At 42.9% G+C, this 131,804-nt stretch overlaps 5 protein-coding genes across 7 annotated transcripts in view; all 5 read right to left on the bottom strand.

The window, feature by feature from the left end:
* Positions 1-17,216: 17,216 nt before the first annotated feature.
* On the bottom strand, positions 17,217-28,129 carry LOC106572446 (protein FAM110A). 2 transcript variants are annotated; one of them, XM_082962156.1, is made up of 3 exons: positions 24,758-28,129; positions 24,371-24,427; positions 17,217-23,224 (listed from the first exon to the last, which is right to left on the bottom strand). In XM_082962156.1, exon 3 carries the CDS (start codon positions 23,000-23,002, stop codon positions 21,773-21,775), a length of 1,230 nt encoding a protein of 409 aa, XP_082818282.1. In that variant the 5' UTR covers positions 23,003-23,224; positions 24,371-24,427; positions 24,758-28,129; the 3' UTR covers positions 17,217-21,772. The 2 variants fall into 2 exon arrangements, with proteins under 2 accessions (XP_082818282.1, XP_014002111.3); XM_014146636.3 differs by lacking the exon at positions 24,371-24,427.
* Positions 28,130-28,367: 238 nt separating this feature from the next.
* Positions 28,368-72,656, bottom strand: LOC106572445 (prickle-like protein 2). Of its 2 annotated transcripts, XM_045696225.2 has the most exons (12): positions 72,576-72,656; positions 72,384-72,468; positions 56,036-56,118; positions 36,650-36,833; positions 35,918-36,031; positions 35,525-35,662; positions 35,113-35,316; positions 32,150-32,336; positions 31,265-31,603; positions 30,700-31,008; positions 30,047-30,418; positions 28,368-29,956 (listed from the first exon to the last, which is right to left on the bottom strand). In XM_045696225.2, the coding sequence occupies exons 2-12, from the start codon at positions 72,423-72,425 to the stop codon at positions 29,487-29,489; spliced, it is 2,442 nt and encodes an 813-aa protein (XP_045552181.1). In that variant the 5' UTR covers positions 72,426-72,468; positions 72,576-72,656; the 3' UTR covers positions 28,368-29,486. The 2 variants fall into 2 exon arrangements, with proteins under 2 accessions (XP_045552181.1, XP_045552180.1); XM_045696224.2 differs by having other exon boundaries at positions 72,384-72,654.
* A 7,590-nt stretch (positions 72,657-80,246) lies between these two features.
* On the bottom strand, positions 80,247-90,013 carry plp2b (proteolipid protein 2b). Its single transcript, XM_014146629.3, has 5 exons — positions 89,737-90,013; positions 82,244-82,399; positions 81,931-82,029; positions 81,668-81,764; positions 80,247-80,745 (listed from the first exon to the last, which is right to left on the bottom strand). The coding sequence occupies exons 1-5, from the start codon at positions 89,830-89,832 to the stop codon at positions 80,732-80,734; spliced, it is 462 nt and encodes a 153-aa protein (XP_014002104.1). The 5' UTR covers positions 89,833-90,013; the 3' UTR covers positions 80,247-80,731.
* Positions 90,014-95,301: 5,288 nt separating this feature from the next.
* Positions 95,302-108,390, bottom strand: LOC106572443 (synaptophysin). The gene is made up of 7 exons (XM_014146627.3): positions 108,339-108,390; positions 106,737-106,802; positions 100,787-100,911; positions 100,375-100,573; positions 98,356-98,547; positions 97,891-98,223; positions 95,302-97,719 (listed from the first exon to the last, which is right to left on the bottom strand). Exons 1-6 carry the CDS (start codon positions 108,354-108,356, stop codon positions 97,921-97,923), a joined length of 903 nt encoding a protein of 300 aa, XP_014002102.1. The 5' UTR covers positions 108,357-108,390; the 3' UTR covers positions 95,302-97,719; positions 97,891-97,920.
* A 6,494-nt stretch (positions 108,391-114,884) lies between these two features.
* Positions 114,885-131,804, bottom strand: part of LOC106572493 (voltage-dependent L-type calcium channel subunit alpha-1D) — a 33,029-nt gene continuing 16,109 nt past the window's right edge. Inside the window, 27 exon segments of the mRNA XM_082961503.1 lie at positions 114,885-115,484; positions 115,614-115,726; positions 115,834-116,108; positions 116,217-116,953; positions 117,675-117,785; positions 117,872-117,996; positions 118,251-118,352; positions 118,459-118,561; positions 118,951-119,047; positions 119,309-119,436; positions 119,650-119,809; positions 120,014-120,105; positions 120,194-120,259; positions 120,375-120,497; positions 121,361-121,459; positions 121,630-121,740; positions 122,985-123,143; positions 123,296-123,497; positions 123,593-123,739; positions 123,955-124,007; positions 124,103-124,210; positions 125,848-125,935; positions 127,430-127,536; positions 130,625-130,684; positions 131,237-131,366; positions 131,483-131,579; positions 131,675-131,732. Of these exon segments, the coding sequence (XP_082817629.1) occupies positions 115,092-115,484; positions 115,614-115,726; positions 115,834-116,108; positions 116,217-116,953; positions 117,675-117,785; positions 117,872-117,996; positions 118,251-118,352; positions 118,459-118,561; positions 118,951-119,047; positions 119,309-119,436; positions 119,650-119,809; positions 120,014-120,105; positions 120,194-120,259; positions 120,375-120,497; positions 121,361-121,459; positions 121,630-121,740; positions 122,985-123,143; positions 123,296-123,497; positions 123,593-123,739; positions 123,955-124,007; positions 124,103-124,210; positions 125,848-125,935; positions 127,430-127,536; positions 130,625-130,684; positions 131,237-131,366; positions 131,483-131,579; positions 131,675-131,732 (4,044 nt within the window). The 3' untranslated portion in view covers positions 114,885-115,091.

Below are 131,804 nucleotides of genomic sequence, written 5' to 3'. Positions count from 1 at the left end.
CTCTTAAATGTTGAGATGTCACGTGCTAATGGAAAAGCCCTGTATATGGTCATCTCGTCACGCAGACCGCTTTGGCTCTCACAGACAGATGTCAGCCTCCGTGAAGAAGGGTACCAAGTGTTACTTTTCAACCTTTCCCTGGTACCAAGAACATTCACAAAATGCATGTATGTCACTATAGCACCCCTAACATCAAAGGGGATGATGGTACTAAATTACCTAGACCAGTGGTTCCCAAACTGTTTATAGTCCTGTACCCCTTCAAACATTCAATCTCCAGCTGCGGGGTCAGGGTCAGCACCAGGGTCAGCGCACTTCAAATGTTGTTTTTTGCCATCATTGTAAGCCAGCCACACACACCCTATACGATACATTTATTAAACATAAGAATGAGTGTGAGTTTTTGTCACAACCCGGCTTGTGGGAAGTATAGGACCAGGGCACAAATAATAATATAATAATCAATAATTTTGCTCTTTATTTAACCATCTTACATATAAAACTTTATTTGTTCATCGAAAATTGTGAATAACTCACCACAGGTTAATGAGAAGGGTATGCTTGAAAGGATGCACTTAACTCTGCAATGTCGGGTTGTTTTGGAGAAAGTCTCAGTCTTAAATAATTTTCCACACACAGTCTGTGCCTGTATTTAGTTTTCATGCTAGTGAGGGCCGAGAATCCACTCTCACATAGGTACATGGTTGCAAAGGGCATCAGTGTCTTAACAGCATGACTTGCCAAGGCAGGATACTCAATCCAGAAATCTGGCAGTGGCTTCTGATTCAATTACATTTTCACAGAACCGCTTGTTGCAATTTCGATGAGGCTCTCTGTTCAGATATCGGTAAGTGGACTGGAGGCAGGTGTAAGGGGTGCGTAACTGGTGGCAGGGAAGTCAGACGCAGGAGAGCATAACTGGGTAATAACCGGAGCAGTTAAATTATCCAAATCAACGGCATCCAGAAATACAAAAATATGGGTACAAAACCCATCGCGCACCAGTCAAAATGTGCACAAGCACTTACAACAAACAATTTCACACACAGACATGGGGGGAACAGAGGGTTAAATACATGACAAGTAATGAGGGAAATGTAAACCAGGTGTGTGGGAAAACAAGACAAAACAAATGGAAAATGAAAGGTGGATCGGCGATGGCTAGAAGACCGGTGACGTCGACCGCCGAACGTCACTCGAACAAGGAGAGGATCCGACTTCGGCGGAAGTCATGACAGCAGGGCATGAAAGGGATAACGAATCCAGTTGTTTGTGTCATCCATTTCGGGAAAGTACCTGCGTAATTGCGCACCCAACTCACTCAGGTGCTTCGCGATATCACATTTGACATTGTCCGTAAGCTTGAGTTAATTTGCAGACATAAAACATACAATGATGGAAAGAGTGTTTCCCTTGTTAATGCAGACAGAGAAGAGCTCCAACTTCTTAATCATAGCCTCAATTTTGTCCCGCACATTGAATATATTTGTGAAGAGTCCCTGTAATCCTAGATTCAGATCATTCAGGCGAGAAAAAACATCACCCAGATAGGCCAGTCGTGTGAGAAACTCGTCATCATCCAAGCGGTCAGACAAGTGAAAATTATGGAAGGTAAAGAAAACTTTAAGCTCGTCTCTCAATTTAAAAAAAAACGTGTCAATACTTTGCCCCTTGATAACCAGCGCACTTCTGTATGTTGTAAAAGCATTACATGGTTGCTGCCCATATCATTGCATAGTGCAGAAAATACACAAGAGTTCAGTGGCCTTGCTTTAACAAAGTTAACCATTTTCACTGTAGTGTCCAAAATGTCTTTCAAGCTGTCAGGCATTCCTTTGGCAACAATAGGCTCTCGGTGGATGCTGCAGTGTACTCAAGTGGCGTTGGGAGCAACTACTTGCACGCTTGTTACCACTCCACTATGTCTCCCTGTCATGGTTTTTGTGCCATCAGCGCAGATACCAACACATCTTGACCACCAAAGTCCATTTGATGTAACAAAGCTGTCCTGTACTTTAAAAATATCCTCTCCTGTTATCCTGGTTTCCAGTGGTTTGCAGAAGAGGATGTCTTCCTTAACTGACCACCTATAAACATAACGGACATACAGTTAAAGTCGAAAGTTTACATACACTTAGGTTGGAGTCATTAAAATTAGTTTTTCAACCACTCCACAAATTTCTTGTTAACAAACTATAGTTTTGGCAAGTCGGTTAAGACATCTACTTTGTGCATGACACAAGTCATTTTTCCAACAATTGTTTACAGACAGATTATTTCACTGTATCACAATTCCAGTGGGTCAGAAGTTTACAAACACTAAGTTGACTGGGCCTTTAAACAGTTTGGCAAATTCAAAAAAATTATGTAATGGCTTTAGAAGCTTCTGGCTAATTGACATCATTTGAGTCAATTGGAGGTGTACCTGTGGATGTATTTCAAGGCCTACCTTCAAACTCAGTGCCTCTTTGCTTCACATCATGGGAAAATCAAAAGAAATCAGCCAAGACCTCAGAAAAACAATTGTAGACCTCCACAAGTCTGGTTCATCCTTGGGAGCAATTTCCGAATGCCTGAAGGTAACATGTTCATCTGTACAAACAATAGTACGCAAGTATAAACACCATAGGACCACGCAGCCGTCATGCTGCTCAGGAAGGAACAGGTACAAAAGTATCTGTATCCACAGTAAAACGAGTCCTATATCAACATAACCTGATAGGCCGCTCAGCAAGGAAGAAGCCACTGCTCCAAAACCGCCATAAAAAAGACAGATAACAGTTTGCAACTGCACATGGGGACAAAGATCAGACTTTTTGGAGAAATGTCCTCTGGTCTGATGAAACAAAAATAGAACTGTTTGGCCATAATGACCATTGTTATGTTTGGAGGAAAAAGGGGGAGGCTTGCAAGCTGAAGAATACCATCCCAACCGTGAAGCACGGCGGTGGCAGCATCATGTTGTGGGGGTGCTTTGCTGCAGGAGGGACTGGTGCACTTCACAAAATAGATGGCATCATGAGGTATGAAAAGTATGTGGATATATTGAAGTAACATCTCAAGACATCAGTCAGGAAGTTAAAACTTGGTCGCAAATGGGTCTTCCAAATGGACAATGACCCCAAGCATACTTAAGGACAACAAAGTCAAGGTATTGGAGTGGCCATCACAAAGCCCTGACTTCCAGCCTATAGAAAATGTGTGGCCAGAACTGAAAAAGTGTGTGCGAGCAAGGAGGCCTGCAAACCTGACTCAGTTACACCAGCTCTGTCAGGAGGAATGGGCCAAAATTCACCCAACTTATTGTGGGAAGCTTGTGGAATGCTACCCAAAACGTTTGAACCAAGTTAAACAATTTAAAGGCAATGCTACCAAATACTAATTGAGTGTATGTAAACTTGTGACCCACTGGGTATGTGATGAAAGAAATAAAAGCTGAAATAAAGCGTTCTCTCTACTATTATTCTGACATTTCACATTCTTAAATTAAAGTGGTGATCCTAACTGACCTAAGACAGGGAATTTTTACTAGGATCAAATGTCAGGAATTGTGGAAAAACTGAGTTTAAATGTATTTGGTTAAGGTGTATGTACACTTCCGACTTCAACTGTATACCTGGAGCTGTGCCAGGCCCGCCACGTCTGTTGACTCATCCAGCTGTAGCACATAGAATTCAATGGCTTGTATGTGAAGCAGTAATTGTTTCAAAACATCTCCTGCCATGTCACTGATGCGTTGTGAAACAGTGTTGTTTGATGAAGTCATTGTCTGTATAGTTTTTTTGGCCTTTTCCCCCAGCATTGTCCCAGCTATATCCGCTGCAGCAGGAAGAATTAAGTCCTCCACAATAGTATGGGGCTTGCCTGTCCTAGCCACTCGGTAGCTCACCATATAAGACGCTTCTAGCCCCTTCTTATTAATGATATCTGTTGCTTTTATACTTTTATTACTACTCGAATATTGTCTTAATTCTTGCTCAAAAAACTCCTGTGGCTTATTTTTAAAATGTGCATGTTTTGTTTCTAAATGTCTGCGCAACAGTGAAGGTTTCATTTAGTTGTGAGATAGTACTTTGTACATATAACACACTGTGGCTGAGGAAAGGCACTACTCCCAATATAAGTGAACCCTAAATCAATGTAGTTCTCCTCATATTTGTGTCTCTTCGATGGTTCAACGTTCCTGTCTGTTGGGAATACCTGACCTGGACATTTGGCTAATCTGTTCTCAGTCACGAGAACAGGCAGCAGCAGACATGACATATATCCTGAAGCATATCTCAGCGCTAGCCTCAGGTTGAGCATGCAAAAAATACACCTGGTCCCCACACAAACTGTGACGTTCGTGGGCATATGGATCGACTTGTCTCTTATGAGGGCTCACCTCACCAAAAAGCGAGTTCAGAAAATTGTAGCTCACCTCAGTCCTTTTGTCCAGAAGGTGACTGTTCTTCAGTGTCAGAGACTGATGGGTCTCCTCTTCGCAGCCTCCCTTTTGACCCCATTTGGCCTTCTACACTTGAGACCCATGCAGAGGTGGTTCAATGCTCAAGGTTTAAATCCCAAGGAAAACAGGTATGACTGTGTCTAAGGAATGCACGCGAACCCTGGCAAGATGGCGATCCCTGAAATTCCTTTTCAGGTGGGATATGCCTAATTCCATCGGAGGGAACAGGTTCAAACAGACGCCTCCTTGACAGGCTGGGGAGTAGTATTGAAGGGGAGGGCGGCCAGCGGGTCATGGAGCTCCAGCTGGTCCAAACAACATGCTGGAGTTGAGAGCAGTCCAACGAGCTCTGCTCAACTTTTTCTCATAACTGCGAGACGAGATAGATAAATTACATATTTACCATATTTGTTTGATATTAATAGTTAGCAATTAATACTTAACAAATAGGAGGATATTTCTGTCCTGTTAGTGTCTGTGTTTTTATGGTCTCCACTCTAGTTCCCTGCAACTACTCTGGGCGTATGGTCACTGGAGATGGCTTGAGCTGACAAATGAGTTAAAGACTGCATTACATAGACAAGATGTGGTGGGTGTAATCGAGATAGCCAGGAGGAGTTTAGAACAATTCTTCATTGTCTCAAAATCATCCTTGCATCTGGGAAACTAAGCCAGGGTGGGGTTAAGACAACAACCTACATGCAGATAACGACTGGATGAGCCCAGAGTGGATTATTATGCTCCTTGGTTTGAATGAGGGGGGGGGTTGAACCAACAATGACTGAGCATTGCTAGTGTCAGCTATATATAGGACTCTGCATTTGTTTAAAGGTTAGGTTACTCGGTCCAAAACTCAAGGGCGGGGGGGGGGTCAACCAGCCTCATTATTGCAATAATAAATCGATATTAAATAAAGATGCCACTGGTTCAGCACAATACTGTCACTCCTAGTGGGTACAGCATGGGAACTACCTCGGAGGCTGGACCTATTGTCACAGGCGGAGGGCAGCTGTGGGCCTGGTCGCTGAACAGCGAAAAGCTGTTCAGTCTGGTTGTTGGTCTGGTTGTTAACATCTTACAGAGTGCCAGGGCCCCCTCCACCAAGTCAACCTATGACTATCAGGAATCAAGGTAAGACCTAAGTGCAGACTGTGTGAAGTAACAATGTTTATTGTAACCACAGGGGCAGGCAAACGACAGGTCAGGGCAGGCAGGGGTCGATAGTCCAGAGCAGAGGCCAAGGTACAGGACGGCAGGCAGGTTCAGGTCAGGCAGAGGTCGGTAATCCAGAGGTGGAGCAAAGGTACAGGATGGCAGGCAGGCTCACAGTCAGAGACAGGCAGTGGTCAGGCAAGCGGGTACAGGGTCAGGACAGGCAAAGGTCAAAAACCAGGAGGACAAGTGCGACTAGGGAAAACCAGACGCTGAGAAAACCGCTAGTAGGCTTGAACAAACAAGACAAACCCACAACAGACAGACAGAAAACACAGATATAAATACACAGAGGATAATGGGGAAGATGGGCGACACCTGGAGGGGGTGGAGACAAGCACAAGGACAGGTGAAACAGATCAGGGCGTGACAATGACATAAGGTAGCGTGTGTTCTGCCAGTGGTGTGGGGAGCAGGGGGTTGCTCCAGAATTCTGCAGCATAAGAACTGGGCTCCAGTTCTTGAGGTCTTCGTTCGATGCTGGCAGGGCTGCATCCACACTTAAGGTATACGCAGCAGCCATTCCAGCATGTCATGATGAACAGCAGGATAGTCCGCTAGGCAGCCACTCGGCCATGGCAAGGTTTCTTAAGGGAGTACAATGATTACGACCCTCAAGAGCTCCCTCAGTTCCCAAATGGGATTTGGATCTGGTTCTTGGAGTGCTATCCAGACCTCCCTTCGAACCGTTAGACGCTATAGACATGAAACATTTCTCTCTTAAGACAGCGTGTCTGGTGGCCATCGCCTCTACCAAAAGGGTTGTCGAGCTCCATGCTTTTTCTGTTAGTGATGAGTGTTATTGTTGTCATGTTGTGTTGCTACCATGCTGTGTTTTCATGTGTTGCTGCCATGCTATGTTGTTGTCTTAGGTCTGTCTTTACGTAGTGTTGTGGTGTCTCCCTTGTCATGATGTGTGTTTTTATCCTATATTTTTATTTTTAATCCCCTGTCCTGGCAGGAGGCCTTTTGCCTTTTGGTAGGCTGTCATTGGAAATAAGAATGTGATCTTAACTGATTTGCCTAGTTAAATAAAGGTTAAATAAAATATTGTCTTGGCCCGGGTAAAGCGAGCGTTACTCTGTGGCCTAATTCAGCCTTCCTACCAAAGGTCCTGCCCTCAGGTCACATGAACAGGGAAATGGTGCTAACAGCCTTATCCACCTCCATGCCCACTGGGGCTCATGATTTTGATGTATGCGCTCTGTGTCCTGTGAGATCCCTAAATGAGTACTTGGAGAGGCGATCTGTCGCTCTGATAAGCTGTTTGTGTGCTTTGGAGAAAACAACGGTTGTCACGTTGGATTGTAGACACCAGTCTGCAAGCATATAGCCTAGCTGCCCACCCAGCCCCATCCTTTGTGGTAGCGCACTCCACCGGGGGAATTGCCACTTCCTGGGCACTGCTTAAGGGAGTCCCCCTCTCTGACAGATCTATGGCTGCCAGCTGGGCAACCCCCAGTCCTTTGCAAGGTTTTACTGGGTGAATGTTGCTAACCCTCACAGTGTGAGCTCAGCTGTGCTTGGTGCTACCCTTACCTCCCAACAGTAACCTGTGGTTGGTCCGGGTACTGCCTCAAGCACCTATGGTGATGTGTTGCTCTAGGCTGTGCCCTACGGGAACCGACTTACTCTGGTATTGTCATCCTATTGAGTGACTAGCATAGTCCCTCAAGCAAAATAGAATGAAGGTTACTCACTCACGTAACCACAGTTCTATGAGCTATGGACTACGCTAGTCTAGCTGTTGGATCCGTTGTAGCCTCGGGAAGAGTCTTGAGGAAGTGAAGCTACGCGCCCAGGTATTTATAGGGGGTGGGGGCACGCGCATCACACCCGTGGCATGGAATTACTCTGATATTAATATCTTGACTCATCCAGCCGCAAGGATAACTAGCATAGTTCCTAGCTCATAGAACTGTGGTTACGTGAGTAACCTTTGTTCTTCATCGACACAATTAACCAAAACAAGGCCGCTTCTAGTCACCTTGATTAAATCCACCTTTCCCACTGCTCTCTTCACAGTCCTCAATATTACCAAAATCTCCAAAATGAAGCTCATTGTCCAAGAAACGCAGTTCAACAAGAAATGCATTATTGGACCGATCCTTGTCTTCTACTACTTTTGCTTGCTTCGTTCCATTTCTTGATTTCACAATTTCCATTAATTGTCCCTGTTTATTACCCTGTTTAGATTTAAGCAAAAAAGAATAATTGCCAACGGAGACCAACCATGCAGTTTATTAGGCTACAGTTTAAATAAGTTATGATGAACTTCACAGAGTGGTGAAAGTGCACTGTGATCTTGATGTGCCTTTCCAATAAATATTGAGGGTCTCATACTGGTGACATGATGATTGATGCTGGACTGCCGTTAGACAAATACAAATATTCTCAGTCTTATCCATAATAATCTCATCCTATAGACCAGCCTACATGCAGATCCTACCCCCACTGTATCTATAGTCTTTTGGCTAGAGTGCAAGTGCCAAGTCCAGAGTAAGCACATTTTCTATTTAACACTACAGTTTTTGTGACAAAACTATCAGTAGAGTTAAATGCGATGGAAACATACTAAACTTTTGATTTTTATTGGGTACATGGAACATTTTTTGTGTATTGTGTCATCACGCACTGATTTTTATCCGCAAAAAAAGGCAATTTAAATTAAATTCATGTAACTTTTATTTAGTGGGAGGGAACTTCATATGTGGTGACAAATGGTACATACAAGACACATACTGTATCAACATAGAACACATGTACTGTCGGGTACAGTATAAAGGATTAGAAGCATTCTATGCAATCCCAGGGTATATGCAAACAAAAACTTAGAGCTAAGGAGTTTGATGGATGTTTGCACAAATTCTTAGATTTGAATGGGAGAGCTAAAAACCTGCGCCCGGAGGCTAAGGGGCTATACTGGTCATTCAGTGTGTGTGTTATGTCAAATGCTGTTTGTTCCCCCTTCTTCCTCACTCATTTTTTGTAAATGTCATTGAGGGGTTCCTGACTTGTTCCGATTACCTTCCTACTGATTCTTATTACCCTGTTCAATGGGTTCTGACTTGTGTTCTCTAGAGCAAACCACCTCACAATATTAAAGCCTAAGATGGATTCTATAAAGCATATATAAAATGCTTGTAGGATTGATTGGTGTACATTCAAACTTCCTCAATTTCTGTAGAAAGAACAAGCGTTGTTGACATTTTGAATGAATGTGTTCAATGTTTCTTTTGAAGGAGAACTTGTTGTCAATGCTGGTTCCTAGGTATATGTAGTCCTCCACTCGCTCAATGATCTGTCCGTTAATGTCCAGCGCTTGGATGCTAGGTTGGTCTCTTCTGAAGTCAATGACCAGGTCTTTGGTTTTGGTTGCATTAATCATTGTTAGACATAAAAGACTGTACAATCATCAGGAAATCAGTTCAAAGTGATTTTAATTTAGGAAATCTGTTCCCAAGTATTCCCACACAAGTATAGGCATATGTGATTATATCCCAATGTAATCAAGGTTTGAAATGATTTAGTTTTTGTCTAATAATAATATATCTGTTTAGGATTCTTATGGTCAATTTGCAGTGTACAAATGATTTATAACCATGTTCCGACCGCCCGACCATCCGCTCAAGTAAAAATGTCTGAATGTAATTGGGGACTGCTGATGTAGAAGATCCCGCCCGTGACATCGGCACAATTGTTTATATATATGATTTTTTAGACATATGTAATTTTACATTTTCCTTCAGACTTGTTAGACATCCTATGATCAGATTTACAGTATGTGAGCAGTGATTAGAATTTGGCCAAGAATTCCATAGAAGGTGATCTGAGTTGGGCTTAGATACTTGTGAATGGGAATTAAAATCAGGCCTGAACCCCAGTGGATTTTGATGAGCAGATGTGTGTGATTGGTTATTTAACTTTTTGGAGCCTCTGAGGTTGTGACTTTAAGGTAGACCTGTTTAAAATGCAACTGGACTTAGTTGGCTGTGACTCGCCACATGACTTCAGACTGGACTCATGTGTTTGGTGTCTTGACTGATGAATGTGTGATCCTATCTTTTCTTCTATATCAGTTGAATGTATGGCTTCAACACTGAATAGAGGGAAAACAAGAAAACAGTTAGTGGCCTAGGGCTACACATATTCATATTCATCATCATGCACATACAAACATCAATAAAAGAGGAAGTGTGGGGCAGGATGTTTGAGAATCATAAACTCAGGAATGTGTAAGGGAAGTTGTAATGCAGTATGTTGGAGAGGAAGCTATTGTCATAGTAGGAGCACTAAGGCAGCCTATTAGAAGGAGTGTGAATGACTCACTCTCTTCCTAGCTCTCTGGAGCTGGAAGCGTCGATCCTCGTTGATGGGGTACAGGTGGAAGAATACCAGAGGTAGGGTGATGGGCACAGGGGAAAACAGCACAATAAGAGCAGTCACCACATCCTCACTATGGCTACAAGCACCTGCACAATACCCCACAAAACTGCAGTACAAACAAGCATACATACAAACACACATTATACACACGCATAACATAAATACATACATTGAAATAATAGGGTGAAATAAACATATACAGTGTATTCGGAAAGTATTCAGACCCCTTGACTTTTTCCACATTTTGCTACGTTACGGCCTTATTCTAAAATGGATGAAATTGTTTACTCCCCTCATAAATCTACACACAATACCCCATAATGACAAAGCAAAAACTGTTTTCTAAAAAACAACGGAATATCACAAAAAATGAAATATCTAATTTACATAAGTATACAGACTCTTTACTCAGTACTTTGTTGAAGCACCTTTGGGAGCAATTCAAGCCTTGAGTCTTCTTGGGTATGACGCTACAAGCTTGGCACACCTGTATTTGGGGAGTTTCTCCCATTCTCCTCTGCAGATCCTCTCAAGCTCTGTCAGGTTGGATGGAGAGTGTCACTGCACAGCTATTTTCAGATGTTAGATTGGGTTCAAGTCCGGGCTCTGGCTGGGCTACTCAAGGACATTCAGCGACTTGTCCAGAAGCCACTCCTGCGTTGTCTTGGCTGTGTGCTTTGGGTCGTTGTTCTGTTGGAAGGTGAACCTTCGCCCCAGTCTGAGGTCCTGAGCGCTCTGGAGCAGGTTTTCGTCAAGGATCTCTCTGTACTTTGCTCCGTTCATCTTTCTCTCGATCTTGACTAGTCTCCCAGTCCCTGTCACTGAAAAACATCCCCACAGCATGATGCTGCCACCACCATGCTTCACCGTAGGGATGGTTCCAGGTTTCCTCCAGACGTGACACTTGGCATTCAGGCCAAAGAGTTCAATCTTGGTTTCATCAGACCAGATAATCTTGTTTCTCATGGTTAGAGAGTCCTTTAGGTGCCTTTTGGCAAACTCCAAGCGGACTGTCATGTGCCTTTTATTGAGGAGTGGCTTCCGTCTGGCCACTCTACCATAAAGGTCTGATTGGTGGAGTGCTACAGAGAGGGTTGTCCTTCTGGAACATTCTCCCATCTCCACAGAGGAACTCTGGAGCTCTGTCAAAGTGACCATCGGGTTCTTGGTCACCTCCCCGACCAAGGCCCTTCTTCCCCAATTGCTCAGTTTGGCCGGGCGGCCAGATCTAGGAAGAGGCATGGTGGTTACAAACTTCTTCCATTTAAGAATGATGGAGGCCACTGTGATCTTGGGGACCTTCAATGCTGCAGAAATGTTTTGGTACCCTTCCTCAGATCTGTGCCTCAACACAATCCTGTTTCGGAGCTCTACAGACAATTCCTTCGACCTCATGGTGTGGTTTTTGCTTTGACATGCACTGTCAACAGTGGGACCTTATATAGACAGGTGTCTGCCTTTCCAAATCATGTCCAATCAATTGAATTGACCAAATGGACTCCAAATCTAGTTGTAGAAACATCTCAAAGATGATCAGTGGAAACAGGATGCACCTGAGCTCAATTTCGAGTCTTATAGCGAAGGGTCTGAATACTTATGTAAATAAGGTATTTCTGTTTTTTATTTTTAATAAATGTGCTACAATTTCTAAAAACCTGTTTTCACTTTGTCATTATGTGGTATGGTGTGTAGATGGATTAAATTTAAAAAAATAAATTTTAGAATTAGGCTGTAACGTAACAAAATGTGGAGAAAGGGAAGGAGTCTGAATACTTTCCGAATGCACTGTAATAATGAAATTATATTTTACATAATGAGGGGGAGAAAAAGGGAGAGGGAGAGCAGGAGTAGGTGGATGAATGACTCACTGTAATGTCATGGTTGAGTTTCCAACATACAGACCTCCCCCCAGCTTACTGCAGAAGGCATAGCAGGAGAAAAACAGGGGCTCCAGGTCCTTGCAGCAGGGGTTTCTCAAGGCAAAGTCATCTACCATGGAACTACATGAATAGTAAGAGACTGGCTCGCAAATCAGACCACATGCAGATTATGCACCAAACACTGTCTGGGTGAATCGATTGTAGTGTATAACAGTTTATATTAGTCAACTGGCCAAGTGTCAAATCAGCATATTCAACTCTTGACAGGCTGTCATGGGGAGTTATGAATTAAGTATGCCCCTCATCGCACAAGTCAGCATTGTGTGTGTGTTTAGAGTCATTCAAAGTGACAGAGGCAGAGAGAACTGGAGCAGAGCGCAGTACAGAGCAGAGACATGGCCCTGAGCCAGAGTCTTGGCCTTCTAACTGCAGTGTGCTGACTCACCAAGGCAGCAGGAACATGGTTGCCAAGCTGAATCCTAACATCACACACATGGTCACAAAGACAGGCAGGTTACTGGGTACACAAGCTATGATTGTTACAGCTGGGATGAAGAGCTATAAAAAAAGACAAAAACATAGGTCTCACATAGTAAGTATTTCAGCATAAACATTGTCATAAAGGGAGAAACAATGTTATGCTCACAGATAGGCCGATGAAGAGTGTGGTATTTTTTCCCAACTCGTACCAGGATTGCCTGCCACAGTGGAACAGCTATAGTGGCTGTTATCTGTTAGGACGAAGAAACAAACATTATCAAACAACAAGAGGATGTCTTGTGGCTGTAGTTTTCCCTTTAATAAGGAAATGACAAGTGGTTAGCTTCCAGAGACGAATACCAGCTACACATAAATATATCACATCATAAAGAGTATGAGATGCCGGATTAGATAACAATTGTGTTCTGTCACCTGTGTATTGGGCCAATCAGACAGTCCTTTTTGCAGTCAAGAGGGTGTGGGGTGTGTGATATGAGTATGTGTGAGGTCGACGGAACTGAACAGAACTGTCTTACCAGCAGAGCCAGGAGATGGTGTTGGAACTGGGCCCCAAGCCCAGCTACATGGGTACAGAACTGTGCAAAATTCCCCAAAGACATCTAAAAGGGACAAATGTGCATTAGCTGATTCAAGATGTATTCGTTGATTTATTTAGATGCAGTCCAGGCCAGGATTTACCTGAAAGGCAAGTGCAGCAAAGAGGAGGCCAAGGACCAGTTGTTGGTAAGGAATGTGGCACACTAGCATCTTTAGAGTGGTGAGATAGGACAGACGCACTCTAGCCAGACTATAGAGGGGAGCTGGAGACAAAATCAGAGAAGTCAAAAGACTTACCAAAACTTTCGTTCCAAACCCATCATTTAGCCCACTTCCAGAACTAGACTCTTGAACACATTCTACTGAACCTTGACCTCAACCTATGCTTTACTCTGGCAGTTCGAAACAGACCCTTCTCTAACCCTAATTCTAGTGTTCTGACCCTTGACTCACCCTGCTGCTCCTTCACCCCCAGGAAGAGGACCAGGCAGCAGAGGAAGAACAGCCCGCCTATGACCAGCGCTGAGGACAGGAAAGCCTTACGCTAGGGAAAGAAACCTCACAGGTAAGCAAAGCTACACAAGCACAAATGATTCACATGTATGCATTATGCACAAAAAAACACCTAGGCCTATGGGTAAACAAACAAGACAAACGCACATACTTGAAATGCAAAAACACACATGGATGCAAGTACATGCACGCACATACACATGCACACACACTTGCACACAAATGTGCACACACACACACACACACACGCTAAGAACAGTTAGTTACTGTGTAATGTGATATCCCTGGGACTAGGTAAGTTCACTTCCACTGACAAGAAATGCTGCTAAACCAACATAGTAGAGGAGTGTTATGTCCTTCAGTGTGTGTGTGTCCGTGCTGGGTTAGGTTAGTGTTTGTAACTGGAGAGCAGTTACTCGTACCATGCCCTGCTGTGTAACTCATAATGGTAGTACTGTGGCCTGTGGTGTGACTCATAGTGGTAGTACCGTGGCCCATAGTGTAACTGCCTGTGGTGCAGGGGTGTCAAGATGTTGACAGGCTGCAGCCATCTCTGTGTTGTATACAGCCACAACCTGACCCTGAATTGCTGAGGCCACCAGCATCGCCAGCATTTCCACACTCATCCCTATCACATAGAGAGGGATAGAAATAGACAGACCAAGGGACTGGTGAAGCTGAAAAAAAACAACTAAGAAATGTATGATTTTATACATTTTTACTGTATGCCATTTATCATTACAAGATGGAAAACGAGAGAGAGTGGATGTCAAGCTCTTACTGTAGGCTGTGGTAGAGTCTCTGTCTCTCTGGTCTCCACCCTAAAACATGCTCAGCGAAAGATAAGGCACATTAAAACACTGTCAGGAGAAAGACATGGAAACCATGGTGATGGTGCAAAAAAAGTGATATGTGATACTGTACTGTGAGTAAATAATTGCACCTTGTAACCATGGACACGCTGACACAGGAAGAGTATAGCACACAGTAATCCTAAAGGAAAGTGGTCATTATCAAGAGGCAGCGATGATAACCCCGCAGAGATCAGGCTACAGAAAGCAGCTAAGTGATTTGTTTGGGATACATACAGTAGTAATGACAGGATAAGTGGTCCTCTGTAGCTCAGTTGGTAGAGCATGGCTTTTGCAACGTCAGAATAATCGGCTCGATTCCCAGGCCCATGCGTGAAAAATGTATGCACACATGACTAAGTCGCTTTGGATAAAAGTGTCTGTGGGTTTGACCTGGGTAGGCCGTCATTGTAAATAAGAATTTGTTCTTAACTGACTTGCCTAGTTAAATAAAGGTTAAATAAAAAATATATACACTGCTCAAAAAAATAAAGGGAACACTAAAATAACACATCCTAGATCTGAATGAATGAAATAATCTTAATAAATACTTTTTTCTTTACATAGTTGAATGTGCTGACAACCAAATCACACAAAAAATAATCAATGGAAATCCAATTTATCAACCCATGGAGGTCTGGATTTGGAGTCACACTCAAAATTAAAGTGAAAAACCACACTACAGGCTGATCCAACTTTGATGTAATGTCCTTAAAACAAGTCAAAATGAGGCTCAGTAGTGTGTGTGGCCTCCACGTGCCTGTATGACCTCCCTACAACGCCTGGGCATGCTCCTGATGAGGTGGCGGATGGTCTCCTGAGGGATCTCCTCCCAGACCTGGACAAAAGCATCCGCCAACTCCTGGACAGTCTGTGGTGCAACGTGGCGTTGGTGGATGGAGCGAGACATGATGTCCCAGATGTGCTCAATTGGATTCAGGTCTGGGGAACGGGCGGGCCAGTCCATAGCATCAATGTCTTCCTCTTGCAGGAACTGCTGACACACTCCAGCCACATGAGGTCTAGCATTGTCTTGCATTAGGAGGAACCCAGGGCCAACCACACCAGCATATGGTCTCACAAGGGGTCTGAGGATCTCATCTCGGTACCTAATGGCAGTCAGGCTACCTCTGGCGAGCACATGGAGGGCTGTGCGGCCCCCCCAAAGAAATGCCACCCCACACCATGAATGACCCACCGCTAAACCGGTCATGCTGGAGGATGTTGTAGGCAGCAGAACGTTCTCCACGGCGTCTCCAGACTCTGTCACGTCTGTCACGTGCTCAGTGTGAACCTGCTTTCATCTGTGAAGAGCACTTGGCGCCAGGGACGAGTTTGCCAATCTTGGTGTTCTCTGGCCAATGCCAAACGTCCTGCACAGTGTTGGGATGTAAGCACAACCCCCACCTGTGCGACCCCCACCCTCATAGAGTCTGTTTCTGACCGTTTGAGCAGACACATGCACATTTGTGGCCTGCTGGAGGTCATTTTGCAGGGCTCTGGCAGTGCTCCTCCTGCTCCTCCTTGCACAAAGGCGGAGGTAGCGGTCCTGCTGCTGGGTTGTTGCCCTCCTACGGCCTCCTCCACGTCTCCTGATGTACTGGCCTGTCTCCTGGTAGCGCCTCCATGCTCTGGACACTACGCTGACAGACACAGCAAACCTTACATTTACATTTTAGTCATTTAGCAGACGCTCTTATCCAGAGCGACTTACAGTAGTGAATGCAAACATTTCATACATTTCTTTATTTCCGTACTGGTCCCCCATGGGAATCGAACCCACAACCCTGGCGTTGCAAACACCATGCTCTACCAACTGAGCCACATGGGGTATTGTGTGTAGATTATTTAATCAATTTTAGAATAAGGTTGTAACAAAGTGTGGAAAAGGGAAGGGGTCTGAATACCTTCTTGCCACAGCTCGCATTGATGTGCCATCCTGGATGAGCTGCACTACCTGAGCCACTTGTGTGGGTTGTAGACTCCGTCTCATGCTACCACTAGAGTGAAAGCACCGCCAGCATTCAAAAGTGACCAAAACATCGGCCAGGAAGCATAGGAACTGAGAAGTGGTCTGTGGTCCCCACCTGCAGAACCACTCCTTTATTGGGGGTGTCTTGCTAATTTCCTATAATTTCCACCTGTTGTCTATTCCATTTGCACAACAGCATGTGAAATTTATTGTCAATCAGTGTTGCTTCCTAAGTGGACAGTTTGATTTCACAGAAGTGTGATTGACTTGAAGTTACATTGTGTTGTTTAAGTGTTCCCTTTATTTTTTTTCAGCAGTGTACATCCACAGGTACACCTCCATTTTACTCAAATGATGTCAATTAGCCTATCTAAAGCCATGACATCATTTTCTGGAATTTTCCAAACTGTTTAAAGGCACAGTCAACTAAGTGTATGTAAACTTCTGACCCGCTGGAATTGTGATACAGTGAATTATAAGTGAAATAATCTGTCTGTAAACAATTGTTGGAAAAATTACTTGTGTCAGGCACAAAGTAGATGTCCTAACCGACTTGCCAAAACTATAGTTTGTTACCAAGAAATTTGTGGAGTGGTTGAAAAACTAGTTTTAATGACTCCAACCTAAGTGTATGTAAACTTCCCACTTCAACTGTAGATGTGTGAAGGTTAGTGTTTTTCCTGTAGTGAAGGTAATTATCCATCATGTTTGACATTCCTGGATGTGTGTAAACTTAAAATTTGTATTATCATAGTATTTATGTATGTTCTCTTTTTTTTATACACAAACAGTCATGGTAAGCACATAAAACATCACAAATCACTCAACAAAAGTTACATTGCTCCACAAATAATCCCCAATCAATACTTTAAATTGACTGAACGGCACCAGAACATCAAGATTAAATGTATTCAGAATTTTGTTCCAGCAGTACGGTTTATTAAAACAAAGCAGATTTACCTAGCTCGGTGGAAACCCTAGGAACCTTCAGTGTAAACCAATCCTGTGAACTATTTGGCAACTCCGGTGGCTATACTAAAACAGAAAAATTAGATAAGATGGAAGTTTATAAAGTAGGACCTTTCAAACAAAAAGGGAGTAATGTAGAGATCTACGGGTCTTTTGTGAAGTCCAGCCAACCTTTTGATACAGGATACAGTGACGAGTATCAACTGTCGCCTGTAACAAAACAAAGGGCACTATGATAGATGGCATCCAAAGGTTTAAGAGTAGTAGCAGCTGCACTTTGATAAATATCACCATAATCAAGAACAGATAAAAAGGTTGACTGACTAATCTGCGTCCTACTGTTAAAAGAAAAGCATGATCTGTTTCTGTAGAGAAAAAACACTTTAAAATGTTTGCTTCACCAGCTCATCAAAACTCTGCAAAAAAAGAAATGTCCTCTCACTGTCAACTGCGTTGATTTTCAGCAAACTTAACATGTGTAAATATTTGTATGAACATAAGATTCAACAACTGAGACATAAACTGAACAAGTTCCACAGACATGTGACAAACAGAAATAGAATGTGTCCCTGATAAAGGGGGGGTCAAAAATCAAAAATAACAGTCAGTATCTGGTGTGGCCACCAGCTGCATTAAGTACTGCAGTGCATCTCCTCCTCATGGACTGCACCAGATTTGCCAGTTCTTGCTGTGAGATGTTACCCCACTCTTCCACCAAAGCACCTGCAAGTTCCCAGACATTTCTGGGGGGAATGGCCCTAGCCCTCACCCTCCGATCCAACAGGTCCCAGACGTGCTCAATGGGATTGAGATCCGGGTTCTTCGCTGGCTATGGCAGAACACTGACATTCCTGTCTTGCAGGAACTCACGCACAGAACGAGCAGTATGGCTGGTGGCATTGTCATGCTGGAGGGTCATGTCAGGATGAGCCTGCAGGAAGGGTACCAAATGAGGGAGGAGGATGTCTTCCCTGTAACGCACAGCGTTGAGATTGCCTGCAATGACAACAAGCTCAGTCTGATGATGCTGTGACACACCGCCCCAGACCATGACGGACCCTCCACCTCCAAATCGATCCCGCTCCAGAGTACAGGCCTTGGTGTAACGCTCATTCCTTCGTCGATAAACGCGAATCCAACCATCACCCCTGGTGAGACAAAACCGCGACTCGTCAGTGAAGAGCACTTTTTGCCAGTCCTGTCTGGTCCAGCGACGGTGGGTTTGTGCCCATAGGCGGCGTTTTTGCCAGTGATGTCTGGTAAGGACCTGTGTTTTTCAGAGTCAGTAGAAAGGCCTCTTTAGTGTCCTAAGTTTTCATAACTGTGACCTTAATTGCCTATGTTAGTGTCTGAATGACCGTTTCACAGGTGCATGTTCATTAATTGCTTATGGTTCATTGAACAAGCATTGGAAACAGTGTTTAAACCCTTTACAATGAAGATCTGTGAAGTTATTTGGATTTTTACGAATTATCTTTGAAAGACAGGGTCCTGAAAAGGGGAATTTTCTTTTTTTGCCGAGTTTAGTATCATCCGCATATAGATGAAGTTTACCATTTTTAAACAGATTGACCAATGGTGTTTATATAAATAGTGAAGAGAACAGGTCCCAAAATCGAACCGTGGCACACATTTATGCACGTCAAGAAATTTCCGACTTAGCCTGAGTTCTGAGTTCTTTCACTAAAATAATCATGAAAACATAAACAGGCGTCAGAGCTCAGGCCTATCGAGGACAACTTATTCAATAAAATAACATGATCAACAGTATCAAAAGCGTTGGACAGGTCCACAAACAAAGCAGCACATTTCATTTTAGTGTCTAAAGTATTGACAAGATCATTAACAACTAAAGTGGTTGGAGTAATAGTGTCATGACCAGGTCTAAACCCTGACTGGTGTACATTCAAAATACATTTCTCAGATAAAAGAGCAAAGTTGTACATTTACCAAGGATTCAACAATCTTAAAGAGACAAGGAAGCCTTGAAATGGGATGATAATGATTAAGATCACTAATGTTACTATCCCCACCATTATGGAGTGGCAGCACAAGAGCTGATTTCTATAATTTTTTAATATTTCCCAATAACAATGTTAAAATAAAAATGTGGGTTATTGAGCCAGCTATGATGGGCGCTGCAGTTTTCCAGAATTTGGCAGGGTTCTTACAATCAGAGAGTGGTTACATAATAATCCATTTGTTTTTACACAATGGTTCCTCAGTTACTTAAAAGCTTGCCAGGCCGGGTCTACACCTGTGTTCCTGGCCTTGACCCAAGCATCATCTCTTTTATGAATGACTTAAAGATAGTATCTAAAACATTTTGGCAAGGGAAATGGATTTCACCTCTACCCTGTCTGTCAGCTCTGAACTCATGATAACCCTCAATATTAATATCAGAGTCGAGAATGTCCAGAAAGTTTCAGTCAATACCAGGATGTCCGAATTCATTTGCATAGCCCAGATCTTAATGTAATCCAGTTCAGGAAGTAAGCTCCTAATGTTCAGATGCATCAACCCAAGTCCTTTACGATTTCTGAAGTCACATGGAAATTCCAACTCAAACAAGCTACTGTATGTTCAATAGGCAGTTGCGGACCCTGTCTGATGGTTGATATTGATTTAGTTGGTTTGGCTATAAGATTGCATAGAACTAGACCATTAGTCTATCCCTATTAGTAAAGAGGAAGGAGAAGAAATTGGAATTACTTTTCCAAGGTTAGCATCATAGGGCCTGAGGCCACAGCCAATGTCAATATGAGGAGCTCTTAGAGTAACCAATGATAGAATGTTATAAACTGACTTACATGGGCTTTGGTTGCTATCGTGCAACAGCCCAAGCCCTCTACGTGATGTGAAAACCCAGGGGGTATTCAAGTTTATGGAATTCACATTTGAACTTTAAGCACTGGGTGAGCAGACCACAGTGGGCTCCCTTTTGAGCTAACAATAGCAGATCTAAGAGTGGAATTCAATCGAATGGGTACAAAATTACAACTGACAACATCCCTGGCAGTATAGACAACAGTATGAAGATAATGCTTAGAGAGGATGGCCAGTATTACCTGATTGGGACTTGGTCTGTCTCTGAGTCAATATCTTAACACAGCTTTAAAATGTGACAAGAGAGTCCGGGCTCCTACCGTAGATGGTATGGGTGGAGTCCATCATCCCTGTATAGCATCTTTTGTTTCCAAAAAGTTTCAAAAATTGTCTATAAAAGTTATGCCAACAGAATGGCAGTAGACTTTAAGCCAGATATGAAGTGCTAAAAGCCTGCTGAACCTTTCGCAGTCGCAACTCAGCGATGGCACGGGGCCAGATATAATCGGCTGCTTTTCAGAGCCTTTTAGGGTGTTGATCAGCTCAATAAAATCCTGTTTCATTATCTCCGATTTACCATTTTTGATCCCACATACACTACAACAGCAGCAGCTCTTGGCTGATAGGATTTATTTTGTCTGTGATATCCTTCACCGTAGCCCCCAGGTAGCACAGGGTTTTAGCTCCAGGAACTAAGATCTGCTTCACCATGGAACTACCAATGATAATGGCTGGAGGAAGGTGAGTAGCCTTGGACGTCAGGCCTTTTCTGAGCCTCCTTGAGGACCGATGGGAGATGAGGTACAGAGGATCCACATCATCAATAGAAGCGTCATTCACCAAACACTGCTACAGTGGCTAAAGTTTGAAGTGGCTGTTTAAAGAAATCTGAGCCATGAATTACAGTTTCTCCTGGCTCATAGGCTACTTTCAGAAATCTGAGCCATGAATTACAGTTTCTCCTGGCTCATAGGCTACTTTCAGAAATCTGAGCCATGAATTACAGTTTCTCCTGGCTCATTGACTACTTTCAGAAATATGAGCCATGAATTACAGTTTCTCCTGGCTCATTGACTACTTTCAGAAATCTGAGCCATGAATTACAGTTTCTCCTGGCTCATTGACTACTTTCAGAAATCTGAGCCATGAATTACAGTTTCTCCTGGCTCATTGACTACTTTCAGAAATCTGAGCCATGAATTACAGTTTCTCCTGGCTCATTGACTACTTTCAGAAATCTGAGCCATGAATTACAGTTTCTCCTGGCTCATTGACTACTTTCAGAAATCTGAGCCATGAATTACAGTTTCTCCTGGCTCATTGACTACTTTCAGAAATCTGAGCCATGAATTACAGTTTCTCCTGGCTCATTGACTACTTTCAGAAATCTGAGCCATGAATTACAGTTTCTCCTGGCTCATTGACTACTTTCAGATAAAACAGGTGTTAGTACAAAGTACCATGCAATAAATCATTTGCACAAATGATGTCTAACACTGTATCAAACTGCACTGACAGTTTCCTTCACTATTAGTCCAGATCAGTCCTTTCATTTTCATTAGTTGGTTTATACCGGCGGTCACACTTCTCCTGCCTTTTTCTCTGTACAGGAATTGTGTTTAAAGTGCACCTCCATGTATTTCTCCCCTGCCTCTATTTAGATCAGTCTCTCATGGCCCTACATGTTGGTGCTCCTGGCACTATCCTTGGATGTGCGGATACCATAAAGCCACTTGATAACTCTGGCGTTCCTCTCAATTACTGAGACGCCATAGGGTGCCGGCTCTGCAGCCCCACCTTCCTCTTCACCCTCCTGGCCTGCACACTCTGACCCAGGAGCGCTGGCACTGCGGAATTGTGCAAGGGAGGCGATGTCTGAGCCCGGCCCCTTCAGCACCTGCATCTCCGAAGTGTCCAAACCACACAGGTTGAAGAAGCGCTCCAGCTCAGTACTGGCCCGGGAGTAACGGTCACTCATGTCGGATTTGGAGCGGTTCAGAGAGGGACGTTTCCTGGAGCTACCGGACGATAGGCAGGTGACCGACGGGGAGGGCGGGAGTACGGGGGGGTTGGCTGGGAGCTGGACGGGGCTAGACGGGGAGGTGGGGGTTGGGGTGTGGTTTTGTGGTGGAGGGGCTGGGACAGGTTTAGGAGACGCAGGGCCTGGTGCATAGGTAGTTCGGGGGTGGAAGAGACGAAGAGGTGACATAGCGTTGTGGATCTGGGTGTGTGGATGCAGAGCCATGGGCTGCAATGGGACGCGCATCTGCTGCTGTGCTCTAATGGGCGTCCTCACTGGTGTGGTGTGGTGGGGTATGATGTCCACTCTACGTATGGTCACTGCAGACCCTGTAGGACTTAGTGGGCCAGAGGCATTTACCCTTACTTTGACTGGGGTGGACCACTCAGGACAGAGGGTCTGGATACTCTCAGCAGCCCCTGACCCAGCAGAGATTGGAGAGGGACAGGGAGAGTTGGTAGTGGGGCAGTCAGGGGCCTGACTACTCTCCACTGGGTCCATGGTTGGGGAGGTAGGGGGAGTTTCAGCCTCACCCACCCCGTTGATCAGGTTACTCAGGTGCTCCAGGTCCAGTGGGGAACTCCCTTGCTGGGTGTAGTCAGGGCGAGGCAGTTGGGCCTTACGGGTGGGCCGCAGGGCGGGGGCAGGGGACATCAGAGGCTTGCGCATGATAGGTGGAAGCACTTTGATTGGCTGTTGCTTAAAGAGGGCCACCTGGTTCTTGACATATTTAGCCTTGTCTGCTGCCAGCCTCTCCACTGCACTCTGCCTGGGCTCAGCTGCTTCCAATGTTCTTGGTTGGAGGAGGCGGCGGTTGGGCGTTCCAGCAGCAGCAGCCCTCACTGCCACCGGCTGTCTCAGGCCAGGCTGGAGGGTCTCCACAGGCATGCTGGAGGTGGGGTTGGGAGGTAGCACTGGTGGGCTTGTTTATCCTTGACTCCTGTCTTTATCCTGCTTTTTTTAGCCACCCAAAGTCAAAATTATTCAGATGTCTTCACTCCAGGATCATACTGTCCCCAAAAGCTGACAGGATTTTGCTTGTGGCTGATATGATTCCGTCTTCTTCCAGTTCCCATAAGGGTGTCACTTGAACCCTGGTGCCGTAAAGTCCTGGATGTCCAGCAGAAAAAGGAGAAACAGCATCACATCAGATAGCAACTTACACAGATAACTGTGTCATCAGAGGAGAGAGACAGCATACAGGCAAGCAATCAATATAAATACCCAGTTACCTCAAAGACAGAGGGAACCGCTCTCTGCCATATTATTTACCTTCTACAGAGATACTACCCCATATGGCATTGATACTTCAACTCACACAAATCACTTTAAAGTGCTGTGGTTGACTCAGGGATATTGTAAGTCAACAGTAATGGCCCCAATCGCTGCACTCACAAAACCCCAGGATGCAGTCAATGACAACACAGAATGTTATACATCGCCACAGCTGTCAACAAACTATTGTTTGGAGGAATACTCACAACAGCTGGTAGAGGGGAACAATGCATGTCATCTTTAAATAAAGATTCCCAGTTGCTAGGGCGTTGTGCTGGGCTTCCTCTAGACCAGTGTTCCCCCAACTCCAGTCCTTGAGTGTACCCTACAACACACATTTTTGTTGTAGCCTCACACAAACACCTGATTCAACTCACTGAGGACTTGATGATTAGTTGACAAGTTGAATCAGGTGTTTGTGTGGGGCTACAACAAAAATGTGTGCTGTTGGGGGTACTGGAGGACTGGAGTTGGGAAACACCGCTCTAGACCACAGACCCCGCAATAGAAGTCTTCAGTATCTCTGAAACCATACCACTTGATCCACCCCTCTAGAAGTTGGCTGTAGTTATCATCAATTCATTTCTGAACATTTGTTTTGATTAGAAGAACACAAATCATGTATTATTTTTGTCTGCACCAGTAAATGTATTGAAGATCGGTGACCACAACAACATAAACATTAACTTGGGTCAGACAAAGGATTCCATTAATGTGGCACTTCTGGGGAACAAGAAGTTAAGATTGTAGGCCTACTATTAACTTCTAAAGATGTTCCTATTGTGTGGTGTCATGCGCTGTTGATAGATAAAGTGCAAAGATATGAATGTCAAACCAGTAATCTGTGTTTTATGAAAGTGTTTAAGACACTGGTCTAATAGTCTGTATCTGACAGACATTCTGAACAACAGGTTTCTCATTCCACCTAGAGCCATGCCAATCCCCTACTGAGGTTAGAGCGGTCTCACTACACTTTCTTACCTGCATGTCCTTTATCTCTTCATCTATGTCGCTCCTCCTCTCCCTCACACACGCCTACTGTACACACAGCACAATTTATCAGTCAATGAGGGCAGAGGACATTCTGTTTTATTAGGCTAAGTTCTCAGAACACAGTAATACTGAACACACAGAGGTATGTAAAGTGGTATGTAAAACAAAACAAAAACTGATCCTTCTCCTTCAACCCAGTGTCAAGTGTCAGCTTCTTCTATTTAGGAAGAAATAAAAATACACCTAACACTGAAAGGATCTCTCACATACACACACCCAAGGCTTATAGATTGATCGTCCTTAATTCCAAGTAAGGCGTTGGTTACTTTGACACACACATACTTACTCAGGCTTTACTCTCCAATGAAATCTCACCTTTAGAATGGAAGTAAAATCTTACAGGTCCCCAACAGAACTCAAGGCCTCTCCACAGCTCAGCACGCCACAGAGGATACAAACTGCAGAATTCTACTGCAGAGACAGAATGGAAGGGAGCAACAGACCAGCCAAACCTGTCAGACTGCTCACATGCTCCTCCTTCTCCTACCTGAATACTACTTCTTCTATGGTATTATGGCGGTCTGAAAACATACATTAGAGTTGCATGCCGCCACCTTCTGTATGGGCTGTGTGTCTGCCTACTGTTCTGGAAGAAAACAATGTGCCCTGCTAACTTACTAACCCTACACCCATTAAAACCTCACCACTATTCCACTACTTTGGCGCTATCTGATCCTTCACCAGGCTGGCAGGATGGGACACTATCGCTCAACACACCTGGTAACTCTTCTGCTGTAAAATCTTGTACACCCAAGTACTTCTCTACAGCTGCCACCACAACATATATTTTCTGTGATTTACATTCCATTTCTGCGGTACAGTTGATAACCATGGCTAATAATGCTAATTCCCATCACTCTCTATTGGCCTCGGGCTACTCACAGGGATAGTCTTAGGATCCCTCGCCCTGGACCCATCTTCCTCTACTACTCTCTTCACTGCCTCAGCATATGACACTTTCTGTACTACTCTCACCCTGACAACCTCAACCTGCCTTTCTCTCACCGGACACTTCTGATCTCCAGGACCATGGGTACCCCTACAGTTAACACACAACATTTCCCACCGATACCACACATTCCTTTGTCTCATGCCCTCCTGCACACTTTTCACATCTAGGAATCTCCACACTGCTGCAACATTACCATAAGCTTGGCCCCTAAAACACAGTAATGGGGTTGGAACAAAAGCTCACACGAGAACTGACAAATCCTAACTTGACATAGTCGGGAAAAGACTGCATCAAAACTCAGCAGGACAGACAGTGGGTGTGTTCGAGCGGTAAGCCTAACAAAGCCTACTGTAGATGAAAGTCGGCGAGTGAAGTCGGGGGAGGTTAATCTGCGACAGCCGAAAGTTGGACACTGTAGTGGTTTTCCAACAGCAAGGCTCAGATCAACATGGCAGTGTTAACATAGCTGCTATTGTTTCTAAAAGTTTGTCTGTATAAATGTCGAAATAAACCTTTCTGTACCCCCATATCACACACTCACAAACTGGACACATAACGTGTACAATTCATTGGTTAGAGAGATCTCAAATATCATTTTTCATTTGTATCCCCTGAATCAAAGCAAAGTTGGTTCCTGTTTCAGTCATGTATTTGAAAAAAAGTTGACAAATAGTGCCTCCCACAATGCAAGTGATGGCTGCATGGTGCAGTTGGTGAGAAGCAACTGCAGTGACTTGGTGACTTCTTAAAAAAACTGCATGACCTTTTGATCACATGATTTTTGTAAAGTTCATGCAGTCGTCATGTAGTTACAAGTCAGACAATTTTTATAACCATAATGCAACACACTTTGAAAGGCGATGACCAACGATAGTCAACGACTTGACAAAAGTAATTTGCTTGAACGCGCTCAGTGGCCGTGTTTCGAAAGCATCAAGACGACTGCAGGCGACTGCCAACTGACTGATCTACAAATCACCTTGCATCATAAATAACTTATCATTTGTAGGTCAGTCAGTCACAATTTACCCATGATACATTGGGGTTTTGATCCTCTCTAACACAGCCAGTGTCTTTTGTTTCACCACGCTCTCCACCGGGTCTGCATCGTCCCACCTGGCTACTCTGACCAAATCACTCATCAGTAGACTTGCTTCTTCTGTCATGTGATAATAGCAGTTTCCTATTCTCTAATGATTTCAGTAATCAGAATTTTTTTTTTTTTTAAATAGATGTATTTCCCCTATACAGAATTTACAGAAACTGTAATTTCCTCATAATTTCTGAAAAGTGACAGTTTGATTTAAGTATTTTATATATATATTTTTTAAACATAGAAAAACAGGAACCAGCACCAAAGAGTATAAAAATAATAACTGGACCAAAAAAATATCTAGTAATGTTCATAAAGTACCAGTCAAAAGTTTGGACATGCCTACTCATTCCAGGGTTTTTCTTCATTTGTAAAATGTTCTACATTGAAGAATAATAGTGAAGACATCAAAACTATGAAATAACACACATGAAATCAAGTAGTAACCAAAAAAAGGGTTAAATAAATCTAAATATATTTTATAATTGAGATTCTTCAAAGTAGCCACCCTTAATGACAGCTTTGCACAATCTTGGAATTCTCTCAACCAGCTTCACCTGGAATGCTTTTACAACAGTCTTGAAAGTTCCAACATATGCTGAGCACCTGTTGGCTGCTTTTCCTTCACTCTGCGGTCCAACTCATCCCAAACCATCTCAATTGGGTTGAGGTCGGGTGATTGTGGAGGCCAGGTCATCTGATGCAGCACTCTCCTTGGTCAAATAGCCCTTACACAGCCTGGTGGTGTGTTTTGGGTCATTGTCCTGTTGAAAAACAAATGATAGTCCCTCTAAGCACAAAACAGATGGGATGGCGTATTGCTGCAGAATGATGTGGTAGCCATGCTGGTTAAGTGTGCCTTGAATTCTAAATAAATCACTGACAGTGTCACCAGCAAAGCACCCCCACACCATCACACCTCCTCCTCCATGCTTCAAGGTTGGAACCACACACGCGGAGATCATCCGTTCACCTACTCTGCTTCTCACAAAGACATGACGGTTGGAACCAAAAACTCAAATTTGGACTCACCAGACCAAAGGACAGATTTCCACTGGTCTAATGTCCATTTCTCGTGTTTCTTGGCTCAAGCAAGTCTCTTTTTCTTATTGGTGTCCTTTAGTAGTGGTTTCTTTGCAGCAATTCGACCATGAAGGTCTGATTCACGCAGTCTCCTCTGAACAGTTGGTGTTGAGATGTGTCTGTTACTTGAACTCTGTGAAGCATTTATTTGGGCTGCAATCTGAGGTGCCGTTAACTCTAATGAACTTATCCTCTGAGGCAGAGGTACATCTGGGTCTTCCTTTCCTGTGGTGGTCCTCATGAGAGACAGTTTCATCATAGCGCTTGATGGTTTTTGCAACTGCACATGAATAAACTTTCAAAGTTCTTGAAGTTTTTCGGATTGACTGACCTTCATTTCTTAAAGTAACGAGACTGTTGTTTCTCTTTTCTTATTTGAGCTGTTCTTGCCATAATATGGACTTGGTATTTTACCAAATAGGGCTATCTTCTGTATACCACCCCTACCTTGTCACAACACAACTGATTGACTCAAATGCATTAAGGAAAGAAATTCCACAAATGTACTTTTAACAAGGCACACCTGTTAATTGAAATGCATTCCAGGTGACTGCCTCATGAAGCTGGTTGCGATAATGCTTTTCCAAAACCCTTTTTTGGTTACTACATGATTCCAAATGTGTTATTTCATAGTTTTGATGTATTCACTATTATTCTACAATGTAGGAAATAGTACAAATAAAGAAAAACCCTGGAATGAGTAGGTGTGTCCAAACTTTTGACTGGTACTGTGCATGTTGCACTATTTCCTCTTTTGAACATATCATACACTTACATAGGGAGGCTTTACGTCAAAATGGAAACAACAAAGTTTACTTTACGCAGACACACATGAACATACACACCATTCACAGCCCAGGTTATTGTGTACAGATAGCCTTTGAATCTCACTGTGTGGGCCTAACATTCTTAATTTTGGTACTCACTGCTCTCCCAGAGTATTTAACCAACTATTTGGTGATTCATAACTGTGTAACATTGCATATAACACCAAAGACAAAACCAGTAGGCTACAAAAACATTTGAAAAAAGTCAATCTTAGTTTATATCGGATTGGCTTGGTGGAAGAATGTGGTTGAGAACAACTGTCCCCACATTCTTTGCTGAAGAACTCTCTGTGTGGAAGCTGTGAGAGAGGGCCAAATGCCCATGAAGACTCAGTTACTGGGCTCCCGAGTGGCGCAGTGGTCTAAGGCACTGCATCTCAGTGCAAGAGGCGCCACTACAGTCCCTGGTTCAAATCCAGGCTGTACAACATCCGGCCGTGATTGGGAGTCCCATAGGGAGGCGAACAATTGGCCCAGTGTCGCCAGGGTAGGCCGTCATTGTAAATAAGAATTTGTTCTTAACTGACTTTCCTAGTTAAATAAAGGTTATGTTTAAACTACAAAGAAAGGTAGACTGAGAAGGAATCCTCAAATCCTTACTGTAAGGTCAGTAAGAAGAACTTCCCACAATAAATGCTTACATGTTTATACAGGAATGACAGTTCTCTCTCCACAAATTCACTTGAGTAATATCATGCAAAGTGAATTTCCTGCCTTTTCGGAGTAAATACTTTGCTTGTTCTAATGCTGTAACATGCACTACAGGCCCACAGTGATGTTTCCTTACAGAAGCATACAGAACTTCCCAGATGGATGCAAGTTCCATTTTACTGTGCAAAAACGTGCCCGAAACAATATACAAATATAAAACGCATAAAAAAATATTTTAAATCATATTCTGAACACTAATATGTGATACGTCATAGTACAGTAGTTTACTCCATCTTTGAATAAGTCTGCTGCGTAGGAGTATTGTGTTCAAAGTATCCCAAAGGAATACCAACATATTGCAGATTTATTTTTGTGATATTGAACATTGGCTTGCTTGTTGAATAAGAATAACTTTCACTGGGTCTGTGAGGGTCAAAGTTAGGAGATTGCACAGTTCTTGTCTTTGTCCTTTGCGCCAAGGCTATTTGCCCTCCTCTTCCTCCTTCTCAGGCTGTTCCTCAAACCCCTGTCCTTCACTCCTTTCCTCTCTCCCTCCCTCTCTCCGTCCACGGACGGGGGCCTTCGGGTTAACTGGGGAGGCAAGGGGATGGGCTGCCCCAAGAAGTAACCCTCTTCCTCTGATTCTGAGGAGGAGGAGCAGGTTGAGCAGGAGTCCTCGTGTTTGTTGTACTGGGCTGGCTGGAGGGTGAGTGACAGGGGCTCTGTGGTGCCAGGGGAAGAGAGGGAAGCACTCTCCCGCTGTCCTCTCCATTCTAGAGCGTCCAGACGGGGCCGATCAGGCAGAGAGTGACGGAAGCGTGTCTCTGTGCCTAGGTGGAGAATGGAGTCGGAGGCCACACGGCCACGGTTCCACCCCCGCCGTAAACTACGATGTTGGTATGAACCATCTGTGAGGGGACACAAAAAAAAGAGAGACAGTTGGCAGTTGTGATGAAAAGAAAAAAGAACAGGGGAAGGGGGAAAAAAAGTGGTCTTACCCAGTAGGTCCATTTGAGGTGGAATGCCCTTCTCCATATGTAACCTGCGCCCAAAACCTCCATCCTCTTCCTCCCCCTCCACCTGTTCTTCTTCCTTTTCTCCTTTCTCCTCATCTTCTTCTTCTTCTTCTTCCTCCTCCTCATTCACAGAGTAGCTGCAGCTGATTGGCTCTCGGAAGCTGACCCTGGCTGTCCCACTGCGAAATGATTGGGGACTATGGTCAGGGGGGCTTGGTTCTGGTTGGTGCAGATTTGGCTTGGTCATCAAATCACGAGACTTGGTGGGTAGAGGGGCTGGGAGGGGCGGTGGGTCAGCAGAACTGGGGTGGTTTAGTGATGCAGGTAAGGAGGAATTCCTCGGGGGAGGAAACACTGGGAAGAAGGAGAGATAACAAATAAAAGACCTCAATCTATAAAAAGGCAAAGGATTCAATTACTGTTCAATCAACTCACAATAACAGGAGATGAGAATGATTTGGAAACGGATTTATGAATACTACCCCAACTCTTGCTTATGGCCAATTGTATCTAACAGAGCTCTACAGTTACCTGTTTCATTCTGAACACAATGCTTTAGCTTAAGACCCACATTTAATATGCATGTAATTGCCTTGAAGTAGCACTTTCTAGAACAATTCACCAATGTGTAATACCTTTCGTAACTTGAGTACTCTTCTCCACCCAGTTCCCACTGTCCTTTGCAGTAGAAGTTCCTCTACTGAAACTGGTGAGGGGGTGTCCAGCGTAGCCGTTGGGCTCTCCTAAAAACTCCAGACTACTGACTGGATGCTTGCCACAGTCTCCAGTGTGCAAACTGTTGAGAGATTGGTCGACAGGCCAAGATGGTGCCCAGCCATTGGCTAAGCGACAGTGGGGAAGTGGAGAGTAGGACCTTCTAAGGTTACGATGACCGTTGGGTGGTGGGGAGACTCCATTTGGAACATTAGTAGAGATGTGAACACCTGGGAAACAGAGATGAGATGAAGATGAAACACACCTTGCTTGAATAGAAAAGGCTATGTAATCTTTGACAATGTCTAAATGGTATTGTTTTGATAATTTCATCAAAGTTGCTTTGGATAAAATAACCTGCTAAATTACTCAAATGATTACTTCATTTCAATTTCATTCCCTGCAGGCTGTTATGTTTGTATGTGTATTACAAGGCTCAGGCATGACCTACATAACATGTAAATACCATCTGCAGTAGGCCGCTACCTTTATTTTCCTGTGCAGCATGAACACAGTCTTTTCCTGGGACAACAGGGATGTTGGCTCTCTCTGGTGGTTGCTGTGGGGAGCAGCGCTGCGACTGTTGGATCTTCTCTGCAGTCTCACAGTGTCTGTGCTGCGGAGGCCGGCTCTGGAGGGCTGAGTCACACGAGTCTGAGTTATCTGGGTCCTCTCCCAGGGAGCAGGGCCTGGAGCAGAAGATAAGGCCCCCACGCGGGAGGAAGGGCCGCCCCAGCAGGGGGAGCCGACAGCGGGCACAGCAGAAACACGACTCGGCTGCATGCCAGTGCTGGCCCTCATAGGTCATCTGACCCTGGTCTATACCTGGAAGACAAAGAGACAGGCTCTAAGAAAGTTGTCTCTATGCGAGTGTATATATTTCTCTGTGTGAGTGAGCATAGATTTCTGTCTGTCCACACGTGTATATTGTTTTTTATGTGTACAGATGGCATATCTTAAATTTGATCATCCTGTTGTTGCATGACGTTTCCTGCACAGGAAATGCTAACTTGTAGTGTATTCAAAGTTTAAAAAGGCTTCTAAAGGTTGTCATTTCCTTTTTAAAATGTCAGACAAAAGAAAATGTGTCAACCTCTACAAAATGTATAATCCACAAAACAATTAACATTTTCTGCAGGATTATTTTCCTGCTGTAGTAAACTGACTCATATTAAGATCCTACATCTGTATGTGTGTAAACACTGAGTATACCAAACATTCTTAATATTGAGTTTCCGAACAGCCTCAATTTTGTCTCGCCATTCACCCTCTGGTCAGTCTACGTCATGAAAAGAGCAAGTGTTCTTAATGTTTTGTATACTCAGTGTACGCTTCCCTGTGTGGAAACATGGACCTGTGTAATTGCAGTACCTATGTGTTCCCCACAGGTGTCACAGTACTCTGCATAGAAGGACTCATAGCAGGAGCAGCAGTACGGCCGGCTCTCTCTCATGATGTACCGCTGTCCCCCCAACGCTGCCTCACACTCAAAACAACAGAAGTGCTTCATGTGCCAGTGTCGGCCCTCTGCCTCCGTACACTCATCTGCTAGAATGATCTGTACTTCAGGGAGAGACGGAGTAAAGAAGAAAGAATGTGGGTCAACAAATCATATCTCAAGAAAATACTTAACTATTGAATATTTCTGGTTGTTGAAAGACTGTCATTCCTCTGACAAACAGGTTTTCCCAGGGTGTCCGTGTGACAGAGCCAATGTTGTGTCCTCTAAGGACTTCCTACTGGGCACACACTGGTTGAATCTTCATTGTTTCTACGTCATTTCAATGAAATGACGTTGAAACCAACATGGAATAGATGTTGAATTGACGTCTGTGCCCAGTGGGTTGTGAAGATCAGTCATGACTAGGGCTGTTGCGGTGACCGTATTACCGCCACACCGGTGGTCACGAGTCATGAAGGTAGTCAAATTCCACGTGACCGTTTAGTCACGGTAATTATGCTTTTCCAAGCTCTGATGCTACTGATGGTCATTAGTAGCCTACCAAACTTGCTAACTGCCTGCTACTCAGCACTCTATAGTCCCTCTAATTATTCTGACATCAATGCAAATGTATTCGAAAATCAAATCAAACACTTCATGACAGCCCGTGAGCTCATGTTGTGCAACATTTCAATAGGCCATGCAATTGCGTGACAAAACAGAGTGATGGCCTCTATTAAAAAGAGGAGGCTCAGCTTTCTATAGGCTAGGCCTACTATATTTATTTCTCAACTTTTCTCAAATTAAGCACATTGTTTATATTTACAACAGAAGTATAGTCTACCTGGCTGGCATGAAATTAAACCACGGGGAAAAGTGTCCTCCATTCGGCATTTAAGTGCATAGATTACATGTATTTTTTTCCGCTGCCCTTGTTTCGATACAGGTGCATGATAATGGTCCATTCTAAATCAAAACAAATTTCACACATATATTATTTAGTATATGTAAAGACAAGATTAAATGAAGAATAGTCTGATGGGTGACAATATTAGCCTATCACTTGTGAATTATATATTATCACAAGTGGATGCTGCCCAGCATAAGAAACAATGCCTTTTTTTGCAACTTTTCAAATCATAGTCGCCCACCTCATGTAGCCTAGCTCATAGGCCTATATGTTTTGATAAGGTTTGTATCAGAACTAAAGTGGCCGAATAACTTAAGCACATTAATCAGCTTTACAAGAGGTGTATTGCCTAACTGGTTACATAAGCAGCACGTGAGTTTCAAGTTTGGGGAAGTACATTTTCACCATAAAAATGCACCTTTATAATAAAAGCATTACATTCATAATTGCATTTGCAGTCACTTTTGATAATGGTGTTTTCTGCTGATGGAACATTTGCGCTTATAGCCTACTACCTTGTGCGCATTGCTGTGCCTATAATGTGAAGAAATAGAATAATAGTTTATCAACATTTTAAGCTAAACGTTCTAATCTGTTGCTTCAGCCACAGAATCTAGTGGTTGTATTAACTTGGGATCTACCGCATCCCACAACTGTCCCAGACTATGTTTGGAATATTTATTTCTCGCACAGAATAGGTTGACCTTTGTACTATGATGATGTAGGCTAGTGCTTTTGCTGTTCGTTAGGCCTACGCATCTTGTTGGCTGACAAAAAGTAAATATGGACAGTTCTTCCAACCTCTTCCATATGCACCTCGGAAGGACGCGCACAGTTGCATCCCCGATGCATCTGTCTTCACTTGTAGCCTGTGAGAAAAACCCGATCACGTGATGGAGCGCTCGCCACTCAGAGAGGGCACGACACAAAAGGCATGGATTTTTTTTGGGTGCCTTACGGCCAGACAAACGGGATGCCGCTGTGAAATTCTAGGCATTATCAAGTGCTTTTATCAAGTGCTTATCAAATTGCGAATGTTTGATTGATGTTGTGTACAGCCTGCGCAAAAAACTATGCCTTTCAAGGTACTTTTTTCAAATCATCATTCGAGTCGCATCATGCAGCCTTACAATATATTGAAAATCAAAACATATAGCCCAACGTTTGTAGAACAACTAAAGTTACATAACTCTAAATTAAGCATATAGTAATAACAATTTCTTTGTTAACCGCTCAACACAGAATAGCCGCACTCCCTCAAATCGTTTGGAGAAAATATTTATATTTTATTCAGATTTGTTCAATTGTATTCTTCATACTATAAAATAATGTTTGACAATCCTGATCTACGGGCACATAAATCAAAGAAAGAAGACATACTCTCCCAGCCCAGAGTAAGAGTACACATCTCCTCAGAAGAGTCAGTGTTAGAACTGGACAGGCCAGATAGAATGTATAAACAGACAGTGGATCCACAGTTTAGAGAGTTATGTGGACTGGACAGACAGTGGTTAAACAGTAACAGTATGGAGAGCTTTGTGGACTGGACAGACAGCGGATAAACAGTAACAGTATGGAGAGCTTTGTGGACAGGACAGACAGCGGTTAAACAGTAACAGTATGGAGAGCTTTGTGGACTGGACAGATAGTGGTTAAACAGTAACAGTATGGAGAGTTTTGTGGACAGGACAGACAGCGGTTAAACAGTAACAGTATGGAGAGTTTTGTGGACTGGACAGACAGCGGTTAAACAGTAACATTATGGAGAGTTTTGTGGACTGGACAGACAGTGGTTAAACAGTAACAGTATGGAGAGTTTTGTGGACTGGACAGACAGTTGTTAAACAGTAACAGTATGGAGAGTTTTGTGGACTGGACAGACAGTGGTTAAACAGTAACAGTATGGAGAGATTTGTGGACTGGACAGGGCAGGTCAGAGTGTATGAGCCAGTGCGGAGAGATTTGCATTGTAGACACAGTCACCTCATCACAGGCCTGGCAGCGTGGTTTCATTCTCTCAGCATGGTGCCGGCCGCAGTAGATCTGTCCGTCCTGGTAGAAGTAGATGAGGTCTACCAGCAGCTCAGTGCACGAGGCACACTGGAAACACTGAGGGTGCCAGCAGCTACCATGCCCCGCTCGGCTGGCAAACACTGCTATGTCCCCACCATAGATCTGTCTGCCACACTGAAACACAGAGAGAAAGAAAGAGAGAGAGACAAAACAACAGGTAAACAAAATGCAAATGAACTTGAGGGAGTACAGAGAATACATACACTAAAACCGAAATTCCCTAATTCCTTGTCTCCATCTCCCTAATCCCTCACTCTCAATGTTTCCGTCCCACCCTAGTCTCCCCCCTGATCCCCCACCCCCCTCCCTCAGCAGTGTCCACCTGTTGGCAGATGGCTCCAGTCATGGTGACAGGGAACAGTCTGACCATGCCTCTGCCCAGGTTCTCCCTCTTCCTCTGCTGACTGAACAGACAAAGCTCCTTCTTCTCCTCCTCATCCAGATGGTTACAGTACTGATGCTGGAAACACAAAACACATAGTTATAATGCTGACTCAGACAAGCAGAACAGTCTAGTGAGGAACAACACAAACCAACTAAATTACAGCCCAGAGGCTAGGAAAACCAACATTTCACACAGAGTTCCAGTCTAGTATTAGATAACAGTTACAATGCTGAGTCAGACAAGCATCCCAGCAGAAAACAATTATATAACAGCCCAGCGGCGTTAGGACACCAAAACCTCACACAGAGTTACAGTATTAGTGACCGTTACCTCACTGTCGTGGGCTGGTAGCTGGTGGAGGAGCTGTTTAATGCGGTACCGCTCTCCTGAGCTGTTAGCATAGGGCACTCTGTCCTCCGGGATACAGCTGAAATACTGATACACCTGGATTAAAAAACAAGAATGTTCAGACACACACACTCACACTTCAAGGATGTTTTTGACCCTGTGTGTATGTAAATAAGAATGTGTGTACAAAACATTAATGACTCCTGCTTTTCCATGACATAGACTGACCAGGTGAATCCGGGTGATAACTATGATCCCTTAATGATGTCACTTGTTAAAACCACTTCAAATCAGTGTAGATGAAGGGGAGGAGACAGGTTAAAGAACGCTTGAGACAAAAAAATTATATTTAATTGCCTTTGAACGGGGTATGGAAGTAGGTGCCAGGTGCACCAGTTTGTGTCAAGAACTACAACGCTGCCGGGTTTGTCAAGCTCAACAGTTTCCCATGTGTATCAAGAATGGTCCTCCACTCAAAGGACATCCAGCCAACTTGACACAACTGTGGGAAGCATTGGAGTCAACATGGGCCAGCATCCCTGTGGAACGCTTTCGACACCTTGGAGAGTCCATGCCCTGACGAATTGAGGCTGTTCTGAAGGCAAAAGGGGGGGTGCAACTCAATATTAGGTGAGTGTTAATGTATGCGTGCATGTGTTTGTGTGTGCATGCATTAATGTATGTATATGAAGCAGTCTCTGTACTGGTTCTGACCTGTTCAGGCTTGAGTCCAGGTGGGACCCAGGCGTACTCCTCAGAGGCACAGCCCGAGTCGTCGTCAGAGATGGAGTGTCTTTGGAAGTCTGAAACCAGCTTCATCATCATCCTCTCCAGCTGGCCCGGCACCGCCCGCACTGCATGCTCCTCACGCACACACTTACAGTGCACACAGATCTTTCTGTGGAGAGAAAAAGAGGCCAATGGGTTCAATACATGGCAACTCAGAGTATTGCACAGATGCAACACCCACCAAACAGAAGGCTAGGACCGAACCGTTGGCAACAGTGTGACAAAGCTTTTTTTTTTACCCAACTAATAATCGAATCATAAAAACACGCCATTGATTGCCAACTCAAAACCCATACTGTCTGTAGTCAAGTATTGCATGGCAGGAACATAATTTGCGTTGGAGACATGAAGTAATTAGCCAGCCCACAAACATTCTTGAGCGTGACTCAATATGACTACCTACATTACAGTTACTAACACAACAAACAGGTGTTCATCCAAGGAGAGGCATGTCACCAACTCCGATACAGTCAAATATACACTGAACAATCAGAGGCTAAAACAAGCATGGAGTAAAACTGGAAACTGACACACGCATTCAGTCTAACAGTGACATGGTTGGATACACACACAACTGGATGAGGAAGCTGACCATTCTCTGAATACCTGCTGAAGGAGACCCCAGCCCATTGAACGGACATGTTTAACACCTTGTCACCTATGGTAAACATACCGGTAAGCCTCCTCTTTGCCCTGCACATTAAGATTCCCACGGTTGCTGAGAAGGCGGTATCTTCATCCCAATATGGCGATAGGACTATGGGCAAGTGTGTGTGTTGAAAGGAAAGTAGTGGGTGTGTGGAAAAGAGTGGGTGTGAGTGTAAAAAACATTAAGAAAACCTGCTCTTTCCATGACATAGACTGACCAGGTGAATCCAGGTGGAAGCTATGATCCCTTATTGATGTCACTTGTTAAATCCACTTCAATCAGTGTAGATGAAGGGGAGGAGATGAGTTAAAGAAGGAGTTTTAAGCCTTGAGACAATTGAGACATGGATTGTGTATGTATGTCATTCAGAGGGTGAATGGGGCAAGACAAAATACTTAAATGCCTTTGAACAGGGTATGGTAGTAGGTGCCAGGTGCACCGATCTGTGTCAACAACTGCAACACTGCTAGGTTTTTCAAGTTCAACAGTTTCCTGTGTGTATCAAGAATGGCCTACCACTTAAGGAACATCCAGCCAATTTAACACAACTGTGGGAAGTATTGGAGTATGGGGGGGTGCAACTCAATATTGGACGGTGTTCTTAATGTTTTGTACACTCATAGTAGGTTAGACAGTTTTGATTGGAGAGTGTTTTTTTCTTCTGTTTTTTACCATGCAGCTACCGTACATTGAGCTACCGTACATTGAATGTTTGGACTTCTGTTTTGAAGCCAGAGCATGAGTGAGTCATATTTCATTGTTAGTTTTATAAAAATAACTCTACATTTTCAGTTATAAAACTGATGATTGTTTATTTTTGATTAAAGTTATTGATGATGGGTGTACCTTTTGCTTCATGCGTTGTAAACTCGGTGAAAAAAGAAACGTCCTTTCACTGTCAACTGCGTTGATTTTCAGCAAACTTAACGTGTAAAAATTTGTATGAACAAAAGATTCAACAACTGACACATAAACTGAACAAGTTCCACAGACATGTGACTAACAGAAATGGAATAACGTGTCCCTGAACAAAGGGTGGGTCAAAATCAAAAGTCACAGTCAGTATCTGATGTGGCCACCAGCTGCATTAAGTACTGCAGTGCATCTCCTCCTCATGGACTGCACCAGATTTGCCAGTTCTTGCTGTGAGATGTTAACCCACTCTTCCACCAAGGCACTTGCAAGTTCCCAGACATTTCTGGGGTGAATGGCCCTAGCCCTCACCCTCCGATCCAACAGGTCCCAGACGTGCTAAATGTGATTGAGATCTGGGCTCTTCGCTGGCCATGGCAGAACACGGACATTCCTGTCTTGCAGGAAATCACGCACAGAACGAGCAGTATGGCTGGTGGCATTGTCATGCTGGAGGGTCATGTCAGGATGAGCCTGCAGGAAGGGTACCAAATGAGGGAGGAAGATGTCGTCCCTGTAACGCACAGCGTTAAGATTGCCTGCAATGACAACAAGCTCAGTCCGATGATGCTGTGACACACCGCCCCAGACCATGACGGACCCTCCACCTCCAAATCGATCCCACTCCAGTACAGGCCTCTGTGTAACACTCATTCCTTCGACGATAAACGCGAATCCAACCATCACCCCTGGTGAGACAAAACCGCGACTCGTCAGTGAAGAGCACTTTTTGCCAGTCCTGTCTGGTCCAGTGACGGTGGGTTTGTGCACATAGGCGACATTGTTGCCGGTGATGTCTGGTGAGGACCTGCCTTACAACAGGCCTACAAGCCCTCAGTCCAGCCTCTCTCAGCCTATTGCGGACAGTCTGAGCACTGATGGAGGGATTGTGCGTTCCTGGTGTAACTCGGCATTTGTTTGTTGCCATCCTGTACCTGTCCCGCAGGTGTGATGTTCGGATGTACCGATCCCGTGCAGGTGTTGTTACACGTGGTCTGCCACTGCGAGAACGATCAGCTGTCCGTTCTGTCTCCCTGTAGCGCCGTCTTAGGCATCTCACAGTACGGACATTGCAATTTATTGCCCTGGCCACATCTGCAATCCTCATGCCTCCTTGCAGCATGCCTAAGGCACGTTCATGTAGATGAGCAGGGAACCTGGGTATCTTTCTTTTGGTGTTTTTCAGAGTCAGTAGAAATGCCTCTTTAGTGTCCTAAGTTTTCATAACTGTGACCTTAATTGCCTACAGTCTGTAAGCTGTTAGTGTCTTAAAACCTGTTATGGCTAGGGGGCAGTATTTTCACGGCTGGATAAAAAACATACCCGATTTAATCTGGTTACCACTCCTACCCAGTAACTAGAATATGCATATACTTATTACATATGGATAGAAAACACTCCAAAGTTTCTAAAACTGTTTGAATGGTGTCTGTGAGTATAACAGAACTCATTTGGCAGGCAAAAACCTGACAAGGTTTCAGGCAGGAAGTGGCCTGTCTGACAAGGTGTCGTTCTTCTTGTCTCTGTTTATTGAAGAGTGAGGATCTTAGCTGTCCCGTGACACTTCCTACGGCTGCCATAGGGTCTCAGAAGGCGGTAAAAAGCTGAATCGTGGCTTTGCAGGCTCTGGCTGAAACAAAGTAGCGCGTTTGGGTAGTGGCTGGTTACAGTACTGTGAGACTCAGGCTCGTGCCCGCATCGACCGAAAGCTTTGTTTACTTTCCTCAGTTTAGCTAAAAGGAGATTCCTGGTCGGAATATTATCGCTTTTTTACGAGAAAAATGGCATAAAAATGGATTTTAAACAGCGGTTGACATGCTTCGAAGTACGGTAATGGAATATTTAGATTTTTTTTGTCACGAATTGCGCCATGCGCACGACCCTGATTTACCATTTCAGATAGTGTCTGGGACGCACGAACAAAACGCCGCTATTCGGATATAACGATGGATTATTTTGGACCAAACCAACATTTGTTATTGAAGTAGCAGTCCTGGGAGTGCATTCTGACGAAGACAACAAAAGGTAATGAAACTTTTATAATAGTAAAGCTGATATTGGTGAGTGCTAAACTTGCCGGGTGTCTAAATAGCTAGCCCATGATGCCTGGGCTATGTACTTAGAATATTGCAAAATGTGCTTTCACCAAAAAGCTATTTTAAAATCGGACATATCGAGTGCATAGAGGAGGTCTGTATCTATAATTCTTAAAATAATTGTTATGCTTTTTGTGAACGTTTATCGTGAGTAATTTAGTAAAATGTTAGCGAATTCCCCGGAAGTTTGCGGGGGGTATGCTAGTTCTGAACGTCACATGCTAATGTAAAAAGCTGGTTTTTGATATAAATATGAACTTGATTGAACAAAACATGCATGTATTGTATAACATAATGTCCTAGGGTTGTCATCTGATGAAGATCATCAAAGGTTAGTGTTGCATTTAGCTGTCTTCTAGGTTTTTGTGACATTATATGCTAGCTTGAAAAATGGGTGTCTGATTATTTCTGGCTTGGTACTCTGCTGACATAATCTAATGTTTTGCTTTCGTTGTAAAGCCTTTTTGAAATCGGACAGTGTGGTTAGATAAAGGAGAGTCTTTTTTTTAAAATGCTGTGAAATAGTCATATGTTTGAAAAATGGAAGTTTTTGTATTTTAGAGGAGTTTGTATTTCGCGCCACGCCCATCATTGGATAATGGAGCAGGTGTTCCGCTAGCGGAACGTCTAGATGTAAGAGGTTAATGACCGTTCCACAGGTGCATGTTCATTAATTGTTTATGGTTCATTGAACAAGCATGGGAAACAGACGGTAGCGTCCCATCTGGCCAACATCCGGTGAAATTACAGAGCGCGAAATTCAAACGACAGTATTATAAATATTTAACTTTCATAAAATCACAAGTGTAATACATCAAAATAAAGCTTAACTTCTTGTTAATCCAGCCGCTGTGTCAGATTTCAAAAAGGCTTTACGGCGAAAGCAAACCATGCAATTATCTGAGGAGAGCGCCCCGCATACAAACACATGAAAAACATATTTCAACCAGGCAGGTGCGACACGTAAGTCTGAAATAGCGATATAAAAAAAACGCCTTACCTTTGATGATCTTCTTCTGTTGGCACTCCAAAAGGTCCCAGTTACATCACAAATTTTCGTTTTGTTCGATAATGTCTTTCTTTATTATTATTATTGACTGGCGCTCTTCAGTCAATAATCCACCCAGTTTCCCTCCATCAAAATGCATGGAAAGTGAATCCCAAACGTTACTAATAAACTTTTCCAAACAAGTCAAACAACGTTTATAATCAAACCTTAGGTACCCTAATACGTAAATAAACGATAAAATTGAAGACGGAGAATCGTTATTGTCTTTACCGGAGAAAAATACCAAAGAACGCGCTCTCTTCCACGTGCTTGGAAACACTACAGCCAAAATGGGAGCCACTTAGAAAAACTACAATTTCTGGCTAATTTTTTCCAAAAACCAGCCTGAAACTCTTTCTAAAGACTGTTGACATCTAGTGGAAGCCCTAGGAACTGCAATCTGGGAGGACTTGGCCTTATAACAAAAGTGATAGCCATTGAAAATAGGGGTAGGCTGATTTTATTTTTGGGGGGGATGGTTTGTCCTCGGGGTTTCGCCTGCCATATCAGTTCTGCTATACTCACAGAGTGTTTTCTATCCAAATCTAACAATTATATGCATATCCTAGCTTCTGGGCCTGAGTAACAGGCAGTTTACTTTGGGCACGCTTTTCATCCGGACGTCAAAATACTACCCAAGAGAGGTTAAACCCTTTACAATGAAGATCTGTGAAGTTATTTGGATTTTTACGAATTATCTTTGAAAGACAGGGTCCTGAAAAAGGGACGTTTCTTTTTTTGCCGAGTTTATGTGTGTTCTTACTGACTGTCACCTTGAAATTGGCTACTAGGTAGCTACTTCTCACGCAGTTGCTGGACAGTAGTCCTTGGCAAGCGGGAGCAAAGGGCACTGTGTCCCAGTGTTGTTAGCGTTCATGCCCACCCCATTGAGTAGTAGACTATGTATATATCAAGGTGACATCTAGATGGTTATTAATATTAATTATTTCTTGTGTAGGCTGCTATCCTGATCTGGCTATGTCATATGGCTGTCGGCTACACTAGTTCATTTAGCAGACAAGAACGTTTTATTGTATAAAGAATACAATTGAACATAGCTGAATAAAACAGAAAATATATTTTCTCCAAACAATTTGAGGGAGTGCGCACGTGGCTATTCTTTTGATAATGCCTCGAATTTCCCGGTATCGTCCCCACTGTGTGGATGTAATGCCCCCTAAAAAAATCCATGCTTTTTACGGCCGTTGGCCGTTGTGCCCTTGGGCTGAATATAATAATTATAATTCCCTTCTCCTGGCTGCGTGCTCCGAAGCACCTCTCACTCACACGGCTCTCTCAGATAGCTACATTTTTAATAGCCAATGCAGTCACATGATCAGGTCTTCCTCACAGGCTGAAGACAGACACATCGGGGACGCAACTGCGCACGTCCATATCCAATTCCGGGGTGCATATTTAAGATATTGGAAGAACTGCCCACATTTATATTTCGTCAGCCAACACCATTCTCAAAAGTGACCGAAAATGTAATTATGCATGTATTGCTTTTATTATAAAGGTGAATTTGTATGGTGAAAATGATCTTCCCCAAACTTGAAACTCACACACTGCTTATGTAACCAGTTAGGCAATACACCCCTTGTAAAGCGGTTTAATGTGCTTAATTTATGAAATTATTTGGCCACTTTAGTTGTGATACAAACCTTATTAAAACCTATAGGCCTATGGGCTAGGCTTATTTTGCGACTATGATTTGAAAAAGTTCAGAGAAAAACAGGCATCCGCTGTTTCTTGCCTCACTGGACACAAGCTGGGCATCATTCACAAGTGATAATATATCATTCACAAGTGAAAGGCTAATATTGTCACCCATCAGACTATTCTTTATTTAATCTTGTCTTTACATATACGAAATAATATACAGTGATTCGGAAAGTATTCAGACCCCTTGCCTTTTTCCACATTTTGCTACGTTACAGCCTTATTCTAAAATAGATTAAATTGTTTTTTCCCCTCTCATCAATCTACATTGTGTGTATTGTGTGTAGATAGATGAGGAAAACAATTCATTTAATTAATTTAAGAATAAGGCTGTAAGGCTGTAATGTAACAAAATGTGGAAAAGGGGTCTGAATACTTTCTGAATGCACTGTATGTGTGAAATTTGTCTCGAAAAAGGGGCAGGGGGAAAAAATACGTCATCTATGCACTTAAATAGCGAATGGAGTACCCTTTTCCCGTGGTTAATTCTCGTGCCAGCCTGGTAGGCTATACTCCTCGTGTAAAAAGAAGCAATGTGCTTAATATTAGGAAAGTTGGAATATAAATATAGTAGGCCTAGCCTATAGAAAGCTGATGGGATACTCCTCTTTTTAATAGAAGCCATCAATCTGTTTTCTCACGCAATAGCATAGCCTATAGAAATGTTGCGAAACAAGAGCTCATGGGCTCTCATTAAGTGTTTGACTAGATTTTCGATTAGATTTGCATTGATGTTAGAATGATTAGAGGGACAATAGAGTGCTGAGTACCAGGCAGTCTAAGGGTTGCCCCCTCTCATTGAATAACTCAAGTTGAAGGTTGATCCGTTGTCCTGCTGGTTGCCATTAGTAACTTAATTATTCTTATAACTTCTGTGTGCAATTTTTAAATAATGGGTTCAAGGACATACATCTGGTGTATTAGAAGCAATTATTGGTACCATGATTGTCTTTGAATTTGTAAAATGTATTTACACGAAGACTGACCATGAATATTGCAATTTTTCCATAGAAAATAATGGTGGATCCTGTTTTCTGCTAACAATGCCTGCAGTACTGCGGCCGTCCTTAAACTTCCGTGGCTACAATGAGAGGGGGCAGTCGTTCTCCCCTGTCCCACAGTGGTTAATAACTGTTGGAGGAAGAGAAGATGGAGGGAGTAATCCTTCCCCTTGTCACCCCCTCTGGGCTGTCATATCTTTCCTCTGAGTAATTGGGCCTGTCTGTATGTGGGACTGACTGTGGCAGTGTGAGAAAGGGTTTGTACAGTATGCGTTCATGTCTGTGAAGGCATTACGTGTGTGGATGCATCCATCAGTGTGTGGATGCATCCATCAGTGTGTGGATGCATCAGTGTGTGGATGCATCAGTGTGTGGGCTCCTGTATAAACAGTATCTCTCTGGTTCTTGTGTGATTGCATAACAGGCCCTCAGCTGGTATTTGCAGCTCAAGGCCAGCTCTTCAGGCACAGATGGAGGACAAAGCCGCTTTGCGTAGACATCCCCCTTAAAACACACACAAACACCAATCCTTTCATGTGGATAAACAGCATTCACTTTCAATCCCCTGTTCCAAAGTCTCCCATCCCATCCTTACTGCTATTCCCTTCCCAATAAAATATTCAACTGAACAGCTCCCCTGCGGATCGTTTCCAACCCTGGCTGCCGTAGCTCCTTATAAGGCCAGGTTGTAGTGCAGGGGGTTCAGTATAAATCATGGTAAACATAGCAGGTCACCTCAGGGTAAGCCATGCTGGCAAAACTCACAAGCCACAATCGAGCCCCAGCTGTTTGTCCTCAGAGCGCGTGTACACTGTACGTGTGTGGATGTAAGAGCCACCGTACAACACAGTCACGTGTGTGTGTGTGTGTGTGTGTGTGTGTGTGTGTGTGTGTGTGTGTGCTGTGTGTGTGTGGTACAGATGCCCCGCAGCCTGCAGGCAGCTGGAAAACCACTACATGTACCAGGGAATGTTATCCAGCCACTCACCAGCTCCTCAAAATAACAGGGAGATTTATCAGGAAGGTAATCAGCAAAGAGTTGTCCAGAGTATAGTTTCCAAGCCCAACATGAAACGCTATTGCACCAGAGCAATTCATTTTAAATGATGTGTAGGACTGTGCTTGCAAATGGGCTTGATTGTTATTAACCCACTTGTATCTCTTTGCCAGCCTGGAAAGACATCTAGCTTGCCATTTAGAGTATATTTAGCTTGAATGCCAGGATGGCACACTCAGCCGCCACAGCCACACCCAGCTACTGCCACGAGACCCTCAGAAATGACCAGCGGTGCTACTGTGGTCACAGAGCAGATGCTGATGTCATATGTTTGGCCTGTAATCCATGTTACGCCTCCAATTCTCAGGTTACATCACAACCTGCTGGGCGTCAGCGCACTGTGGCTGTAACGGTTGTTGTTGTTGAGGCATCTTTCTTTGTGTTGATATGTAAACAGTGACTCTGGTTGTGGATAATCCAGTACATGACTGACTGCTGGGCAGACGGATACAGTAAAGTAGTGTAGGCTGCTTCTCTGTGATGCTACTGAGGTCAGAAATCATTGCTCTGCCACATGGCCTAAATGTTTACTATGACCTCTCTGGTCTTTTCACACTGCACTGATGGCTTTAGCGTAGTTCACTAGTACTATATATTAGAAACATATACAGTATATCCTTCTTTTATCCTCTACATTTTTTTTTATGAAGCACATGTCTAAAAAATTATTATAATAGAATACCTATTAGCTTGTGGTACTCTAATCTGGTCTTAACCACTAAACAGAGTAAAACAGTGTGAACTGGGCCAGCATGGAGACTCTAACTTCCATTAGTGCACAGTACATACCACACAGCAGGACCACATAATCCTGACACATAATCCTCAATAACTTCCATATTCCCTACTAGCCCTCTTGGAGGGGAGCAGAAATAACTCTCTCTCTGCTTATTTTCACTTTTGGAATGCCACAACACAAATTACAATCATTACAATCACTGTTTTCAAATCTGCTAGCAGTGTTAACAGGCTCAATCTAAATTCTAAACCCTCTCCCTCTGGTGAGTAGGGACCCCACTATCCACTTCCTACTATCCGCTGTGAGCTAACACATTCAAGTACACACAAGGACTTTTACTTTCTGTTCGATGAGTGTTAAACGTTCCAATTAGTGGCTACATACAACAAAACAAAAAAGTAAAGCAGGAATTAGCCAAGACCTTTACCTTTCGTCATCAACGTCACAATGAAATCCATGCTGACTCTGCAACATCCTCCTATCCAGACCGGTGCTATATTGAAGCTTCTCAGAATCTGATCTCAGATTTAGTCACATCGTGCTACTGCCTGTCTGTCCGTCTGCCTGTCTGTCTGTCTGTCTGCCTGTCTGTCCGTCTGTCCGTCTGCCTGTCTGTCTGTCTGTCTGTCTGTCCGTCTGCCTGTCTGTCCGTCTGCCCGTCTGTCCGTCTGCCCGTCTGTCTGCCTGCCTGTCCGTCTGCCTGGTCAGAGCTGAGTTCAAGATGAGGCAGCTCCATACCAGTGGAAATGTGTTCTCTCTCTACATGTCTCTTTTCAATGTATCCCTCCCCCACACCATCCCTCTACCCCCATCTGATAGAGTTGACCAAACAATAAGTCTCTGGACACACACTACATTCTTTCCATTCACTGCATGGTTTCTCCACACTTCTAAAAAGCGTGCAATAGTTCAATTTGACCGCTCACATTTTTAGAACACACACACACACACACACACACACACACACACACACACACACACACACACACACACCAATGCCGTTAGCTTTAATGTTTGAAATAATTGGAGCAGATTCTATAACTCAACTTCATTTGGCAATGAATCATTCCCATGTTCTGACAAGTCTAATCAAGATGAGCAATGCAGCACAGATAAAAATGGAATATGTTTGGACATCAAGCCCTTTTGACCAATTAAAGGATGGCATTTCAGAGAACATCTTGGCCTGGCTACAGGCCTCTAAGAAGTCCAAAATCATAACAGCTCATCTGACCTCGCTGTCAATCACTCCAGGATGACCTGTCAATCAACAGATCCAACCAAAAAGGCCCTTTGTCCTTAGATCTATGTTAAATTGCCTCGCTTGTCAATCTCTCTTTTATCTTTCTCTGTTCATGCCCCTTTTCCTGTATCTCTCACTCTCGCCTGGAATAATTATTTAACTGTTCAAACATCAACAAGTGTGCCATCAACCCTGACAAGATAACTAATAAGATACTCACTCTTCCATACAATCACAACTTCTAACAAATTCAAAAGTCACTTTTTAGATGTATCATTAGCCATTCAATCCATCCCCATTTGTTTTGGCCATACATGTGTCAAATGGGTAATGTACCAACCAGTTTGTACAGTACAGTGATCAATAACCCTCTTGGGATGAATGTGTCTGCTCTGCTCTTGGTGTGATTAGCTGTGATTTAAACTGAGTAGCTACAGTATCTCTCTCTGTGGCCTGATAGTGCTCGGAGTCCAGATTAGATATATCCATCCATCCCTCTGAGAAACAGATGGACACTGTCCCAGAATGCTTGCTCTGTGGTCACTAATTAGTGCCTGAGTAATCGCCACGCCACCTGCCTGCTCTTACCAACTAATAGAGGAGGCTGGCTTTGAGCACTCTGTGTCTCAGTGTCACTGACTGGGACCTATGGGGTCACAAGTAACTTAATTCCTCCTCTGGTGGATGGGGTAGTGGAGCCATCTGCACCCTGCCTATGAGGCCTCTGCCCCGGCCCTGCCTGGGAGAGAGCAAGTTGATGATGGATCACTGCCCTGACAGTGTGGTTAAACAGCTGATCTCTTTGGTCACTTGCCTGTTTGTCTTCCATGGGGGTAATGGGGGTAGGTGTTACTGTGAATGGGTTAATAAAGGAGATGCCATTTGTCCTGGACTCTGGAGTCTTTAAGATGTTAAACAGTGACCCCCATACATCTCAATCACTTAATCATTCTGCTCTGTGGTAACTGGGAAGTAACTGTGGTTCTGACACCTCCTGCTTAAAAGGATTAAACATCTCTGATTATTCTTGCCCTGATATCAGACTGGAACATTAAACAAAAACTCCCTGTCACCAGACCTCAAACCAAGTACCCTCTCTATTCTGCCCAAATGTCTTTCAATAACTAAATTTACCATACCAAAGATGAATATAACCATACCAAATATGTATGGTAAACACATCAATGATATGATGACAGTCGCAATTTTTTATCTGGTTCTTTTATCTGGTTTGTCTGTGTTTTTAGCACGACAGTATAAAGTACAGTAGAGTCACCATGTGCTTTAGATTAAGGACTGTTTGTCTTCAAAGCCTGTTGACTTGACCTTAACACAGGGACATAATAACCAAGGACGCAAGCACTCAATTAGAATAATTTGATAGAAATGAATACCCTCCTTGCAGCCTTTATTCCATTTTATAAACTGGGTGGTTTGAGCCCCAAATGCTGATTGGCAGACAGCTGTGGTATCTCAGACCGTATACCATGGGTATGACAAAAAATGTATTTTTACTGCTCTAATTACGTTGGTAACCAGTTTATAATAGCAATAAGGCACCTAGGGGGTTTGTGCTATATGGGTAATATACCACGGTTAAGGACTGTATCCGCGTTGCGTCGTGCTTAAGAACATATCTTAGCCATGGTATATTGGCCATATACCACGCCCCCTCGTGCCTTATTGCTTAAGTAGAACCTAGTCTGTGTTTCTTCTATCTGACTCTTTATTAGTTCAATCTGCCAACCAGGGTTGGCTTGTCTTCTGAAGACCCAATGTGTGTTTGCATATGCTGCATTGTTTAACCCAGAACTCTCTTTCTCCCTGTCAAAACTACCATGAAATGTGGCTATTTTCTCCATTCACTAAAACAACTAATAAAGGGAGCACTTCAGAAAATAGTCAGAAGTGCAAGCTGTGTTAACTTCAAGCCTTGTGCGAATGTACAGTGTGTCTACAAAAATATTTGTAAAATGTACCGGTCCAAACTAGAGGTCGACCGATTATGATTTTTCAACGCCGATACCGATTATTGGAGGACCAAAAAGGCCGATACCGAGTAATCGGACGATTTGTTTTAAATTTTTTATTTGTAATAATGACAATTACAACAATACTGAATGAACACTTATTTTAACTTATTATAATACATCAATAAAATCAATTTAGCCTCAAATAAATAATGAAACATGTTCAATTTGGTTTAAATAATGCAAAAACAAAGTGTTGGATAACAAAGTAAAAGTGCAATATGTGCCATGTAAAAAAGCTAACATTTAAGTTCCTTGCTCAGAACATGAGAACATATGAAAGCTGGTGGTTCCTTTTAACATGAGTCTTCAATATTCCCAGGTAAGAAGTTTTAGGTTGTAGTTATTTTAGGACTATTTCTCTCTATACGATTTGTATTTCATATACCTTTGACTATTGGATGTTCTTATTGGAATTTTAGTATTGCCAGTGTAACAGTATAGCTTCCGTCCCTCTCCTCGCTCCTACCTGGGCTCGAACCAGGAACACATCGACAACAGCCACCCTCGAAGCAGCGTTACCCATGCAGAGCAAGGGGAACAACTACTCCAAGTCTCAGAGCGAGTAACGTTTGAAACGCTATCAGCACGCACCCCGCTAACTAGCTAGCCATTTCATATCGGTTACACCAGCCTAATCTCGGGAGTTGATAGGCTTGAAGTCATAAACAGCACAATGCTTGAAACATTGCGAAGAGCTGCTGGCAAACATACGAAAGTGCTGTTTGAATGAATGCTTACGAGCCTGCTGGTGCCTACCATCGCTCAGTCAGACTGCTCTATCAAATCATAGACTTAATTATAACATAACACAGAGAAATACGAGCCTTTGGTCATTAAAAATGGTCGAATCCGGAAACTATCATTTCGAAAACAAAACGTTTATTCTTTCAGTGAAATACGGAACCGTTCCGTATTTTATCTAACGGATGGCATCCCTAAGTCTAAATATTGCTGTTACATAGTACAACCTTCAATGTTATGTCATAATTAATTACGGCCTTTGTTAGGAATAAATGGACTTCACACAGTTTGCAATGAGCCAGGCGGCCCAAACTGCTGCATATACCCTGACCGCTTGCACGGAACGCCAGAGAAGTGACACAATTTCCCTAGTTATAAGAAATTCATGTTAGCAGGCAATATTAACTAAATATGCAGGTTTAAAAATATATACTTGTGTATTGATTTTAAAGAAAGGCATTGATGTTTATGGTTAGGTACATTGGTGCAACGACAGTGCTTTTTCGCAAATGCAATTGTTAAATCATCACCTGTTTGTCGAAGTAGGCTGTGATTCAATGAGAAATTAACAGGCACCGCATCGATTATATGCAACGCAGGACACGCTAGATAAACTAGTAATATCATCAACCATGTGTAGTTAACTAGTGATTATGTTAAGATTGATTGTTTTTTTATAAGATAAGTTTAATGCTAGCTAGCAACTTACCTTGGCTTCTTGCTGCCCTTGCGTAACAGGTAGTCAGCCTGCCACGCAGGCTCCTCGTGGAGTGCAATGTAAGGCAGGTGGTTAGAGCGTTGGACTAGTAACCGGAAGGTTGCAAAAACGAATCCCCGAGCTAACAAGGTAAAAATCTGTCGTTCTGCCCAACAAGGCAGTTAACCTGTTTGGGCTAGGGGGCAGTATTGAGAATTTTGGAAGAAATATGTGCCCATTTTTAACTGCCTCCTACACCAACTCAGAAGCTAGAATATGCATATTATTGTTCGGGTTTGGATAGAAAACACCCTAAAGTTTCTAAAACTGTTTGAATGGTGTCTGTGAGTATAACAGAACTCCTATGGCAGGCAAAAACCTGACAAGGTTTCATGCAGGAAGTGGCCTGTCTGACAAGGAGTCGTGCGTCTTGCATCTGTTTATTGAAAAGTAAGGATCTTAGCTGTAACGTGACAATTCCCAGGGCTCCAATAGGCTCTCAGGACGCGGGAAAATCATGAAGGTTGACGAGGCAGCCTCAGGCTGAAACAGATTATCATCTTATTCAAGTGTCCCATTAGGTGACAATGGAGTGAGGCGCGTGCGCGATTAGCCCCCGTGGAGTATTTTAATTCGGCTGTTTAGTTTATTGCAGATTCCCGGTCGGAATATTATCGCTTTTCTACGAGATAAATGGCATAAAAATTGGTTTTAAACAGCGGTTGACATGCTTCGAAGTACGGTAATGGAATATTTAGACATTTTTTGTCACGCCATGCGCTATGCTCGTGACCGTGGATTACCATTCTGATAGTGTCTAGAACTCACGAACAAAACGTCGCTGTTTGGATATAATGATGGATTATTTGGGACCAAACCTACATTTGTTATTGAAGAAGAAGTCCTGGGACTGCATTCTGACGAAGAACAAGAAAGGTAAGAACATTTTTCTTATAGGAAATGTGATTTTGGTGAAGGCTGAACTGCGTGGGTGTCTAAATAACTAGCCCTGTGATGCCGGGCTATGTACTTAGAATATTGCAAAATGTGCTTCATCCGAAAAGCTATTTTAAAATCGGACATATCGAGTGCATAGAGGAGTAATGTATCTATAATTCTTAAAAGAATTGTTATGCTTTTTGTGAACGTTTATCGTGAGTAATTTAGCAAACTGTTAGTAAATTCCCCGGAAGTTTGCGGGGGGTATGCTAGTTCTGAACGTCACATGCTAATGTAAAAAGCTGGTTTTTGATATAAATATGAACTTGATTGAACAAAACATGCATGTATTGTATAACATAATGTCCTAGGGTTGTCATCTGATGAAGATCATCAAAGGTGAGTGCTGCATTTAGCTGTCTTCTGGGTTTTGGTGACATTATATGCTGGCTTGAAAAATGGGTGTCTGATTATTTATGGCTTGGTACTCTGCTGACATAATCTAATGTTTTGTTTTCGTTGTAAAGCCTTTTTGAAATCGGACAGTGTGGTTAGATTAACGAGAGTCTTGTCTTTAAATAGCTGTAAAATAGTCATATGTTTGAGAAATTGAAGTAATAGGATTTTTAAGGTTTTGAAAATCGCGCCACAGGCTGCAAGTGGCTGTTACGTAGGTGGGACGAATTCATCCCGCCTAGCCCAGAGAGGTTAACCCACCATTCCTAGGTCGTCATTGAAAATAAGAATGTGTTCTTAACTGACTTGCCTAGTTAAATAAAGGTGTATAAAAAAAAATAAAAATAAATATACAAAAATAATTACAAAAAAAAGAAAAAATAAAAATAATAAAAAATAAAAAAAAAAAAATCGGCAAATCGGTGTCCAAAAATACCGATTATCGATTGTTATGAAAACTTGAAATCAGCCCTAATTAAATCGGCCATTCCGATTAATCGGTCGACCTCTAGTCCAAACTCAAAACCTTCTAAACTGCCCTTCCTCAGAGTGCTTATTAACTGTATAAAGACAGTGAAAAGTCAGAGAGGGATGGGATGAAGGAGGGGTGGCTATATCACAGCAGTGGTGCTCTATCACAGCAGTGGTGGCAGTAGCAGGATCTGAAAGAAAGAGATGGGGAGAAGGAGGGAGAGAGAGATTCAGGAGGGGGGAGAGAAGTTTAGGGCTTCATCACAGCGGTGGTTGCAGTAGCCGGAGCTGAAAGAAAGGGATGGGGAGAAGGAGGGAGGGAGAGATTCAGGGAGGGGGGAGAGAAGTTTAGGGCTTCATCACAGCGGTGGTTGCAGTAGCCGGAGAAGGAGGGAGGGAGAGATTCAGGGAGGGGGAGAGAAGTTTAGGGCTTCATCACAGCGGTGGTGGCAGTAGCCGGATCTGAAAGGGCTAATCTTATTAGGGTGACGGACAGGATTAGGACGAACTAAGAGACCCAATGGGCTGGACACACTGAGGAGGGGAGGCAGGACAGGATTAGGACTAACTAAGAGACCCAATGGGCTGGACACACTGAGGAGGAGAGGGGGATGGGAGGAGTGAAGAGGATTCATACAGGGAGAATGCAAACACAGAAGGGGAGAGGAAAACTAGTTGTTCTTCAGAAAGACACGAGGACACTGACTGGACACCTAAATGACCATAGGTGGTTGAAAAACACTTCAACAGACAGACACTCATTTTCAGGGGCACAGTGAGCTGTTTACACTCTCTCCATATTTATTTGGTCAGTGAAGCTACAACTTTCATTTTGGCTCTTTGAGATCAAATGTTTTATTTGAGGCAATAGTACAGAATGTCACTTTTTATTTGAGTGTTTTTATATATGCACTACATGGCCAAAATGTGTGGATTTCAGCTATTTCAGCCAAACCCGTTGCTGACAGGTGTATAAAATCGAGCATAGAGCCATGCAATCTCCATAGACAAAGATTTGCAGTAGAATGTCCCGTACTTAAGAGCTCAGTGACTTTCAACGTGGCACCGTCATAGGATGCCACCTTTCCAACAAGTCACTTCGTCAAATTTCCGCCCCACCAGACCTGCCCCGGGTCAATTGTATGTGCTGTTATTGTGAAGTGGAACCGCCCAGGAGCAACAACAGCTCAACCTCAAAGTGGTAGGCCACACAAGCGCACAGAACGGGACCGCCGAATGCTGAAACACGTAGAAATAGTCTTTCCTCGGTCGCAAGACTCACGACTGATGTACGGGAGTGTATATTCTTTTAAAATGTGTGACACACCGACAGAGGCTCACACCTATATGTACACTACCGTTCAAAACTTTGGGGTCACTTAGAAATTGTCTTGTTTTTGAAAGAAAAGCAATTTTTTGTCCATTAAAATAAGACCAAATCAATCAGAAATACAGTGTAGACATTGTTAATGTTGTAAATGACTATTGTAGCTGGAAATGGCAGATTTTTATGCAATATCTACAATGGCTTGCGAAAGTATTCACCCTCCTTGGCATTTTTCCTATTTTGTTGCCTTACAACCTGGAATTAAAATTGATTTTTGGTGGGTTTGTATAATTTGATTTACACAACATGCCTACCACCTTGAAGATGCAAAATATTTTTTTATTGTGAAACAAACAAGAAATAAGGCAAAAAAAAGAACATTTGAGCGTGCATAACTATTCACCCCCCCAAAGTCAATACTTTGTCGAGCCACCTTTTGCAACAATTACAGCTCCAAGTCTCTTGGGGTATGTCTTTATAAGCTTGGCACATCTAGCCACTGGGATTTTTGCCCATTCTTCAAGGCAAAACTGTTCCAGCTCTTTCAAGTTGGATGGGTTCCACTGGTGTACAGCAATCTTTAAGTCATACCACAGATTCTCAATTGGATTGAAGTCTGGGCTTTGACTAGGCCATTCCAAGACATTTAAATGTTTCCACTTAAACCACTCAAGTGTTGCTTTAGCAGTATGCTTATGGTCATTGTCCTGCTGGAAGGTGAACCTCCGTCCCAGTCTCAAATCTTTGGAAGACTGAAACAGGTTTCCCTCAAGAATTTCCCTGTATTTAGCGCAATCCATCATTCCTTCAAGTCTGACCAGTTTCTCAGTCCCTGCCGATGAAAAACCTCCCCACAGCATGATGCTGCCACCACCACGCTTCACTGTGGGGATGTGTTCTTGGGGGGGATGAGAGGTGTTGGGTTGAGAGGTGCTAGGTCAGACAAAGCTTTTCCTTGATGGCCTAAAAGCTCAATTTAGTCTCATCTGACTAGAGTACCTTCTCCTATATGTTTGGGGAGTCTCCCACATGCCTTTTGGCCCACAAATGCTGTTGCTCCAGATACTCAACTAGTCTAAAGAAGGCCAGTTTTATTTCTTCTTTAAAATCAGATCAACAGTTTTCAGCTGTGCTAACAATTGCAAAAGGGTTTTGTAATGATCAATTAGCCTTTTAAAATGATAAACTTGGATTAGCTAACACAACGTGCCATTGGAACACAGGAGTGATGGTTGCTGATAATGGGCCTCTGTACACCCATGTAGATATTCCATTAAAAATCAGCCGTTTCCAGCTACAATAGTCATTTACAACATTAACAATGTCTACGCTGCATTTCTGATCAATTTGATGTTATTTTGATGGACAACACTTTTTTCCTTTTCTTTCAAAAATAAGGACATTTCTTAGTGACTCCAAACTTTTGAACGGTAGTATATATATATTATTATTCCATTCCTTTACTTAGATTTGTGTGTATTAGGTAGTTGTTGTGGAATTGTTAGATTACAGTGTATAGGCTACATGTATAATCAGAGAGCTCCCTCCATCCACAGCATGTCATAGGTCTCTGCTATGAACCCTTTCAAAAGTACTAAACCACATGCAGCCAGCATTTCTAACGGTAAACCCTTGCACTCAGAAGTTGTTTGTGTTGTGTGTGGATAACGTCCACTCACACAAAGTGCAGCTGCTCTCAGGTTTTTTTGCCTAGATTCTCTATGACCTTTTCTTTCACATTACTGGATGCTTTATCTGTTCTGGATGTGGTAAATGTGTTGTGTGTGGATAATGTTTGTTTGAGTCAATATCTAGACCTACTCTCAACATGGACACAGTTTGGTTAATCAGCTCTCCAATCCCCAGTCCACTCTAACATACAAACACACAGAGAAACCATATTGTTGTCAGAAATCACCTCAAATCACCCAATAAAGAATGGAAGTTAGCCATATGACTCTTCCTCAATAAGTAAGTTACAACCAAATAGCGACAGCCATGCGACACACAAGAGAGCACTGCCTGCACTAGACTGTGATCACACCTATCCTACTTATGAGTTATGACTCCAAAATGAAAAGGAAGGAAACCTATGGCATGAAATATAATCACATGAAACATCTTGAAAACAGTGTCTATGTTCCTGTGAGGAGCATGTGACGGGAGTATGCGAGGCCTACCTCCAGCCATGCATGCGAAAGCCAGGACACTGGTCTCCACATCTTATACATGGTTGTCCCCGGTCTGGGTCTTCCTCCTCCTGCTGAAATCACCACGACATTAGACACCCAGTATGATACCATTCATGCATCACAAACAATTACAATAAAATGATCAACAAATACAGCATTTATTTATTTCACATGACAGTAAGTGAGTGGGAGGAGAAATGGTCATGTGTCAATTCCACTTTAATCAAAAGCAGTATGGATGGTGAGAGGGTCATCCCTGAGGAGGTCATGTATTGCATAGGATTTAAGTCGAGTGATCTTTCCCAAAAGATTATTCTCTGGGAAGCAAAATAAATTCACCGAGATCCAGTGAAAAACATGGAAATATCCCCTCCCTTCCCCCTCAATTTGCACATCTGCAGTTTGATTCCATGATTGACAGAGAAGTAGGATTGTATTGGTTCAAATACACATCAGGGTACTGTATGTAATATTGGTCTTGCTCATAATCCATGGGTGTGATGTCATCTGTGAGTACATGCGTGTAAACAATGTGCATGACTGTGTAACAGGGTGTGTTAATAGGGTTGTCTATGTTTATGTGTACACACAAACTCAGCAAAAAAAGAAAACGGCCTCTCACTGTCAACTGCGTTTATTTTCAGCAAACATAACATGTGCAAATATTTGTATGAACAAAAGATTCAGCAACTGAGATGTAAACTGAACAAGTCCCACAGACATGGGACTAACAGAAATTGATTAATGTGTCCATGAACAAAAAGGGGGGGGGGGGGGGGGCGTTCCTTTTTCTGGACCCTGTCCTTCAAAGATAATTTGTAAAAATCCAAATAACTTCACAGATCTTCATTGTAAAGGGTTTAAACACTGTTTCTCATGCTTAATTGAACAATAAACAATGAATCAATTAATGAGCATGCACCTGTGGAACGGTCGATAAGACACTAACAGCTTACAGGTGGTAGGCAATTAAGTTCACAGTTATGAAAACTTAGGACACTAAAGAGGCCTTTCTACTGACTCTGAAAAACACCAAAAGAAAGATGCCCAGGGTCCCTGCTCATCTGTGTGAACGTGCCTTAGGCATGCTGCAAGGAGGCATGAGGACTGCAGACGTGGCCAGGGCAATAAATTGCAATGTCCATACTGTGAGATGCCTAAGACAGCGCTACAGGGAGACAGGACGGACAGCTGATCGTCCTCACAGTGGCAGACCACGTGTAACAACACTTGCACAGGATCGGTACATCCTGTGCAGGATGGCAACAACAACTGCCCGCGTTACACCAGGAACCCACAATCCCTTCATCAGTGCTCAGACTGTCCGCAATAGGCTGAGAGAGGCTGGACTGAGGGCTTGTAGGCCTGTTGTAAGGCAGGTCCTCACCAGACATCACCGGCAACAATGTCGCCTATATGCACAAACCCACCGTCACTGGACCAGACAGGACTGGCAAAAAGTGCTCTTCACTGACGACTCGCGGTTTTGTCTCACCAGGGGTGATGGTTGGATTCGCGTTTATCGTCGAAGGAATGACCGTTACACCGAGGCCTGTACTGGAGCGGGATCGATTTGGAGGTGGAGGGTCCGTCATGGTCTGGGCCGGTGTGTCACAGCATCATCGGACTGAGCTTGTTGTCATTGCAGGCAATCTCAGCGCTGTGCGTTACAGGGAAGACATCCTCCTCCCTCGTGTGGTAGCCTTCCTGCAGGCTCATCCTGACATGACCCTCCAGCATGACAATGCCACCAGCCATACTGCTCGTTCTGTACGTGATTTCCTGCAAGACAGGAATGTCAATGTTCTGCCATGGCCAGCAAAGAGCCCGGATCTCATTCCCATTGAGCACGTCTGGGACCTGTTGGATCGGAGGGTGAGGGCTAGGGCCATTGCCCCCAGAAATGTTCAGGAACTTGCAAGTGCCTTGGTGGAAGAGTGGGGGAACATCTCACAGCAAGAACTGGCAAATCTGGTGCAGTCCATGAGGAGATGCACTACAGCAGTTAATGCAGCTGGTGGCCACACCAGATACTGACTGTGACTTTTGATTTTCACCCCCCCCCCCCCCTTTGATCAGGGACACATTAATCCATTTCTGTTAGCCACATGTCTGTGGAACTTGTTCAGTTTATGTCTCAATTGTTGAATCTTGTTATGTTCATACAAATATCTACACATGTTAAGTTTGCTGAAAATAAATGCAGTTGACAGTGAGAGAATGCTTCTTTTTTTGCTGAGTTTATTAACACTTGTGAAGGATGCCCAGCGTGTGCGTTAAGGCAATAAACAGAGCATACCTTTTTTTTTTTTTACTTTTTCAAATCATAGTCGCACACCTCATGTAGCCTAGCCCATAGGCCTATATGTTTTGATAAGGTTTGTATCACAACTAAAGTGTCCAAATAACTTCTTCAAATTAAGCACATTAATCCGCTTTGCAACCGGTGTAGAGCATAACATGGTCCCAGACCATGACGGACCCTCCACCTCCAAATCGATCCCGCTCCAATACAGGCCTCGGTGTAACGCTCATTCCTTCGATGATAAGGATTTAAGTTTGGGGAAGATAATTTTCACCATAAAAATGCACCTTTCTAATAACGCACTACATGCATAACCGCATTTGCGGTCACCTTTGAGAACTTTGTTTTCCCGCTAAGTGATTGCACTTTGAAACATTTGCCCTTATAGCCTACTGCCGTGTGTGCAATTAAAGCCTAATAGTTTACCAACATTTGAAGCTAAACATTCTGATCTGTTGCGTCAGCCTCATTGCTTTTAAAAAGGTTTTTTTGATGTGAGCGGTTGTATTCATTTGAGCTCTATCGCATCCCACAACTGTCCCAGACTATGTAAACTCTGGGACAGTTGTGGGGTGCCATTGATCTCACTTTTTTTAATGTAGATGTTCCAAAGGTCTGCATCAGTGGCTTGTAGGCTATGTGTGGAAGCCAGGAGATGCTAAACGTGTTTATGTAAACCAACAGTCAAATACCGTGTGACTGGCAGTTATTTGCTTGACAATCACTGGCTGACAAAATGTCCTGACCGCCACAGCCCTAGTTAGAGGAAGGGGAACAGGTTCTCCTCCAGTCCAGAAGTAACAGCCCAGGCCCTGAGTCCAATCCCCATACAGCAGAACTACAGCTCCTGCTGGGAGTGGGACTACAGCCACACACGACCCAAACTATATACAAGTCATTTTGTGAATTCAGAATATCTCACAGTACATTCAACAAATCATTAAAAAAATAAACATTTCTTTGCACATTAGTACTGGTGTCTATTCATGTAAGTAGTCTTTGAGAGTGTGCATGTCACACTACAGCTCTATTGTGGTGTCTCTTTTTAGAGATGAGAGGAAGGAAACAGATACAGGAAGTGTGCTGCACCCTTTCCTTTCCCTCTCTATGTAGTCACTGTCTCCACTTTCCTTTCCTCTAACGCTGGCATCCTGCGTCTCCTCTCCCACATTCTGATGAATAATTTTCTCACAATAATGTGCTCTTTTCTTACATTCGTCTAAAGGTGTTGAGAGACACCTTTAGATGATAAACAGATGATAAACAGTTGGTTCACACCATACACTAGGTTTCCCCAATAGACACCCCATGGGCCAAATTTGTCCCGTGGGTGATTTTATTTGCCCCCCATGTTTTCCAGCTCATAAAGTTATACAAGTATAGCGAGTAGCCATTTTCAGTGAGTGTGGACATTTACAAGCGAAAGGGAACGAGAGAAATTGTGCAAATGAACAAAGTTGTGATGTATGCTTGTCTGATGGAAGAGCAGCATGTGTACACGGAGCGGGGGGGGGGGGGGGGGGGGGATGCTAGTTGGAAGCACAGGGGGAAAAAATGGCAGCTGTACAGATAACTCAGAGGTCCAGAGGTCTTTTACTTCTCAAACACGGCAGAAAGCAAACACCCCGTCTCCTTATTAATTCAGCCACACTCAGCTAACTAACAAGTAACTAAATACACAGCTGGAGAGTATAGCACATCTTAGACAGTTATAAGATTGCTGATCGCAAACATTTAGTAGTGAATTGCATAGAAGTGTCACTTCATTACCTCATATGTGCCGCACAACAGAGAAGGACTCACCAATAGATATAGAACGCTATGGACTCACTAGCGTCCGCGTTCTCCAGTTGGACACTTTACAACGAACACGTGACTGCCCGCTGTTCTGGGGAACTACGGTAAGCTTCATAATGAAAAATAATGTGGCAGGCGAAATGAAGAACGCAATCTGCTTTATCTCCCAACTTATTCCACGAGTTAACTGCAAGTATTTACTTAAAAAGTAGCTACAAATATTGAAATGTATTCAAAAACCTCAAATAAATAGTTTCAACGGTATTGACGGTATATGAAAACCCTCCTGTGGGTATTTCCAAATAACCCGGAATATGGTATATACTAGGGATGCACAATATAGTCGGTGAACATATCGGAATCGACTGATATTAGCTAAAAATGCCAACATCGGTATCGGCCTGATGTCTAGTTTAAAGCCGATGTGCAAAACCAATGTCAAAGCTGACGTGCATACCTATATAATGAAGGTACATGACGTCATGACGACACGTAAAATGTTGCGCTACACGTGCAACACAGCATTCCTAACCTAGCCCACAAGGTCTGCTATGTGGATCGAGCAGTCATTTGAAAGAGTAAAGAAATTTTAGAGAGAGAACTCATAGGTGAAATCCATTAAAGCCATGATAATGGAATTCATTGCCCTTGACAATAAACCGTTTGTACTATTTTTCAGATGTTGCCATACCGGAGTTACACAGCAATAGCGTCATTGCTATTAGCTTCATGACTGACATTTGGACCAGCGATATCAGCCCCATAAGCATGCTGAGTCTGACAGCACAGTGGGTCGTCGAGAATTTCGTACTGAGGAAAGTCGTATTGCATGCTCATGAATATGCTGGTTGTCATACCGCTGCTGCCATTTCAATGGCATTTGAGAACATGTTTAAAACATGAACACACTAGTCGGCGCCATTCAAAGAATTGACTCGAGGAATAAGCTCCATCAACTGCGCCTGCAGCAGACGTGATATCCTCTGTCAGCCCCCTGTGTGGCTCAGTTGGTAGAGCATGGTGTTTGCAACGCCAGGGTTGTGGGTTTGATTCCCACGGGGGGGCCAGTACGGGAAAAAAAATGTATGAAATGTATGCATTCACTACTGTAAGTCGCTCTGGATAAGAGCGTCTGCTAAATGACGTAAATGTCATGGCATTGAAACACCTGTTCAACAAAACTGACAGGAATATGAACAAATGTGCACAAAATTTGAGATAAGCTTCATGTGCGTATGGAAAATTTCAGGGATATTATTATTTTTTTAGCTCATGAAACATGGGACAAACACTTTACATGTTGCGCTCATATTTTTGTTCAGTGTAGTATTCATATTCTAATTCCTAATTCTAACGCCACCGATTCTGTCACATAACAGTGGAGTGCCCATGCCCATTCTGACTTCGTCAATGCTAAGCTAACCAGTCAGCTAGCAGCTAGCGTGTGGCGTTAGTGCTGACTAGTTTCTATGGAGTGAAGATGGCCCCTTTTCCCGACAAGGTGGATGTTTTTACTGGCCAACATTGGTGAATGAAACAGTTGCTCTTGACAACAGTTTGCCCCGGCAACAAAACTGCCCACACTGGCTGTGAACAAGCGATTCGGTGGCAGTCTCTCTTTACTGTGTCGCCACCATGCTCGATGCTATGTACAAGGACCGCTACTTCGATGCAGACAAGAAACAGGGTTTACGTGAAATGTTAGAATCACAAAAGGGCAAGATGGATACAGACACAGTGACAGTGCGCCCAGAGGAAGAGAGGCCATGGACAGACAGAGCTGAAACTTCACTGCATGACATGTATGATGCAATCCTGGTTGAGAATGAAACGACTGAACAATGAAACAGCACAGCAAGTAAGTGAAAGACATAGGTTTTGATTATGTTTTACTGGTAATGTGGACATACGTAAATGCCAACAAAATAACTTTTTGGTCAGTGTGTGTGTGTGTGTGTGTGTGTGTGTGTGTGTGTGTGTGTGTGTGTGTGTGTGTGTGTGTGTGTGTGTGTGTGTGTAACCTTTATTTAACTAGGCAAGTCAGTTAAGAACAAATTCTTATTTACAATGACGACTTACCCCAACCAAACCTGGACGATGCTGGACCAATTGCGCGCTGCCCTATGGGACTCCCAATCACAACCGGATGTGATACAGCCTGGATTCGAACCAGGGACTGTAGTGATGCCTCTTGTGCCGAGATGCAGTGCTTTAGATCGCTGTGTCCGTGTGTGTGTTAACTATTTAACTGTACTAGAATGTTTAAAAAGTCAGGTATTGGTGTCATTTTTTTTAGCAAGGAAAATAAATATTGGCCAAAAATGTAATATTGGTGCATCACTAATAAATCGCTAATCGCTACATACAGCCTAAGTTGTTGTCACCATATTAGCTCTCTCTCTGTCTTGATCTCCTTCATTTTAGAAGAAATGTATTTGTTAAAAACTGTTCAACTATTGTCTTTCTCTCTCTTTGAGACAACTACTCACCACATTTTATGTACTGCAGTTCTAGCTTGTGCTTTTAGCACTAGATTCTCTGATCCTTTGATTGGGTGGACATGTCAGTTCATGCTGCAAGAGCTCTGATAGGTTGGAGGACGTCCTCTGGAAGTTGTTATAATTACTGTGTAAGTCTATGGAAGGTGTTGAGAACCATAAGCCTCCTAGGTTTTGTATTGAAGTCAATGTACCCAGAGGAGCTAGCTGTCCTCCGACTACACCATGGTATTACCCTACTGAGTGCTGTTGAGGCTACTGTAGACCTTCATTGCAAAACAGTGTGTTTAAATCAATTATTTGGTGACATTAATATATTTAGTATAGTTTTATCTAAAAAGGAAAACTTTAATGTTTCACTATTTTTATGAAATTCACTGAGGATGGTCCTCCCCTTCCTCCTCTGAGGAGCCTCCACTGGATACGGCCCAACCCTATTCCCAAGTATTCCCACGCACCCCAATTTAATCAAGGTTTGAAATGATTCCGTTTTTGTCAAATTCTATATCTGTTTGGGCTTCTTGCAGTGTACAATTATGTATTACTATGTTCCGGCCTCGACCATCTGCTCCAGAAAAAAATGTAAAACAAAAAGAATAATATCGACCCAGGGCTGAATGTAATTGGGAACCCCTGCCATACACCATAACCTGATACCCCCTGTCTTGGTTTGTGTGGTGTACATGACAATTTGTCAGTCTACTCTTGTTTCATTGTGCAAAACATTAGCCAGCCCTTCAAACAATAGAAAGGGAAGGATGGGGTGGTTAACAAAACAATATTTCTTAGATAAGTGAGAGAGACGGGGAGAGATAATCACTGCCACGAAACAAGAACACAGAAAGAACGTTGCCAAAAAAATACTGGAGACTCCCTCGAGCAATCTCACAAACTAGACAGACACGCAGACACACCACTTCTCCTTCTCTCTCACATACACACACCCAAATCAACCAAACCCATGTGATACGGGAATTGGGAAGGCACCTGTGAATACCTGCTCAACTATGTTCTCAAACCACATATGAGTACATAGGGTAAACATAATGTTAGTATTCACGTCAAGCCAGTCATACCATTTGGTTTTTATTGCTTGTGAATCTGGGTTATTATGATGGGGCTGGAGTGCTAACAATGCTACAATAGACCAATCTGTTGGATGTTGTTGTCTGTATTTCACTCTTTTTATCAATGAGCCTATTCCTTCACTGAGTCCAGATGTTGTGATGTTTGTGTGTCATTGAGAAAATACACAACTGATACACTTCAACACCAACCTACCAATGGCGCCATCCCCCTGCACTGAGCTCAGATGCCCAATCTATGAACAGCATCAACAGGTTAGCCCAAAAGAAACGGTCACAAGCTACAGAAAGACCATTGAATGGTTCACATAGCGTTTTATTGCATCTGGTGTGTGATTTAATATCTACACATAGACATGTACATGCATGCTCACACACAGACATAAGTACTCAAAGTTATCTAAATCAATCATTACAAGGTAGAAACAAATTAAAAAGTTAAACATAGCCTGTTTGAACGTCTTGTGTATACACCCAAATGTAAAATGGCAAGAAGGTGGGGATAAAGGGACTGTACTGTACAAACGACTTCTGGGTGACTGGACCTTTCTGTTCTCATTTCCTAATAAAACTTTCAGACATGGTGACTGATCTCAGGGGGACAGAGAGGGGGAAACCCCCAACTCTAATCACACAAGCCCAACGGTACGAAGTACTGAGAAAGTAAGTCCTCGTCAAACGTTCCCCTCCAAGTTGCTATTAATAAAATACGAATACAAACATGAAAATATATATTTTGTACTTCATACCTTGTACTGAACACACACGCTCACACATAACTACACAGTCTCTCAGCCAGAGAGTAGACTCTTTTGTCTGGGGAATGCGGCGACCCATGTTAACACGTGTGCTAAAACAAACAGTTAGTGAAGCCACATTGCCCTCTGCCATACCCACTGATCCTTGACATGTGCAACTCTCCACCAGAGCATGGGACTTCCTGGGAAAGTCCAGCAAAGTGTGTAATAAATACAGAGAGAAAAACGGGAGGAAAAGACCAATCATGTTTCATTGACAAATGGAGGATTAGAATACTGGGGAGATGTAACGAGTGTCGTGTGTGGAGGACCAAGACGCAACAGGGAAGTGTATACTCATCTTCTCTTTAATATATAAGAAGGAGAAACAAAATAAACACGTATACAATTAACAGAAACGACACTAACAGTTCTGTCAGGTGACAAGCACAAAACAGAATACAACTACCCACAATCCACAATACACCCCTAATTATAGGACCCTCAATCAGAGGCAACGATAGACAGCTGCCTCCAACTGAAGGCCCCAACACCAATAAACTAAACATAGAAATACAAATGACTAGACAGAACATAGAAATAAACCAACATAGAACAATAACCAAAACCCTGGACTAATAAATCAAATACCCCTCTCTACATGGACACATACACACAACCACCCTGAACCACATAAAACAAATACCCCCTGCCACGTCCTGACCAAACTAAACACTAACAAATAACACCTTTACAGGTCAGAACGTGACAGGAGAGAAGAGAGGAATGGAGAGAGGGCATGCAAATCATGCATTATGGGTAGAGCAAATAACAGAAGTACTACATACTGTACAAAGCCTGCAGAGAAGGAGCATAAGTAAATGCAATAAAGATGCAAAAAATGTTAGCTAACAACTGTTAGGCCAGTACAGTACTGTTCGGTTCAGTACAAGTGTGGTTAAATCAGTATACAGTGCATTCGGAAAGTATTCAGACCCCTTCCCTTTTTGCAAATGTTGTTACATTACAGCCTTATTCTAAAATGGATTAAAAAAAATAAAAGGCACACACCTGTCTATATAAGGTCCCACAGTTGACAGTGCATGTAAGAGCAAAAACCAAGCCATGAGGTCGAAGGAATTGTCCGTAGAGCTCCGACACAGGATTGTGCCGTGGCACACATCTGGGGAAGGGTACCAAAAATGTGTACAGGATTTTAGGTCCCCAAGAACACAGTGGCCTCCATCATTCTTAAATGGAAGAAGTATGGAACCACCAAGACTCTTCCTAGAGCTGTCCGTCTGGCCAAACTGAGCAATCAGGGGAGAAGGGCCTTTGTCAGGGAGGTGACCAAGAACACGATGGTCACTTTGACAAAGCTTCAGAGTTCCTCTGTGGGGATGGGGAAAAAATTCCAGTAGGACAACCATCTCTGCAGCACTCCACCAATCAGGCCTTTATGGTAGAGTGGCCAGACGGAAGCCACTCCTCAGTAAAAGGCACATGAAGAATCTGCAGAGAAGAATGGGAGAAACTCCCCAAATACAGGTGTGCTAAGCTTTTAGTGTCATACCGAAGAAGACTCAAGGCTGTAATCACTACCAAAGGTGCTTCAACAAAGTACTGAGTGAAGGAACTGAATACTTACGTAAATGTGATATTTCCGGTTTTTGCGTTTTCATTATGGGCTATTGTGTGTAGATTGATGAGGGGAAAAAAACAATATAATCATTTTTAGAATGAGGCTGTAACGTAACAAAATGTGGAAAAGTTCTAAGGGTCTGGATACTTTCCGAATACACTGTACTCAGCAGTGAAATCCCAAACATATTGACGATAAAAGCACACTGCTCTCTGACCTTAAAATCAATGTAAACATTTATGTGAGTTGATCAATGCCAGGAGTCATATGTTCAGATAATGGTTGTAGGCCTTGAGTTATTGTACTGCATATGAATGCCTTTATAATAGTGCATAAACAAGAAACACAAGGTCAAACTCCATCCTCATAAAGCTGATGCATTCTGCTCATGGACTAAAAGCTCATGGACTAAAAGCTCATGGACTAAACGCCGGTATTAGAACAGTCCCATCTGTAAACTGATCCAGACAGAAATGCATCCAAACCTGCCAAGCTGGTTCTAATTAACTCCATGGCGCAAACAGAGAGAGAGAGGGGATGTTATCTGCATATCATTACCATGACGAATAAAGTTTGTAATGGAAACTTCAGATCCATCATACAACTTTGACTCCTTTAGCTTTGTTTTCCTTGAATGAAGACAAGAGCAGCGAGGAGAAATGCATCATGTGCTAGAGAACATGCGAAGGAGATGATGTCAAGAAAACTCTCACATACTAAGTCAAAGTAATGTGGGTTATTGTGGGTTTCCTGTGTTTCCTTCAAATCTCTTAGAAAGAGATAATATACATCAGGTTTATGGCCCTGCAGTGGGTTAGCCTATTTTGCTTTCTGACGTAGGGGATGTGATGGGTGGGGACTGCTGACGAAGGAAGTGAGGTAATAAACTGCATGTGTGACGTACAGTTGAAGTGGGAAGTTTACATACACTTAGGTTGGAGTCATTAAAACTTGTTTTTCAACCACTCCACAAATGTCTTGTTAACAAACTATAGTTTTGGCAAGTTGGTTAGGACATCTACTTTGTGCATGACACAAGTCATTTTTCCAACAATTGTTTACAGACAGATTATTTCACTTATAATTCACTGTATCACAATTCCAGTGGGTCAGAAGTTTACATACACTAAGTTGGCTGTGCCTTTAAACAGTTTGGAAAATTCCAGAAAATGATGTCATGGCTTTAGAAGCTTCTGATAGGCTAATTGACATCATTTGAGTCAATTGGAAGTGTACCTGTGGATGTATTTCAAGGCCTACCTTCAAACTCAGTGCCTCTTTGCTTGACATCATGGGAAAATCAAAAGAAATCAGCTAAGACTTCAGAAAAAACAATAGTACGCAAGTATAAACACCATGGGACCACGCAGCCACCATACCGCTCAGGAAGGAGAAGCATTCTGTCTCCTAGAGATGAATGTATTTTGGTGACAAAAGTGCAAATCAATCCCAGAACAACAGCAAAGGACCTTGTGAAGATGCTGGAGGAAACAGGTATAAAAGTATCTATATACACAGTAAAACGAGTCCTATATCAACATAACCTGAAAGGCCGCTCAGCAAGGAAGAAGCCACTGCTCCAAAACCACCATTAAAAAGCCAGACTGCGGTTTACAACTGCACATGGGGACAAAGATCGTACCTTTTGGAGAAATGTCCTCTGGTCTGATGAAACAAAAATATAACTATTTGGCCATATTGACCATCGTTATGTTTGGAGGAAAAAGGGGGAGGCTTGCAAGCCGAAGAACACTATCCCAACCGTGAAGGACAGGGGTGGCAGCATCATGTTGTGGGGGTGCTTTGCTGCAGGAGGGACTGGTGCACTTCACAAAATAGATGGCATCATGAGGGAGGAAAATGATGGGGATATATTGAAGCAACATCTCAATACATCAGTCAGGAAGTTCAAGCTTGGTCGCAAATGGGTATTCCAAATGGACAATGACCCCAAGCATACTTCCAAAGTTGTGGCAAAATGGCTGAAAAACTGAACTGAAAAAGCGTGTGCGAGCAAGGAGGCCTACAAACCTGACTCAGTTACAGCAGCCCTGTCAGGAGGAATGGGTCAAAATTCACCCAACTTATTGTGGGAAGCTTGTGGAAGCCTACCCGAAACGTTTGACCCAAGTTAAACAATTTAAAGGCAATGCTACCAAATACTAATTGAGTGTATGTAAACTTCTGACCCACTGGGAATGTGATGAAAGAAATAAAAGACGAAATAAATCACTCAACTATTATTCTGACATTTCACATTCTTAAAATAAAGTGGTGATCCTAACTGACCTAAGACAGCGAATTTTTACTAGGATTAAATGTCAGGAATTGTGAAAAACTAAGTTTAAATGTATTTGACTAAGGCGTATGTAAACTTCTGACTTCAACTGTATACACACATCCTACTTTAGTTACTGCCTATGACCTTGATATCAGCTTTATCTAAAAAGATTTTTCTTGTTATTACAAGGTGGGGATCAGATATTGTGTGTTTGTTCTCAGGCTCATGCATGTTATGGCTATGTGGACACAGCAGTCAGATGGACTGTGAGGGCCACAGATAGTTAGGTAAAGGGTTGAACCTAAAAGCTGACCAGTGCCATCATAGTCATATAATGGCAATTTTAGGTAACACTTTGGGGTACTATGTCCTGGCAAAATAAATATTGGGGGTCCGCCGTACGGGTAAAAACATTAGCCTATCACAATAATTAAAAACAAAATGTCAAGAAAGCCTACAGTTATTATACAACTATTTATCAAATCCTCGTTAAAATTTGCGAATGGTCTTGAAAACGGGTGGTATAGCCTACACTCCAAAATGTGACGTGGTTCAACGAGAACACTGACATTTTGACAAGGCAGAGACGAGTGGCCGAGACACGCGGACAGCAGTGGATGCATAAATTCTAGCCTACACTCTTAGATAAAAAGGGTTCCAAAATGGTTATTTTGCTGTCCCCATAACAGAAACGTTTTTGGTTTCAGTCAGAACCCTTTTGGGTTCCATGTAGAACCCTCTGTGGAAAGGGTTTGTCATGGAACCCAAAATGGTTCTACCTGGATCCAAAAATGGTTCTTCAAAAGGTTTTTCTATTGGGACAGCTGAAGAACCATTATAGGTTCTGGATAACACCTTTTTTTCTAAGAGCGTAATGACAATTGCCAAAATGTTGTGTACCAGATGTTTCTTTCCATTCACCATGTTTGGAGGCTGAAAATACAATGAGTGTACAAAACATTAGAAACACCTTTGTAATATTGAGTTGCACCCCCCCCCCCCCCTTTGCCCTCAGAACAGCCTCAATTCGTCAGGGCATGGACTCTCCAAGGTGTCGAAAGCGTTCCACAGGGATGCTGACCCATGTTCCACAGTTGTGTCTAGTTGGCTGGATTTCCTTTGGATGGTGGACCATTCTTGATACACACGGGAAACTGTTGAGCATGAAAAACCCAGCAGCGTTACAGTTCTTGACACAAACCGGTGGACCTGGCACCTACTACTATACTCCGTTCAAAGGCACTTAAATATTTTGTCTTGCCCATTCATCCTCTGAATGGCACACATACAGAAGCAATGTCTCAATTGTCTCAAGGCTTAAAAATCCTTATTTAACCCGTCTCCTCCCCTTCATCTACACCGATTGAAGTGGATTTACAAGTGACATCATTAAGGGATCATATCTTTCACCTGGATTCACCTGGTCAGTCTATGTCATGGAAAGAGGTGTTCTTAATGTTTTGTCCACTCAGTGGATGTATGTTAGTGATGTGCAGTTTGCAAACTATTGTTTTGTTTTTTTAACAACTCTTTTTACTGATTCGAGAGTCATGAATGGTTTTTCTGAGTGACTTTTAGTTGTTTGTTAGACCTGCTAGTGCTGGCCGCTATGAGCCCTACAGCAGGATTAATACACCCTCCTCTAGCTCAATGGCTCCAGACACGCGCTCCGACCACCAACTGTCTGTCATTATGCACGCAGGGAATAAATAGATAATGAGTGTAGAGAAGAAAAATACATGTTTAGAACTCATAATTGATCGCATGCTGCAAGAATGAACCAAAACATACACAGCCTCTGCTCAACAAACTCGAACTCGAGAGGATTCATTTGGAGGGCTGCAGTTCATGAACAACATTGTGCTTATCACCCTCACGGCAGTCAAGCAATGCATTCCGCCAAGAGTCGTTCACAATCTAGTCCGGTTGCGGCCACTACTACATGCTCTGGGCATTAGACCTTACTGACTCAAATGAACTAAATGGGTTTAAAGATTTGTTATTTTGACTGAACGAGTCGAAAAGATCAGAGTCCGTAAAAAGAGCCGAACTTCCTATCACTAATAAACATGCGCGGGTAGCTTAGTAAAGGAGCCCTGAAGTGATTATTTGACAAGCGCGTGCACGCATAGGAGGTCCCTTACCGGGAAGTAATGTATTCTACTTTTACCCCTCCTTATACTCATGTTATAACAATGTAACTATGTAGTAACAACAATGTTACAATGCATATAAGAACAGATGCTGAAATGGAGCCAGCAGGGTGTTTAGCTTAGTCATAAAACAGAATGTTTTACGTATAGTTTTCCCCCTGTGTTTGAGGAGTTCAATGTTAACAGTGGAGAGGTCAGGGGTCACAGGCCTGTGCAGCCTAAATCACTAAAGGCATGCTGGGTTGAGTTGTTACACTCCGCACTGGGCTGGATACATCAAACACACAGCCTGCAGGGAACGCTTCCCCTTACCATCAACACCACACACATCTTTCTCTTCTCTCGGGAATGGTCAGGAACACATCCCCATTCCTTTTGAGCGGTGACAATGCCATACTGCATGTTAACGTCATACAGCCTTTTGTTTATCTTTGCATTTCACAGGTTCTGTACCTTTTGTGATGCACGTTGATTAGGTGATCAGGTTTTTACCTCAATTGCATCTACTGTACACCTGGGATAACATTTGTTGTCGTCAATAGGGATTTAATACAAGCACTTCAGTCAGGGATATATTTTCTGTAAAGAATGCTTTTATTGCTTCCTGAAAATGTATCCTCTCTTTGACTAAGACAGGCTGACACCAACTAAACTCACCAGCTGGCTTACTGTGTTGTGTCTTGACCTCAAAACCACCCTTTCAAGTGATTCATAACAAAACTGAGTAGGCATAATTCTGCAGCTTTTGCATGTCTTAACTACCTGTGTTTTTAGTTTCCAATGGGAGGATTGCTTCAGGCTACTAAAATGACGCTGACTAAAAGCTTTATTCACATTTTGGAAGCTCCTGCAGAGGAAAGGAGACACGTACTCCCTGGATATGCCTTATGTGCCTTCTTGAAATTGCAATAATAACTCTTTAAAATGTGTATGTATGAATGTCTTATATAATGCCCACATAACATTTCAACTTCTACTGAAGTTCTTATAGAATCGATACTGTAGATACAGAGCAGTCATGAATACAGCAGACCCTAAATGGGACCATGGTGTGGATCTGGTGTGTGTGGCGAGTTCCACATGCCAACAGCCCAGTATAATTATAGTGGGATTCACTTTTAAGGGCATTGGAAATGTTCCAAGTCTGCTAGAAGCCAGATGTTTAGTATAACAACAGCTTACTAGTCCTCCATGACTGAATGGTTCAACTCCCTTACTGACAAAAAACAATGTCCTTCCTGGCACTAGTCGTAGGTGTAAACTCAAATGCATTGGTGAGTCAATGTTCTTAAATAAAAACATTTTTTAAAGACTACCTTGCCTTTGAGCAACAAGTGTGCGTACATTTTTAAAACGATATGAGTGTGTGTCACACAGAGCTCCCTAAGAGTGTGCGGGCTGGGGTCGGTGAGTGGTAGGCTATACTTTGGGCTATAAGTTGCCAACCTAACCTGTGCAGGTAAATGCCAATGACGTAGGTGACCGTACGCCCCTCCCACGCAACCATGATTCATCTCAACTCAGAAAACAAAGAACGGAATATCTGTAAACTAAATCAAGAGAACTAAAGCAACTTGTCCAATTATATCATAACGCATAGGCAGGTCTATAACCAATCCGAATAACACAACGTTAGCAAAAAACAACCACATAGCCTATTTTGTTCTGCCAACTTTGATAATCTTTATTTGTAAGTTAACTAGATACACTTCGAAAAGCTATTATATGTCAATAATGTCTTAAGTACGTTCCAGATAACAGTAGGCCAATACCACGGACTGAAAAACAAAAAAACTAAGTACAATGTTTAAACCTGTAGTTCTGGCCATTCTACTTACCGAGCGATTCGACCGTCGTTTTTTAGATCCGCGCTTGAACATGTCGATGGTTAAAGAACAAGTGGCTTCGTTGTTTCCAAATAGTCTGGGAGAGTATTTAAATAGGTAGATACATGAAGCATCTAAATTCACAGAACGTAAAATATGTTCCGATAAACTGTGTCCCAAATACAGCACAAAAATTGTACAAACCCCCTCTTCTTGGAGTTTTACGCAGTCAATTTGCTGGAGTCGTCTGAAAATTACTGACGCATACGTAAGCACGCAACACCGAGATGACTGCACTTATTGAGCACGGAAGAACACTGTACTGGCGTTGAGGGTCTTCAATATTGCCCATCTGTTGCATTAAGAAAACACTCGGGCCATGAGGAGTCAACTTTTTAAAGGTGGAGTGAACCAGGGGCATCATGCACCCCAAAACATCTGAAGGGGAACAAAGTACATGGGGATGGGTGCGGGGTGGTCCTGAGGGGGGCTAGGCCCTCACCCGTAATTTGAAGAATTTCGCTTTTTTTTCCAAATAGACTTAAGCATAATGATTATGGGTATGTAAAATATGTATATTTTCCTGCATATCTAAGCATACCTCTTGAGCTGTCTGTAGCCTCCTGACTGGTGGCAATTTTTTGTAAAGAAACTAAATATGTGTTATGAATACTCCATAAGCTCCTCTTGCTGGGTTAGGCGCCACTGTAGCTCCGCTGAGTCTATTGCGTTTTTAGGTGAGGTATTCTGTAATGTATACTCAGGGAGAAAAAGGTGTAGATTCACGCACAGAGCGCGGCAGATGTTTATTAAGCCTTCGCAGAAGGCAGGAATCATGGTCGCAGGCAATGGTCAAACACAGGTAGGTAGTCAAAAACAAACAATACCTCACAACCATACAAACAGAAAGAACTGAACTAAATAGGGAGCTGTTGAGACCCGGTGAGAAATGAACACAGATGAAATCAATGAACAAAAATGAAAGACAGGGCTACGTTCCAGAACACAAAGAAACAGGGCTACGTTCAAGAACACAATGAAAAATAACACAAGGTTGACTAAGAAAAGAAAAGCAGAACCTTACAATATGCTTCTCTGCTAAAATCTGGGTAAAAGATTGAAAGGAATGTGAGTCTTATTCAGTACATTTAGTTATTGCTTGCTTTTCTAAAGCAGGGGTCTTCAACCTTTTCTTGTCCAGGGAACCCCACCCAGGCATACCAGTGACCCCCATAATATGTTTGCAAAACATGTTTCTTTCCACATGTCTTGGCTTACCATCCGATGAATGATAATGGCAAGGACAAGTAATCAACATTTTAAAATGAATAGGTCTGGTAGGTAAACAGTTTTTTTTCATTTAATAAGCAAACAATACCTCACAACCATACAAACAGAAATAACTAAATAGGGAGACACAGGGAGAGTGTCTCAGGGAGAGCTGGATGAGACCAGGTGAGAAACAGACACAGGTGAAATCAATGAACAAAAATGAGAGACAGGGCTACGTTCAAGGACACAAAGAAAAATAACACAAGGTTGACTAAGAAACAAAAGCAGAACCTTACAGTACCCCCCCGGCACCGGAGGGTGCTGCGGGCGAGGGAGCAGGGACGGACGCCTACCTCAGGGGCGAGGTCCGGCAGGTTGGTTTGACGAGGTCGGGGACTGACCCAACGTTCTGCATCGAGGTTGATGTCCAGACGGTTATGGTGAAATGCCTGAATCATCTCTGGGTCGAGGATGTCTTGGTCGGGGACCCAGGACCGGTCTTCAGGCCCATAACCTTCCCAGTCCACTACGTAGTGGATGCGACCTCTCAGGCGTTTGGAATCAAGGATGGCCCGTATGGCGTAGTCAGGTTCCCTCCGACGTCCAACGGTGGGGGCGCACTGCGGGTAGAGACTGGAGGATGAAGAGGACTGTAGGTGACCGGTTTTAACAGAGACCCATGGAAGGATGAGATTTTATACTGACAGGGTAACTGGAGGCGGTACGTCACAGGGTTGATGCGATGTGTTATCTTGAAGGGACCAATGAAGCGAGGACAGGGGAGGTGGATGTCTCTGGTAGAGAGCCACACACGCTGTCCGGGATGAAAGAGTGGAGTAGGTCTGCGGCGTCTGTCGGCAAAGCGTTTCTGGGTATTAGAGGTTTCCTGCAGATGCCGGTGAAAAGTCTCCCATACCCGCTCACTGCGCCGAAACCAATCGTCAACAGATGGGACAGTACCAGGCTACACCTCCCAGGGAAACATGGGGGGGTTGGTAACCAAGGACACACTGAAATGGAGTAAGGAGGAGGGATGAGTGCATGAGTGAGTTCTGAGTGTATTTGGCCCAGGCCGTATACCGACTCCAGTCGTGTGGAGAGGCAGAACATTGTTGGTGGAGATACTTCCCTATTTCTTGGTTCAGGCGTTCCGTCTGCCCATTGGTCTGGGGGTGGTACCCGGAGGAGAGGCTAAGGGTGACCCCCAGTCAGTCACAGAAGGCTCGCCACATTCGGGAGACAAACTGGGGCCTGCGGTCAGAGACAATGTCCTCTGGGAATCCCATACAGATGTAACACCTGCTGAAATATACACTCAGACAATTCCATGGTGTTAGGTAAATGAGGAAGGGGAACCAGACGACACATTTTTGAAAAACGGTCTATGACAAGGATGGTGGTGTTACCAGAGGATTCAGGAAGGCCTGTGATGAAGTCAACAGCTATGTGGGACCAGGGTCTGTTAGGGATTGGCAAAGGTTGAAGCTTCCTGGAAGGGAGATGAGGGCTTTTGGTTTGGGCACAGATTGGACAGGAGAGTACGTAATCCCTTACGTCAGATGGCAGTGAGGACCACCAGAACTTCCGGGCTAGAAGGTCGGTGGTTCGTGTAATGCCCGGATGTCCTGACCCCAAGGACGTGTGGCACCATTGCATCAGTTGGGGTCTAACAGCTGCTGGTACGTAACTCCTCCCAACTGGTGTCTCAGGAGGAGCCAGGTCTGAGGTTAGGGCTTCTTGTATGGTAGAGTGAACCTCCCACTGTACCGGTCCCATAATGCAAGAGGAAGGAAGAATGGGTGTAGGGTCTGAGTTACTGGTCAAAAGGTCAAACTGGCAGGAGAGAGCATCAGCTTTTACGTTTCTTTCCAAGGATGTAAGTAACATGAAAATGGAAGCGTGTGAAGAGAGCCCAGCGGGCTTGTCTGGAGTTTAACCTCTTGGCTCCTCTGATATATTCCAGATCAGGTTGCGATGATCTGTTAGGACGAAAAAGGGATGTTGTGTGCCCTCCAACCAGTGGCGCCACTCCTCGAGGGCCATCTTGATGGCGAGGAGTTCTGTACCCCACATCGTAATTCCTCTCAGCGGGGGATAACTTCCTGGAGAAGAAGGCACAAGGATGTGATTTGGGAGGTGTTCCCACCTGTTGAGAGAGTATGGCTCCTACTTCGGAGGCATCCACCTCCAGGGTGAAAGGAAGGGTCGGATCAGGTTGGCAAAGGACAGGAGCTGAGGTGAAGAGGTGTTTCAAGTTGTTGAATGCAGTCAGGGTGGTATCAGTCCATTGAAGGGTCTTTTGACTGGTAAGGGCAGTGAGGGGAGCAGCGATAGAACTGAAGTTCCGAATGAACCGACGATAGAAGTTGGAGAACCCAATGAAACGTTGGAGTTCCTTAATGGTGGTGGATTTGGGCCATTTACTGACGGCGGTGACTTTGTTCTCATCCATGCTGACCCCTCCAGGTGTCAGTACAAAGCCACAGATATTTACCAAGGTTACATGGAAGGCACTCTTTTCAGTCTTCACATAAAGGTTATGGTCAAGGGGTCGTTGAAGAACCTTTTGCACATGCTGTGTGTGTTTCTTCAGGGAGGAGGAGTAAATCAGGATGTCATCAATGTAGATGATGAGAAAGCGGTTGATCATATCCTGGAAAACCTCGTTCATAAAGGATTGGAAGATGGCGGGGGCGTTCGTAAGGCCAAATGGCATGACCAGGTATTTGTAGTGCCACCAAGTGGTGATATAGGCCATCTTCCATTCGTTGTCTTCACGTATACGGACAAGGTTATATGCACTTCGCAGGTCGAGTTTAGTTTAGATGTTGGCACGGCCCACTTGTTCAAGGGTTGTTGGGATCAGAGGGAATGGTTCTTGACCGTGACGTCATTCAGGAAATGATAATCAACACATGGACGGAGACCACCGTCCTTTTTTCCAACGAAGAAGAAGCTGGACACAGCCGGGGAAGAAGAAGGATGAATGAAACCGTTTGAGTGATTCATCAAATGTAGTTCTCCACAGTCCTTCAGTGGGGACACTCCAGGGAGTAAGTCAATAGCACAGTCTCCTGGGCGATGTCGTGGCAGAGTGGAGGCCTTGACTTTGCTATGGGTTACGGTACCGGGCATTGGAGGAGTAGGGATAGGCTGGCGGAGAAGATGTTAAATTTCCTCCATAAGCTCCCCTTGCTGGATTAGGCGCTGTTGTAACTCCGCTGAATCCATTCTGTTTTTAGGTGAGGTATTCTGTAATGAATACTCAGGGAGAAAAAGGTGTAGATTCACGTGTAGTGCGCGGCAGATGTTTATTATGCCTTCGCAGAAGGCAGGAATCATGGTCGCAGGCAATGGTCAAACACAGGTAGGTGGTCAAAAACAAACAATACCTCACAACCATACAAACAGAAAGAACTGAACTACAGTTGAAGTCCCTAGTTTACATACACTTAGGTTGGAGTCATTAAAACTCGTTTTTCAACCACTCCACAAATTTCTTGTTAAAAAACTATAGTTTTGGCAAGTCGGTTAAGACATCTACTTTGTGCATGACACAAGTCATTTTTCCAACAATTGTTTACAGACAGATTATTTCACTTATAATTCACTGTATCATAATTCCAGTGGGTCAGAAGTTTACATACACTAAGTTGACTGTGCCTTTAAACAGTTTGGAAAATTCCAGAAAATTATGTCATGGCTTTAGAAGCTTCTTATAGGCTAATTGACATAATTTGAGTCAACTGGAGGTGTACCTGTGGATGTATTTCAAGGCCTACCTTCAAACTCAGTTCCTCTTTGCTTGACATCATGGGAAAATCAAAAGAAATCAGCCAAGACCTCAGAAAAACATTTGTAGACCTCCACAAGTCTGGTGCATCCTTGTGAGCAATTTCCAAACGCCTGAAGGTACCATGTTCATCTGTACAAACAATAGTACGCAAGTATAAACACCATGGGACCAAGCAGCCGTCACACCGCTCAGGAAGGAGACGTGTTCTGTCTCCTAGAGATGAACGTACTTTGGTGTGAAAAGTGCAAATCAATCCCAGAACAACAGCAAAGGACGTTGTGAAGATGCTGGAGGAAACGGGTACAAAAGTATCTATATCCACAGTAAAACGAGTCCTATATCAACATAACCTGAAAGGCCGCTCGGCAAGGAAGAAGCCACTGCTCAAAAACCACCATAAAAAAAGCCAGACTACGGTTTGTAACTGCATATATGGACAAAGATCGTACTTTTTGATTAAATGTCCTATGGTCTGATGAAACAAAAATAGACCTGTTTGGCCATAATGACCATCGTTATGTTTGGAGGAAAAAGGGGGAGGCTTGCAAGCCAAAGAACACCATCCCAACCGTGAAGCACGGGGGTGGCAGCATCATGTTGTGGGGGTGCTTTGCTGCAGGAGGGACTGGTGCACTTCACAAAATAAATGGCATCATGAGGGAGGAAAATTATGTGGATATATTGAAGCAACATCTCAAGACATCAGTCAGGAAGTTCAAGCTTGGTCGCAAATGGGTCTTCCAGTAGAACTCCCAGCACAGTGTGGGTACATGTTGGATCAGCTGAAGGGTTGTTGGAGAATTTGGGAAAAGCAAAAGGAGATATATATTTGTTTATGGTCTAACAAAAGGCCTACAAAGGGTCATGGGGTTTACTGAGGAGGATCAACCAAAGATAGTGGAAGGGCATTTGTTTATCTAGTTTCCTGAAAATCATACTAAATATGTTATTTAGGTCAAGTCAAAATTAAAACAATGAGTAGTAATTGTGGATAGTATTTTGCCGCATTCCATTTTATTTGCTATTATTGGGCCCATTTGTGAAGAAGAAAATGAAGTACAGAATGAACCCTGGTCATGTTGAAAGGGCAGCTGCTTCCATCTTGTGGTAGCTTGAGAGATAGCCCTCAGGTCCTTGTACATGCCACAAACCAGTATACACAGTTGTTAGCCTGGCTAACCAGAATCATTGCTCTGGCCAAACGCTACTCCACACCACCGGAGGTATGTAGCAAACGACAGAATCAGAATAATTTAGTGTGAGTCGTCAGGCTAGTAAGTACTATGTATATAACAACAATGTGATTATACAATTTGTAATAGCACAGTTATTAGAGAGGTTCATAATTATTTAGAGTAAAACAAATGGCTTTTATTGTGCAAAGCATTGTGAATGCAGTGTTTCAAACACACAAAAAGGATGAAACAAGAAATTAAAAATCCTGTTAGAAATAAAACACTGAGGCCAAATTATACCTTGCAAAATTAATTTTATATTTCGGAGGCAAGGTAGCATTTACTAAAGCATATTAAAATTATAACATATGGTTCCTGAAATGTCAACCACACAGTTGATAAAATAACCTTCTCTGCTAATTAATTTAATGAACTGCTTATTCTAAATAAACAATTTAAGAGTTTTCTATAACTGCATACAGACTGTCTAAATCCCTTAACAATGGTGCACTAACTGAGGTAACATTTCTCTTGTACAACACAAAATGTCATTAAAATATCTTCTTTACCATTGGTTAAAAAATACACAAAAAAACTGGTAAGAAACACACTTAACCTGAGTTAGATTTGTGAAAACCAGGATGATGAAAACATGTGTGTTTCCTATGGCAAGAGTAGCCTACTAACGAGAAGTTCTTTGGTGGCAAAGGAACATTAACCTTACTATGGGGGCAGAATGAATGGTGGTCAGTAACAGTGCTAGTCGAGAAGAGAGGCAAAATAACAACCCATAAAATGAAGGCACTACAAATGTTTCCAGGTAGGCTACAACAAATGCTGTATTAAAGGCACTGTGTGAGAGATGTAGAGCTCTATTGATAGTATGCATTACTGTACAAATAGCACTATGCAGAGTGTACAAAACATTACGAACTCCTCTTTCCATGACAGACTGACCAGGTGAATCCAGGTGAAAGCTATGATCCCTTATTCATATCACTTGTTAAATCCACTTCAATCAGTGTAGATGAAGGGGAGGAGATAATTGAGACATGGATTGTGTGTGCCATTCAGAGGGTGAATGGGCAAGACAAAATATTTAAGTGCCTTTGAACAGAGTATGGTAGTAGATGCCAGGCCCACCGGTTTGAGTGTGTCAAGATCTGCAACACTGCTGGGCTTTTCATGCTCAACAGTTTGCCGTGTGTATCAAGAACGGTCCACCACCCAAAGGACATCCAGCCAACTTGACACAACTGTGGGAAGCATTGGGGTCAACATGGGGCCAGCATCCCTGTAGAATGCTTTCGACATCTTGTAGAGTCCATGCCCTGACAAATTGAGGCTGTTCTGAGGGCAAATGGGGGTACAATTCAATAGTAGGATGGTGTTGCTAATGTTTTGTACACTCAGTGTAGCTAACGATATCACTGGTCACAAGGAGAACATTGACTAAGTGGCAGCTAAATTTGACCAGCACAATTATAATATATTAAAGTGGGAATATTGAAAGGGCTTTGCCGCTGAGGTGAAATGTTGATGATGCAGAAAGAATGCCGTTTGTAGTAATTTGTACTAAAACTGCAAAGGTAAACAGCTGATGTTACATTATGTTATATTAATCTGAGCACCTCTATGGATGTAATACTACAATCTCATTACTAATACAAACCAAACCTTTAGTAGTGGATGTAATACAAACAGACATCTTTTGACACATTAATTAATTAGATCAGAAAACAAATGATGTATGAAAACTGACCAAAGCTTTTCACCTTCTTATGCTGCATAATATTTACATCTTTCCCTTTTCGGTAGATGGTAGAATTGTACACCGAGACTGGAATAACGCTTGTCAAGGGAATCCCTCCTGGAATTGACATAATTCTTTTGAACATGCAGATCTCAATGCAGTGTAACATTCTCCTCTGGGTCAGCTATAGATGTACGGTAGATGTTTCTCTCTTCTGACCCCAACATTGGTTAATTTCTGCTATTAATCTCTTCATTTGAGCATCAAACTTCCTTCCAACCTGCTGCACTTCTTTCTCTCTTCATTGTCGACTCCTCCTGCACAAACTTCCTTTTTCTTTTTTGGGGGGTATAGCTTTGAGTGCTTAAACTCTGTCGTCTGTAAACAAAGCAGAGAATAGAACAAATCAAATTCGGTGAGAAAATGTCTGTCAAAACTGTAGTTGGGTCGTTCCACGAAATGAGTGACTTTTGAGTCCCTTCGATATTTTAAGTAAAAATTGTGCACCAGTTATTGCATTTTAAATGCCCGTTAGATTCAATTAAGTGCCCTTCAATATAGACCACATGGAGAATTCAATAAATCAGATTTTCAATATGAATAAAGACTTGCTAAAGTGCCAAAATTCAGCAATGTGGTTCAGACTGACACCCTCTGTGACTTCTAGGAAGATTTTAATCCAATTAACCCCAACATTTCTCCAAGTTTCCACCATCATTGTAAAGCCCTAGTTATTTTGTTGCTTTGACAAAGTAATTTCTGAAGATGATTATTTAATGTGATTAGTGATTCATTTACGTCTGTCCCTCATATTAAGGTCAACCCTGTTCCGTGAACTTAACTCTAATCTTTTTGTCCATTTTCTGGTATTTTGTGGTGGAAAACTGAGCAGGTCAAGCACAACACATCCACCCTGTTACCCATATACAGACAGGATAGAAATGTTATAACATTTATTTTTTTTGTGAAGCTTGCATTGCTCATCCCCGTTTCACACAAAAAGCTTCCATTTCCCCTGTCAAAAGGGGATTTATGGCTGATTTAAGATGAAATCGTGAACCTTGTTACTATCTCCCCTGTTACTTTATTTGGCACTTCCTATAGTCATTTTTATTTATTTAACCTTTTGCGATGGGAAAATGTGTTTATGAAGTTGAACATGTGCTCTTTATGACAAAATGTTAAAATGAGGTGAAATCAAATGTTATTTTCTTTTTACCAAATTAATTCTCTAAAAGGCACCGAATTGGTGGAACGATCCAGTTCATAGCAAAGCTGCAACCTTATCTAAATCACCCACCAGTGGGCGTTGCTGTGTGCTGCCTGGTGCTCTTGATGACCAGAAAGATGGTGTAGGCATCATAGGCAAACAGGATCCCAGCCAGCAGGCCAAACACCTAAGGGAATGGAATAACTGTTAATATAAACATATTCTAAGCACCAAGTTCTACTTTTCAGTGATTAATTGGTCTGAAGTATTGGAGAGCTGAAGAAGTAGGCAGTTTGAAATGCTCTAGTTTGTTTCTATTACAAAATCTCAGGGTGGTTAGACATTTGACTCACCCCTCCTGCAATACGGGCGCCGTCCCCGGCTCCACCAATCACACAGATCAGAGAGGTGATAAGGTACAGGGCTGCACCAATAGTAGCACGGATAAGATCCTGAGAGGAAGAGACCAACATTAGTGAATGATTGTCCTTCTAATGGCACTTGGAAAGTCCTTGTGTTACTGTCTGGTTTTATGAATGTATCTATAATTTGTGTCTGTGTGCTTCTCTTTCTGTGTGTGTGTGTGTGTGTGTGTCTCTCTAGGCATGTGTGTGTGTTTGTGTGTGTCTAGGTGTGTGTATGTGTAAACATATATACTGTACTCACACTCCAGATCCAGTTGACCACCTGGAAGGACTTGTCCATTTCCATCATGAAGACGACAAAGAAGATGATGGCGAACACCATCTCACAGATGGCCACTGCAGAATAACCTCCATACAATGATGCAGCATAGCAGATTAGGATGATAAAACTGATGAGCTGAAAGAAAAGAACAGACAATTCATTTAGAGAGAGAAAGAGGAGAGGAAAAAAAAGCCTGCATGAAAATATTCAGTGTAATATATGTTTATAAAGGTACTTAGAAAATGCCAAATCTGTAGGGCAAAAATTTATTTTATGCTCAATTAATCTGTAGCCGAATTGCTTGAATTTGGGATGTTATTCATAACATTTCCTTTTTAGGAAATTACTGCTACGTATCCCAGAATCCTTGGGGAACGTCTTGCTGTAGTTTACAACAAACTAACAATTTGGCTCCAGATTCCTCCCTTTCCTTTGAATTAGCAGTTCAGGTTGAATGATGTGATTAAAACTCATCCCAGACAGCAGATCAGCAGTGATAGGAACAGTCATCTCAGAGTCATTTCCACCACATGAACATGGTATGACAGTTGACTTAAGACCATATTTTATCCACGATAGTCTTCTACTCCAAGATCCAGGCTGAGTGAGACCAGGGGGCAGCAATGTCAAATGGACAGACACCATAACTGCCATGTCAAACAAACAAACAAGCATCTCCCACATCAAACAGGACACAATAACCACAATCTATACGGGGTTAAAGACCCTGTGGTGACGCAACGAAGTACACAAACAACCGAGGCGGTCACAAAACACATGCAACAAAAAAAACATAGTAGCCAACATAGCCAATCAGTTTAGAAGCCTATATCACACTGAGTAAGATCCCCAGTGATCTTTTTTTATCAGAAACATGTGCATGTCTTTCTTTAACATGTTGCTTTAATTGTATCTACAGAGGGGTCTGTACCAAGTCAAGAATGCATTTTTCCATCAGAAAAAATAAATAAAAAAATCAGCTGGCATTCCCTTCAGTCCATTCCAGTGAAATAGGGTCAGTGTGGAGAGTACATAAACTTGGACAGCCCACAGTGTAGCAGCAACACCAGCCCTTACTGAATCTCTCTATTGTTGCTGCTGTTGAGCTATGATTCTGGGTGGGTAGATATATTTAAATACAACCACAGGCAGGTTTTGAAAGAATGGTCACATTTCATGGTGCCACTCGACATCACAAAGCCTTTGTGAGGATGACAAAGATGTTACTGACTTAGATGTTCAGGGAAGATATTGGAGATTGTCAACTTTGCTTGCAATTGCAAAGCTACCCTTTTTTTCTTTGATTTGAGGGATAAAATAATATATATGAACTGGCTTACTGCCACAGAGCAGTAAGCCAAGTTAGGGCAAACCCAGTAAAAAGCGTGGTAGTAGCCTACAGATGATGCAATAAACTGCCCCCTCCCCCCCCAGCACACATCAGTGCTTCGTGTGTTCCAGAGACTGGCACGAGCTGCCTCTGTGCACTTGTGGGGTGGCCGGGGCGAGGGGCCTACACAATGAGGCTCTATTCTATTCTGGCCTCAGCCAGCTGCTCTGAGGGGAACCGGCTAATGAAGAGGTCGTCACACGGAGAAACACCCACTATCCAAAAGCCCTTCACAACAAAAAAGGGACTGCGATGTTGACATCTCACTGTTACACCACAGGAAAAACTGCTCCATTTCTGACCAGACTGAAGACCCAGATGGAATCTGTTCAGTCCTCCATACGCTGACTATGGAAAATGACCAACATTTTGTCAATGATTACAGTCAATATATTAACAAACTAAAAACAGGAACAGAGTGGCAACCAAAAACACAGAGAGATGTAACTATACACAATCTCACACACAAAGAAATGCCAGGAAAAGTTAAACTGATGTTTCAACGGAACTGGCTTCTCTGAATAGTATCGGGATGAGAGGCAAAATACAATTTCTAAGCACAGTAATAAGAACAGAACAAGCTACTGCAATGCCTACATCACTCAGCTTACATAGAAGCGATTGCTCATCATCCAGGGAGAGTCCCACTGACTATGTTTCACTTTGACATTAGCTAGCTTTCACAGAAGCATGTTCAAAACCAATGAACCAATTAATTGTTTGCGCTACAAAGGTAAAAAGCAAATCAAACATTCTTCGTCCCAATTAAGTTTCTATGTGAGAATTGGCAGAACAATCTGAGAAACCAAAAATATTTTTGGGGCTAAACTGGCATGGAATCACCCTTTTGGAGTATGGCTTCCATAGGCCCATAGTGTCAATCCTTCACAGTACATGGGGTTACTATGAAACATTGGGTGAGGAAATGAGTATTTCCCAACTGATTAATGATGGCAAGAGTTGTCTTCCTGTGTATCTCACATCACATGATCCTCCTCTCCCTGCTGGAGTATTCTTTGGCCTGTATGAACTACAGTATGTAAACTGTCTGAGACACCTACCATCTCTCGTCCTGTGACTTTCATACTTTCTCCCGGGCTGTTGTGATGTCATCCACCTGACCTGTGCAAGCTAAGCGATTCCTGCGTTCTTTATCCCAGGCTGCAGCAACCTCACACATCCTCTGGAATTTCCATTACCTCTGCAAAGCACTGACTCTTAACGTGTGGTGAAACACTGACCTCGGGCATCTGAGTCTAGGAACCCCCTTGCTAGAATAAACTCTACACATACACAACATGACCAAAAGTAAGTGGACACCTGCTCGTCGAATATCTCATACCTAAATCATGGGCATTAATATGGGGTTGGTCCCCCTTTGCTGCTATAACAGCCTCCACTCTTCTGGGAAGGTTTTCCACTAGATGTTGGAACATTGCTGCGGGGACTTATTCAGCCACAAGAGCAGTAGTGAGGTCGGGTACTGATGTTGGACGATTAGGCCTGGCTCGCAGTCGGCATTCCAATTCATCCCAAAAGTGTTTATCTGTCAAACCCAGATTCGTCCGTCTGACTACCAGATGGTGAAGCGTGATTCATCCCTCCAGACAACGAGTTTCTACTGCTCTAGAGTCCAATGCCATCGAGCTTTACACCAGTCCAGCCGACGCTTTGCATTGAGCATGTTGATCTTAGGCTTGTGTGTGGCTGATCGGCCATGGAAACACATTTCATGAAGCTCCCAACGAACAGTTCTTGTGCTGACGTTGCTTCCAGAGTCAGTTTGGAACTCGGTAGTGAGTGTTGCAAACAAGGACAGAAGATTTGTACGCGCTACGTGCTTCAGCACTAGACGTTTGCACTTGACAATAACAGCACTTTCAGTTGACCGGGATAGCTCTAGCAGGGAAGAAATTTGACGAACTGACTTGTTGGAAAGGTGGCATCCTATGACGGTGCCGTGTTGAAAGTCACTGAGCTCTTCAGTAAGGCCATTCTACCACCAATGTTTGTCTATGGAGATTACATGGCCGTGTGCTCGATTTTATACACCTGTCAGCAACGGGTGTGGCTGAAATAGCAGAATCCACTAATTTGAAGGGGTGTTCAAACTTTTGTATATAAAATGTATCTATTTGCAGAAATGGTAAATTATCTTTTACTTTTTAATAACTTATGAAAGAGATTAGGTGGTGAAAAAACACCAATCATGGAATGGGGTTGTTCAATGACAAATGTATTTGGTTTAAATCTATCACTTGATGGTTTCATTTCAGAGAGACAAATTATCATGTTTTGCTGCAAAGCGCAATATATCTGCCTCACTCTCAGAGAAATAAGTAGCACTGCTAGGTTTTACACAGTCAAATAACAAATAACCTTTTTAGTAAAGAACTGTACAAATGATACATTTGTGACATCAATACAAAACACTTTTTTTTCATGAATTAATACAGTAATATGAGATCTGTATGTAAAATAGCGACATAGTTAGTCCATTCATTTTATGATCGCTAGGTGAGACAACCACATAAGTCAAATATACAGTATAGAAATATTAAATTCCAGCTAAACAATGGATATATAGTGTTTGCAACAAAACCCATTTTAATGGATATCTAAAATCCTTGAATTAAAAATCTGAGAACAGTAATATTTTACACACACATGAAGCAATCATTTCTAATGAAAAAACACAAATGTGAAAAATTGGTGGATATAGTGTTTTGGAAAGAAACTTAAAATTCTAGAACTCGCTAGAATTCTATTCTATTCTGTTTCATTTTATGAGAAAGCTCTGAGTTACCACCCCCTTTAGAACAGAACACCCACCATACCCAATAGTGCTTATCTTTACAAAAGGAGAGATTCACCAGTGCTGATTTCTTAGGGCAATGAGAACACTGAGCAACAAGATAGGCAATCAGTATGCATGCAGCAACTCCACCAGAGTAGTGGGATGGCCCTCTTCAATGCACTTAGACATGGGTAACAAAGCCCCCAAAGGACACTTACTACCCTACAATACATCTCATGGATGTAGAGCACATTAAAAGGGGTCTACTGTGTACAAACACACTTGGCCTGCTTGAAGTTATTCATGTCCATTCCTGGAGTGCCTTTACATACATCCTGGTTAACTCAATCCAGATGGCTTTAGCATAATGTTGAAAATAAAAACATAGTTTGATTGGCCTGTGCATAATTTTGGATGTCATCTGCAGTGCATTCCTCTTTCCATCAAACCATGTACCCACTTTGTCTCTTTCTGGTTGTGCTCAACAGTTGTGTTTGTTCTACATTTGATGGGCTCCTGTGTGGCGCAGCAGTCTAAGGCACTGCATCTCTGTGCTAGAGGCGTCACTACAAACCCTGGTTCGGTTCCAGGCTGTATCACAACCGGCCGTGATTGGGAGTCCCATAGGGCAGCGCACAATTAGCCCAGCGTTGTCTGGGTTAGGGTTTGGCCAGGGTAGGCTGTCATTGTAAATAAGAATTTGTTCTTAACTGACTTGCCTAGTTAAATAATGGTTAAATACAAAAATATAGGCTGGATTTCAAATGTCCATGTATGACTGGACATAGGCTACAGTTTGCTGAAGGATGATTAAATAAACCTTTACTTGAATTTGGCCACAGTTACATGCTGACCAGACTGGACAAGTCGCGTGTGCGAGCACTGCAAAATAAATGTACACATACATGTTATTCACTTATTGCACCCACACTGCTCGCGCGCGTTAGCGAGCTCATGCGTGGCCAGGTCGCTAAAATAGAAATTGGTTCTATTTATGACGCTCAACGTGCTGCAAGTCCGTCCTCTCCCATCTGGTTTTTAGAAGCATATACCCACGTGGGGGATTGAAAGATGAACTTAGGTCCATTCCGGTCAGTTGTAGTAATGCTGTAAAGTTGGTTGCCAACTGCCATTTAAAGTCCAAAGAAGAAAAGCCATATAAAGTCCAAAGAAGAAAAGCCATATAAAGTCCAAAGAAGAAAAAGAAGCCTGAAGGAAGGAGGAGAGACGACGAGAAACAAATTCGGTTTACCCTTTTATCTGTGGATTAATTGTCAAAGTAGAGGACCTTGTGCATTTCAGGTAAAATAACAACCCAATGTTTATATACCAGGACAAATAAACAAGCAACAGCAAGCTAGCTAGCTAAATTGGCATAACTGTTTAATGCTTTTTGACCTGTCCCCAAATTAATATAATTGGTTCAGTGTTTGTTTTGATATTTCAACCTGCGTGTCCTGATTGCTTCTGGTGTGGGTGAACAAAATCAATGTGCGCGCAATGGTGCACGCGCATGTCCAGTTTGGTCAGCTTGTTAGTCTACATAACAAGGTTTTAATTTTTTTTCTTTTTTTTTTATTAGTTTCTATTTTTATTTGAAATTCAGTTTAGTTTAAGTTAGTTTTAGACCTGATTTGCTAGTTTATTTTTAATTTCAGTATTAGGGACAGAAAGCATGCATGGATAACAAGATCCCAATTTGACTTAAGATTCTGATGATTATCCACATTTATCCAAAGTCAAATTTCGAAGTTGGTCCAAAAGTCAAATTTCATAGGTGTTTTCAAAAGCCTGGTTTGCTGCTGCAGCTGCCACTCCTTTATGTGGCTCCTCCTACATTAATTCCGAATGGTTAAATGAAGGATTAAGGTTTGGAATAGCCCCATGAAATTGAAACTAAATGGTTGGTATGCAGATGCTGCATGGACATTTCACCAGTAAAATTTGAAGAATTATTATTATTAATTGACAGTGAGAAATGTGAAGGGAGGGAGACAACAGAAAATGTATTGGTAAAGTAGAGGTAAAGAAAAAAAACACTCGCAGAACGTTTCGGATCTCCAACTCCGGTTAAATTGATCCAGGGGGGGCCCCTGGATTTAAAAGGAATATTGTCGAGACAGGAGCAAAAATATGGTGGAAGGAAAGCCCATATACTAATCCAAAGCTTTTTACATGTAGTAGTATATGTAAGAATCAAGTTAGCTACCTAGACATTTTTTCCCCTGTTAGCTGGTGATAGCTAGTGATAGTGATGCATAAAGTAGGCCTATTTGAAACAACGTCATCTCCTGACCACATTTTAACAGCCACATTCAGTACCATGAAACCCCCCCAAAGCTTGAAACTCCCATTGAAAATCCCTTTACAGTTTAGATTTTTTATTTTTTATTTATCTGAACATAATTCATGATGGTTATTTTATTTTAGTTCGTTTTGGGGTCAAAGATAATAATTTCAGTATAGTTTTAGATGGGTTTGTTAATTATTTTTATTTCAGTTAAAAAATGTTTATTAGTTTGCGTTTTAATTTCAGTTTACTATAATAACCTTGCTACATTAATGAGCACAACGTCAAAGAGAAGGAGTTTTACACATTTACAGCTAGGTAGTAAATGTGTCAAATTTCTTCGGCATGCCAACTCCTTATCAATCTTAGGGAGAGGTCTGTCATCCTTCCATGACTAACTTTCACACATAATCATAACTATTATGTATATCCTGTAGTATGTGACCCTATGTACACTCTGATTTTCAACCTAAACTGTCAGCATTTGACTGTTGCGTGCCAAATGAGGGGAGCTTCACGCACAACACCACATTAGAAGTGACAGGTGGAAGCTCTTAACCCTTGGCCTACAAACCCAGCCCCTACCTCCAAGAGCACATGGTTCTCCTTCTAGGTCCAGTTCCTCTAAGTCCAGACAACTGTGTCAACGATTTTAAAATGGCCCCATTCATTATCATGCTATGATCAAATCATTGGAATACCATCATGGAAATACTCACAGATCTGTATTGCAAAAACGGCTGTAGGTAAATGAACTACACCCACATAGCCTATTCAGTTATGATGTAAGATACCATTTTGTAAAGTAGTAGGTTCACTTATTGCTTAATAGAGGCCTACGTGAGGTTATGAATGCAAACCTAAAGTAGTATGTTGTATTTCTACAACAGACCTTTCATTCATAGTTTGGAAACTCCTAAATCGCAGTAAGTTTAGGTTGCAGCAGTAGTCTACTCCTTGTGTGAGGCTTTAAGAGTAAATGGAAACAAACGTACTATTTCTGCAGCAAGAATAGTTCCTTTTCGGGTCTTCACGTAGCCCTTCAGTTTCTCCAGGCAGCCCGCAGCGACACTGGCATCTGTATCAGCCATAACGAATATAATTTACCAGCGAAGTATAACGGCTGAATATTGCAATGTTGCAGAACTCAACGAAGACACAAGTTACATTCAGTAGGGAAAAAGCGGACTGCTGTTGCCTCCTAACTTCGGGGTTTTTCTTCTCTCCAACTTGCGAGTCCTTCGAATGGGTGAGTAATGGCAACTTCCTGTACTAAAGAACAAAATTGGAAGGAGGGAGTAAAGACGGGCAAACGGGGCGTTGGCTTGAACTTTTCTCTAGAGATTTAGGTGGTGGTGGTGGGGGTACGGAGGTGGGTTTGCTCCAACTGTTGCTGTGATTCATAACTGTTGCTGTGATTAATTTATGGAAGTTATTTATCGTTCATTAACATTAAAGCCATCAGCAATATTTTCTTCTCAAGTTCAGTGGGCAGAAACTAATGGAAAGCATTAGACATATCCTATGCAGTTGCTGTGTGACAAGCCTCTCTTTGCTTTGGCAACACCGTCGACTATGTTCTTGACAACGTAACTAGAACTGCCTACTGGTAGTTTGGTGCTGTTAGGCACATAAGGGAAACTACTTCTTAGTGCGCAGCTTTCTCACCGAGGGGGTGTGAACAGTTGTTTTTAGAACAAACCGATTCGGAACAGCTGCCCACGGCTATGCATGACACGTTACCTTTTTGTAAAATGTGTTGTTTCATTTACTTTGCTCTATGCAGAATAGAATAGGAATAGAACAGAATTGTGGTGTTAATTTATTGTTCATTAGAGGGGCATTAAAGGGGCAATCTCAGTGGTGTAGTGGAGGGTATACCCACTTATTTTTCAATAGGCATTGCGCATACTCACTTAATCCTCACTGATACTTATCAAAGTAGTGTAGTGCAGGTATACGCTCTATCAATTAATAGTGCTGATGGAACAATGTTTTTCTTAAAATGTTGATAAACTATTTCTTCACATTTTAGGCACAGCAATGTGCACACGGCAGTAGGCGAATTAATGGACAGAGATGGAAATATCCGTGAGAAAGAGGGGGGATTTAAAGATGCAACAACTATCTTGGGTTGCTAATATGATTACGATAATGCATTTGGCTGCTAGCCAAGGAAAGGACGTTTAAAGAAAATCAATAGAACAGAACGCATATGAGTAAGTCTTTATAAAAACAATTGCCTGCACGTTTCTATGTTTTTTTGGCTATAGGCTACTTTGAAGCAACGTAAGACATGCCTCATAATATGGAGTAAAACGTCCAGGTTTCAAACAATTAAGGAACAGGGAAAATATAGCAATGCTAATGATAGGCCTAACCGTCTTCTGCTAGATGGAAAGGCTTTCCCAAAAACCTTCTCTATTAAATCTTAACTAGCTACAAAGTAGCCCATGCCTACCGGTCAGAATTATATCATTATTATTATTTGCATTAATCAAGTGGCCATTTATTTTGCAAACTATATCTCATGTGCTACAGAAACAATGCTAATCAAATAATAGTGGTAGGTGCCTACACACTTGAATTAAAGGGTAACTACCTTCAAAAATCTAAACTGTGAACAACTAATATGGGATTGATCATTCAGAGTGTATGTCACTGTTTCTCATAGAATTTTTCACACAGGGCACATTTCCTTCACCAGGCTTGGATTTTTTTTGTGTGTGTGCAAAATTAGAGTATACCCACGTCTCCAGGCACAATTACACCACTGGGTAATCTGGAGTTCAAACAATAACAAAGCAACTTCCCAGCCACTTTTTTGGGCAATCAGTTTAAGGATGGTGCTGGAGAGGATCTCCCGAGTGGCACAGCGGTCTAAGGCACTGCATTGCAGTGCTAGAGGTGTCACTACAGACCCGGGTTCGATCCCAGGCTGTGTCACAGCCGGCCGCGACCAGGAGACCCATGAGGCTGTGCAAAATTGGTCCAGCGTCGTCCGGGTTAAGGGAGGGTTTAGCCGGCCGGGATGTCCTTGTCCCATCACGCTCTAGCGACTCCTTGTGGTGGGCTGGGCTCATCCACGCTTACTTTGGATGCCAGCCATTTGGTGTGTCCTTTGACACATTGGTGCGGCTGGCTTCCGGGTTAAGTGAGGAGTGTGTCAAGAAGCAGTGTGGCTTGGTGGGGTCGTGTTTCAGAAGACGCATGGCTCTCGACCATTGCCTCTCCCGAGTCCGTACGGGAATTGCAGCGATGGGACAAGACTGTAACTACCAATTGGGGAGAAAAAGGGGTAAAAAAACAAAAAGGATGGTGCTGGAGAAATGTAACCACTCTCAAATTCAATGATGGGGCAAAGGCTGACCATCCATGAGATCAAAATTAGTGTTTTAACCATGCTTTTAAATTAAAAGCAAAAAAATGTATCAATCACAGCCACTTTAAATGATTTGAAGATTTTCTGAATCATATTAAAATGCTTTGAATATTTTACAAACCCTGACAATGAAAAAGCATTCAATGCATTACAATAGTAGCATTCTGGAAAACAGAGATATCATGCCATCATGTGGCACAGCAGCAGGACTACATGTGCCAATAATAGAAGTTGTGTCACTCCATGGCTGCGTTTAGACAGGCAGCCCACTTCTGATCTTTATTTCACTAATTGATCTTTTGACCAATCAGATTAGCTCTGAAAAAGTTCTGATGTGAAACGAACTGATGTGATTGGTCAAAATACCAATTAGTGGAAAAAAGATCACATTTGGGCTGCCTGTCTGAACGCAGCCCATGAAGCTGTCGTGTCTTTGGCTATGCCGGATTAATTGATATGACATGCTATTCTATAAAATAATTTCTCTGTAATTAATATTACATGATTAAGCTAATCAGGTAAATGTAATTAACTAGAAAGTCGGGGCACAACGAAAGAATGTTTATAGAGCTGTTATCCTGTTGGGGCTAGGGGGCAGTATTTTCACGGCCGGATGAAAAACGTACCCAATTTAAACAGGTTACTACTCTGGCCCAGAAAATAGAATATACATAGTATTAGTAGATTTGGATAGAAAACACTCTGAAGTTTCTAAAACAGTTTGAAGGATGTCTGTGAGTATAACAGAACTCATATGGCAGGCAAAAAACCTGAGAAAAATTGAATCAGGAAGTGGGGGAAATTAGAAATGTAGTTTTTCTTTTGAATCCCTTGAAAAACTACAGTGACAGGATTTACGTTGCACCTCCTAACTCTTCCATTGGCTGTCAACAATCTTTAGGAACTGGTTTCATTCGTCACCTGTTACCGGGCAGAAAATTATGGCTCAGTCAATCACTGACCAGTCTGAGGACAGGTGTCTTATGACGCGTGTGCATGTGACGTCGTTGTTTTTTATTTTTCTTCTGGGATGAATACCTATTGCCCGGTTGTAAAATTATCGCAAATTTACCATAAAAAATACCCTAAAGGATTGATTGTAAACATCGTTTGACGTGTTTCTACAAACGGTAATGGAACTTTTAACATTTCGTCTATGGATTTGCGTCCACGCCACATGGCATTGTAAAGTGTTCTGGATGGGTCAACAAAACAGACGTATTTGGACATAAATGATGGACTTGCAGAACAAATTAACATTTCTTATGAAAGTGGGTGCCCATCCGAGTGCATTCCGCCGAAGATCAGCAAAGGTAAGTAAATATTTCGAACATATTTTTAGAGATTTGTCGACGTCGTGGTTGTAGGCTAACTGTATAGCTTAGCATTGAAGGCTAAGTTCTGTCCTCAGAATACTGAACAATGTGCTTTTTCCGTAAAGTTATTTTGAAATCTGACAAAGTGGTTGCATAAAGGAGTAGATTATCTCTAATTCTTTAAATAATCGTTCTAAATTTTGTCAACGTTTATGAGTTCTTCTGTAAATGTATGTGCCTATTCACCGGAGTTATGGGGAGAAAACAACATTTTCTGAACGTCACGCGCCAATGTAAAAATTGGGTTTTTAGATATAAATATAAACTTGATCGAACAAAAAATGCATGTATTGTCTAACATGATGTCCTAGGAGTGTCATCTGATGAAGATTGTCAAAGGTTAGTGCTTAATTTTAGCTGTATATCTGGTTTTGTGACGCTATCCGTGCTTGGAAAATAGCTTTTTTTTTTTGCTAATGTGCTATGCTAAAATAATCTAATGTTTTGCTTTCACCGTAAAGCCTTTTTGAAATCGGACAATGTGATTGTATTAAGGAGTAGAGTATCTTTAAAATGCCGTATAATACTTGAATTTTAATTTTGAGATTATTATTTTTTTGAATTTCGCGCCGTGCTATCTCACTGGTTGTTGTCCAACCAATCCCTTTAGCGGGATTGTATCCTCTATAGGTTATCTTCCGAATAAACTCTTAACGACCTGGTAATTTTTTACCGCAATAGCAGTCAATATTTAATTGTCACCTTATTTAGTCTCATCTGAAAGTTGTAAATTCTTGGTTATCTTCACGAACCCTGGCTAACAAGTTGAATCAGCAATACAAAATTTGGTTTAATTATTTATTTACTAAATACCTAAATAATCACACAGAATTACATCTACACAGAATGGATCATACATTGTTTACAAATTATGTCATAAAGGAAAACGTCCCTAGCGGACGGAACAGATATGACGGCTGGTTACACAAAGAAAGGGGGTTGGGTTTTGAATGAAAGAGCGGGAAGACTGAGGAACAAAAGGATTTTGTGTCTCTATTGGGCCGTAGGCAGCTACTCAATCGTAAATACATAATCTTATGCATTCTAAATAACCGCCCATTTGAAAAAGGAAAATGCAATAAATATTTACTCTGAGCTGGGCTTCGATCGGTTGGTCGTAGATGGAAGGCCGGGTTGTCCTTTGAAGAATGTCTGGTGGTAGAACGGGTACTTGGTAGTACCGTCGTTGTGTGGTAGGGCGGATACTCTGTCCGTCCTCTCCTAGCCCACATCTACAGTTGCTGCACTAACGCAACGGCTAGGAGGTATCACTTCTTTAGTGAATAAGAGTTCAAAGTTCATACCAAGTTGCCATGCTATATGCTCATGCTATATTCTGGCCGGTATAGTCAAAATTCATCCTTCCGGCGTGTAGGTCATCACCTTCACGTTGAGATTCGATGCTAATTTCGTTAGGTTCCTGTCGTTCAACCAGAGCTCATGCTGATTTGACATCATATTCATTAAGTACCAATGCATATTTTCAACTGGTTGGAATACCGAAATATGGTTCAGTTTCCCACCTTTTGATGTTGCCAGACTCTCCATGTTAACAAAGGAATTTTCAATAGTCACATCGGTAGAGTAGAGAGAGGAAAAAGGGGAAAGGTATTTATGGGGGGTCATAAACCTCCCCATCAGGCCAACGTCATGACATAGCCTAGTAGTAGGCGTACCTTATACCCTCAGACATTGAACCCCCCAGGGACCTCCCTATGCTACTGAACATCAATCAGTAAATAGTACAGCATGAACAATGCATATGATCTACAAGGTTAGAGAATTAGACAAGACATTTAACCTTCAACAGAATAATTTCAAGTTTATTTGATTTTGTTTCACAGGGATTCCATAAAATAAGAATACAATAGAATTCTGGAGAATCTTGGATATTTTTCTCTGAATTGTAATAGTCATTAGCATAAATAGTAATAAGAATACATCATAAACAATAAACACAACTATCCAAAGGCGTAGAGTGTATCACAAGACATCATTCACCACTAACGACAGACTATACATATTTCATTGAGCATATTTATAAGACCTACAAGAGAGAGAGAAAAAGAAAGAGAGAGATGGAACGATATAGAGAAAAACACAGAAGGGAGAGAAAGTGAGGTGCCTCTACACCGACTGGTAAAAAAAAAAAACGGATAAAAAATGTATGGATCCAAAACTGCATAATGGAATAACATGGATGAAAAACAATTTAATTGTGATAACTGTGGAAGCAAAATCTATCGATCAAGACACCCCTGTCCTGTTTCCATTTGGCAATACAGTTTTTCTTCTATCCAAAGAGAGGATTGGCAGTATGGCAGGTAAGCCTATCTACATGACCTTGAAAAGAGTGACCATTGCAACATGTGCAGTCCCTGTACTTTGTGTAAAATATAGCAGAGCTGCACTGTGCTGTGACCTTATAATGAGCCAAACATACTATTCCTGTAACACTTGTTTGCCACTTGCACCCCCCGGGGATGCAGGTTATTTTATTTACATGGAAACAAGATACAGTTCAGGACAACTCAGTTGGCTATATTAATATGTAAAAAATACTTATTTTCTATGGCTTGTATATGGTCTTGAAAATGACACATATTGTGCCATACTGATTTAGTTCTATGTAAATATATGGATGCGTTTTGATCAGATGACCAAAATAAATTGTGAATAAACATGATTACTAACTCTGTGTTATGACTCATCTCTAGACTAGATAAATAGTCCATCGAAACATGACAAGGTTCTGCGCAAAGTTCTAAACTACATTAAAAATAATGATCCCTTTAACATCAGTTGACTTCACAACCTCAAATCATCTTTAAAAAAAGAGTGTTGATAGCATAGTACATACAGCAGTTTTTAGGAACAACATAGTATTAGCAGAATACCAATTCTTACCATGCAAACTACTTTTTCATTATCCTAGATGCATTTTCTCCTTTTTGCATTTCAGCTTTTAAGAGATTCTCTGGAACAAACACAGCTAAATCCTTGAGTAATGTTTCAGTGGAAAAATATAAAAGACAATGAATACATAAATCACTGCTAACACCTCTCTTTCTTCTCTACTCTCTCTGAATTCGTCATACCTTTTGCTTTCTTTTTTGTCACGACTTCCGCTGAAGTCGGCTCCTCTTCTTGTTCGGGCGGCGTTCAGAGATCGACGTCACCGGCTTTCTAGCCATCGCCGCTCCATTTTTCTATTATCCATTTGTCTTGTCTTGTTTCCATACACACCTGTTTTTCATTTCCCCAATTAAGCTACTTGTATTTAACCCTCTGTTAACCATCATGTTTTGTGTGTAATTGTTTCATGTTGCTGTGGTGTCTTTTTATGCGCTTTACTTTTGTCATGTTCCGTGTTTTTGAGCGCATTTGATTTATGTTGTGCTCTCGTTTTGGAACTTTAATAAAGTGCGCCTGTTTACATCACGCTACTCTCCTGCACCTGACTTCGCCTCTTTTACACATGCTGACAGTCTTCATCCTTTGCCATCACATCTTCTCTATCCCGTTAAACTCACTCAGTAATGTTGAACAAATAAAAAAGCACAATGAGAAAATATATAACTCTATTCTGAAACTGAATAAACTGAAAATGTAAAGAAACACACATGGAGAAATAAAATAAACACAAAACATAAATATAAAAAAACGACGAGGGTTGAACTATGTGAGCTCCTAAACAGAACTAAGGTAAATACAACTGAATAACTCTGTTCTCTACATTTGTTGTATAACAACTAATATGGAGGGCACAATTATTCAACTGTGTACATATATTTCTATATGAATATGTTGATATTTACATAGCACAGACAAATACATTGTCCCACGTTAAACATTACTACCATTATTGTCCTTCATTTAATTTAAGTGTTATTCCTTTAGAAGATTGAAGTTCATGTTTTGGTTTTGTATTCAAGTTTGTCCTTGTGTGATCAAACTGTCAATCCCCTGTTGTCTTCTACAGTTAAATACATCACGAGAATAAACAGCATGTTACAGTAAGGATCCATTTTCCCCTCAACAAAATAACCCTCTCCCAAGGGACACGGTGTTGCTAACTTCCCCTCCCAAGAGCCCACCTTCCTCGCTCCCTGCCTCCCTCCCTCCTCTTGTCAACTCACAGATGCACAAACAGACAAACAGAGGAGTGTGGAATTGTGGGTGGTGGTCAGGCACCACACTCCTAAATCACACGGTGGCCCCTGGGGGGGGGGGAGAAGAAGAGAGAAATATTACAACTAATGCATACCTAAAGATTATGAAGATGTCATAAAGCCACAGTCTGTATTTCCCTTTGGAAGAGTAATGCAGTATTTCTCACAGTCATTTATCAGTATTCTCAGGATTGCTCCATCATATGCACTGACACTCACCAGCTTCCAGCTGCCATAGGGTGGACCAGCTCACATCTGATTGGCGTAGGAGGTGGGCTGCTGTTCGTATCCCCCCTGCTGATAGTCTCCACCTCCCTCGGTGTATCCGCCCTGGCCATAGTCGGGCTGGTAGCCTCCCTGGGTGCCGGTATATGCATCCCCCTGCTGTGCATAGCCCTCCTGCCCATAGCCGTCCTGGCCGAAGGACTCTGGGGCTGGCGCTTTCTCCTGGGAAGGTGCGTATGTGCCTCCGAAAGCTGCCAGCCAGCCAGTCTCCTTGAACACGAACCACAGGTTCCCTCCCCACAGGATCAGGTTCAGGAAGCCAAATGCCTTGGGGGTGAATGGAAGAAAAAGACGAAAAAGAATAAGGGGGTCCATATCTTGTAGTACAGGATTGTTCCGTCATATCCTCAGCAGTCCATGCCCTTTTACAAATTACAACATTACAATTGAATTCCGTACCACAGATGTGTTGAGACCAGAGACGACAGGGTCATGGACTTCACGACAGCGGTTCTCCGGTTCGTCGCAGGCCTCGATCAGTAAGAGGACCTTGTCTGGGTCGGTGGATGCCTTCACATCCGACAGACCCTTAGCCCAGGCAGAAGAAGCCACCAGCCAGAAGAAGGTGAACACACAGGTCACAACGAAGTCCTGAGGATAATCACATTATAAAGCATTAGCAAATTACACTACCTTCGGAATGTATTCAAACCCCTTGACTTTTAACCACATTTTGTTAGGTTACAGCCTTATTCTAAAATGTATTAAATTGTTTTTTTCTTCCTCTATCTACACACAATACCCCATAATGACAAAGCAAAAACAGGGTTTTAGACATTTTTGCTAATTTATAAACAAATAAAAATATCACATTTACAGAAGTATTCAGTACTTTGTTGAATCACCTTTGGCAGCGATTGCAGCCCCGAGTCTTCTTGGGTATGATGCTACAAGCTTGGCACACCTGTATTTGGGGAGTTTCTTCCATTCTTCTCTGCAGATCCTCTCAAACTCCGTCAGGTTGGATGGGGAGCGTTGCTGCACACCTATTTTCAGTTCTCTCCAGAGATGGTCGATCGGGTTCAAGTCCGGGGTCTGGCCACTCAAGGGCCACTCAAGGACCTTCAAAGACTTGTCCTGAAGCCACTCCTGTGTTGTCTTGGCAAGGGTCATTGTCCTGTTGGAAGGTGAATCTTTGCCCCAGTCTAAGGTCCTGAGTGCTCTGGAGCAGGTTTTCATCAAGGATCTTTCTGTACTTTGCTCCATTCATCTTTGCCTCGATCCTGACTAGTGTCCCAGTCCCTGCCGCTGAAAAATATCCCCACAGCATGATGCTGCCACCACCATGCTTCACCGTAGGGATGGTACCAGGTTTTCTCCAGACGTGACGCTTGGCATTCAGGCCAAAGACTTCAATCTTGGTTTCATCAGACCAAAGAATATTGTTTCTCATGGTCTGAGAGTATTTGGCTCCAAGCGGGATGTCATGTGCCTTTAACTGAGGAGTGGCTTCCGTCTGGCCACTCACCATAAAGGCCTGATTGGTGGAGTGCTGCAGAGATGATTGTCCTTCTGGAAGGTTCTCCCATCTCCACAGAGGAACTCTAGAGCTCTGTCAGAGTGACCATCGGGTTCTTGGTCACCTCCCTGACCAAGGCGCTTCTCCCCCGATTGCTCAGTTTGGCTGGGCGGCCAGCTCTAGGAAGTCTTGGTGGTACCAAACTTCTTTCATTTTTAAGAATGATGGAGGCCACTGTGTTCTTAGGGAAATTCAATGCTTCAGAAATGTTTTGGTACCCTTCGCCAGATCTGTGCCTTGACACAATCCTGTCTTGGAGCTCTACGGACAATTCTTTCAACCTCATGGCTTGATTTTTCTCTGACATGCATTGTCAACTGTGGGACCTTTTATATAGACAGGTGTGTGCCTTTCCAAATCATGTTCAATCAATTGAATTTACCACAGGTGGACTCCAATCAAGTTGTAGAAACATCTCAAGGATGTTCAATGGAAACAGGATGCACCGGAGCTCAATTTTGAGTCTCATAGCAAAGGGTCTGAACACTTACATTATGTAAATAAGGTATTTTTGTTTTTTATTTGTAATAAATTTGCAAAAATGTCTAAACCTGTTTTTGCTTTGTCATTATGGGGTATTATGTGTAGATTGCTGAGTTTTTTTAAAATGTTTATATACATTTTAGAACAAGGCTGTTACGTAACAAAATGTGGAAAAAGTCAAGGGGTCTTAATACTTTCCGAAAGCACTGTACATGCTCATCATCAATTTCAAAGTTCTTATCAGAAACATCATCATGATCAAGCTCAAAGTACTCATCAGAAACGTAATCAATCTCATGCTCATCATCATCATCATCATCATTACTATGATATTAGTAATCGTAGCAGAGGTAGTGGAATATGGTATGGAATAGTGTCGGCCTACTAGAAACAAGAAGTGCGAAAGACAAACTCACAATCTGGGCTCCCTTGCAGCCTTCACGGTATTTCTCCAGAATGAAAACGTACACAGACAGGGCTGCCATGGAGTAGAGGAAGGAGAAGACCCCGACGGTGACAAAGAACCCAGCTGAGGAGGAGTAGTCTCCGATCAGGAACAGACGCTCAGGGTTTCCCCCCTTACAGGTTGGGGCATCGAAGTACACCTGATGTAGCCTGGGAAGGACAAGGGACATAGAAAGACAGAGAGAAGATGGGAGACAGCGATAAAAGGGGAGAAGGAGAGAGATGTCAAACGGGGTTAATATAGTTTTTACAGATTAATGTTCCACCACTGACGTTTGCAGCCCAGTGGTACTGTAGAAATTACAGACGGACCATATTTGTGCGGGTTCAGGGGGTTACGTGTGACTGAATAGGCATACTGACCTGAATGGATACTCAAACTCCACCTCAATGTCCAGGTCACTCTCTGACCGGTTTTTACACTCCACACTCATCTTGAACATGCCAGAGTAGCTGCCACATGTCGAGAAAGCAAAGATGGCAAAGATCTGAAAGACACAGAGGAAGGAGGAGAATTACAGACAGCAAGTGGAAGTGAAAGGGAAGGGGAGGGAAAAATACAGTAGTGAGATCAAAGGAATGGGGAAGGAATATGACCCAGACAGAGACATGTAGGGAGAAGCAGAATACATCTATTAAATGGCTTTTATTTTGGGATGATTTCTTCCCAAAGATTGTGCTCTGTCGAGGAATTGGCATAACTCTAGTTTGGTCTGAAATAGGTGTTGATGTGAACCAAAGGAAAGCCCATGCAGTATAATGGAAAACCCCAATAAAGGTATACTGTTGCTGAAAGACCTAACACTGTGGTTTCACCATCTGCTGTGTCTCCTGCACTCCAATGTTCCTCAAACCACTGCAGGCTGCTGACAAAGCCACACAGACTGCAAATCAATGCAGCTATATTGCCAGGTTACAGCGCAACACCTGTTGCCATGGTTACTCCGACACCTAAAGTTGTGCGCTTTTGTATAAAGAAAATGCAAGAAATGTAAAATAACATGTTTGGTTGATATATCTGTTGTACTAAATAAGTTATTCTCTACGGCCCAGGCTACGGTACTACAGTTCTACAGGGGGGTGTACAGTAATGTAAACCAGCGTTGTGTAGCTGAACGCTAACTTACTGTCGTACACATAAGAATGTAGATAGACACACTCACACACACTGACATAGGAGGTTATACAGTCAGCCTATTTTTACCACACCCTCCCTTCCCTGCAGGCCAGATCCCATTGGATGGAAATCTGTCTATTAAGCTGACTGAGGTCCTCCACCATCTGTCACTAAAGGACGCTGCACAGGGCTATTATACACACACCCTCACGCACGGACACACACACACGCACACACCCCCGCACGGACACACACACACGCACACACTCGCACACACACACACTCGCACACTCGCGCTTGTGCACGCTCGCGCTTGTGCAACGGTACACTCACACCACACACACACACACACACACGCAAACACACACATACACAAACACGTAACTTACTCCCTTGTCTCATTACTCTTTAGCGCGCAAACACAGCCCACCTCCACTCCATCTCCTTATTAACAGGTTTTAATAATGATTGGGGAGGAATGTGAGGGGGGAGGGTGATAATGAAAAGCTCAACAGATTTGATATAAGCATGCATGAAAGATGGAAGGAGGAGGACAACAAAACAGAACATGGAATCTTCTCTGACATGGAAGAATCAAATCTGTTTGTGCTTTAGCTAACTACTCTTTGCCGTGTTCGGTCGTTGTCATAGTCAGATGAATTGAAAAACATACAGATCTGGCACCAGGCTAGTTAACTCTCCCACACCCTCCAACGTGGATAGTCCACAACGTATGCCAAATGATCCTCTTGTAAGATTTTAGCTCTCACTTAGGTAGTCTGGCATGCACAGTAAAATAAAGTATAATCCTTTTCCTGGTTCATAAAGATGCTGTGTCTGTTTTCACTGATTTGCAACATTCATTAACATGCTCTTAGTGCAAGAGGTTGAGGTATATGACTATGGTCTCCCTAACAAGAGGTTGAGGTATATGACTATGGTCTCCCTAACAAGAGGTTGAGGTATATGACTATGGTCTCCCTAACAAGAGGTTGAGGTATATGACTATGGTCTCCCTAACAAGAGGTTGAGGTATATGACTATGGTCTCCCTAACAAGAGGTTGAGGTATATGACTATGGTCTCCCTAACAAGAGGTTGAGGTATATGACTATGGTCTCCCTAACAAGAGGTTGAGGTATATGACTATGGTCTCCCTAACAAGAGGTTGAGGTAAAAAAGGAAGGTTGGAGTAAGGGCAAAGGAATGTATGGGAAGATGTTGAAGAAAGACAAATGGAGACAGGCTGGCTAGTTGAGAAAATACATGGCTTCACACACATTGTCAGATACCATGATAATGCTATTTGCAACATACAATGAGCATAGAGGGGGTGGGTGGGGGTAGAAATAAAATGAATAGAACGGGCTTGGAACTTCTAACCCTGCCAATTTGACTGGTAAACTCATGGGTATACTCGCAATGGCTGCCTGGTATTGTGATGCAATAATTTCCATGGTAATGTTTTCAAAGGATGTTAACTGATGTGGCTCATGCAATGGAATTCATTTTTTGTCATGTGAGTTGAGTTCAATCAACAAATCACAGCACATATTGATGGGTACACTTACTTCCTGCTTTGAGCCTATGGGTACTGCCACGTCCTGACCATAGAGAGCTCTTATTTCTATGGTAGAGTAGGTCAGGGCGTGACTGGGGGGGTTTATCTAGTTTATTTATTTCTGTTGTTTGGTTCTAGTTTCTGTTTTTCTATGTTGGGGTTTTTGGATGATCCCCAGTTAGAGGCAGCTGGTCATCGTTGTCTCTAATTGGGGATCATATTTAAGTAGTTGTTTTTCCCACCTGTGTTTGTGGGAGATTATTTTGGGTTAGTGCATCTTGCACCTCTGTCGTCACGGTTTGTGTTTTGTTTATAGTTTGTTTGTTTTGCGAAGTTTCACATTAAAATAAAAGATGTGGAACGATACGCACGCTGCGCCTTGGTCTCCTTCCTACGACGAACGTGACAGGTACACTCGCAATGGTCGCCAGTCCACCCATTATGCCATCATTGACTTGAATGGGGACGCCCGTTCTGTTCATTCTATTTCTATGTTCCCACTAACATGGTAAATGTTGCAGTCTCACATAAATCCACTGACACACTACCCCTGTTCAAGCAGGCACACACACACACACACACACACACACACACACACACACACACACACACACACACACACACACACACACATAAAAGCAAACCCACAAGTGCACACACACACACACACACACACACTGAGTTAGAAGCAGCTGCATTTATAAATACCTGCTTATCACCGATTTTATAGCCAAGTCCGACAAGACTGAAAAACACAGCTATTCGAAAATGAACTCAAGTAAATGAATAACTGAACTTAATACATTGATTGATACACAAGCATAAATGGATGTTGTAGGACCACAATTCTAGCCATCACAATGTAAATACTGTATGTATGCTCACCAGCGTCTTTCTGTCTCTGAGTTTGGCAGGAATCCGAAGTGTGACAGCTTCAACCAATCACATCTCCTCTAAGCCAGGGGCAGACGAGTGGGCAGAGAGCCCTGGCAATGAGTTTGCAAAGGTTTAACATGTAAACTCCTTACCATATCCTACAATCAGCAGCTTTGATGATCAACAACACCAGGAACCACTTATAGAATACTGGGCCAGATTATCACAGATCTCTACTGTATTGACCACACAGTATGGAAACTGTCCTTACAGCACAACAGTGCACTGAGTGAATCAGTAAAGCAAATATGTAAACTGTAAATCCCAAGGTAAGACAAAAATAACCTAGTTCCCAAGCATAAACCAGGGCAGGATGTTGTTATGGTAGACACAGTGGTTAACCAAAACATAGAAGGCTTGGATTATAAAACATCGCAACAAATATAGTTAGCCAAAATGTCTTTGTCAGCGTCCCTCCTGTGTGTACACTACATACACACGTTGACAGAAAAACAGTTCTGTATATGGGAGAGCAGGAATGCTGAATGAGAGGTCAGTAGGGATGTGTAAATGGAGTAAAAGATGAGTATTGATATGTGAATGTATAAATGCTGAATGCTGAGTTACATATGGATCTGTTTAGGCCAGGGGATTAACTCCTTTAGGCTCACCTCGACCCAGAAGTAGAAACATGCAGATGCAGGCCTTTATGACTTATGATTCCTGAGCTCTGGCCTCCTGCCTGTGTGCTGCTTCAGGCATGGAGGTTTGTTAACCATGTGACCCAGAGAAGTAACGATGTGATGTTCAAGCACTAGCAGTGCTCTGGGGAAGGACTACAGACAAGGTCATGCTGTCAGAACTGTCCTCTCAGTCTCTGCTACCATGTGTTACTCTTACCTGCTGTGATTTAAAGTAGAACATTTGTTTAGGGATCTTTTATTTAAATCCTGATGTTGTTTTTTTTTATGTAGGTCTATGTGTCTTCTCATAAATGAATCCTATTCTTTCAATCAGCCAATCATCATGGCATTCTAGCAAAGTGAGTCCAAATGGAACATGGGAGGAAGAGATTTCATTACTTGAACTTCCTCAATGAGCACATACTGTATATTGATTTGTTCTGTTGAGTGAGAGTGGTGAGTCAGTGGTGAGTAATGACTATGTATCGTGTGTGTATGAGTCGGCATGTGTATGCTAGTTCTGATGCTATCACAAATGTGTGATGACAAAGAAGTGGTAATGATGTGGCTGAGAGGTGTTTCTAATTACAAGTTACATACGTAGTACACAGTACATTATATTTTGTCCAAATTATTACAGCTCATAATTTCTGCTGAACATCATCATGCTGGACTCAGTGAGAGTCAGAGGCTACATTTACACAGGCAGCTGAATCCTGATATTTTTGCCACTAATTGGTATTTTGACCAATCACATCAGATCTTTTCACATCAGATTATTTTCATAGCTGATCTGATTGGCCAAAATACTATTTAGTGAAACAAATATTAGAATTGGCCTTCCTGTGTAAATGCATCCATGTAGACTCCTCTTTGTACAATTGAGAGAGCCTATCTACATAGAAGAATACCTGTCCCTGGCACAAAACAAGTTGGAAGAGGGGTCACACTGTACCTCGAGTGTTACTGAATAAAAGAAAACATAAAGCATGCAGAAACCATGATGTGGATGTATGAAGTACATTTTGTAACATGAATGTGTGGAATGCTTTATCACAGATTCATCATGAATTGCCAATTAACGATTGTCATGTTACAGCACAATACAACAAATAGAGCATTGCGGCGACATGAATAATTTTAAAGGTAAACAACCTAGCAAATAGCGGAGATTCAGATTCAGCACCATGGACAGCGATCAATTGGACCCCCGCGATTTTGACGTTTCAGAACCCATGAAAGTGGACAGCGCCTTTTTCAGGCGACGTTGCAGCAACGTCAATGGCCCTTACCACTACTACCAAGGTTTAAGTTCAGTGTAGGCCTATTAAATCATTATGTGCCACTTCTAAAACATGAAATTATAGCGAAAATGATTAGCCCTAGGAGGGAGCAACTACACAACACATAAAGAAGTAACTACACCCAAATGCATGAGGTGCTCACAAAATACTCCAGATTAGATTACAGAGCGAAAGGTTAAAGTGACGTGAGTTAATTATCTGGTAGGCCTACAACAAACTTCACAGGAGAGGACACATAAATACAGTGGCCTGGATAGTTTAAACAGAGATTTATCACAATTACCATGATCGATTTACAGTAACATTGTATCACTGAAACGACGTCGAGTTTTCATGAGACCTGCCTGCTGGTGGTAACCGAGAGGAAGCAGCGAGTGGGAGAATGGGCAGTGTCAGCCACCTCGCGCTGCCTGTTTGTCGTCACGAGCACAAAGCTTCACCTAGCTTTGTGACCTCTGTGTGACAGAAGGACGTGTTCTGACAGTACAAGTGCCCAACATCACTATAAATTCATCATCTATTCTCAAAACAGGGCCAACCATAGCATAATATATGGTCCTATCATTTATAGCTTTTAAGTGTATTGGTTAATATCATCACACTCATGTGTAATCTAGATTTTACGCATGCAATATACAATACCAGTACATTCTATAGAGTCTTCCACACCCACTCATGCGCGCGGAAAGGATACCGGCGCGCACTCACCATGGTCTTTCATACACTCAGTCACAAGCCAAATAATGAAACATTGTATGAAAACAGTAACTTACCCATTGTAGGATTTTCATAAATCCTAAAGGCTGTTTGATTATGGTGAACTGCCCGGTGGCCACCAACTGTCAACACAGAAATCAACAATCAACAATTAACATTTCTTTATGAATTTGTCGCGAATTATCTTTTGAACGTTTGTAGTGTGTACTGTGTAGGCCTACATGCATTGTCAGCATAGCCTATCTGTCGTTACTCCACAGTTTGCACCTGTCAGTTAATTAAATGTATCTTTCAGGAGCGGTGGAGGAGGCGGTGATCCATTTGTTCATGCTCCCATTTGTTCGCTAGTACAGTAATTGGACTATTTGACTTGGGGCGCGACAGGCGGTGTGACAAAGCACTGACATCGTTTAGTGGAGACGAGGGGGGGGGGGGGGGGGGGGGGGGGGGGGAGAGAGACTTTGCCAGCATAGAATTAGACAAAGCTGCTTATCCCACTGTTTTCGCTGTCGCCAAAGCTTGACAGCAAGCACTCTACTACAAATGTATACAGAAAGAAAATCTCGAGTCACCTCGATAGTAGTTGGCCCTATTGTAGATATAGCTAGCCCTATAGTAGATATAGCTAGCCCTATAGTTTAGACTATAACTTGTAAAGCCTTGTCATGTGCGGTTGAAAGCAACACATCAGTCGCAAAGGAAGGCGGTGTGTGTCTGTGATCATCCCCAAATAAGCTGTGTCCTGTAGCCTATCGATTCTGTCTTTAGCCTATCGATTCACCTCGCAATATCTCACTTTTAACTCCCAGTCCGTCTGTCGCCCCTCGTAAATTGATAGGCCTATAATACAACTCGCTACAGGACTAAGAGATGGACGTCGTCTGATATTGCGATATAGATGAAATAGGGTCTGTCGCTTTTCCTCTGGATTTTTACTCTCTGCTTCTTCTATTTGTTGCAAGATCAGCTTTAAAAAAAAACATATCTGTCTGTTTCTTTTCTCTTTCACGAGTTAGACATTTGTTTAGCATCATCTCTTGTTTTGTTGCTATACTTCACCCTCTAGTCGAGCATATACTCAGCACACACCACATAGGCTAAGAGAGAAAAAATAATCCCCTGTAAATAGATCCGGTCAACGATTCTATTAGTTCAATAGCAGTTATTCAAAAATATAAATAGGCTTTCCAACTAAACAATCCATTTCTGTGTCCACAATTCAAACGGAATATATCTTCATATAGCCTATAGCTTTCACCTCAACTAATACCCTGGATGTGTTATATTTGTCTGAGTTATTTGAAATTATGTTGAAATTATGTTGCGCAGGGTGTCTTGATAAATTATTTGATCAATTATTACTGGTGTAAAATTGGTTAAATCACATGTAATCTATCATGCCTGTATTGCGGTGTTTTGAGCTCAGTGCTCGCTTTTCGTTCACATGAGTCGACCACTGAAAGCACTATATTTCAAACTAACGGTCCGCGGATTTACAATTACAGCGGCCCCTACCATAATGATGTCCAGTTATTTTTTTCCCCTAAAACGCTACGACGTCAAAGTGCGCATTATGTAGACGTGCCAAATTATGGCTTTTCAGATAACTAAATCAAATGAAAACATTGGTATTGTTTATTTTCATCCCAGAGCCCTACCTGGTTCACAACATCCATCTTGGCCGCCTGCTTGTCGATAAGAGGATTAGGCGGGAGGGAAGCGTTACATCCGGAACAGCCCACGGGGGACGAGGATAAAGAGATGGGAATAGCTGTATTACGTCACGAACTCGTCTAGGGCATCTGGAGCGTAGAGACGTCAGATAAATCATTGGACATACAGTAATGACGATTTCGACGGCTTGGCCAATCAAATGGCTGCTTTATTCTAGTAGACTACAGCGATTACCACAAGGGATAACGGAGAGACAACACCATTGTATGCAGGCATACGTCTTTTACTACGCTTATTGGGAGTCGGGCACTGGGCAGGTTTTGCATTTCTACATGATATTGGAAAGGCAATCGAGTTGCACTGCCAAGACTAGTCTGAGCTTCAGGGCTTCAGGTTGACGCTCTTAAGCCTGTAAAGCCTGTTTGATTACAATTAAGCCTACTAAATACCGACTCATCATTACAGAACACGGGTCTAAAATAGCCTGATATTGTTATATAACTATATTATATGTGATCATAATATAGTTTATTTTATCACCTTTCAGGCTGCTCGTGGCCCATGATGTGAGAAATCAAACAAGAGCTTCAGTAGCCTAGTGGACGCTGACCATGATGGTGGTGACTGGTAATGGTTTTGACTAGTTGGGATACAGTTTATGTGAGATTTGACTTTTCGTACAAGTTTAAGGAAACTTATGCAGAGGTTTATGATAATTATTGTAAAAAGGAAAGGTTCCTGGAGGATCCTTTAGGGGTTATTCAAATTGAAACGGTGGGCGAACCCCTATAAGTTCTTCAAAGAACCTCCATTAATGGTTCCACAAATAACCTTTTGGGGTTAATTATTAATCAGCATAAAATAACAATAACACAATATTTTAGTTGGCAGTGTGAGTTATGATTTTAGTGGCAAAGCAGACATAAAACCCAAACATGAGGTACACTCCCAGCCCCATGTACAATAGGTACAGTATATCCTCTGGCTGTCACGCCCTGACCTGTTTCATCTGTCCTTGTGATTGTCTCCACCCCCTCCAGGTGTCGCCCATCTTCCCCATTATCCCCTGTGTATTTATACCTGTGTTTTCTGTTTGTCTGTTGCAAGTTCGTCTTGTTTGTCAAGTCAACCAGTGTTTTCTCAGCTCGTGCTTTTCCCCAGTCTCTTTTTTTCTCGCCCTCCTGGTTTTGACCGTTGCCTGTCCGGACTCTGAGCCCGCCTGCCTGACCACTCTGCCTGACCCTGAGCCTGCCTGCCGTCCTGTACTGTTGTCCCTACTCTGGATTACTGACCTCTGCCTGACCTGAGCCTGCCTGCCGTCCTGTACCTTTGCCCCACCACTCTGGATTATCGACCCCTGCCTGCCTTGACCTGTCATTTGCCTGCCTCTGTTGCTGTAATAAACATTGTTACTTCAACACAGTCTGCACTTGGATCTTACCTGAAACGCTATAGTATGAACTGGCCGTGATTGACCCAGCAGACTTTGACCAGCTCCGCAACGCCATCTCCTCCCAAGGAGCCACCATTGGAAGGCACGAGGAGTTCCTTTGCCGTCTGATGGAAGCGTTCTAGGCCGTGACCGAAAGTCACAACCTAGCTTTGGACGCATTGCCGGAGCAAATCCGTAGGTGGCCTACTAGGCAGTCTACCACGACGGTAACCTCCCAGCCCCTCAGTAACCCGGCTGGTAGCAGCGCCGTCACCCCGGTTTCCCGAGAACCCCGCTTACCTCCCATGGAGTGCTACGATGGAGATTCCAGAACCTGCCGGGCCATTCTCTCTCAGTGTTCCCTCATTTTCGAGCTGCAACCTTCTTCATTCCCCTCAACCGCTCGAGGATAGCGTATATCATTACGCTGATGTAAGGGCACTCACCTGGGCCATGGTGGTGTGGGAGCAACAATCAGTCTGGAGGTATTCGTGGCAGAGGTGAGAAGTTTGTGGCTGAGGTGTCTGGGAGAGAGGCTGCCCGGAGGTTACTGCAGCTTCGGCAGGACTCCCTCGGTGTAGCAGACTATGCGGTGTAATTCCGCATGCTAGCACCGGAGAGTGCCTGGAACCCGGAAGCGCTGTTCAACACATTCCTGCACAGAGTATCGGAGGAAGTAAAGGACGAGCTTGCAGCCCTGGAACAACCGACGGATCTCGACTCACTCATCGCTTTGACCATCCAGATGGATGGATGGCTACGGGAACGTAGGAGGGAGAAGAGGTCTGATTGCGGTCCCAATTGCTCACTCAAGGATCCCATCTTGCATCTGATGGACTCCGGAAGTCCCCGGTGTCTATGTCCCCGAGAGGATCCGAGCTTACCCGAGTTTCTCCAAAATCCTCTCAAGACTGCCAATTTACCTCTTCCCGAGCCGATGCAGCTCGGCAGGGCTAGACTGTCTCCAGCTGAATGCGTACGCAGACTTACCACCCAGAGTTGTCTGTATTGCAGTACTGCCGGTCATTATGTGTCTACCTGTCCCTTCAAGAGACCTAACTCATTGGTAGGAATGAGTATACTGGTGGGTCCTAAGGACAATTTAGCTTCTCCCCCTACTCGCCCCCCCTCTCCATGCCACCCTGCTGTGGGGTGACCAGTCCAAGTCTCTCCAGATACTCATCGACTCGGGGGCCGATATGAGTCTTATGGACGTTACCCTGGCATTCGAGCTGCGCATCCCCACTCAACCCCTTTCCTTTCCTATGAATGTTAGAGCGCTGGACGGGCGTTCTATAGGCCGGGTCACCCACCATACCACCCCCATCAACCTACGAGTGTCGGGGAACCACAGTGAGACGATCCAATTCCTCCTATTTGAGTCACCGTAGGTTCCTGTGGCATTGGGATTCTCTTGGATCCAGCGACACAATCCCTCAATTGACTGGTCTACTAGTGCCATTGTTGGCTGGAGCCTGTTCTGCCACACTCATTGCCTGAAATCAGCTCTGCCTGCCCCGGGACATCTTCCTGGGGACTTGGAAATTGCCCCGGACCTCTCCACCATTCCCGTGGAGTACCAGGACATCCGGGAGGGGTTCAGTAAGGCCCGGGCCACTTCGCTTCCACGACACCGACCGGTACCCAAGGATGTTAAGCCAAATGCGCTGGCACGCTGCTATAGTCCCGCGGCTACACCCCCAGAATCTGAGCCCTTTCCCCCCTGCTCCAAGATCATTAGCCCCTCTGCTGTTCGTCCTCGATTGCCCCGTACCCTCTGTATACTTCTTACTTTTCATGTGTCTAGATGTAAACTCATGTCTCACAGCCCTTTGTCTCCTGTTTCCAAAATGATTTAGCAGTGCATGGTGATTGAACAGGTGAAGGAGGGTGAAGTCTGTGAATAAAACAAATATATAATTACACATATAATTAACAAAACGTGCACACAACAGTATTCATATCTTATTTTTTGTGGTAAAAATTATGTGAATGAAAAAACCTCACTTTTGACAGTGGTTTTCATACACATACCTTGTCAATAATGTAGAGGCCATCTGGGATCTTCATTGAACAGGTAAGGGAGGAGGAAGATGGCTGCTGTGACTGAGTCATAAGGTTTTAAAGACACCATTCATTCAAATGAATTGTAGGTGAAACATGTGATCTGCAAACATTATGAGACAAACCAATAGAAATTGCACATAGCTCTGTGGGCCTCCTCGTCAGTATACCTGCGGACAGACACAAAAAACGAAGTGAGCAGTTCAGTCATCTGCACCCAATACGGCTATAGCCTTTAACATCTTACATATTCTTACCTGTTGTTGATTCATATCCATTGAATTGTGTGCATTTTTTGTTTAACATTTATTTATTTTTTTAAAGAGAGAAAGTGTCAAAACACAGCCATTTGGACAAATATGAAAAGATAGATGGTAGGCCTATCATCATAAAACAATATCAATTTAGATCATAAAGGGAGAAACCTTACCTTAAATTGAGGACATCTTTACATTTTTCAGTAAGGTGTCTGCACCTGCTGTCCTCTCAAATTCAAATAAAAATATTTCAGTTGGGCAGTTAGGTTCCTGCAAGAACCTCAAAGAACTAAAGAGGTTCCTCAATGAATCCCATCTCCTATGGGGTTCTTGGAAGAATGTTTTGGGGGCATTTTTCAGTGCGAAAAACCCTAAGGTTCTTCAAGGAACCTTGAGGATCTTAGAAGAACCCTTGTTGAAGCACTCATTTTTAGTGTAGCAAGTTAGGATAAATAGGTTAAGGTTAGGAAAAGGGTTAGGGTTAGCTAAAATACCCCAAAAACTTTTGATGTTAAAAAGATCTGACAAAGCAGGGGTTCAAACTGTAGAACCCAGTTCCTACATTTTAATATAAAAATGGATTTCATCAAACAAAACTATGCTACATTTTATCTCTGGGACCATCAGGATGACAAATCAGAGCAAGATTACTGAATGTAAGTACATTATTAACCTTCAGAGGTCAATCTATCAAACCAAGTGCCGTGATACGTTTTTTGTTGTTGTGCACTTTCCTCAAACAATAACATGGTATTATTTCACTGTAATAGCTACTGTAAATTGGACAGTGCAGTTAGATTAACAATAATTTAATCTTTATGCCCATATAAGACATGTCTATGTCCTGGGAAATGTTCGTCATGCTAATCACATTAGCGCATGTTAGCTCAACCGTCCCGCAGGGACACACACCGATCCCTTGGAGGTTAATTTGACAAAAGCTATATCCTTTTTAACCATTACCATGTTTCGCAGTCAAATATGGCCAGTCATATACATCTTTATTTATCTTCTTTGCTGAAAAACAAAAACACCTGAAAATCAGCCACTAAGCCAAGTGTTGTCATGGTAATTAAAGAGGAGTTTCTAAATGTGGAACTAAGTGGGCCAAGGAAACACAGATGTTCTCCATCTGTTAAGGCACTAATGAGTCATTATGCAATTCATGTGTTTCTTTTATGATTTTTTATGATGTTCCTTAAAATCATGAAATGTTACACCCTCTATAATTATGTAGAGTTATGCCAGTTCTTTATGAAAAGCCCATGTCTCCAGTATTTGCATTATTCAATTCTGGACTTATTGTTACTGCTACTAAATGAACTAGCTACATGACAACTTTGAGAAAAAGTACATTACACTTTATTACTGTACACACAAAAACCTGACAGTTCAAAGTGTTAGCAGTCACAATAAAATAAATCTAACAATTGTTATTATTACATTTACAAGTTGCATTCCTGTTAACCATATACGTACATAAATACTATTTCAAAGTTTCTCACTGAGGGAGATAAATCAATCAATCAATCAAATGTATTTTATAAAGCCCCTTTTACATCAGTAGTTGTCACAAAGTGCTATACAGAAACCCAGCCTAAAACCCCAAACAGCAAGCAATGCAGATGTAGAAGCACAGTGGCTTGGAAAAACTCCCTAGAAAGGCAGGAACCCAGGAAGGAACCTTGGAAGAAACCTAGAGAGGAACTATTAACATGACTGTCATGAGAATCTTCTTTGGGGTTTCTGTTGATTTAATTTGACATGGTTCAAAAGTCTACTGTTAATGCTATGGTAATGCTTCACTGGGCAACTGACATGACACACATAAACCCATTTTCATTATCTATGGTTACAACTGGAGCTCACTTGCACTATAGACAGGTACTGTATTTCTTTTTTATTTTATTTGATGTATGCCAGCTTTTAATATGTTTTTATGGCCCTAGCAGGGTTATTGTATGATTTGGGTGTATAAGTGACAGCAATTCTAGAACAGTACCAAAAATGGAAATACAATCCAAAAATGCTGCTTTTGAATATAGCGATAAACTACTTCAGAGTAGAATACGAATTGCAATCATGTTCGGCAGGCTATAGTACAGTGCACTCTTACATTAGAATAACGTGTAAAGAGTATTGAGGCCAAACCTCAATAGTTGGGCTCTGTACTGTATATGCTGTCTAATTCACAATGGTTCTTTCAGACTCTTGTTCAAGACACACTGATGCTTTCAACAAAGCCAAATTAACTGAGAAGATCTGGAAAAGAAAAATAGCATGATCAAAGAGATATAGACCGTTTTCTAAGATCAATAGCTAGCGACAGCATTCTTACCCCCCATGTTGATGGAGACAAAGAGGTAAGGCTCTATCTCATTGCCCTCCAACTCTCCCTCCCTCCCCATCCCTCTCTGTTTCCTCTTTCTCAGTAGGAAATCACACAGTTCATCTCGTCTGCCAGCTCCTCCTCGAAGCGTCCTATTGGCTGTCCAGTAGAACGGGTCAGCAGATCTGTGGCTGCGTTCTCCATCTCATCAATGGTCATGTTACATGCGTCAGCGATCTCCCGCTTGGCGAAGTTCACAAACTTTGGGTCTCTTGCATAGAGGCCCAAGCCTTCCGATATCAGGATCTGTGGGAGAGTAAGAAGAGTAGTGAAATACTGAACACAAATCTCTCTCTATCAGTCTCTCTCTCCATATATATTTCCATATCCCAACAACCTATTGAATATTCATAAACATTCTACTCTTCTTACTCTCCCACAGATCCTGATATCGGAAGGCTTGGGACTCATTTCATGGGGTGTAAATCACTGACTTAGGCAAATATACTTTTTTGGAAAGCAAAAAATGACTGACGCTTGGAGTGCACTTGACTCCTCCACTCACCATTAGGCAGATAAGGTATAGCCTATAGCCTACCAGTAAACAATATGTAGCCTTGGGATTTTTATCTGACTTTTAGCTGGACGTTTTGTTTTATTCATCACTTACAGACTCTACCAGGCTGTTTGCACTGCCCTTCTCTATGAGTCTTTGGCTGATCTGGGAGGGCACTCTGCCGTTGGTGTAGCTCCTGTTCTGGGGCGTGTGCATGGGGAGTGTTGGGGCTCCAGGGTACCAGCCACTGGGCCTAGTTGCAACAGCAGGGAGGCTGGAGGTGGCCTGGGTCCTGTCTCCCCACAGCTGCTGGGTGCCCCCGGCCTCATCCACCAGCATCAGAGGGGCGTAGAGCAGACGCCCTCTCTTTGCGGCTGCTGCTGATGTTGCTGACATCCCTGCTCCTGGCATCGACCCTGCAGGTCCTCCTCCATTGTTGGCCCAGGAGGCCGAGGACATGGAGGAGACACTGCTGCGGCGGGAGTCAAGGGTCTGGAGGATGACGGATGACAACGCCAAGAGGAAAATGACTAAAATCTTGATTTCTATTATTAAATTAAAATGTCTCTCTGATTCAGTGAGCATTTGTTGACTATTATTTTGCATGTGTGTGTTTCTCACCAGTCTGGATCTGCATGGGGGCGAGTTACTCTCATATGTGCCAGGGATGGGGATGTCACCCTCGCTATGCTGTGCCCGCAGACACTGGATGTTAAAGGAGGGCGGCTTACGACCTGGAAGGGAAAATACATGGAAATGTACTAAGACGGTCACTGGGTGTTTCTAGTTCTACTGATTCTACTGGTGTTGAGGAAAAAGACTGAGACCATGTGATGATTACCTGCAGGAGTGGGAGGAAGAACACGTCTCCGGACATACGGCTCCAATCCGTTGCCATTGTAGCCGTTTCCATTGTAGCCATTTCCTATGTAACCATTGCCGGTGTAGCCACTCATGCTACCTCCATTCATAACGCCATTGTAGGCATTCCCATTCATGCCGTTTCCATTGCCGTAGGGTACTCCTGCAACACTCCCATTGGTGAAGTTAGGAGCATGACTCTGCATGTACTCTGGCGGGATATGGGATGCTGCAGGTTGCTCTTGATATGCATACCTGTGAAGGGAAAGGGAACACTTATGCACGCATGCACGCACGCACGCACGCACACTCTTCAACTAAGCTTCATTAACCTAGATCTGCCTCTCTCCCCTTTCCACTTACCTGTCGTTTGTTAGCATGCCCACTGGGTACTGTTGGTAGTACACCTGCTGTGCAGCGTAAGTTTCACCTCCTCTTCCCTCCATCACTGGCTCTGGTTGAGGTGGGGCAGCGGCTGCCTCTAACACTATTTGAGCTGCCTCTGGTTCTGGTGGGGCTACAACTATTTGAGGTTGGGATTGGGCAACCATTTGTGGCGGAGAAGCAACCTGTGGTGGGGGTGGGGCTGGTGCTGGTTGGGGAGGGGATGGGGCCTGTAGTGGGGGTGGGGCTGGTGCTGGTTGGGGAAGGGATGGGGCCTGTGTTGGGGGTGGGGCTGGTGCTGGTTGGGGAGGGGATAGGGCCTTTGGTGGGGGTGGAGGTGGGGCTGGTGCTGGTTGGGGAGGGGATGGGGCCTGTTGCAGGGATGGGTTCGGTGCTGGTTGGGGAGGGGATGGATCTTTTGGTGGTGATGCGGCTGGGTCTCGGTGGGGAGGGGATGGGGCTGGCGCTTCTTCTGGTGGAAGGAGGGCCTCAGATCTCGTTGGCTGTTCAATCACCACATCAAAGGATGACAGAGCTGATTCTGATCTCTCACTGGCTGTTAATGGCTGTTCTGTGACCACATCGCTGAATATAGTGGGCTCGACGAAGGGCTCCATGAAAACGGTGGTGGTGGACTCCTCCATGTCAGCTGGTATGGGAGTGGTGGATGAAGTATTGGTGGCAGCGGTGCCAGGATCTTCAAAAACATTTTCATTCTGGAGGAAGGGGAAAACAGAGAGATCAGCTTTAATATACAGTCAACTGCTGCTTGTTGTAAATACTATAGAAACATTTATTATGTTTACCTACTGTAAGTAATATTTGCTTATTTGATCAATGTCAAAATAGAAAAGACAAATCATTTCGGCCGCCTTTCCTTCCAGTTCTCTGCTGCCAATGACTGGAACGAATTGCAAAAATCGCTGAAGTTGGAGACATATCTCCCTCACTAACTTTAAACATCAGCTATCTGAGCAGCTTACCGATCGCTGCAGCTGTACCCAGCCCATCTGTAAATAGCCCATCCAATCTACCTACCTCATCCTCATATTGTTTTTATTTACTTTTTTGCTCTTTTGCACACCAGTATTTCTACTTGCACATCATCATATGCACATCTATCACTCCAGTGTTAATTTGCTAAATTGTAATTACTTTGCTACTATGGCCTATTTATTGCCTTACCTCCTCACGCAATTTGCACACACTGTATATAGACTTTTTTCTATTGTGTTATTGACTATAAGTTTGTTTATTCCATGTATAACTCTGTGTTGCTGTATGTGTCGAATTGCTATGCTTTATCTTGGCCAGGTCGCAGTTGTAAATGAGAACTTGTTCTCAACTAGCCTACCTGGTTAAATTAAGGTGAAATTAAAAAAATTCAGTACATACTGTTTTGATACACTAACGACAGTCAATAGGAGATACACTTACTTTGAAAAACTCTTCGTCCAACTCTCCCTCCATACCCTCCTCCTCCTCTCCCTCCATTGCCAAGGCCAGATGCAACTCTGGGGCCAGCGCCTGCAGTGACCGTAGCCCTGCCTGCCACACACACACAAACACACAAAGTGTGATACACAAACACACGTCACCAAACAGCAACAGGTGTAAACAGGTAGCTGGTATACCTGGAGAGAGTCTTTCTTGTCCTTTCCCTTCTTCTTCCTCTCCCGCTCCTTCCTCTTGCGGAACTTCTTAAAGTAGTCCTGGATCAAGAAGCTGGCATAGAACTTTCCACAAGTGACCTCTTCCCCTAAGTCAGGAAGAATCGTCACAGAGGAGGAGAATGGAAAAAAACATATTTTAAACAAAGGGAAGAGGCAAATGGGAAAGTGATAGAGAAGGACTAAGATAAAAAACACAGACAAATATCCTAGGGAGATACAGAAAGAAACCTGTATTTCTGTAACTTTAAAACTATCATTAGAGTGGTCTGTGTGGTTATACGGTAGTAGACGGTAATAAGTCTCTGTCTAGTTGGCTAAAATGGCACCTCCTGAGGTTTACCTCTAGGGGGTGGAATGACCTCTTCAAGGAGCTTGGGCTTAGTGCGCTTCCATATCTTCTTAATGATGGCCCTGAGCTCCTCGTTGTCCTGGTCAACGGGCCCTAGTGGAGTGACACAAGACCTTTAAAAACACAGGAGTAAAGGCTGCAAGCACCACTGCACTAAATCATGATGTGTGAATGATACACTGTGTGTGTGCTGACTGACCGTCAGTCTTGATCTTGAGTGAGGTTCTGACCAGCGCAAACAGGGTAGCGTTGAAGGTGACCGTCCCATCGCTATGCAGCGGCACGTTCATAGCAACCAGCCTCTGACAGGACAAGCAAGCAGATGAGAGGAAGAGAGGAAGAGCGGTAGAAAGGGAGGAGGGGAGAGGAAGTGGAGGAGGAGGAGAGAGGGAGGGTTTAATTGGATTGGCAGGGGGAAGAGGAGGAAAGGCAGCCAAGACTGAGGGAGTAAATTCCACTGATCTGATAGATTAGACAGGCTTGTATGGGTACAGAGAGACTGTAGGACATGTAGCCTGTCTTGATATATTAAGTGGGAGTCTGACTTTGTTGAATAAAAACATAATTTTTAGGATATCATTATCACTGCACACTATCTGACAAATATCAAACATTCAATTATACAAGCTAATACGTGTATTATACTTTTTCATTTATGCAACTTTTAACATTAAAATGTGATCTGCCCTACCTTGCAGGCCACACGATGGGGGCACAGTTTGCCAAAACCAAGGGGTGGCTGGATCCTGCGCAGCATAGTGACCACATCGATATGTTTGATTCGACCCCTGCAACACAGAAAAAAAAGCACAATGTACACAGCTCCACTAAGAGCCATTGGAAATGAGGACAAAATAAAGGACCAAATGGGGAAAAGGGATAGATGAGAAGAGAAAAATAAGAAATTTTTAATGGGTTTCCTTTCCTTTCAATTTTAAGAGAATGTGTATGTGTATCTTTTTTATTTTAATTGGGTTGTTAAGACCATTTACATTAAAATACATTATTTTAAATAAATGTAAAAAAAGATACAGAGAGTCGTCTCTTACGTGGCCTCTGGGTCATAATCCGACCAGACTCGTTTGAACTCGTCCAGGTGATGAGTACCCAGTACGGTCCAATCCCTGGTCAGGTACTCAAAGTTGTCCATGATGACAGCAATGAACAAGTTAATGATCTGAGAAGAGGAACACAGAGTGTATTGATCACAGCCGGTCTGCTTCAGAATGGCTGCAGTCAACATTTCTATATTTTTCCTTTATTTATACAGGTTGGTCTCATTGAGATAAACTTCTCTTTTGCAACAGAGACCTCTCACATACAGATTTCCCCTCCTTCCTCTGACACCACCTCCTCCCTCCCTTCCTCTCTCCCTGCCTTGGCGTCTCACCAGGAAAGCGCAGAGCATGAAGAAGCTGATGAAGTAGATGTAGGCCAGGTTGCTGCCGCACATGCTCTCCTCCCCGGGCTCAAAGTCGGACTCAGGGTCACAGCGTCTCCCTGGCAACGCTGCCAACATGATCTCCTGCCACTGCTCTCCGGTTGCACACCTACAGGAACAGCACACACATTAGGACTGAGGAAAGGAAAGAAGACACAGGAGGGAGAGGAGAGAATGGGAAGAGGAGAGGCTGCAGAGAAGAGAAAAGAAGAGAACAGAGGGGAAACGAAGAGTGGATAGCTATGGGAGAAAAGGAGAACGTGGTTGAGTTTCTACCTATTTACTATTTCTCTCTCTCTCCTGCAGAGCTCACCTGAAGAGAAGTAGGACAGACATGAAGAAGGTCTGGAAGTTGTTGTTCCTGTTGATATGTGAGTTGTCATCTATAGCAATCTTTCCAAATGTCTGCAAAAGGTGTGAGCATAGGCCATACTGTCACCAGCTGCATTTGAAATACTTTTGAAGGGGATACAATACATGGGAGGAGACCCACCTGCATGCCGATCACAGCGTAGATGAAGAAGATCATAGCAATAAGGAGACCGACATATGGCAAGGCCTGTGAGAGGTAGAAACGTACATTTTATTTACAAAATATAAATCAAACGTCACTGTGCATGTCTGTATGTCTCTCTGTTTGTTTGTCTTGACATCTGTCTGAGCATAGTACTGACCTGGAGGGACTTGACAAAAGTCCAGAGGAGGGTTCGAATGCCCTCCCCTTTGCTGAGCAGCTTGACCAATCGCAAGACTCGGAACAAACGGAAGAATGTGATGGATACTTTTCCGCTTTCCTTCTTGGCCCCGGGCGGAGCTCCAGGTACGGCTACAGCTGCAGCTTTGGCTGCGGCCTCGATGGCCTGGAGAGAAACACAGAGGTTTAGGGAACAGAAGCTTGTTTTCACACAAGTTATGGAGAGAGATTAAAGGAAATAATTTTTTTGAATGAGAGTGACAGAGAGAAAAAGAGGCAGAAAGAGAGAGGTGAGAGACAGACAGAGACAGACAGAGACAGACAGACAGACAGACAGACAGACAGACAGACAGACAGACAGACAGACAGACAGACAGACAGACAGACAGACAGACAGACAGACAGACAGACAGACAGACAGACAGACAGACAGACAGACAGACAGACAGACAGACAGGAGAGAGTTGTGTCCCTGTCGTGGTCTTACTTCTCCATCCTCGTCTCCTCCCTGAAATAGAAATAAAACATAAAAATATACATTAGATATCATATATCAGGGCTCTCCAACCCTGTTCCTGCAGAGCTACCATCCTGTAGGTTTACATTCCAACTCTAATCTAGCGCAGCTGATTCTAATAATTAGCTGGTTGATATGATGAATCAGGTTAGTTATAACAGAGGTTGGAGCGAAAACCTACAGGAGGGTGGCTTTCCAGGAACAGGGCGGGAGAGCCCTGACATATATGAACATCCAACAGTTATTCTGACTGTGGCATACCCTACACAAGAGTATTATAAAGCAGTGTGTTTGTTAAACTGACCTTGAGATGTTACAATGAATAACTGTACACAAATAGTGTTGCAGGTCTCTTCCGAGCATTTTCTAAGTATCACATGTTTCTCTGACGTAAAGAAATGGCTGAAGATGCAAGAGATGATGTAACATGAAGTAGCTAAAGGAGATACAGAGATAGTACTCACACTAAGCTCTGAGACCATGATGTCTAGCACACTGCCCACAACTATCAGAGCATCAAAGGTGTTCCAAGCATCAATGAAATATTGCTGGATATACAGACACACACAAACACAGTCAACAGCATGGAACATTAGAACATGGTATCGGAACATTAGAACATGGAACATTAGAACATGGTATCGGAACATTAGAACATGGAACATTAGAACACAGTATTGATATCAAAATGTGTCCAGTGAAAACCTGTTGAACTCACATGTGTTCGGAGAGCCAGTAGCTTGATGACCATCTCTATGGTAAATAGGGCTGTGAAGATCAAGTTGAGGATGTCCATCACAGAGTTGAATGTTTTAGACTGCTCATAATGCTGCAGGGCAATACATGTAAACAGTTTACAATCTTATTCCTGTTGTAATATATACTGAACAAAAATGTAAACGCAACATGCAACAATTTCGAAGATTTTACTGAGTTACAGTTCATATAAGGAAATCAGTCAATTGAAATAAATTCATTAGGCCCTAATCTATGGATGTCACATGACTGGGAATACAGATATGCATCTGTTGGTCACAGATACCATAAAAAAAAGGTAGGGGCGTTGATCAGAAAACCAGTCAGTGTCTGGTGTGACCACTATTTCCCTCATGCAGTGCGACACATCTCCTTTGCATAGAATTGGGCAGGCTGTTGATTGTGCCCTCTGGAATGTTGTCCCACTACTCTTCAATGGCTGTGCGAAGTTGCTGGATATTGGCGGGAACTGAAGCACACTTTCGTACACGTCGATCCAGAGCATCCCAAACATGTTCAATGGGTGACATGTCTGGTGTTTATGCAGGCTATGGAACTGGGACATTTTCAGCTTCCAGGAATTGTGTACAGATCCTTGCGGCATGGGGCCATGCATTATCATGCTGAAACATGAGGGGATGGCGGCGGATGAATGGCACGACAATGGGCCTCAGGATCTCGTCACATTATCTCTGTGCATTCATATTGCCATTGATAAAATGCAATTGTGTTAGTTGTCCGTAGTTTGTGCCTGCCCATACCATAACCCCACCGCCACCATGGGCCACTTTGTTCACAAACCACTTGCCCACACAACACGATACACGTGGTCTGCGTTTTGTGAGATCGGTTGGACCTACTGCCAAATTCTCTAAAACGATGTTGGAGGCGGCTTATGGTGGAAAAATTAACATTCAATTCTCTGGTAACAGCTCTGGTGGACGTTCCTGCAGTCACCATGCCAATTGCATGCTCCCTCAAAACTGTGGCATTGTGTTGTGTGACAAAACTGCACATTTTAGAGTGGATTTTTATTGTCCCCAGGACAAGGTGCACCTGTGTAATGATGTTTAATCAGCTTCTTGATATGCCACACCTATCAGGTAGATGGTTTATCTTGGCAAAGGAGAAATGCTTACTAACAGGGATGTAAATACATTTGTGCACTAAATGTGAGAGAAATAAGCTTTTTGTGGGCATGGAAAATGTCTGGGATCTTTTATTTCAGCTCATGAAACATGGGACCAACACTTTACATGTTGCGTTTACATTATGCATACATGATGACTAGGTGTAGTTGAAATTGCAGTATTGTACCTGCACAGCCAAGGTGAGGGTGTTGAGAAGAATTAAGACAAACATGATGTATTCAAACTGGCTGGAGGCGATGATTTTCCAGAACTTTAGCTGGGACGGGTTTCTGGGAATGTAGATCTTGATGGGCTTGGCTTTCAGAGCGTACTGTACACATTGTCTCTGTGGAGGGCAGGACAGGAGACACAGGGAAGGTGGGAGGTGAAGTGATCACTCGCATTTTCAGTAGACTGAATGCCTTTCACATGATAAGGTACAGTAGCTTTGTGATTGTGATGAACATCATAATAAGTTCATCAAGGAAATGGACTAACTTGATTTTTGTTCAGTTCACAGTTTTTGAACTCAGATTCTCCCTGTTCACGGAACGTGATGATGACGAAGCCCACGAAGATGTTCATCATGAAGAAGGCGATGATGATGATGTAGATGATGAAGAATATGGAGATTTCCACACGGTAGTTGTAAATAGGGCCATGGTTCGCTGCATTGGCGTCGATGGCCTTGTACAGCAGCCTACGAGTTTATAATGGGAGAGATGAAAACAACAACAGCTATAATATATAAACAGATAGTCATCATATGTGCTAATGTGTGGTCTTGGTACTCACTGTGGCCAGCCTTCAAATGTAGACACAGTGAACAGGGCCAGCATGCCCTGCAGCACATTGTCAAAGTTGAATTCACTGTTTTGCCATTTCCTCTCTCTCACCATAGGGTGATTCATATCACCGTCCTTATACACCACAAACGTTCCCCTAAAACACACACACACACACACACACACACACACACACACACACACACACACACACACACACACACACACACACACACACACACACACACACCACACACACACCCCCCGCTATGCTTATTAGTTATCACATATACTGTAGTATGTCATGACAGGAATTTGATTGAGGCATTGGCTAAAAGAAAGACAAATAAATGACAAAATATTAAGACTTACATGCACTCATATGGAGTGTGTTTAGCTTCATCAGTGCAACTGTAGAATCTTCCCTGTAATACACAGAGCAGAAAAACACATGGCTTTATAATGAGAAGACAACACACAGAGTATTTTCAAAGTACTGCTAAAAGCAATGACCAAGTACCTTGAAGAGCTGCACTCCGATACAGGCAAACATGAACTGGAGGAGTGTTGTGACGATCAAGATGTTTCCGATTGTTTTGATTGCCACAAACACGCACTGCACTACATTCTGTCAACAAAAGCAGACACAAGACCACGTTTGCAGTTAGAGTTGAAGTCGGAAGTTTACATACACCTCAGCCAAATACATTTAAACTCAGTTTTTCACAATTCCTGACATTTAATCCTAGTAAAAATTCCCTGTCTTAGGTCAGTTAGAATAACCACTTCATTTTAAGAATGTGAAATGTCAGAATAATAGTAGAGAGTGATTTATTTCAGCTTTTATTTCTTTCATCACATTCCCAGTGGGTCAGAAGTTTATATACACTCAATTAGCATTTGGTAGCATTGCCTTTAAATTGTTTAACTTGGGTCAAACTTTTCAGGTAGCCTTCCGCACACGCTTTTTCAGTTCTGCCCACACATTTTCTATAGGATTGAGGTCAGGGCTTTGTGATGGCCACCCTATACCTTGACTTTGTTGTCCTTAAGCCATTTTTCCACAACTTTGGAAGTATGCTTGGGGTCATTGTCCATTTGGAAGACCCATTTGCGACCAAGCTTTAACTTCCTGACTGATGTCTTGAGATGTTGCTTCAATATATCCACATAATTTTCCTCCTGATGCCATCTATTTTGTGAAGTGCACCAGTCCCTCCTGCAGCAAAGAACCCCCACCCCGTGCTTCACGGTTGGGATGGTGTTCTTCGGCTTGCAAGCCTCCCCCTTTTTCCTCCAAACATAACGATGGTCATTATGGCCAAACAGTTCTATTTTTGTTTCATCAGACCAGAGGACATTTCTCCAAAAAGTACGATCTTTGTCCCCGTGTGCAGTTGCAAACCGTAGTCTGGCTTTTTCATGGCGGTTTTGGAGCAGTGGCTTCTTCCTTGCTGCGCGGGCTATCAGGTTATGTTGATATAGGACTCGTTTTACTGTGGATATAGATACTTTTGTACCCGTTTCCTCCAGCATCTTCACAACGTCCTTTGCTGTTGTTCCGGGATTGATTTGCACTTTTCGCACCAAAGTACATTCATCTCTAGGAAACAGAACGCATCTCCTTCCTGAGCGGTATGACAGCTGCGTGGTCCCATGGTGTTTATACTTGCGTCTATTGTTTGTACAGATGAACGTGGTATCTTCAGGCGTTTGGAAATTGCTCCCAAGGATGAGCCATACTTGTGGAGGTCTACCATTTTTTTTGAAGTTTTGGCTGATTTCTTTTGATTTTCCCATGATGTCAAGCAAAGAGGCACTGCGTTTGAAGGTAGGCCTTGAAATACATCCACAGGTACACCTCCAATTGACTCAGATGATGTCAATTAGCTTATCAGAAGCTTCTAAATCCATGACATCATTTTCTGGACTTTTCCAAGCTGTTTAAAGGCACAGTCAACTTAGTGTATGTAAACTTCTGACCCACTGTAATTGTGAAACAGTGAATTATAAGTGAAATAATCTGTCTGTAAACAATTGTTGGAAAAATGACTTGTGTCATGCACAAAGTAGATGTCCTAACCGACTTGCCAAAACTATAGTTTGTTAACAAGACATTTGTGGAGTGGTTGGAAAACGAGATTTAATGACTCCAACCTAAGTGTATGTAAACTTCCAACTTCAACTGTATTTGAGAGAGAGAGAGAGAGAGAGAGAGAGAGAGAGAGAGAGAGAGAGAGGTGGTCAAAGTGGTCAAACGATTACCTTGAGTCCCTTGGCTCTGTTGATTGCTCGAAGAGGCCTGAGCACTTTGAGTACCCTGAAAATCTTGACCACAGAGATAGCGCTGGAACTGAGAGTATAAGAGAGGCAGATAAGAGTGTGAGAATGAATCACAAAGACCTGTTCTTGTCTGACCAGCAGAGAGTGCTGTTACAGAATTATGTCAATATAATCATGACCTATACTGTCCATGGAGCTGTCAAGAAAGAGCAGTTCATCATCATTCCAATGTCATTTCAGGACAGAATCAATTCAACTAAATTTAGACTTTATTGTCCTCACAAATGGGAAATGTAGGCCCTATTGTGTAGCCAGAGTATGTATTGTAAGACACAATAAATACAGTATTCGTAACAATACGCACGCACACATGCACACACACACACACACACACCGACAGCTGATCAAATCTTTCATCCATCTGCATAGCTAGCTAACTACCTTGTGATGGACTTTGATCCAATGTTCCATTGAAAAGCATGGTACAGCTCCAGTATTTTCGACCAACCTTTACTTGCCGATACTTTTCATAATTCCTGTTTCGGAAGGTCTTCCGTTTCCAGTTACAGGTGAAACTCCAAAAAACAGAGAATATTCTGAGAAATATTAAATCCACTTTTTGCACCTTGAGAGGAGTTTCCTCACCATCTTAGTTGCCGGACATCTGGCATTTTACAACATCTTTTCAGGAACTTTTCATTTCTAAGCAATGTGGCAGTAGCCACATATAGAAGATGATGACAGCACATCACGCAGAGTGACTAAAACAAAAACAAATATTTACACACGTGAAAGGCCATTTCTCACTCGATACCAGGGTTGAGGAGTAACTGATTAAATGTACATGCAATCAGTTACATTTAATATGATTACAAAAACTGTAATCAGTTACATTACCAGCAAAGATATTGTAATCAGATTACAGATACTAGATGATTACTTCTTGGATTACTTTTAAATTCAGAGAAGATGTTTACGAAAAAATACATTGTGACATCTTTCTGTTTTCTCAATGACATTCATTTCAGCATTGAAAAAAGGCACACGTTTCAGTTTGATCCACCTGAGTGAGTCTGAATTACAAGTCAGAGACCACTATGATGACACACCAAATACGTTTCATGGATCAATTTATCAAATAAATTGTACATTTTATTAGTTGTATGTTTTCTTCTAATGCCTCTTAAGGGGAAAGTAATCCAAAAGCAACTGAAAATAATCATTACGTTACTGAGTTTGGGTAATCCAAATGTTCCATTACTGAGTACAATTTTGGACAGGTAATTAGTAACTGCAACAGATTACATTTAGAAAGTAACCTACCCAACCCTGCTTGATAGAAAAAGTGGATTTAATATTTTTCTGAATATTCTCTGGTTTTTGGAGTTCCACCTGCAACTGGAAACAGAAGGTTAAAAGACACCAGAGCCTTCAAATAATAAAGGCAGTATTGGCAAGTAAAGGTTGGTTGAAAGTTATTGTACCATATTGTGCTTCACCTCAGGCACAAGCTTTAAAGCTGGAGGTTCGAGCCTGCTGGGCTAACATTCTGACAGATACTCACTGGAGGAAGAAGGACGCGAGCGACACACTGACAACCAGTAGATCCAGAAGGTTAAAGGCATTCCTACAGAACGATCCAGGATGAAGGAACGCACCGAAAACTGTCACCTAGAGAGGGAGAAAAATCACAAGAGTTAAGGGGGATTCTAAATGGCACTTACAATGCCATGTGTACTACTATATACGTTTACAGATAGACATAAAGCTCAGTGGAGGCTGGTGGGAGGAGCGATAGGAGGATGGGCTCATTGTAATGGCTGGAATGGAATGAATGGAATGGAGTCAAACATGTGATTTCCATATGTTTGAAGTGTTTGATACCGTTCCACTTTTTTGAGGAAAAGATCATGATCATTAGAAAGCAAATTACGGACTCCTCTTTAAATCTGCGTATTCCTCCAAAGCTCAGTTGTCCTGAGTCTGCACAACTCTGCCAGGACCTAGGATCAAGGGAGACACTCAAGTGTTTTAGTACTATATCTCTTGACACAATGATGAAAATAATCATGGCCTCTAAACCTTCAAGCTGCATACTGGACCCTATTCCAACTAAACTACTGAAAGAGCTGCTTCCTGTGCTTGGCCCTCCTATGTTGAACATAATACACGGCTCTCTATCCACCGGATGTGTACCAAACTCACTAAAAGTGGCAGTAATAAAGCCTCTCTTGAAAAAGCCAAACCTTGACCCAGAAAATATAAAAAACTATCGGCCTGTATCGAATCTTCCATTCCTCTCAAATCTTTTTGAAAAAGCTGTTGAGCAGCAACTCACTGCCTTCCTGAAGACAAACAATGTATACGAAACGCTTCAGTCTGGTTTTAGACCCCATCATAGCACTGAGACTGCACTTGTGAAGGTGGTAAATTACCTTTTAATGGCATCAGACCGAGGCTCTGCATCTGTCCTCGTGCTCATAGACCTTAGTGCTGCTTTTGATACCATCGATCACCACATTCTTTTGGAGAGATTGGAAACCCAAATTGTCTACACGGACAAGTTCTGGCCTGGTTTAGATCTTATCTGTCGGAAAGATATCAGTTTGTCTCTGTGAATGGTTTGTCCTCTGACAAATCAACTGTACATTTCGGTGTTCCTCAAGGTTCCGTTTTAGGACCACTATTGTTTTACTATATATTTTACCTCTTGGGGATGTAATTCGAAAACATAATGTTAACTTTCACTGCTATGCGGATGACACACAGCTGTACATTTCAATAAAACATGGTCAAGCACCAAAATTGCCCTCGCTAGAAGCCTGTGTTTCAGACATAAGGAAGTGGATGGCTGCAAACTTTCTACTTTTAAACTCGGACAAAACAGAGATGCTTGTTCTAGGTCCCAAGAAACAAAGAGATCTTCTGTTGAATCTGACAATTAATCTTGATGGTTGTACAGTCGTCTCAAATAAAACTGAAGGACCCTGATCTCTCTTTTGATGCACATATCAAGACTGTTTCAAGGACAGCTTTTTTCCATCTACGTAACATTGCAAAAATCTGAAACTTTCTGTCCAAAAAATATGCAGAAAAATGAATCCATGCTTTTGTTACTTCTAGGTTAGACTACTGCAATGCTCTACTTTCCGGCTACGCGGACAAAGCACTAAATAAACTTCAGTTAGTGCTAAATACGGCTGCTAGAATCCTGACTAGAACCAAAAAATGTGATCATATTACTCCAGTGCTAGCCTCCCTACACTGGCTTCCTGTTAAGGCAAGGCCTGATTTCAAGGTTTTACTGCTAACCTACAAAGCATTACATGGGCTTGCTCCTACCTTTCTTTCCGATTTGGTCCTGCCGTACATACCTACACGTACGCTACGGTCACAAGACGCAGGCCTCCTAATTGTCCCTAGAATTTGTAAGCAAACAGCTGGAGGTAGGGCTTTCTCCTATAGAGCTCCATTTTTATGGAATGGTCTGCCTATCCATGTGAGAGACGCAGACTCGGTCTCAACCTTTAAGTCTTTATTGAAGACTCATCTCTTCAGTAGGTCCTATGATTGAGTGTAGTCTGGCCCAGGAGTGTGAAGGTGAACGGAAAGGCACTGGAGCAACAAACCGCCCTTGCTGTCTCTGCCTGGCCGGTTCCCCTCTCTCCACTGGGATTCTCTGCCTCTAACCCTATTACAGGGGCTGAGTCACTGGCTTACTGGTGCTCTTCCATGCCGTCCCTAGGAGGGGTGCGTCACTTGAGTGGGTTGAGTCACTGACGTGGTCTTCCTGTCTGGGTTGGTGCCCCCCCTTGGGTTGTGCCGTGGCGGAGATCTTTGTGGGCTATACTCGGCCTTGTCTCAGGATGGTAGGTTGGTGGTGGAAGATATCCCTCTAGTGGTGTGGGGGCTGTGCTTTGGCAAAGTGGGTGGGGTTATATCCTGCCTGTTTGGCCCTGTCCGGGGGTATCATCGGATGGGGCCACAGTGTCTCCTGACCCCTCCTGTCTCAACCTCCAGTATTTATGCTGCAGTAGTTTATGTGTCGGGGGGCTAGGGTCAGTCTGTTATATCTGGAGTATTTCTCCTGTCTTATCACGGTGTCCTGTGTGAATTTAAGTATGCTCTCTCTAATTCTCTCTTTCTCTCTCTCGGAGGACCTGAGCACTAGGACCATGCCTCAGGACTACCTGGCATGATGACTCCTTGTTGTCCCCAGTCCACCTGGCCGTGCTGCTGCTCCAGTTTCAACTGTTCTGCCTGCGGCTATGGAACCCTGACCTGTTCACTGTGATTACTATTATTTGACCATGCTGGTCATTTATGAACATTTGAACATCTTGGCCATGTTCTGTTATAATCTCCACCTGGCACAGCCAGAAGAGGACTGGCCACCCCTCATAGCCTTGTTCCTCTCTAAGTTTCTTCCTAGGATTTGGCCTTTCTAGGGAGTTTTTCGTAGCCACCGTGCTTCTACACCTGCATTGCTTGCTGTTTGGGGTTTTAGGCTGGGTTTCTGTATTGCACTTTGATATATCAGATGTAAGAAGGGCTATATAAATAAATTTGATTTGATTGATTGATTCCATTGATTCCATTCCAGCCATTACAATGAGCCTGTTCTGCTATAGCTCCTCCCACCAGCCTCCACTGATACAGCCACTGCCAGCAGGAAGGATAGCCTATGCAAAACATTGTCAATTCACAATGAAGGAACATTCCAAAATGAAGTATATATTCATATTTGGTCATATTTTACCTTTAATATAATTTCCACAGTGAATATGGAGGTGAATGCATAGTCAGCGTAGCCAAGCATCTGAGGATAGACAAGATATCCTAAGTCAGGATTATGACAGCCATATTGAAACACTATTTGGTGGTGGCCGGTGTAAGGTGAGTGAGTATGAGAACAGTAGTTTTGGTTGAAACTGTTGAGCAGTGACGGTAGATGTATGGCAGAGTTGAGTGAAAGTGTGAACAGTCAAATCAATGACAGTTATACAGTGAGGGAAAAAAGTATTTGATCCCCTGCTGATTTTGTACATTTGCCCACTGATTGAGAGGGGGTCAAATACTTATTTCCCTCATTAAAATGCCAATCAATTTATAACATTTTTGACATGCGTTTTTCAGGATTTTTGTTTTGTTTTTCTGTTTCTCACTGTTCAAATAAACCTACCATTAAAATTATAGACTGATCATTTCTTTGTCAGTGGGCAAACGTACAAAATCAGCAGGGAATCAAATACGTTTTTCCCTCACTGTATATTGATTGGGCAGTAGTTTGTGTTTGGTTGTGAGGTCGGGACTGACTGTTGGCTGAGGAGATATCTAGAGGCTCTTTAGTTTCTTTGTTTGTTTGCCTTACGTTGTTCCTAAAAGAGTGAGCTCTGATTGGATCCTCAGCAGCCAGAGAAATGCTACTGGCAATGATGAAGACAAGGATGAGGTTGGTGAAATAGGAGTGGTGGATGAGGTTGTGACAGGCCACTCGGAGGCTGAGGGGAGAGGAGAGAACATGCAAATTATATGGGTGCTCTGAAATGGCACACAATTCCCTATATAGTGTACTACTTTTGACCAGGGCCCATAGGGCTCTATGGCTGTGACTTACCAGTTCCTCTTTCCAAGAATGAAGAAGGAGCTACCATCTGGAATGGGTTCAATCTTCTCTTTTGGAGCAGAAAATTCAGGCTTCACAGGCATAATTCCTAGAGAGAGAGGGGAGTTGATCAGATCAGCGGATTTAGAGAACAATTCATGTGTCACAGTCTGATGAGAAACCATCTGAAGTGTATGGAATAACACTTACCCTCCAGACCCTCAATGGCTCTCAACTCCTCATTCTCCTCCCAGTCATCCATCTCATTCTGCACAAGGAAAGAGTGAGCAAAAGAAATGCAAACATAAGATAATTGTTTATCAATTAAACACTG

The sequence above is a fragment of the Salmo salar genome, chromosome 15 (genome assembly GCF_965601325.2).
Source record: "Salmo salar chromosome 15, fSalSal1, whole genome shotgun sequence".
Taxonomy (NCBI): Eukaryota; Metazoa; Chordata; class Actinopteri; order Salmoniformes; family Salmonidae; genus Salmo; species Salmo salar.
This window is presented reverse-complemented; position numbering and strand designations above follow the sequence as displayed.

Excerpts from the sequence above, each read along its gene's own strand:
- LOC106572446 (XM_082962156.1), bottom strand. The coding sequence starts at position 23,002 with ATGCCTGTGGAGACCCTCCAGCCTGGCCTGAGACAGCCGGTGGCAGTG.
- LOC106572445 (XM_045696225.2), bottom strand. The coding sequence starts at position 72,425 with ATGTTCAAGCGCGGATCTAAAAAACGACGGTCGAATCGCTCG. Across the intron at positions 35,663-35,917 it reads TACCAGCCCACGACAGTGAG|CATCAGTACTGTAACCATCT; the intron begins GTAACGGTCACT and ends TTGTGTTTCCAG. Across the intron at positions 30,419-30,699 it reads GAGTACTCAAGTTACGAAAG|TGTTTCCTCCCCCGAGGAAT; the intron begins GTATTACACATT and ends CCTTCTTCCCAG.
- LOC106572443 (XM_014146627.3), bottom strand. Across the intron at positions 100,574-100,786 it reads GAGTTTGAGTATCCATTCAG|GCTACATCAGGTGTACTTCG; the intron begins GTCAGTATGCCT and ends TGTCCTTCCCAG. Across the intron at positions 98,224-98,355 it reads CTGGTCTCAACACATCTGTG|GCATTTGGCTTCCTGAACCT; the intron begins GTACGGAATTCA and ends TTCACCCCCAAG.
- plp2b (XM_014146629.3), bottom strand. The coding sequence starts at position 89,832 with ATGGCTGATACAGATGCCAGTGTCGCTGCGGGCTGCCTGGAGAAACTG. Across the intron at positions 82,030-82,243 it reads TGGTCAACTGGATCTGGAGT|GATCTTATCCGTGCTACTAT; the intron begins GTGAGTACAGTA and ends TCTTCCTCTCAG. Across the intron at positions 81,765-81,930 it reads GCGCCCGTATTGCAGGAGGG|GTGTTTGGCCTGCTGGCTGG; the intron begins GTGAGTCAAATG and ends CCATTCCCTTAG.